The sequence below is a fragment of the Gordionus sp. m RMFG-2023 genome, chromosome 4 (genome assembly GCF_954871325.1).
Source record: "Gordionus sp. m RMFG-2023 chromosome 4, tfGorSpeb1-WG-v2, whole genome shotgun sequence".
Classification (NCBI taxonomy): domain Eukaryota; kingdom Metazoa; phylum Nematomorpha; class Gordioida; order Chordodea; family Parachordodidae; genus Gordionus; species Gordionus sp. m RMFG-2023.
Genome location: NC_088778.1, coordinates 29,012,106 through 29,156,284, shown reverse-complemented (window position 1 = coordinate 29,156,284; position 144,179 = coordinate 29,012,106). Strand labels below are relative to the sequence as shown.

The window sequence follows — 144,179 nt, the reverse complement described above, 5'->3', positions numbered from 1 at the left end:
AAATAAAAATTTTAATTGAAAAAAATTTTTTTTTTAAATTTTATAACTAATAATTTGTTAATTAAGTAATTATAAATATTAAAAAAAAATTAAGTTTAATTAAATCTTTGCTAACTTAAAAAAATATTGCATATTAAAATATAGTCAATTGCTGACCTACAAAGTAATTGCATATTTTTATTAAGGTAAATATATTAGGCATTTATAGATTAATTTTAATTACAAAAATATTATCTTATTTAGAAAAACATTTTTATAAAAAAAATAATTTTATAAAAACTATGATTAAACTCTCAAAAAATTGATGATTTATTAGATGTAAAAAGGAAGATATCTTTCAGAATTTTCTAATTATTTTGTACTATCATTTTTAATTTGTTTATTTCACATAAATATAACATTATTTAATCTGCTAGATGGCGTAAATTATTTTTACTTGATAAATCTAAATATTTTAAAAAATAAATAAATAAAGGTATAAATGTAAAAACATATTTTGTTTATTTAAGAATATAAATTTTGTTAAAACCCCGGACCGTATTTTAATTTTTTAAATACCCGACCCTTAAATCTTTTTAAATAGCAGGACCTGACCTAAAAAATACCCGGCTCATTTAAAATTAAATATTTTTAATACATTATGAGCTATAAAAATTAAAAATAAATAAAATAAATTCTTATTTAGTGATAATTGACATTTATGACTGACTTGGGAGTTCATTTAAATCAGATTTTTCAATTATAATGAAGAATGTGAATTTTTTTTATTTTTCAAAATTAAAGTGGCCGTTTTCTGAAGCACGACAACCTTAATAGGTAAATCGGCAAAGCTTTGATTTCGGCCCATTTCCCCAATAGTTTGGAGCCGTTAGGTTAATGCGGACGGTAAGCGTCCCGACGGCTTGTCTTTGACATCTAGGCATGGCGGTAAAAGACTTGCCTGGTATGTCTCGTGTATTACCTCCTTTCCGGCTAAATAACCCCTTGGAAATCCAGAAATCAATAAGTTTAATAAATATAGATGCCTCCCTTATTCTTTTATATTTATTAATTCTAGATATACTTTAGCAACTCTGCTAATTAAGAGTTTTGGATCTTGATTATAGATATTTCATATCAAGAATAATGACCACAAAAGTCATCTTTTCTCTTATTTTAGTTATACAAAATATCTGTTCTGAATAGAGATTTTCAGATTAATAATTTAAAAAAATTTCGACGCCTTAACCATATTATATATTTTTTAAAAAAACTTAATTTTGTGTCTTTCAATTATATTTAATGACTTCTAGGTCATTAAATATTAAAGTTGCTTCCTTTTTTTAGCGACTGTATTCATTCAGGGCATCAATCTTTTGAAATTATTTTTTTTTAAAAAAAAGATATTCGTATCTTAAGAATTCTGAGATGATTTTATAAGAATTATCAAAAATTTCCAAAGTTATAAAAAGCAAATTATATTATTTAATCATATTTTTCGTGGGTGTGGGTTCCCCTTGTCTAAGCCGCTGAAATGTGGTATAGCAGGGTTAAATTTCCACCATCACCTTTAACAAAGAAATAAAATAAAAAATATTTAAAGATCTAAAAAAATAAATTAATTAATAATATTAATAGCTGAAATGATAAGGAACAAATCTAAACATTAAATCATAGTTCTAGATCTTGAGATTAATTCAAGAGGTAAGGAGGAGGGGGGGGGGGTTTAAATACCTTTCATAAAAAAATAGGTCTCATATGTTAAGATGATAAATAGACTTTTGAATGATATTAAAATTTAATAAAAAAATGTATCCACATAAAAAGTTATAGATTTTTATACTATTAAAAATTTGTTTTTTTAAAAAAATATTAACACCCAGAAAAACATGAAAAATCAATTTTAGATATCATAATTCAAAATTTCTATCCCCAAAGCTAACTTAAATAGCTGTATATATACTTTTAACTTTAAATAAAATAATTTAGCCGTGAAACGTAACAAAAATTGTTATTGCTTGCTTACTACACAACAAAATAGAAATATCTGTATTTTAAATTTTGCAAAAAAAATTTATATTCCCGCAAAAAAAGTAAAGCCGTTGACAGTAATAAAAAATATATTAAATGTCGAACACTTGCTAAAAAAAACAGCAAAGATCGCAAAAGCTATATATTTATAATCGCTAACCAATTATAAAAATGGTTGTAAATTTTATATCATGCTAATCCTATAAAATATATGTCGCGGAATCTATAAATTTTAAAATCATTTACTAAAGGCGATTTTTAGATTTTAAAAATATGATTTTACATGAATTGTATTTCAGCATGTATAGAGTACTCAAACTAATTTCAAACAATTTTGCCATGAACTTTAGAACTTCTCTTAATTTATATTAATTTTTTTATATGGATTTTTCATATAAATTTAAAAAATAAATAAAATGTCTATGGCTGAAATTGGCTGAAATATATAAGGTAAATACTCAACACATGATAGATTACATTTCCAATCGGATTTTAAGATTTTTTACATCGCCTCGCTAAAGGATTTAAAATCGAGAGATTCCGAATCCCCACAGGCTCCATATCCCATCACAGCATATATATACAATAACAATATTAGAATGGTGAAATATAATGTAAGAAAATATAAGGCAATTCGACTAAATATGTATTGTATCTAGTTGATATTTATTAATATAATAATTTTTGGGGAGAATTAGGTACTTTTGAACTTGAACTAATTTTATTATACTTTATTTTCATTGAAAGTGTTATTCTTTTTTTTTTAAATATGAAAAATAATATTTTACTTTGAAATGTACTTCATCATTTTTTATGCTAGGCTCGGCTAAATTTACGACTAATTTGAATAATTTGTTTAACTTAATTTCATTTGCAAAAATTGTATGGAAAAATCGATTCTAAAATAGTATAAATTAGAGATCTGCAAAGTTAGCTCCGGCCCGTATTCGCCCCGAGTCTGGCCCGGCCAGAACGGGCTTCGGGCCGGGCTCGGGCCTAATTCTATTTCAAATAATCGGATTTGGGCCGGGTCGGCAAAATTTTTTGAAATAATTTCGTGCCGGGCCGGGTTTAAAAGATTAGGCCCGATGCAGATCACTAGTTTAAATATCTCCCAATTGTCGGAAATTTATAAGGCATCGATATATAAAAAAATAAATTAATGCTGGAAATACATTTCTAAACTTTCAATATAAAATAAAAAGGCACTCAATATAAATAAACTATTAATTTTGATTTTTAAAAATTAATATTAAATTCAATTTATTACCCTGTATATATTCAGTTAGCGCGAATTCGCGATAAAATACCCATAAATACACAAAAAAATAATATAGAATATTTTGTGTACTTAGCCTTAAATTCATGTTAATTATGAATGCAGGTTAAATAGAATGTCTTAAGTGAAAGTGACAAGATTTTACAGATAATCAAAAATCCTAAGAATAATTATCATAATTGTAATTAATGATAAAATTAAAACTTTTCTGACAGCATATTATTAATTTTTTTTCCTTAGACCCCCCTTAATCAATATATTATCATCATTAAAACTAGTTAATTAGATTATATATAAATATTTAAAATAAATAATCAATTACGTTCAATAGTTTTTTTTTATCCATCCAAATGTAACATGTGTTTGGATAAATGGAGAATAGAGGAACCCCATGAATTTAGTATTAAAGGAATTGTGAATTATTTACAAGAAAGACCAGAGTAAATTTAAAAAAACAGAGGTATGTTTTTTTAGTGTATTTATATCTTGCCCAAAAAAAGATTCCCCAATTTCACCTCTTCTATTTAAACGACTTAAAATAATTTTGTTTCATTTTAAATTATTTGCCTGAACTGAGGAATTTATACCTTTTTATTCCAATATATTGGCATCTTTCTTACTTAATAAATGGCTAAATCTAATAATAAATGCCAATTTTACTTGTTACTTTAATCCACAATTTTTAAAAAAAATGATTAACTTCTCCTCACTAATATCTAAAGTAATATAGGGGCTTTTGAATTTAAATGTAAATTTATTCACCACCATTAACTTTATCCATGTACTGATGTGCCTTTAGAATGCCTGGTTTCAGGAAACTAGCCATTAGAGAAATGGGGGCTTATTTATATTATTCATTTTTAAAAAAATTTATATAATATAATTAAAAATATTAATTATTTATTATAAATAATAGTATATATCTAAATATGTGTAATATTACTTTTCGGCAAATCTCTATCACCCTTTTCTTGACCAGAGTTAAACTTGAATAAATTTTTTAAATAATTCATTATTAATTTTAAAAAAATCATTAACAAAAAAATAACAAAATTAAATAATGATGCTTATTTTAAAAATTTGTAAGCCTATATCGATTGTTACATCATTTTTCATGATTTTATTACGTCGTTTTTTATGCTTTTTGGGTGCGAAGATTTGTATGATTTTGTCATTTTGCGTTATTAAAAATATTAAATATTATAACTGATTTATGGCCCAACAATTTACTTTAGCCATTTAATTAATTTAGTTGATATTATATAAGAAAGTATACAAAAACAAGAAAAGCATGTTGAAAAAAGAGCTCTGATTGGAATATGAGAAATCTTGGCTGAGGGGGTATAAGTCTTTCGATTAGAATTAATCAATTTTCTTAAAAATTTAAAAGAGAAAGATGTTAAGAAGTAATATAGAAAAGTTAATAAAAGATAGTAAAAAACGGGAATGAGAAAAGGTTATATCATCATGAGGGGAACTGATGTTTATTTTAAAATGTAAAGATTCAAAAAAAAAATTTTGTCAAAAAATAAAACAAAAAAATTGGACACTCAGTACTCAATAAAGAAAACAAATTTAAAATTGTCACTCTTTTTCATATTTATATCATATCAAATAATGATTTATCCGATAATATTAGAACCTAAAGGATGTAAGTTTTCATATATATATATATCATATCAATGTTTCAATTTTAACATTAATAGGGATTTGTATCCGATAATAATAAGGACTTAAAGATTATAAGTATATACACCTTTTTCATATATAACATATCAGTGGTTTAATTTTAACATCAATAGGGATTTATATCAGATACGCTGCTACATCCTAACCATTAAATAATTCATCAATCAACTTCAACAATCCTCTCTTCTTCTTTTATTTTTAACTTATAGTATCCATTTTAATTTGTTTATTGATTTCTTTCTATTCATATAGCATACAAATTAGAGGTCTGCAATGGGCGGATATAATAAAAAAACTATATGTTTCTCCAACTATTTTTAATTTTAAATAATTTTTTGAGCGCGTTTATAAAATTTAAATATCTGATTTTACCGGGAATGTTTGCCGTCATGTTTAGTAACTACCCTGTGAATTTCAGACCATTAACTTTTAAACTTAATTTTAAATTAAATTTTCTATATATTTTTAATATAAATTACAGGTTATGAGAAACATTGTCTTACAATTTATAAGATAAGTATTCAAAACATTATATCAATTTTTATGTTTAAAAAAGAACGGGCTCAAAAAATGAATAAGCTACCGTTAAACTATTATAAACCGTTATAAATATTTGAACCATAACCGTAACCGATATAATTATTTTTTTAAGGAGTAAAAAGAACCTTTATAAAAAACGGTTAAACATTTTAGAAATGGAAATAATTTGAATATCCAAATTATATAAACTTGCTCTTATAGTAATGGCGGTTCCCGCAACACGAGTTTCTGTAGAAAGGGCTTTTTCGAGGCTAAAATTTTTCTTATCGTCAAAACGAACAAAAAGGAATCCATTTATATTAGAAAATATATTAGTTATACGTTCAAATAATATATTTAAAAATGAGTTATTTTGAATCTTATATATTTTTTTTATATATAATTCATAGATGCTTATAATAAAAATAAATTAGAAGATGGTGTTGCAATAAAAAAAAATTCTAATTTTATAATTAGCTGAACCGAACCAAACCTTTATAAATTTCTTCTTAAGAATCGAAACCAAAACGTAACCATTATAATATTTTACATACTTAACCGTAACTAAACTGAACCCCTGGTGAAAATAATACCTTATCCATTAGGTTGGTATTCTTATATTTATATATATAAATATTACAAAATCTGAATTTAATTAAATGATTAGTTTTCCCTTTAAAAAAGGGATATTTCAATAAATTAAATAACTCATTTATGATCCTTCGCACGGAAATCTTTGGTAAAAGGCGAAGATTTATTCGTTTTGCGAAGAATCTGAGACTAAATTTTTAATTAAATATGCTTAGTTTGGACAGATGTCTTGCCTGGCATAATAATTGCCTATAACACGTATCAGCATGAATCCTCGATTACGTCCTATGAGCTGTTGTATGGTGGAAAAGTAAAAAAGGCTTATGGGGTATACTATTTTTAAATCATATACTATATATATGTGTCTCTATTTAAGGTGAAGTGGAAGAGGATATAGATCCTGACAATATATCTAAAGCAGATTTGGAATCTTGTTTTAAAGATACAGTTTATTGCTCAGCTTAAACAGCAGAAGGATTATAGAAGTCGTTATGTTGGTAGGGATAACCATTATTTAGTTAATGATCAATCTGAAACAGCCGTCGGGCTGATTGAAAAGGTGGTAAAATGACCAAGACTTGGATGGGTCTAGTTAGGCTTCTTAAAAGTAAAATTTATCATTATTATTAAATTATTTTTAATATTTAGGCAATGTTATGTGACAAAACATTTCTTTGCAAGAAAAGGTGAATAATTGTCTTAATTACTTAGTAATATACATATTTTTTAGATGATAAAAACTCTGAGGAAGTGAATTATATTAAATGTCCATGAAAATCACTTGAAAGCTATTATTTTTTAAACTCACATTAAATTTTTTTAAATATCTTTTCTCAAAATACACAACACGATTACTGGATAAGAGGGTGATTGTGAAGACCAAAAATATAAAATATTTATATTATACGTATTTTTTATATGATACAGATTTTAAGAGGCTTAAGATATTAAATGACGAAACGAAGATGGTAGTGGAACCCTTCGAGGAAATAGTAATATTTTTATAAATTGACATTCATTTGTTTTTTAAATTACTAGTTTTGCCTCCTAATCCTAATGCACCTGTTTTAATTGATAAAATAGGCCAGTAGCCCCCCAACTCTCCCTTTGCGGGCCATTTTCCAAGAAAGTTAATAAAAATCTTTTTCTTCTCACCAAAAGAAATTCGAATTTATCATTCTGAACGCTTTCATTGTGCGACAAAGAAAAGATATCCAAAAAATGATAATGGTGTGATGGGAGATAATTTTTCCACCGAGCAGATTATTGGATGTTGTCTCTTCAGGTGTGTATATATATATATAATAAATTAAATTGTTAATCATTATTATAGATGTATAAGCAAAGAAGTTTGTGAGGACGGATGCTAAATGATTTTCTCAGACAGCAATGAATTCTCTTTATGAGGAGGTAAGATATGCTTGAGGCAGATGGAGGAAAATTTGGGAGAATCAATTGACGTATTTGGAAAGAACCTGGCGTGACCCCAAATTGAAATTTATGAAACAGAGGTGGAGATAGTTGCAATGGAAACTATGCTTCAGACAAATATAATTATCCACACTATTTATAAATGGGGATATTATATGCCAATTAAAAGATTTGAATATATATTTAAGAAATTATAGCAAGCATTTTTATCTCATAATAAATTTTAATTAATCTTATTTTACTCGCAAATTAATCTTATTTATAACAATTATATCGCATCATGATAATTTGTTTTTCTAATCTTTATATATACATATTGTTGAATTTTGACCGACGGGTCTCACTATCAGAGTGGGTAAAACACAGTCCGAGATCGGGGGTCCGGGATGGTCGATAATGGGATCCAGGGGGCCGGGTTTGGGTATTCTCAGTTGTCATACGATATAGCGGACAACGTAGCGTCATAAAGGTAACTCGAATTTATTTTAAAAGTTAATCAAAAGTAAATACAACCGAATTAAGGTAAAACAAATTTATTTTATTAGTTACAAAAAAGAAATTAATAAAATCATTCATAAAAAAAAATCACAATCCCGAATTTCATTTTTCGTGATCTTTATATAGATAAATTAAACAATATAAAAAAAAGAATATTAATAATCCAGGCCCATATCGAAAACTGGCTAGAACCAGTTTTGAGGATGAAATTAAAACAAGCTTGGTATACGTGAACAAAGAAAAATATACATGATAATGAGAAAAACACATCACTTCTAATTTAACAAAGAAAACAAAAATATAAATGTTAATAAAAAACCGTATCACTAGAACAAGGGCTTAATAACTATTATAAACTAGTTAAAACACAACACAAATAAATTTCATATACAAATTAAATAAAGTTATATATAAGATACACATTATTTTTTATAAATATAAAATGAAACATATTGTCCATCCTTTTTAATTCTTTGTAAAATATAATTTATGTGCTTAAAATAAAATGTTTAAAAAAATGTTAATAACTTATATATTATCTCTAAAATGCAAGTAGTTATCTTACCCACATTTTAAAACTATTTTATCTCTCATTTCTATATTAGGCTTTCACATTTTTGAACTTAACCTAAAATAAATATATAAAACTTTAAGAGTTAATATACAAAATTAAGTAGAATAAAAAATAAAGCAAAATTGCCTTAAATATCAATATAACAATAGAAAATATAATATTTAATCTTTACATGACAATAAATGTCAGTATCATTAAAAATATCATATTTAATCTATGCACGTCAGTCAAAATTATCAATATCACTAAATAAATTTCAACATTTCCTCATAAGTCAATATCACTAAATTAGAATTTATTTAAAACAAGAGATGTTGTAAAATCGGCATATTTGAGACGACGTATTCAGTGAAGGCTATGCAAATCATAATTTTTTAATTTAAGAATTACAATAATTTCTTTTTAATCAAAAATAATTATCTTAAATCAACAAAATATTTTTTTTACATTTAATACCTTTATTTATTTATTTTTTAAAATATTTGATTTAATAAATAAAATAAATTTACGCCATCTAGCGCATAAAATAATGTTATATTTATATGAAATATTAAAATTTAAAATGATAGTACAAATTAATTATAAAATTCTGAAAGATATCTTCATTTTACTCCTAAAATCCGTCATTTGATTGGTTAAAAGAAGGATAATTTTTGATAAAAAAATATATATAATAAATGGAATCTACTTTATAGAAAAAACATTTAAAAATTATTTATATTAAATTTGAAAAGTAAAAAAAATATCATATGGCATAGCATAAGCATAAATAATATTAAATAATAATTAAAAAAAATTACATTATGCGATAAAAAAAATAGGAACTTGTTGAAATTTATTTTTTTAAATAATAATAATTTCTTTTTATTTGTAATTGTATGTTTAATTTATTTTTTTCATTTATAAAATAATAATTGAAAATATAAGATAAAAATGTTATAAAAAAATCAAATTATATTAAATAAAAAATAAAAAAAATCTGCGCAGACTTTGCAAAAAAAACAAAAATTGGTAGGGGAGAATGGAGTAATCTGGTGAAATTTTATATGCTGTTATATAAAATTTAACAAATAAATATATTTTTGGTATCGCATAATTACAGAGAAACCATTACAGAGAAAACAATTATAGAGAAACTTTTACAGAGAAAACAATTATATAGAGATTTATTTTACAGAGAATGATTTTATAGAGAATTTTTTGTAAATAATTTTATTTAATGAATGATTATTTTATAAAAAATGTTAATCTATTTTGTATAAATTTGTGTAATATTACTTAGGCAGGGTGCGCCTGCGCATACATAGGGGGGGTTAAAATACACTATTTGTATTAATGTTATATATTATAATTACCTTTTATAAGAGAATAATTGGGTATTTTTTATTGTAATGTAATGAAAGGTTAATAATCAAACAATTGTTAAAATTTTTTATAGATGTTGAGGAATTTATCAACATTTTCAAACAAAGTAGGGCCAATATATGGGAATTAATTGAATATATGTTTAATCATTAATTAGGTTTTATTAAAATCTTATGATACTATTAAAAATATAATATTTCATTATAAAAATTAACCTTCATGCAATTTAATCTTAATAATATTCATTTAATAACTTTAAAAAAAATTAATGCTAATAATAAAGTAAATTACAACCTATATATCCTGATACACCAGAGTTGTTATGATACTTTTCATATTTATCTAGATTGATACATGGTCTAAAAAGCTTTATATACCTAGATTTATAAATACAATTTTTTATTTTAATCATGTAAGATGAGTGTAAAATATTAAAATAAAATTTATTCAGTTTGATATTTTATATACAAAAGAAAATTCGTTTATTAAAACAGTTTTCTATATCAAATTCTAAATTATGCTATTATTTTTTTTTACATAATATTTTATTTCTAAAGATAATACTGGTTGAGAGATAGTAAATCAATTGCAAGGGTTCTTAGAATACAATACCTTTCATTCAGTTATATTATTACATCACTGATTTAAAATCAATGAAAGGCTTCAAATTATGGCTAAACCGTTTAACAACACTAATAAGCCAAGAAGCCAGCTTGGGTCAACCGTTTAACAACACTAATCACAAATAAATTAATTATTGGCTTAAAAGTAGGCTTGAGTCAACTCTTGATGCTGAGTCAAATAAAATTTGACTGAGTTTAGGGTTAAGCCGGCATGGCAGCCAAGAAGCCGGCTTGGCTCAGCCGTTTAACAACACTAGTAAGCCAAGAAGCGGGTTTGGATCAGCCGTTTAACAACACTAATCACAAATAAGTAAATTTCGGCTTGAGCCTACGGCTTGAGCTAACTGCTTCAGCCAACTCCTGAGCCGTGAGCAAATTTTTTGGCTACGACCTCGAGGTCGGAGTCAATAAAACTCAGCTTTTTAACAACACTAAACACACTCTTCATTATAATTGAAAAATCTGATTTAAATAAACTAACAAATCAGTCATAAATGTCAATATCATTAAATAAGAATTAATTTTTATAGCCAATAATGATCAAAGTTGATTGGTAGCTATAGTTAATAGCGGCTACTTTTTTGTAATTATTTAATTTTTTAGCGCGCTACTTTTTTTGAAAATAGCTAAGTACCCGCTACTTCTCTACTTTTAAAAAATATAATGAAGGTAAGTAGTGTAAACATGAAAATTTAAATAAATATCATAATTAATTATAATTTTTATGATTTATTATTTAATTTTGAAATTAAAATATAATTTCAATTTGTAATTTATATTTTCATTTGTATTATAAACCTAAATCATGTGTTAATAATTTAAAATGTTGCCTATGGATATCCAAATCGTTGAAAGTGATTCAGACAATGATATTTATGAAATGGAAGATACCAGGGAAGAAAATGTTCTTAATAGCTATAATACAAATTTCCCATTTACTAGATTTTAATTTTTTTTAAAATAAATATATAACCAAAACTGGTTTCAAATTTATTTGTTTAAAATGTAAAAAAAATATTTCCTCAAATCAATCCAGTAGCTATAACCTAAAGGTAAATTGTCATTTTTGCATTCTAATAATATTTATTTTATAAGACTGTTTATGAGTTTTAAGGAAATGGAGAAACATCTAAATAATTTTGGTATAGGCGACTCTACATCCAAAAATACTAATTCAATTCAAACCAAATTAATTAATAATGCAAATGACAATATTTCTTAGAAATTGGCTGATAAAGTTATTGTTGATATAATATATAAAGTTTAGCCAATGTCCTTAGTTGATAATCCATCACAACAATTTTATGTCGCCAGACACAAATGAATAAAATAGAAGATAACTTTAAAATGATGAAAGATGCTCTAATAGTAGAGTTATCAGAGATATTATATATATGTACCACGGAAGATAGTTGAACTCATAACAGAAGGTAAAAACTTATTTATATTTATAAATTGATCTGATTAAATATTTTTGAGCTTATTTGGGAATCACAGGCCATTGGCCAGACACTAGAACTTTAAAAAGAAGATCTGTGGCATTAGCCCTCAAAATGATAATAGGATGCCAGACATGCGATGTACTTGCAAATAAAATTATTGATAATCTATCTTATATTAAAAATATGTATATAAGATTGAATACACCCTTACCCTCGTCGAGAGATTATTTAATAAGGCAAAACTTATACTTTCTGATCGTTGCTCTAGACTTGGGGATGATAATATTGAAATGATTTTATTAAAATGCAACAAATTACCATAAATATTTATTTTTATTACATAAATTTTTTTATAATCAAAACTAACTACATTTTAATATTTATAAATGTTGATTTTTATATATTTACTAGACAATAACATTCATTATAAACAAAAATTAAGTTTGAAAATTTTTTTTTACAAAAAGTAGCTTAAAAAGTGGCTAAAGATACTTTTAAAAAATAATAGCTAATAGCGGGCTACTTTTTTGACAAATAGCGATAGCGGTAGCGCGCTACTTTTTTTAACAAATAGAGATAGCGCGCTACTTAAAAGTAACCTTTAAAATGACTATTTAATAGTTGATTTTACAATATATGCCCCGGGTATTATAAAAAATTTCAGGACCGGGTATTTAAAAAAAATTAAAATATAGGAAGGCAGGCCCTGGCAGATATCTGATAAAAATGATGAACTTAAAAGATTATTATCAAATAAAATGCGTGAAAGATTACGACACCTGGGATTCCCAGGCGGTCACCCATCCAAGTACTAACCAGGCTCAACGTTGCTTTACTTCGGTGTTCGAAAGGGAACCGATGCTTTCAACGTTATATGGTCGAAATCGAAAAATTTAAGTCAATTTTTATGTGAATCATAATTTTTTGAGTGTAAAATATTTTAGGATTACAATTTATTTTAATAACAAATAATTCCGGTCTAAACAAAAATTATTTTCTTAAATAAACAAAATATTTGTTTACATTAAATATATTTATTTATTTTTTAAAATATTTTGAATTATCAAGTAAAAATAATTTACGCCATCTAGCAGATTAAATAATGTTATATTTATGTGAAATAAACAAATTAAAAATGATAGTACAAAATAATTAGAAAATCTGAAAGATATCTTCCTTTTACTCTTAATAAATCATCTATTTTATGAGAGTTTAATTATAGTTTTTATAAAATTATTTTTTTTATAAAAATGTTTTTCTAAATAAGACTATATTTTTATAATTAAAATTATATAAATACCTGTTGGATTTCACATTTTTGGTATTATTAGCAAGATAAATATATTCAATATATATATATAATAATACCTTTAATGATTCAATTTTTTTACTCCAATTTTATTAATCTAATCTCTTTAATCCAAATTATGTAAAAATAAATAAATATAATGATCAATACAAAATACAAAAAAATTAATATTCAAAAAAAATTTTATATACAAAATTAAAATAAACAATAATATTCTCCGTACATTTAAGTTAGTTAATAACAAAAATTAATATTTAAAAAAAAATTTTATGTGCAAAATTTAAAATAAACAATCATTTCTCCGTACATTCAAGTTCGTTAAGGATAATTTTTATATTCATCTCTCATTTTAATATTCAAATAATAAAATAAAAAAAAACTTTTTTTTTCATAACTTTAACACCTTTTCACTTATACTTGATTCTACCACTCATAAACTGCTACCTTGTCCTCCCATCGGTTCTTCCTCCTGTACTGCCAATATGTTATTGTCTGCGCTAATCGTGGGACACCTCCGTAAAATATGATCTCCCACCAGCACGACATTCTTCTTCGAAATCCCCAATCCCGTTCTCTTCTACGATTGTATGACCAGCCTGCGGGTCTATCTACCATCATATCCCTATACCTGATCTGTGCCTCTTCTCTGGCGGCGTCTACCCATCTTCTGGATTCTGCTGATCCATCAACCATCCTAATTTCTATCTTCATAATAAAGTTGTCCACTCGAACGTACGAAGCCATCTATAACGGACTTAAGCTAAAAATATACTAATTATCATTTATCTCATATACTTCACCTACTTCCTAATTCTAAATACTCATAATTATTCTCGTACTAACCTATACATCTATCATTCTCTCTTAACTTATGTCAGATATAATATCAAATTGTTCATCCCTTCAGCCGACCTATTCCACTAATTGTGTACATCATACGTCAACATTATGATTATCATAACTCTCACAGACTTGTTAAAAAAAACAAATCAATTATGTCAATCAACATTCACAACATCATGAATCATAACTCTCGCAGACTTGTTAAAAAAACAAATCCATTATGTCTATCAGCATTTTCGACATCATGATTCTCATAACTCTCGCAGACTTGTTAAAAAACAAATCAATTATGTCTATCAGCATTTTCAATATCATGATTCTCATAACTCTCGCAGACTTGTTAAAACACAAATCAATTATGTCTATCAGCATTCCCAACATCATGATTCTCATAATTCTCGCAGACTTGTTAAAAAACAAATCAATTATGTCTATCAGCATTCCCAACATCATAATTCTCATAATTCTCGCAGACTTGTTAAAAAACAACTCAATTATGTTTATCAGCATTCTCAACATCAAAGCCAATTAATCGATTCACACCGCCCTTTATTCCTAACCTAGACACCTAGGTCTTAATTGTTTAATATGCCTCGACACTAATCCTACTCTTCCTTCAATTTCTACCTCCACCTTCTTTCTTCCTATATTTTTCTTCACTATCCCTTTCCCCCATTTAACTGGGTCATCAAAAAGTAGTATCTAAACTAGGCTTCCGATCTTAAATCTGTCATTAATTATAACTTCTTTCTGTTCTATTCTTTCTTTCAGAAAATCTAATTCAGTTCTAGTTTTTCTACCTAAAAATATCTCTGCTGGTGAGTATCCTTTGCTTCTCTTGGTATTGTTGTAGGCTAATAGTAATAACCACCATTTTCCTTCTCCATATTTTTCCTTTTTTAACCAACTCTTAACTAGAGCTACCATCGTCTCCGCTTGTCCATTACTTCTCAGGTAATGTGGTGGTGCTAATAAATGCTCAATCTTCCATCTATCACAAAATTTGTCAAAATCTCTGCCTATAAATGCTGGACCACCATCTGATACTAAGGTCTTCATTTCTAGAAATGTTTATGTTTCTCTCCTTATTTTCCTCATTTAATATATTTTTTATCTTATCTAATTCCTTATTTTCTATCTTTATGTACAATGTATTTCTACTTAAAATTAAACCTAATAAAAATGATAAAACTATTACCAAAAATATTATTACCATTATATTTTCTTACAATAAATTCCTTAAAATAATTTGACTTATATACATTACAAAGAATTCAAAATAATTTTAATCACAAATAACTTAATGCTGCGGCCAAAATTATACAACAATGTAATTAATATTATGATTAAAAATCAAAGCATAAAACGGCATTACAAATAAAAGAACAGAAAAAAAATATATATATATATTATTTTTTTTTACCTTAAATACGCTGATATATACAAAAAATTGACTTTAATCACAAATTATATCTTCTAAATTTAATTGTATAGTCTATTTATTAGACTGAATATCTGCGGTCCCTGAGTATGTTTACTCTTTAATGATTCAATTTTATTACTCCAATTTTATTAATCCAATCTTGTTAATCCAAATTATGTAAAAAAAATAAATATAAAGAATAAAAATCGATTCACAAAATACGGGTTTTTATATGTTAATAAAAAAAATTAATATTCAAAAAAAAATTTATATGCAAAATTTAAAATAAACAATCATTTATCCGTACATTCAAGTTCGTTAAGGATAATTTTTATATTCATCTCTCATTTTAATATTCTAATAATAAAATTTAAAAAAAACTTTTTTTTTTCATGACTTTAACAATACCAAATATATTATTTACCTAATAAATTTAGTCTCAGATTCTTCGCAGAACGCATAAATCTTTCTCCTTTTACTAAAGATTTCCGTGCGAAGGATCATAAATGAGTTATTTCATCTAATTGAAAATTTTTTTTTTCCCTTTTTTAAGGGAAATTATTTTGTCAATTAATTTAGATATTTCATTTTTTTATCAAAAATCTTGAAATATACATGCAGGCCCGCTTCGGGTTTTAATTTTTGTTAAAATCTTTAAATAATAAAAAATATAAATAATTATAATTTATTATATTTTAAATTCGCAATTATATAATTAATTTATGTGATATTTTATTACTAAACTAAAAATGGCTTTTAAAAATTTATTTAGTGTATTTAAAGAATTTTAACTAAAAAAATTATAGATGAATTGTCAAAATGGATACCAAAATAATCCTAGACGGTGAACAGATGATAGCTTTATCGAGGCTTTAAAAAAGATTATTAATTATTTTACTATTACAATTCGTTTATCGTGTCTAAATTAAATTTCTCCTATAGAATAAAATATTTTTATTATTATAAATATGTGCCATTTGTAAATTATTGGATCAAGATGATGATTAATGATGAATATTTTATTAATTTGGTTTGGCAAATACACCCATATCTGGGAAATGACTCTTTAATAATAGATATTTAATCTGAAGATGGATAAAATTTAAAAAATTAGCCTGTTAAATTCTTTAAGTAAATTCAATAAAAAAAACACATAAATAATAATAATTTACATTAGGTAAAAACGTGACGAATAAGTTACTTTAAAAAAATTGAATTCTTAAAGGGATCCCTTTTTAAATCCCATGCTGATCCATTGTTCTGATCCCTCTATAAATTTCGACATATATATACGAATAAAATTAAAGTAGAGAAAAAGATGCCAGAGTACAAAAGGAGGGGGGGGGGCACAGAAATTTTTAAGCGGGGATTTAATAAACGCTCGCGGAAAATAAAATATTGGATGTATTATCTTGAAAAGAATATTAATGATTTTTCATTTTTGCATAGGTGATCCTAGCCTAGCCAGCTAGGCGCAAAACGGATCAAATTCTAAGAAAATATCCAGGGCCTTAAATCTTTATAATAAAAAAATAAAATTTACATTGTCAGCTCATTGGCGCCAAAGAACTATCTACTTTTCACGGTGAGGATGCTCAAATTGTCTTTCTTATTATCCGAGTTTTTTTTAAATAAAACTTAATATACCGCAATCAATTCGCTTATTTAGTATCCTTATATAAATTAACCATAAAGTGATTATGCTTAGAGTTGATAAACTATCATATATTGATTTTTTAAAAAAAAACTTTCTGGGATGTGGAAAAGGGAGATTTCTCTTTTGTAGCAAATCTGCCATTTATCCTAAATATCATTTTTAAGCTAAATAAAAATTATGTCTTTACTCTTCCCCTTTTGCCCATATTGAAGCAATATGCCTTTCTTTTCTTTAAAAAGAAATTTTGATATAAGGTAATAATCCTTTTTTGAAAAAATTATAATAAGCAAGCTTTTTAATGCAATTGCCTATTTTGTCAATCATTACAATTAACAAAAATACAATTTAAAGATAATATAATATTATCAACATAAAATTGTAAATTAACATTACTAGTTTAAAATTTTTTGAGAAATAAAAAAATATGATGTATAAAAACTTAACCCAATTTGGGGGATTATTTTTAAAAAACGGCTCAATAAATATTTTAGGCAAAATAATATTATGCAAACATGGAAATTTTGCTAATAGACGGCAGAAGGGTTTGTAGCTCTATTTGAAAAATCTCGAGGCCTATAAAATATTATTTTACCTTTTTTTAAAAATCGAAAAACACTAGTAAAATAAAAATTATAATTATTTTTTAAAAAAAAATGTAATCATAATGGCTTTCTTCCCTATATAAACGTTGGCCTATGTTATAAATAAGTTTTTTTTTAAAAAATTAAGAATAACTTTTTAACCTGTACTCTAGGCATGTGAAGTGATGCCCTCATTTTCATTAAAATCATAAGAAAAAAAATGAGAGAGATCTCAGGGGATCCCAATGAATGATTTTATCTTCGTCAGCAGATTTCCCTGGAAATCTGCAGGTCCAATTTTTTGTATTCATTCTTCTTTATAGTGATATGTACTCTTTTTTCTAAATATATTTTCTCAGTTCTTTTTTATACATATAATTTTTTTAAATTCATTTTTTAATACTATTTTAAAATACATTAAAGGTTTTGATGAAGGAAAAATCCAAAATTATTTTATTTTTTGATTTGATGAAATAATTACCATTTTATTCTCTTATTCGATAAATTTTTTAAAAAAACAGGTAAACTATATTTATATATAAAGTAACATATAAAATAAAAATTTTTTTAAAAAAAGATAGAAAATACAAAATTATGCTTTTATATATATATATATATATATAAAGGAGAGGGGGGCAAATAGTTTATAAAAATTATTATCAAATCTTTTTTTCAGTTTTAATTTTTAATATTCACGCCATCTATCGTATGGAATAATGTTATATTTACAAAATAACTCTTAAAATTTTAAATACTCACCTTTTTATTTCTAACAATCATTTATTTTTTTTAAGGTTTTGTTGAAAATATTTTTAATATTATTTTTTTTTATAAAAAAATGAACTTTTGAAATGAAAACTATTCTATATAATCTAAATATATTATTGTTTCAAATAAATGAAAATTGCAATTTGACATAAAAATAGCTAATGTAAAAACACTGTCAAGTGTTTGATTTTGTTCAGTTACATTGTCAAAATAATTTGTTATTTTAGATGTGCCTGACACATTATTAAAATTATTAGTATTTTCTTCGTATTTAGAATGGTTATCTATGCTTTTATGGGATTTTATTTTATTAGGATTACTGACATAGTACATTATCCTCTTCGGTAGAACTGTTATTATCAACTTTATTAAATTGTAAACTGTCAATATACCTTTGACATTTTTTGATATACTGAGACATGTTTGTTGAATTTATTTGGATAATTACATCAATAGCTTATTATACCAATTATATAGTATTATTAAAATATAAGGATCCCTATATATCAAATCTAAATATATCATTAATTATTAATATTCAACATTTTACCTTTACTTTTTTTTAAATTATAGATTTGAAGAGTTGCACTCAATGGTTGCAACTAAAAAATAAGTTAGACTCACGAGGCAAAGAATTATATAAAAATTTATGATATATTAAATTAAATTATTGTAACGTTTTAAATGAACTCCCGATTTAAATAGATTCTAATTTAGTGATAGCTTTTATGACTGACATGTTAAGATTTAACCTTATTTTTTTTAGTGATATTGAAATATTTGATTGAAGTGGAGTTCGTTTAAATCAGATTTATGAAGAATCTATCAAGATCAATTGTAAATATTGCTGGCCTACAAAGTAATTTTACAAAGAAGTAAATAATATATCCTTCTAATATCTTAATTTAATTAATTTTACATAAAGTATATTAAAATATAGTCAATTGCTGGCCTAGATAAAGTTTATTTAAATCTTTGCTAACTTAAAAAAATATTGCATATTAAAATATAGTCAATTGCTGGCCTACAAACAATGACATAATAATAATATCTAGACTCATGAATCATTCATTTAATGCATTTTTAAAGCGTCGTTAAATGCAAATCAGCTGGACCCGTCATTGGTAACCTATACCATAATTATTTTATTGAAGATATTTAATTTAACATTAATATTTTCTTAAAAAGTATTTTAATAATTTATGAATGATAAATGTCTTTTTTACTTTTATGGAAGTAGACTATGAGCTATTGTTGTGCAATATCATGCAATTCAAAATCTATTAATAATAATAAAAAATCCTTTTATAAGGTAGATTTTAATCATATTATTTAATATGTATAAAGAATATTTTAATAATAAATTTTCCCTCTAAAGTATCCTATCTTATCTAAATGGTTAAAGTCAATGAATAGAAAAAATTTTAAACCCACCAAATATTCTAAAATATGTGGTGAACATTTCACCAGTGATTATATGTCATTGCCTACAAAGTAATTGTATATTATTATTAATGTAAATATATTGGGAATTTATACAAAAATATAGTCTTATTTAGAAAAACATTTTTATAAAAAAAATAATTTTATAAAATCTATAATTAAACTCTCAAAAAATAGATGATTTATTAGATGTAAAAAGGAAGATATCTTTCAAAATTTTCTAATTATTTTGTACTATCATTTTTAATTTGTTTATTTCACATAAATATAACATTATTTAATCTGCTAGATGGCGTAAGTTATTTTTACTTGATAAATCAAAATATTTAAAAAAAAAATAAATATATTTAAAGTAAAAAAAAATTTTGTTTATTAAGAAAATAATTTTTGTTTAGACCGGAATTATTTGTTATTAAAATAAATTGTAATCCCAAAATGTTTTACATTCAAAAAATTATGATTCACATAAAAAATAATTTTAATTTTTCGATTTCGACCATATCACGTTGAAAGCACCGGTTCCCTTTCGAACACCGAAGTAAGGCAACGTTGAGCCTGGTTAGTACTTGGATGGGTGACGGCCAGGGAATCCCAGATGTCGTAATTTTTTTTTCACGCATTTTATTAAATAATAATCTTTTAAGTTCATCATTTTTATCAGATATCTGCTAGGGCCTGTCTGCCCATATTTTCATTTTATTTAAATACCCTGTCCTGAAATTTGTTTTATAATACCCGGGCCATATATTTTAAAATCAATTATTAAGTAGTCATTTTAAACGCTACTTTTAAAAGTAGCGCGCTACCGCTATCGCTAATTGTCAAGAAAAGTAGCTCGCTATTATTATTTAAAAGAAGCTTTAGCTACCTTTTATAAAGAAAATTTACAAACTTATTTTTTGCTTATAATGTTATTGTTTAGTAAATATATAATAATCAACATTTATAAATATTAAAATATAGTTAGTTTTGATTATAAAAAAATTTATGTAACAAAAATATAATTTATGGTAATTTGTTGCATTTTAATAATAAAATCATTTCAATATTATCATCCCCAAATCTAGAGCGACGATCAGAAAGTATAAGTTTTGTATTATTAAATAATCTCTGGACACTAGCACTTGAGGATAAGGGCGTATTCAATCTTATATATATATTTTTAATATAAGATAGATATAATTTTATTTGCAAGTACATCGTATGTCTGGCATCCTATTATCATTTTGAGGGCTAATGCCACAGATCTTCTTTTTAAAGTTCTAGGGTCTGGCCAATGGCCTATGATTTCCAAATAAGATCAAAAATATTTAATCAGATCAATTTATAAATATAAATAAGTTTTTACCTTCTGTTATGTGTTCAACTATCTTCCGTGGTACATATATATGATATCTCTGATAACTCTACTATTAGAGCATTTTTCATCATTTAAAGTTATCTTTGATTTTATTCATTTGTGTCTGGCGACATAAAATTGTTGTACGTGGATTTTTTTTCATCAAGGTAAATGATGGATTATCAACTAAGGACATTGGCTAAACTGTATATATTATATCAACAATAACTTTATCAGCCAATTTCTGAGAAATATTGTCATTTGCATTATTAATTAATTTGGTTTGAATTGAATTAGTATTTTTGGATGTAGAGTCGCCTATACCAAAATTATTTAGATGTTTCTCCATTTCCTTAAAACTCATGAACAGTCTTATAAAATAAATATTATTAGAATGTAAAAATGAAAATTTACCTTTAGATTATAGCTACTGGATTGATTTGAGGAATTGTTTTTTTTACCAAATAAATTTGAAACCAGTTTTGGTTAAATATTTATTTAACAAAATTTTAAAATCTAGGGAATGGGAAATTTGTATTATAGCTATTAAGAACATTTTCTTCCCTGGTATCTTCCATTTCATAAATAACATTGTCTGAATCACTTTCAACGATTTGGATATCCATAGGCAATGGCATTTTAAATTATCACGTGATTTAGGTTTATCATACAAATGAAAATATAAATTAAAAATTGAAATTATATTTTAATTACAAAATTAAATAATAAATCATAAAAATTATAATTAATTATGATATTTATTTAAATTTTCATGTTTACACTACTTACCTTCATTATATTTTTTAAAAGTAGCGAAGTAGCGGCTACTTAGCTATTTTCAAAAAAAGTAGCGTGATAAAAAATTAAATAATTACAAAAAAGATAGCCGCTATTAGCTATAGCTACCAAACAACTTTGATCATTATTAGCTATAAAAATTAAAAATTAATTCTTATTTAATGATATTGACATTTATGACTGATTAGAGAGTTTATTTAAATCAGATTTTTCAATTATAATGAAGAGTGTGTTAAGATGAATTTTTTTATTTTTCAAATTTAATATAAATAATTTTTAAATGTTTTTTCTACAAAGTAGATTCCATTTATTATATATATATTTTTTATCAAAAATTATACTTCTTTCAACCAAACAAATGACGGATTTATTAGGAGTAAAATGAAGATATCTTTCAGAATTTTATAATTGTACTAATTTTAAATTTTATTATTTCATATAAATATAACATTATTTTATGTGCTAGATGGCGTAAATTTATTTTGTTTATTAAATCAAAATATTTAAAAAAATAAATAAATAAAGGTATTAAATGTAAAAAAAATATTTTGTTTATTTAAGATAATAATTTTTGATTAAAAAGAAATTATTGTAATTCTTAAATTAAAAAATTATGATTTGCATGCCTTCACTGAAGACGTTGTCTCAAGCCGATTTTACAACATCTCTTGTTTTAAATAAATTCTATTGCATTGGGGTCACGCCTGGTTCTTTCCAAATACGTCAATTGGTTCTCCCAAATTTTCCTCCATCTGCTCAAGCATATCTTAGCTCCTTATAAAGAGTATGCATTGCTGTCTCAGAAAATCATTTGGCATCCGTCATCACAAACATCTTTGCTTATACAACTATAATAATGATTAACAATTTAATTTAGACAATTTCCATCACTAATAATCCGCTCGGTGGAAAAATTATCTCCCATCACACCATTATCATATTTTGATATCTTTTCTTGATCGCACAATGAAAGCGTTCAGAATGATAAATTTTTTGAATTTCTTTTGGTGAGAAGAAAAAGACTGTCATTATCTTTCTTGGGAAATACTGTCTTTACTGTCAATTCATAATTAAAAAATATGCCTAATAATATAATACAAATTTATATCGTTCACAATAAACTGGCCTATTTTATCAATTAGAGCTGGTGCATTAGGATTAGGAGGCAAAACTAGTAATTTAAAAAACAAATTAATGTCAATTTATAAAAATATCTATTTCTTCGAAGGCTACCACTACCATCTTCGTTTCGTCATTTAATATCTTAACCCTCTTAAAATCTGTATCATCTAAAAAATACGCATAATATTAAATATTTTATATTTTTTGGTCTTCACAATTCTTACCTTATCCAGTAATCGTGTTGTGTAATTTTGAGAAAAAATATTTAAAAAAATTTAATGTGAGTTTAAAAAATAATAGCTTTCAAGTGATTTTCCTGGACATTTAACATAACTCACTTCCTCAGAGTTTTTATCATCTAAAAAATATGTATATTACTAAGTAATTAAGACAATTATACACCTTTTCTTGTAAAGAAATGTTTGTCAAATAATATTGCCTAAATATTAAAACATATTTAATAATAAATGATATATTTTACTTTTAAGAAACCTAACTATTGGATAAAGACCCACCCAAGGCTTGGTCATCAACCTTTTCTATCAGCCCGACGGCTGTTTCAGATTGATCATTAACTAAATAATGGTTATCCCTACCAACATAACGACTTCTATAATCCTTCTGCTGTTTAAGCTGAGAAATAAACTGTATCTTTAAAACAAGATTCCAAATCTGCTTTAGATACATTGTCAGGATCTATATCCTCATCCACTTCACCTTGAGACACATATATATAGTATATATTTTAAAATATTATACCCCATAAGCTTGTTTTACTTTTCCACCATACAACAGCTCAGAGGGCGTAATCGATGATCATGCTGATACGTGTTATGGGCAAATATTATGCCAGGCAAGGCATCTGTGATGTGTTATAGGCAAATATTATGCCAGGCAAGACATCTGTCCAAACTAAGCATATTTAATAAAAAATTTAATCTCAGATTCTTGGTAAAACGAATAAATCTTCACCTTTTACCAAAGATTTCCGTGCGAAGGATCATAAATGAGTTATTTTATTTATTGGAAATTTTTTTTATCCCTTTTTTAAAAGGAAAACTAATCATTTAATTAAATTCAGATTTTGTAATATTTATATATATAAATATAAGAATACCAACCTAAATGTGTTTTTTTCGGATAAGGTATTATTTTCACCAGGGGTTCATCTTAGTTACGGTTAAATATGTATAAAATTATAATGGTTACGTTTTGGTTACGTATTGGTTACGTTTTGGTTACGTTTTGGTTACGGTTCTTAAGAAGAAATTTATAAAGGTTCAGTTCAGCTAATTATAAAGGTTTATAAAGGTTCATTACGATTAGATATTTTTTTTTTATTGAAGCAACACCATCTTCTAATTTATTTTTATTATAAGCATCTATGAATTATATATAAAAAAATATATAAGATTCAAAATAACTCATTTTTAAATATATTATTTGAACGTATAAGTAATATATTTTCTAATATAAGTGGATTTATAAAATTAAGAGTAAAAGTTCATGGTCTGAAATTCACAGGGTAGGTACTAAACATGACGGCAAACATTTCAGGTAAAATCAGATTTAAATTTTAAAAACGCCCTCAAAAAATATTTAAAATTAAAAATAGTAACACATTGCCGGAGAAAACACATTGACGCTATAACTAACATATATTTTTTTTTATTATATCCGCCCATTGCAGACCTCTAATTTGCATGCTATATAAATAGAGAGAAATCAATAAGCAAATTAAAATGGATACTATAAGTTAAAAAATAAAAGAAGAAGAGAGGATTGATGAAGTTGATTGATGGATTATTTAATGGTTAGGATGTAGCAGCGTATCTAATATAAATCCCTATTGATGTTAAAATTAAACCACTGATATGTTATATATGAAAATATACTTACATCCTTTAGATCGGATATAATTCCCTATTGACGTTAAAATTGAAACATTGATATGATATATAAATATATGATAACTTAAATCCTTTAGGTTTCTAATTATTATCGGATACAAATCCCTATTGATGTGATTTGTTTTCGTATACTTTCTTATATAATATCAACTAAATTAATTAAATGGCTGAACTAAATTGTTTATAATATTTAATATTTTTAATTAACGCAAAATGATAAAATCAGGCAAATCTTCGCACACAAAAAGCATAAAAAACGACGTAATAAAATCATGAAAAATGATGTAACAATCGATATTAGCTTACAAAAATAAACATCATTATATAATTTGTTATTTTTTTGTTAATGATTTTTTTAAAATTACTAATGAATTCTTTAAAAAATTTATTCAAGTTTAACTCTGGTCAAGAAAAGGGTGATAGAGATTTACCGAAAAGTAATATTACACATATTTATATATACTATTATTTATAATAAATAATTAACATTTTTAATTATATTATATAATTTTTTTTTAAAAATGCATAATATCAATAAGCTCCCATTTCTAATGGTTGGTTTACTGGGACCAGGCATTATGGCACATCAGTACATGAATAAAGTTAATGGTGGTGAATCAATTTACATTTAAATTCAAAAGCCCCTATATTACTTTAGATATTAGTGAGGAGAAGTTAATCATTTTTTTAAAAAATTGTGGATTAAAGTAACAAGTAAAATTGATTTATTATTAGATTTAGCCATTTATTAAGTAAGAAAGATGACAATATATTGGAATAAAAAGGTATAAATTCCTTAGTTCATGGGTAAATAGTATAAAATGAAACAAAATTATTTAAGTCGTTTAAATAGAAGAGGTGAAATTGGGGAATCTTTTTTTGGGCAAGATATAAATACACTAAAAAAACATACCTCTGTTTTTTTAAATTTACTCTGGTCTTTCTTGTAAATAATTCACAATGCCTTTAATATAAATTCATGGGGATCCTCGATTCTCCATATATCTAAACACATGATACATTTAGATGGATAAAAAAAAACATTGAACGTAATTGATTATTTATAATAAATCGAATGTCAATTTATATATAATATAATTAAATAGTTTTAATGATGATAATATATTGATTAAGGGGGGTCCAAGGAAAAAAGGTTAATAATATTGGGGGCGGTCAGAAAAGTTTTAATTTTATCTTTAATTTCAATTATGATAATTATTCTCAGGATTTTTGATTATCTGTAAAATCTCGTCACTCTCTCTTAAGAAATTTTAATTAATCCTGCATTCATAATTAACATGAATTTAAGGCTAAGTACACAAAATATGCTGTATTTTTTTTGTGTATTTATGATTTCATCGCGAATTTGCGCTAACTGAATATTACAGGTTAATAAATTGAATTTAATATTAATAGTTTATTTATTGAGTGCGTTTTTATTTTATATTTAAAAGAATTTGTTTAGAAATGTATATCCAGCATTAATTTATTTTTTTATATATCGATGCCTTATAAATTTCCGACAATTGGGAGTGAGATATTTAAACTAGTGATCTGCATCGGGCCTAATTTTTCAAACCCGGCCCGGTCCGAATCCGATTATTTTAAATAATAGGCCCGAGCCCGGCCCGAAGCCCGTTCTGGCCGGGCCAGACTCGGTGAGAATACGGGCCGGGCCCAACATTGCAGATCTCTAATTTATTCTATTTTAGAATCGATATTTCTATACAATTTTTGCAAGTGAAATTAAGTTAAACAAATTATTCAAATCAAAAATGCATGAATCGTACTCGTAAAGTTAGCCGAGCCTAACATAAACAATGATGAACATTTCAAGATAAAATATTATTTTTCATATTTATAAAATAAAAGAATAACAGTTTCAATGAAAATAAAGTATAATAAAATTAGTTCAAGTTCAAAAGTACGTAATTCACCCCCAAAATAATTATATTAATAAATATACAACTAGATACAAAACATATTTAGTCGAATTGCCTTATATTTTCTTACATTATATTTCACCATTCTAATATTGTTATTATATATATATGCTGTGGGATATGTAACCCGTGGGGATTCGGAATCTCTCGATTTTAAATCCTTTAGCGAGAGCGATGTAAAAAATCTTAAAATCCGATTTAACCGGAAATGTAATCTATCATGTGTTTAGTATTTACCTTATATATTTCAGCCAATTAGACATTTTAGTGTTTTTTTAAATTTATATGAAAAATCCATACAAAAAAATTAATATAAATAGAAGTTCTAAAGTTCATGGCAAAATTGTTTGAAATTAGTTTGGGTACTCTATACCTGCTGAAATACAATTCATGTAGAATCATATTTTTGAAATCTAAAAATCGCCTTTAGTAAATGATTTTAAAATTGAGAAATTCCGAATCTCCATGCATATCCTAATACGACATATATTTTATAGGATTAGCATGATATAAAATTTACAACCATTTTTATAATTGGTTAGCGATTATAAATATATAGCTTTTGCGATCTTTGCTGTATTTTTAGTAAGTGCGACATTTAATATATTTTTTATTACTGTTTAAACGGTTTTACTTTTTTTGCGGGATTATAAATTTTTTTTGCAAAATTTAAAATAAGATATTTCTATTTTGTTGTGTAGTAACAAGCAGTAACAATTTTTGTTACGTTTCACGGCTAAATTATTTTATTTAAAGTTAAAAGTATATATACAGCTATTTAAGTTAGCTTTGGAGATATAAATTTTGAATTATGATATCTAAAATTGATTTTTCATGTTTTTGGGTGTTAATATTTTTTTAAAAAACAAATTTTTAATGGTATAAAAATCTATAACTTTTTATGTGGATACATTTTTCTGTTAAATTTTAATATCATTCAAAAGTCTTTTTATAAGCTTAACATATGAGACCTTCTTTTTTTTTGGGAAAAATATTTAAATCTCTTCCCCCCCCCTCCTCACCTCCTGTTTTGATTCCAAGATCTAGAACTCTGATTAATTTTAATGTTTAGATTCATTATAAATGGTTAAACTATCGAGAAAAGGATCTTTCATAATAATAAAACAAAATGTATGATTTCGTTTTATTTATGTATAATATAACATGATTTAATTGCATTCTGATTAAATAGATTATATAACATTATACTATATTCTATATTGCATTTTCAAATACTTTTTAAAATCAATATATAGACTAGCTAGGATATTTTTTTTGTTTTAAAATCATATATTTATTTTGGATTTCGATTTCTAAATTTTGTGATTATTAAGTTTATTATCCTTCTATTCCTAGTGGAATATTCGGTTTATGAATTGTGGGAAGTAGCTTCGGGCATTATTTTCTTTTTGAAATTCACAGAAATAAAAACATTTTTTGGTTTAAATTGATAATGTTTAAAAAGATTTTTAAAAATATTCATATAAATATTAACATTGAATACGAAATTAATTTTATTTAATTAATCTCATAAATTATAACAGTTGTTCCTTATCATTTCAGCTATTAATATTATTAATTTATTTTTTTTAGATCTTTAAATATTTTTTATTTTATTTCGATGGTGGAAATTTAACCCTGCTATACTACATTTCAGCGGCTAAAAAGGGAACCCACACCCACGAAAATATGATTAAATAATATAATTTGCTTTTTATTTCTTTGAAAATTTTTGTTAATTCTTATAAAATCATCTCAGAATTCTTAAGAATCTACTAATATCTTCTTTTTTTTAAAAAAATCATTTCAAAAGATTGATGCCCTGAATGAATACAGTCGATAAGCATTTAATATTTAATGACCTCGAAGTCATTAAATATAATTGAAAGACACAAAATTAAGTTTTTTTTAAAAAAAAAAATATGGTTAGGGCGTGGAAATTTTTTTTAATTATTAATCTAAAAATTGCTATTCAGAACACATATTTTGTATAACTAAAAGAAGAGAAAAAGATGACTTTTGTGGTCATTATTCTTGATATGAAATATCTATAATCAAGATCCCAAACCCTTAATTAGCAGAGTTGTTAATAGAATTAGATACTATTTCGAAGTGTATATATCTGTTTTTTGATACTTTAAAGATACATTTTTGATTTCATTTTGATATACTTTTATTTAACGCTTTTTTTAATAAAAATAATTTGAATACAAAATTTATTTTATTTCGTATGGGCATATAATTTTAAAACATATGCTATTCACTAGTGTTGTTAAACGACCTAACTTTAGTCAACTATAAAACAGTATAAACATGTTTTTAACCAATTGCAATCTTTCTTCAAGTTGAGATTCAACTTAGAGTCAATTTTTAGGCTAAAAAGTAAAAAATATTTAAAGATTAAATTTAATTACATTATTAATTTTCCCTTTAAAAAAGGGATAAAAAAAATTTTCAATAGATGAAATAACTCATTTATGATCCTTCGCACGGAAATCTTTAGTAAAAGGCGAAAGATTTATGCGTTCTGCGAAGAATCTGAGACTAAATTTAATACAAAATATGCTTGGTTTTATATGGATTAATTTTAACTTCAAGGGTATAGTCTCTTTGTATGATAAATCTATATTTAGTAGATCATTTTAAAATTATTTTCAACAAAACTCAAAAAATAGATGATTTATTTGAAGATAAATGTGGAAATTATATTTAAAAATTTTTGAATTATTTTGTAATATATTTTTAAAATATGAATATATTTAAAATATAACATTGTTTTATACGAAAGATGGCGTAATATTATTTTATGTTATTTTTAATAATAGAAAGATAAGAAATTATACTACCCCCCCCCCCCCCCCCCCCCCCCCCAGGTTGAGGTAATATAATATTTATTACATGATAATTTTTTTTTATTGTTTACCTAAGTAAATAATATTTTTTCTATCATATTTTACATATGATATAAGAATAAATAAAGTTAATTAAATAAAAAAGAATTAATATAATTTTACAAAAGCATATAAAGAATGGAAAAATAAAAAAATAAACTAAAGTTTATCTCGGCAGGGATTAAATTTATTAAAATTCTCTTTCAAAATTAAATATATATAATTTTTATAATACAGTTGATTTAACAAAAAAACCAATCAATTTGATTCGATATATTAGATATCAAAAAAAAAAAAATTGACGCAGACAAAATTTTGAGTTTAAAAATTTAATTATTTATATTTAAAAAAAAACTTTATATTAGTAAATGATTACCATTTATTACATAAAAAGTTATCAATTTAAATGGGAGAAGCCAGATGAGATTGGATTCTTAGAAAATTATCTCGAGAGACATAATTTACGGAGGTAAAACCTCTGAGATCTGTATCTGATGATAATTTTTTTGTCCCAAACGTATATGATATATGATTATTAGGTAAGCAGTGTTGACGGTGCTTTTTTGGGGAAGGTAACATTTCCAAGATATCATCAATAAGTCTAGAGTTAATTGAATAGTATACCTATTCTTAAATAATTTAAGCATACAATCAGAACGGAATAAAGGATAATTATTTTTCTTCAAAAATTCGTATTGACATTATTAATTTATAGCAACAAGAACTAATTAACCAAATATTTTTTTAAAATAAAATATTCGATCAATTAGCTCAATTATAAGATTAAATAGACGCGGCAGCCAAAATAATGTTTTATACAAATTTATTTCTTTTATAAATGGTGTAAAAATGAATAAAAGTTTGAAAAATCAAAATTTTTAAACCCAATTTGGCATCGCTAACCTCTATTTGAAAAAATTTTAAAATTAGCAAAAAAAATGGTAATTTTCTAAAATGTGTAAAAAAAAGAGAAAATTTTGACTAAATCTTTACGGGGGCTCATAAAAGTTTAAAACCCAATAGCGCGCACAAATTGAGCGTTTGCCTTTTGCCATACCTTTTTAATTTTAAAAAACATAAATTAAGATTGTACTTTTTAAAGGGATCGTTGATTTAAAATTTTAAATAGGTTACAAAATTACGTCTGCGTTTTTATTACATTAATTTCTAAATTACAATTATTTCAAAAGATATTTTTTTTTTTAAAAAAAACATTTTGTATATTTATTAAATTAAATTTACATATTAATTAATAAATTAGGAAGGATTTTTTTTTTTAAATTTTTTAAATATTTTCGTGAACATTTGATTTTAACTTATATGAAATAAATCTTTTATTAGATTTCGTTTTCCCGCCACCACTTTCTTTTAACCTAATAAAATTCGCTTTTATCTATAACCAACGTATAATAAAATGTTGTTTTCTTCTTCCGGTTATACCCGCGATGGGATTTGGGTACGATGACCAAAATGCCCGCTAAGTCAGGTCCCCCAGTCCAAATCTTCTACAATCTCGGACCATCGAACTCCGTAGATCCCTCCGCGATGGTTGAACAGCCAATGATCGTGGCTTCAACTATTTCACCAATAAATAAAATAATTATATGAAATTGGTTATAAAAGAATAGACCAATGTTATAATTTTTCGTAAAATATTTAAACCTGTCATTTATTTATATATTAAAAAATGTTTTAGTATCTTGTAGCCTATTCGGGAGTAATTTTATTAAACAGATCAACTTGAGCTGATTTTTGAGAAATGGCTTTTCAATATTTTAGTCAGAAAAATATTGCCTAAGCTTCGAGATATCATTTAATAAACATATGCGTCATATATAAGTTAAATCTTCAGACTAGTGTAATATATTTCTGGGTGGAATATTTGTTATCCATGTTTAAAAATAGGCTGAAATCGATCCGTTTAACAACAGTAGAGTCGGTGAAAGCGTTGATTACCAAACCAAGAAACCTTGGTTCGAATCCATCAAACCATTTTTCTGAAGCGAACTTGACGGTTCCATACTAGAAGGTATGATATATAGAAGATCGGAAGCGACTAGGTGGTTCTGTTAATATAAATATTAAAAAAATAAGTGAGTCGCTTATTAGATTTTGACAAAATTTAGCCATTTTCAAATTTAACAAAATTTGATCGTTGTTGTATGACTAGCATAAAAAATATCATTGTATGAAAATGTGACAGTGACACGGCTTTTATTATTATAACATGCCAAGGATCATAAATTCATCTATCGAAAATTATTTTCTATGCCTTTATTAAAGGGAAAAAATTATCTAATTAAATTTAGAATATAATAAAATTGGTGTTATGAAAATAAGTTGATTTCTCTACTCAAGCAAATATATCGACAGTTTTAAACATAAATAATATTTCATGTTAGTAATTTTTATTAAATTTGATCCATGAATGTGATTGGTTGATTCTAAAAATTTAATTTATTATTTTAAATGTAATCACTAATTTTTAATACAAATATAATATTGCTTTAATTATAACTTATGTTAATTTTTTTAAATCTTTAAAATATTCAGGGATCAAAATCCGAATATTAAAAATAACGGTTTAGGTCGGTTCTTAATATCCGTTCGGTTTGAAAACCTGGTTTAAACTTTATGCTAAAAAAAAATAAAATTATATCAATATTCTCTAAAAATAATATTGAGCCTCTTTTTCTTTCTTTCTTTCTTTCTTTCTTTCTTTCTTTCTTTCTTTCTTTCTTTCTTTCTTTCTTTCTTTCTTTCTTTCTTTCTTTCTTTCTTTCTTTCTTTCTTTCTTTCTTTCTTTCTTTCTTTCTTTCTTTCTTTCTTTCTTTCTTTCTTTCTTTCTTTCTTTCTTTCTTTCTTTCTTTCTTTCTTTCTTTCTTTCTTTCTTTCTTTCTTTCTTTCTTTCTTTCTTTCGAGGAGGTAGAATAAATTTTATGACTGAAAACACTTCTATATGCTAGCTTGGGTAGCTGGTACCGTTCAAACAACAATATACAAAAAATATTTACCAGTCAACACTAACTAGTAAACATCTGACTAGTAATCTTTTTAAAAAAGTAAAAATATCAAAATGTTTAAAGCGGTTCACGGGCATTTTTGGAGACTCGGTTCAGGCGGGTAACAAATTTTTTAACGGTTTAGATTAGGTAAATAATAACGCGTTATACCGGTTTATCGGATCGGTTTGAATCCCTGATTTAGAAGGTATTTTCATGAAAAAGAATATCGATTAATAAAAGCATTAGTAAATATTTTAAAGATTTAAAATTTAGCTGCCCGAGGTGGTTGGTCAGACACAAACTGACCAAGTCTAAGGAAATATCTGTTTATCTCACCTTGCAAGGTCTTGTTCATAATAAAAAATACAAAATAACTCTCTAGCATTGGGGTCACTTGGGAGGAGACGAAAATTTACCATTTAGTAACAAAATTGCCATTTTTTTCTAAATAACATTTTAAGCAAAATAAAAATTATCTCTCTACTTTCCCCTCTCTCCCCCTAAAAATGTAAATGTCATTTTAATGTAAGTCAAAATTGATGATTTATGAGAAAAGCAAAATGCCAAACCAAAAATTAAAAAAAAATGTAATCAACTGACCAATGGCCTTTAAAAAGCTGCCCTAAATCGTCCAATAAAAGTTATTTACAAAAAAAAGACCCAATAGGTAAATCCTGGATAAACTTTTGTTGTCTATTATTTATAAAATTTAAATAATTCTCTTAAAAAATTATTTTATGTTGTTATTTTTTTGCAATAATTATATCCTCTACACCATTTTTTTTCTTCCTGCTACGCTAATCATTTTTCTTGATATTCTAATGAAGAGAAGATTATGATCGATAAAATAATACAAAACAAAATGGCAGGTTTCTGTTGATACTAATAATTATATATAATCAATATAATTTTAAAAATGTATGTGAATTTTCTAAAAAAACGATTAAGCACTGATGGGAAGATATAGTAGTGTTGTTAAATGACTCGTTTTGAGCCGATTTTTAAAAACGGCTAACTCAGTATTTTAACCAGAAAAATATTGCCAAAGTCTCCAGATAAATAGATGTCCAAACCTTTGTTCCTTCTACAAACAAAATCTTCAGGCTTGCGTAATATTATTCTGGATGAAACATTGAGTTTGCCGTTTTTAAAAATCGGCTCAAAACGAGCCGTTTAATACCCTAAGATATAGTATTAACATAATTTATTTTAAAACATTTCCATATATTTGTAACAACTTTCATATAAAATTGTTTTAAAAAAATATTATTTTTTTTAATATTCACGCCATCTGTCGTATAAAATAATAGGTTGTTTACATTTGACTTTTTACATTACATCTCAATTCAATGATTATATAGATAAGTGTAAAAATAGCTAAATAAAGTTGATTATTATATTTGGTTTGTACAATAAATTTTACTGAAAATTTTTGCAATAAGTAGATTGTTGTAATTCAATTATAAAAATCTGTGTTCGTTGAGCTTAGTTAAAAATAACATAAATTAACAATCAATTATTATTAAAAAGAAACATTAGAAAATCAAATTGATCAAAAATTTATTATAATAAAATTTTTATACTTGACCTTGAGTATTATTTATTTTCAATGAATAAAACACAAGAAATACAATAACAAATGTTAACTAGATTATTTCTAAAATAAATCAATCAAAACTTAACTTTCACTCCTATCAAACGGAAAGCGTTTTCACTTCATTTGAAAAAAACAAAAAAAACACGTGGTATTTATGACAATACCCACAAAAAACCTGTACATTACTGAAAGGGTGATTTGTAAAATTAAGTTATAACTAAATCTAAACTACAATGCCTAGTTCAAAATTATATTTTGATCTCTGAAGATATTTTTAAAAGAAGATATTTATTTTTTGAGAATGCTCAAACAAGTATCTAGATCAAATTTCTAATATTTAATGTATGTGAATTTTTTGTGATTTTTATGCATAAAAAATCTTTTATGATTCTTTATAAAAAATCTACAATTTTGTGTTCTTCAAAGATTTTTGAAAATGATATTTCGTTAATATATGCCTATACTTCTGTTTCTTCTATAAGCAAAATCTTTAGGCTTGCGTCATATTTTTTAGGAAAAAATATTGAGTTAGCCGTTTCTAAAAATCGGCTCAAAACGAGCCGTTAAACAACACTACGATAAACACGCTAAAGAATGCCTATTCTATGAAAACGCCATTTATAGGATATGGATATTCTAAATTTTTGGAGAGAATAAATATCGCACTTACGAGTCTTTTCAGGCTGACTAAAAATATTCTTTATGTTCCGGCAGATAATGAGCATTGAAAAAGGGTATTTTCTACTTCTGGAATGACGTTAAATTCAAGTTGATTATCATTATGTCCGGCAAAGGTTAACTAAATTTATACAGGATAAACTATACAATTACAAATTCGAGTTTGAATTCATAATCCTTTTCTTTCCAATAAAGATCTAATAATAGTGCCAATATATCTGGTATTGTATATATTTTATTTTTAATTTTTCTTAAAAAAAAAATTCAATTACCAATTTACAAATATTTTACAAAAAAATTAAAAATTATGTCGGTGCACCGATATAGCGTCTAGGTTGACGGCTGATATGAAAAGTTTTTATTTGAAAAATTCCGAATATTTTTGAATTCGTTTAAAACCAAAAGAACCGTCTTAAACCCATTTTATTCATGACTCTGTTCACGTTCTTCAGCTTTTTTTAAAAGTCTTTGATGTGATGCAATGAATTTTACAAAATTAACTACATCCATTTTCATGTTTGGCCACCAGAAGCTAAAAATATAATACATCATATAATAAATAGATTTATTATGCAAAAATATTTTACCTACCAGCTAATTTGCTGCGAGTCTTGGTGATACCAAAATGGTCAGCTAAAGATTTTGCCTCATTAGTATCACATCCACTGTGAACTATTTTAATTGAATCCCAAGGTCCAAAATGACTTCACCATTATGGGAATTACCATTGAGAATTTTATATCTTGAGGCCTGTACTCGCAAATTGCGTCTTAAGCCTTTTTTGGAAGACATCGATGATGGGTATATCTGATAAAGGATATAATCCTGTATCATTTTGAATTCTATTAAAATGAGTAGAAATATACTAAGCAAAATTATAAACTTGATTGATCATCTTTCATCATTTGATAGGGGAAAAGAAGGATAATTTTTGTATCAAAATCAACTATTAAAATGTAAATTTAAAAATTAGATTGCAAATCTTATATTGCTGAAACAAAATATATATAATAAATGGAATCTACTTTGTAAAACAAATATTTTTAAATTATTTTTATTAATTTTGAAAAATAAAAAAAATTGATCTTAACACACTCTTCATTATAATTGAATAATCTAATTTAAATTCTCAAATTAGTCATAAATGTCAATATCACTAAATTAGAATTTATTTAAAACAGGGTGTTACAATTATATAATAACTGTAATTAAAAATACTAATTAGTAGAGAGATTGTAGAGGTTATTGCAGTGTAATATCTAAAAATATAAATACAAATTTAAATAATAATTTACCCTTAATATTTTTCTTCTTTATTGGTATATATTTCAAAAAAAAAGGAAAAACGAAATGATGTTTATACAAAATTTTTCGTCTTTATATAATTTCTAAAATTATAAGGATTAATATTCAAAAAAAAAAATTAAAACATGCGAAGTTCGTAGTGTAATAATTTAATCTGATAAAAATTTTAAAAGAATTAATTCAAATACATACTAATATTACATTACTATACCATAATAATCCAAGATTTTGATAAAAATAAATATCCAACATATTTAACTGTACAAATAAAATCTTATTCAAATTTATAACTTATATAAATAATTATTTAAATACAAAAAACAAGTTATTACATTACAGGGTTAATTTAAAACGTTACAAAATAAACATTTGAAAACAGGGGATATTTTAAAATATTTATTTATACAAATCATGATTTTTTAATGTGAGAATTACAATTTATTTAATAACAAATAATTTCTGTTTAAACAAAAATTATTATCTTAAAAAAATTATTTTACATTTAAGACCTTTATTTATTTATTTTTTAAATTAATTTATCAAGTAAAATAAATTTACGCCATCTAGCATAAATAATGTTATATTTATGTGAAATAATCAAATTAAAAATGATAGTACAAAATAGTTAGAAAATTCCGAAAGATATCTTCCTATTACTCCTAATAAATCCATTTATTTTTTGTAAGTTTAATTATAGTTTTTATAATAAGCATGATTAAGGTTGTACCAATATGGGATTGATATTTATTGCTGTAAATAATACGTTTGTCCTATTATCACGTACATAAGAAAATACTTTAATTCCCATTACATTTAACATATCATCAATAATAACGTGTTGAGGTATATCATACGTTTTAAAACAAAACATTATTTTTATGAAAAATATTTTTTTATATTTGTATATATATACTCTTTTATTTTTTTATATATATATATATTTTTTTTTACCTTTTTATAAATTTGTAAATTTGGATAAAATTTTGACTATCGAAAAGAAAAGTCAAAAAATTTTTATTTGTCCTTAAACATCTCCCATATCGAACGACGAATTTGATAAGTATTTCGTTTACTTTTTATTTTTAACATAAGAATTCAAGGTAAGGATATTTTTTTAAATTTTTCTTTTAAAACTTTTATCATTTAAATTTAATTTAAAATGAAAAACGTACCACCGTAACCGGGGCACCATGTAAATAATAAATGTAAGAACTTATTTTAACTATTTTATTATTATTTTTTTTCATCTAAAAACATTATATATATAAAATTTACAAGTTAATTGAATAACTTAAATATAAAAATAAATAATATTCAAATTTATATCAATCAACATATAAAATAAATAATATTCAAATTTAAATCAATCAACAATTGCTGAGGCTAGTGGGAGAGACTGAATATAATGTAATATATAAAATTTATTAAATTCGGTAATCTTACGGATGTTACCCTCAATAAAATAAATGATTTTCTTTAATTTAAATTTTTTTTATTTTATTCGTCTTTTAATATTCCAAAAATTATAATTTCGTAAAAATTCATCAAAAAATAAGTAATTAAAAAATTATATCTTTCTTTTTCAACTATAATCAAAAATATTCATATTCATAGACATTTTTAAATTAATTATATTTATTTGCATACAACAAAATTAATAAAAGTTCATCTATATAAATATGAATACCACAAAATTAATAATGGCTCATCGATATATATATTTGCATACAACAAAGGTAACAATTAGAGAATAATTAGAAATAGTAAGTGTTACAATTCCTTATTTGAATTGTAATCTATTTGTCGAAGGGTTGTGGGAGAGACCTTAATAAACTCAATAGAACCTGATATTAATAAAAGGAGAAGATAAAAAAATAAATAAATTTGTTAATAAATCTTACAACTCCTTTTTTTCACTAAATCAATTTTTAATATCTTGAATTTTGCACAATAACACTAAAGTTTTTAAATTTATAAATCCAGACAACTATAAATTTTATCCCATTTATATGCATTTTTTTTAATATGAGAAAAAAATTACAAGTAATTTAAAGTTCATAAAAAATAATAAAATTACAAGTACATTAAAATTCATAAAAAAAAAAAATTCCAAAACTGAATATTCAAATAACTATAATTAATACTTTACAAACGTCGATAACATATTCACAAACCAACTAATTATATAAAAATATAATTTATATTCAAATGATTTACGCAAATCTAACACCTCCGCCCTTGAGACTAACCTTCTACCGCATCTTTCGTTAGTTCTCCACTCTCCCACACCGGTAACGCTGTATTGTTAATTGAGTTCTCTACTGCTATTAGACAGAACCTCACCTTGTGCATCCCTCCACACGACCAACATTCTATACGGTTTTTCTTAACCCAATATGGTTCAATTCTTGGTTCGAATTGTTGTCTCTTGGGTACTTCCTGCAGTAATTTCCCATATCTTTGTTGCGCTTCCGTTCTCGCCGCCTCAACCCATCTGTTCGATTCTACCGATCCATCCACTTCTCTAATTTCCATTTTTATAATCTTATTTCCTACTCGGAAGTATGAAGCCATCTACAAAAATTACTATAAAAATATATACATATTCCATAATCTTCTAATGGTCTACAATACATTGTATTCTATCCACATGATAATTCTCTTAACTGTTTTAGCCCTTATAAATTATGATTCTCATAATTAGATCTATCATCAATTTTATTTCATCAAGAATTATGATTCTCCTTAAGTCTATGATCAATTTATGCCTTTATAAATTATGATTCTCCTAATTATGTCTATCATAAATTTCATTTCATCAGAAAATTTGATTCTCATAATTAGGTCTATCATCCATTTAACTCTTCATAAATTATGATTCTCATAATTATGTCTATCATAAATTTTATTTCATCAGAAAATTTAATTCTCATAATTATGTCTATCATCAATTTCATTTCAACAGAAAATATGATTCTCATAATTATGGTGTATCATCAATTTCATTTCATCAGAAAATATGATTCTCATAATTATGTATATCATCAATTTATTTCTTCTAATTATATCCAACATTTCTTTATTGCCATAAGCTTCTCAGTCTTACTTGTTTCAGGTGTCTAGTAAAGGTTCCTTCTTGTCCTTCAATTTCTACTTCTACTTTTTTTCTTCCAATATTCATACTTACTATACGCTTCCCCCATTTAACGGGACCACCAAAAAATAGAATCCATACTAAACTTCCAACATTAAATTTCTCCTCATATGTATTATCCTTTTGCTTTATCTTTTCTTTTAAAAAATCTAATTCAGTTCTTGTTTTCCTACCTAAAAACATCTCTGCTAGTGAATTTCCTTTCCCAGTCTTAGTATTGTAATATGCTAATAATAATAACCACCATTTTCCCTCTCCATATTTTTCTTTTTTTAGCCAGCTTTTAACAATAGCTACCATTCTTTCGGCTTGCCAATTACTTCTCGGGTAATGTGATGGCGATACTAAATGTTTAATATTCCACCTATCACAAAATTGATTAAATACTCTACCTTTAAATGCTGGGCCTCCATCCGAAACTAAAGTTTCCATTAATCCATATTTACCTGCAAAATCTTTTATTAGTCAACGATCTTCGTCGTTAAGCCCGAAACCTGTTGACAATCTATCCATTTCGATCCAGCATCTACCATAATAAAATATCTTCTTTTTTCATATTCTAAAAAATCTACATGTATCCTTTTACCTGAAATGTCCGTTTCTGGCCATTTATCTGCTTTATTCTTTGTTGGTACATTAGCCCACATGTTACAAGTCTCACAACTTCTAGCTAATTCTTCAATTTCACTATTCATCTTGGGCCACCAAATATATTCTCTTGCTTTATTCTTCATTCTTTCTATGCCTTGATGTCCTGTATGTATTACGGCTAATGTATCTTTTCTTAACTTACTCGGTGTCTTCTATATTTAATTCATTCCTTTTATTCTTAAAGGCTTTGTCTACACTTTTCCATTCTGCCTCTCCTTTCAAACAAGTTCTAATTCTTATTAATTCTTCATCTTTTTTGGATATCTCCTCTCCTAAAACTATTGATTACTGGATCTTTGTCTGCAATGGCTTTATTAAACAATCTCGATAATATATCCGGTAAACAATTTTGTTTACCCGCTCTGAATTTTATCTCAAAATCGAAATTACCAACTAAAATTAATCATTTTTGCAATCTTCGTGAAATCATAAGTTCCTTATTTTCCTTCTTAAATAAATCTACCAACGGCTTATGATCCATATATAATACAAACCTCCTTCCAATCAGATATTCTTTGCACTTCGTTAGCCTGAATTTCACAGCCAGAGCCTCTCTCTCGATCTTGGAGTAATTTTTCTCTGTGCTACTAAACCTTCTCAAATAAAATCGGTTTCTCCACATTATCGGTCTGTAATAAAACTCCTCTTATACCTTCATTAGATGCATCAACAGCTAATATTATATCTAAATTATCATTAAATAAATTAAAATCGGTTTCTCTATCATATTTATTTTCAATTTTTCGAAAATTTCCTCCTGTGCTTCTCCCCATTCAAACTTTTTATTTTTCTTTAATAAATCATACAACGGTGAGGCAATATCTGCAAAATTTTGAACAAACCGATGATAATAATTCGTAGCTCCTAAAAACGCCTGTACTTCCGCTTTATTATTAGGAGCTCTCATGTTCATAATCTTATCTATATTCTTAGCAATTGGAGTAATTTCATTTCCCCTTATAATATGTCCTACATACTTTATTTCTCTTACTCCAAAAACACTCTTATTCATATTAGCTTTTAAACCATTTTCGAATATAATATCTAATACTTTAACTAATCTAGTAATGTGTTCTTCTTCTGTTCTACCAGCATTTCATAATCATCGTCTAAATAATACATTATTCCAATTTATTCCATTGAAATAACGCCATTCACTGGTGTCTCTGATCAATATTGGGGCCGATACTTTCAAACCAAATGGTAAACGACAAAATAGCAAATAATCTTCTATGCGTTGTAATCGTTAATAACTTAATTGTCTATCTCACTCACCTTTATTATGCAAGTAAGCATTCAAAAATACTCTATCTTTGTAAAAAATTGTATGCTCCTCTTAGTAATTTTATGCCAGCAATTGCAGGTAATAGATTTTCGTTTATTACCCACGGTTGTCCCTAATTCTATCTTTAAAGACTTACCTTCCATATCTATTCAAAATATTCTTTATTTACTTTGTTAAAATTATCCTCAATAACATTCAGTTCTACCATCTTATTAATTCCTTGCTGTATTGTCTTACGACTGTATTTACCTCTATTGTTTTTATATCTCCTGTTTCCAATTATTGTCTTCTAAGTTACTTCTATATCTAATTGAAAATTCTAGTGTTCGATTTTGGGAGGATTCATCGAGGACTATTTTTTATTAGCTTAAAATGATATTTACAAAAGGTGATAAATTTCTGAAGGGGGGGGGGATCTTCTTTTTATCCTCACTTCCTTAGTTACGTCTACGTCTTACTTATATTTTGTTGATCTAACGGACATTTTCAAACAAAGACCACCATATTATAGGATCATCGGAACTAATCTTCTTAATGTGACATTTTCCAAACTAAACGTATTCGGCTCGAATCTTGTAACAGTAGTTATACAAATAAGTTATATCTTATATTAATGTTCAGGCTTAATCTTAGTCCAGTGTCTACATAACCTAAAATTTTTATCGAATGCGTATCCATCTTCAAAATTGTTTGCCTCTTATCTTTCTTACACAAATTACTGTCTTCTGTCGTCCAAATCTATTTATTGATAATCTTTTACCTACTCAACAGATCAATAATATTATTGCAAACAATGTATAAAGGATAATTTAAATTTATAAAAAGTCTAGTAGACATACTAGTTGATATTCCTCTGATTATATAGAATTTAGTTTATAGATAATACTATGTCAAATTACCACTTTTACCATTATTTACAATGAATTAATTATTATGGCATTATGAGCTTGCTGAAATATCTAAACCTTAAATTACATTTAAAAGGATAGTTTATTTGGAAAACAATGTGTATGATTGTTTGCAATATATAGATTTGGTCGATGAATTGTATTATAATAATTCCATAATAAAAGTATTAATTTTTACAGCAATAAATTTTGTCTTATTTCATCTCAAGATTTAATAGATAACCCCCAAAAAAATTTATCCTACCCCCATTAAAGCAGCCTACAAAAAATAGGATGCAAACTGTTCCTACCCCTCCCGCTCATGTAGACGCTGAATAAGACTATAATTTTCTAATTAAAATTATTCTATAATTTCCCAATATATCTGTATCTCATACACAATTTATGATCTTGATTTATCTTCTTTCGTCATATGATTGGGGAAGGAAAAGAAGGATAATTTTTGTATCAAAATTAACTATTGAAATGTATAACAAAAATATATGTATTAGTAAAAAAAAATTTTTAAATTATTTATAATTAATTTATTGTATATTTATAAAATATGATCACCATGCCTGCTGGACTAAGAGGGAAAAGGGAGTATTTCGAAGAAACACTTGTAGTTCCCCTTTAGGATATCGAATTGGATTTTTTGTTTAAGCGATAGGGACTCGTTTTTGACCCCTGTCCTTAATGAAATTCTTCTACCTAATTGATTTGAGAATTTTAAGGATTGAGGACCCGAGTTTCCTAGAACGTTAAAAATTAGGGGAATAAATATAAAAGAATAAGGGAGGGATCTATATTTATGAAACTTATTGATTTCTGGAGTTCCAAGGGGTCTGTATTTAACCGGAAAGGAGGTAATACACTAGACATCCCAGGCAAGTTTTTTGATGCCTAGATGTCAAAGACAAGCCTTCAAGACGCTTACCGTCCGCATTAACCTAACGGCTCCAAACTATTGGGGAAATGGGCCGAAATCAAAGCTTTGCCGATTTACCAATTAAGGTTGTCGTGCTTCAGAAAACGGCCACTTTAATTTTGAAAAATAAAAAAAATTCACATTCTTTATTATAATTGAAAAATCTGATTTAAATGAACTCTCAAGCCAGTCATAAATGTCAATTATCACTGAATAAGAATTTATTTTATTTATTTTTAATTTTTATAGCTAATAATGTATTTAAAATATATGACCCGGGTATTTTTTGGTCAGGTCCTGCTATTTAAAAAAAGATTTCAGGGTCGGGTATTTAAAAAAAATTAAAATACGGTATGGCCCCTGCAGGTATCTGATAAAAATTATCAACTAAAAAATGATTATTAAATATTTGGAAGAAAAAAGATTACGACACCTGGGATTCCCAGGCGGTCACCCATCCAAGTACTAACCAGGCTCAACGTTGCTTAACTTCGGTGTTCGAAAGGGAACCGGTGCTTTCAACGTGATATGGTCGTAATCGAAAGTTATTGTTTTAAAATCTTTATTTAGGTGAATCAAAATTTTTTAATGTAAATTATTTAAGAATTACAATCTATTTTAATAATAAATCATTTCGGTTTAATCAAAATTTATTATCTTAAATAAACAAAATATGTTACATTTATACCTTTATTTATTTATTTTTTAAAATATTTTGATTTAACAAGTAAAAATAATTTACGCTATCTAGCAGATTAAATAATATGATATTTATGTGAAATAAAAAAATATAAAAATGATAGTACAAAATAATTAGAAAATCTTAAAGATATCTTCCTTTTACTCCTAATAAATCATCTTTTTTTTGAGAGTTTAATTATAGTTTTTATAATATTATTTTTTTTATAAAACTTTTTTTCTAAATAAGACTATATTTTTGTAATTAAAATTATTTTATAAATGCCCAATAAAATTAAACTAATATAATTATAGTAATATTAAAAAATAAATCCCTAATTATTATATATAATATAAATAACATACTGTATTTAAAAATTAATATTTTTATAAAGAATCTGTATCTAGATTAGATTCTATTTCTGTAGGACATGCTCAACTCAGGAATGTAATAAATTAAATTTAAACATGTTGACATTAAGATTATTAAATAAAAAAATTTTAAAAGAAATACTTGTAAATGTCTTTTTAAATTGGATGATGATATTTTTGATGATGAGATAATCTTCTTACATAGACGGCATTTGATGCTGATCATATTATAAGAGTTGCTTTCATCCACTTCACATAAAGTAAAATACTTACGTAATTTCAAAAATGGTAAAAGATTCTCATTCTCACTTATATCATCTGCTGTTACATCAATTAAATCTATAATGGACATAGCTCTAAATCTCGTTATATCTAAAATAAATGGTGGATAGGAAGTTGATAATGGAAATTGATGAAAATAGATATTTTTTTAAAAAATAATATTTTAATTTAATTTTCAAAATTTTCATTTAATTTATTGCTTTTTAAGTAAAGAATTAATTTTTAAAAAGATCGGGATCGAATTTTAAACAAAATGATCTCGATCCTCAATTTAAGTCAGAATCATAAATCTCGTAAAATTGACAAATTTGCGATCGAATCCAGGATCGTCGATCTTTTGATTCGATCTTTTAACAACTCTGAATATAAGAGTATTTATAATAAATGGAAGTGTAATAATTAAGCCTTTATAATGTATTTTGACTTTCTTTAATATAATTAAAACATCCAGTTCAATGTTATTTGTATTGAACTTATCAATGTTTCACCAAAAGAAAAATAAATATCTATTTAAATCTAATTTATTAGTATTATAGTTTCAGTTTGAGCTTGATTATATAATCCTCTTCTTGACAACATTTTGCTTTTTTTAATAATATATTTTGAATTGGAAGTATTTTTTGTATCATTTGACTCAATCCATAAGTTCTTAAATGCCAAAAAGCCTCATTATATTCATAGCTGGGTATGGGCTTAATTACATATTTTCTAGCGGGCCTGGGCCGGGCTTGGGTTCTTTGGAAATTTTTGCAATAGGGCTTGGGCCTAAATTTTTAAATTCAAATTTAGCTTATTTTAAGGATATTTAATAGGACAAATATAACAAATACAACTTACATTTAAAATATAGAAATTTGAATAGTTAAGTGTACATAAAATAATTTCATGGGCTTGTGCAGGGCTTGGGATATTTTTAAATCTTATATAGGCTTGGGCCTAAATTTTTAAATTCAAATTTAGCTTATTTTAAGGCCAATAAATTAGCACAAGTATAACGTACATAAAATAATTTTATGGGCTTGGGCAGGGCTTGGGATATTTTTTAAATCTTATAGCGGGCTTGGGCCTAAATTTTTAAATTCAAATTTAGCTTATTTTAAGGATATTTAATAGAACAAATATAACAAATACAACTTACATTTAAAATATAGAAATTTGAATTTTTTCTCATTTTGGCCAATAAATTTGCATAAGTTAAGTGTACATAAAATAATTTTATGGGCTTGGGCCGGGATTGGGATATTTTTTAAATCTTATAGCGGGCTTGGGATTTTTTTTAAATATTAAAAGCGGGCCGGGCCTGGGCTTAAAATTTTTTTTTACGATAAGCCTGGGCCCGGCTTGGTCCTAATAGGCCCATGAAGGTCTCTAATTCATAATAGGAAAATACTTTATCAAAATCTTTAGCCCACAACATCTTGGGCAACTTTTAATAATGTATTGTAAACTTAAATTTTTAAGATAACCTACCCCTTTTAACCACTATAAAACATATTTTAATATGTTTAACAAAATTTGTTGAAGCCTTAATCCATAGTTCTTAAATGCCAAAAAGGCTAATTATATTCATATATAGGAAAATATTTTATCAAAATCTTTACCCATATCATCTTGAGCAACTTTTAATAATGATAGACAAAGACAATATTGTAAACTTAAAATTTAAAATAACCTATATGAACCTTTTTTAACCATGTATAAATTAAATAATATACTTTAATATGTTTAACAAAATTTGTGTTGAACCCTTTATCATTTTTTTGTTAATATAGGTTTTACATTCAGCCTGTACATTGTCTTTTTTAACTTTAAATTTCCATATAAAATTTTAAAAATGAAATTTGATTCAGGAGAAGTTATTTACATCCAACTTTGATACATACTATTTTTTTCTTTTATAAAGAAAAAGCACAGTGAATTTAAAAATGAGATTACCAAACACCTCAACGAATTCTCTACACAAAAAAATATATCGCAGCAAAACCAAAGTGGTTCTGGTAGCAAATCCAGACAATCTAAATTAAATTTTAACAATCTAAACATTCCAGCTGTTTCGCAAAAAACAGCAGATAAAATTATCATGGATTTTATTATTGACACTTTCCAACCACTGTCTATGGTTGATGATCCAATGATTAAAACTTTTTCACCTGCGACAAAAATTATTTGTCGCCAAACACTGGGCAACAGGATATCTGCTTCCTTTACAGATATGATGACAAATCTTATAATAGATTTGTCTGAAGTTTCTTATATATGCACCACTGCTGATTGTTGGAGTGGTCATCGAAGGTATATTATATTTATATAAATTTTATAATGTTTATTTTATTAGGGCTTTTATTGGACTTACTGCACATTGGCTGGATCCGTTAACCCTCAAGAGAAGGTCAGCCGCTTTGGCAATGAGGAGGATAATTGGGAGGCAAACATATGATGTTTTGGCCAACGAAATCATGGGTATCCACAAGTTCTATAAAATTCATAATAAGGTGGTGAGGATGGTGACTGACAATGGAACCAACTTTGTCAAGGCATTTAAGTAATATTTATATTTAGCAAAAAATATTTAAATAAATTTATTTTTCCTAGAGTTTTTGGATAAAATGAAGAAGAGAGTAATGAGGATATGGAATTGATAAATTTGGATGACATATTATCCGTTGATGACCCAATTATTTCTACTATCAGCCTACCAAAACATCAACGTTGTTGTTGCCACAATCTTAACCTTATTGCAACAACAGATGCAGAGATGGCAGATAGTGACCTTAATTACAAACGAATATCTCGATCAACTTTTGCAAAATGTTTTGCTTTAGAGCAAAATATGTCGTCAAAAATGTCGGATATTTTGTTGGAGAAATTAGGGATATATTTAATAGCTCCTAACAAAACTTCTGAAAGGTTTTCAGAAGTGGAACAAGTATTTGATCAAATTGGATTTACAATGTTCAGGCAAGATGAATGTTTTTTTGTTAAAGAATATGCAAAAGTAATACAATAATATTTTCTAAATAAATTTAAATTTTATAGGTTATGGAACCTTTGGCTATCTCTATAAAAATCTTTGAACGGGAGGATGATATGGAGCAGGGATATCTAACTCCCGTTCTATCGATATTAATAGATAAATTAACGAAGTTTAGCTGCCTGCGGTATTGCCAGCCCCTTGTAGATAGTGTTCTAAGAGGTATTGATATAAGGTAATATTTTTTTATGCAATTATTTTATATTATCAGACATCTGCAAAATATATTAAAAAATTGCAAAGATCTGGCAAATTTAGTAAAATATTTTTAACAGGCCAGTTCTACTAAACCTCTGATATCTAGTAAAATATTAATGGGCCTTTGAAGACATTAAAAATTGATTAGATTATTTGAATTTTAAGCTAATATTTTGACTAATATTCTTTGTAAATAAATTACAATGTTAATTTCTTTGTATATTAAGTATTAAGCTTATTTTTAATTTAATCAATATTTATGATCTGACCCAAATATAAATAAATACCATACAGATGATGTGTTAGACTTGACTGTAAAATTTAAAAGGGTTAAGTTATGCAGATACTTGATTTGATTTATATAAAATGAACACTTATTTAATAATAAATTAATTATCATTTCATAATATAGATTTCCTTCACTGTATGAAGACAGTAATATTTTGGCAGCCATGATTCACCCTAAATTTAAACTCAATTGGCCCTATATTAATCTGCCACAAAATATGATGGTAAAAGAACGATTAATTGCTCATTTGGAAAATATCCAGGAACAACCATCTGTGGATACCTCAAATGAATGTATGGATGACATTGATGCCTTTTTTGGGAAAAATACTGTACAAAATGGTTGTTCCGTTAAAAAATTTTTTTATTCAAATGATGATTCCATGAATATTTTTAATACTTATATTAATTTTAAAAAAATATTTATTGAATATAATACACCTTTGCCATCAAGCGCTCCTGTGGAGCGCTTGTTTAGTAAAGCTAAACATGTTCTAAATGATAGACGCGGATGTTTAAATGATGATAATTTAGAAAAAATTTTATTAATAAAAGCTAATTTTAATTATAAATAAATATATTATAATTGTTATACATTTAGCATATTTATTATTCAATTACAATAAATTTCTATCATATTTAATTTATTTTTATATTAGTTAATTTTGCATCGGTTTTATTATATTATTATTCAATAACAATAAATTTATACCATATATTAGTTAATTTTGCATCGGTCAGAAATTTCCTTCAGAAATTTAAATAGAAAAAAAGGTCAATCCTGGATTTCGATCATCTTTTTTTTGAAAAGATCGTGATCGGGATTCGATCGTTTTAAAAAGATTGGTTAACAAGCCTGCCAATATATTTAACTTACTTGTAGGCCGTGCATTTTCTAATAAAGTTAGATTTATTAACATTAAGTGGAATTTTTGTATATTTAATCATTTATTTTGAAAAAATTATCACTAAAAATATTTATAAAATATAATATATATTGTTAGTTAAAGAGGTACTTCATAATACAAGAAATATTTCTTTCTTTTCAAATTAAAATGAAATATTTTCAATTTGACAGCTACATTAAAATCTGACGATTAAATTTGAGAAAATCTAATCCATATTGAATTTGTAATGTGAGATTTTAAAAAAATCCATGATATTTTGAAATATTGAATAGCCGTGAGATAATATTTAAATGGCCCCCAATGTATTTGAAGCGATAAAAAACAAAATCTCATGAAATCACTATCACAAGGTATGAGCCATGAGATTTTGATGACCCACTACACCGGTGCTTTCAACGTGATATGGTCGTAATCGAAAGTTATACTTTTAAATTTTTTATTTAGGTGAATTATAATTTTTTAATGTAAAATATTTAAGAATTACAATCTATTTTAATAACAAATAATTTCGGTTTTAAACAAAAATTATTATCTTAAATAAACAAAATAATTATTTTATATTTTACCTTTATTTATTACTTTTTTATAATATATTTATTTATAAAGTGAAAAAAATTTATGCCATCTAGCAGATTAAATAAATATTTAAGTGAAATAAACAAATTAAAAATAGTATAAAATAATTAGAAAATTCTGAAAGATATCTTCCTTTTTGTTAGATTTTGATGTTGATTATTATAAAAAAAAGGAAGATTAAATATTAAAATATATATAACATCAAACCTTTTTTGTATTTAGAAGTACGGGTAACTTTATTTTGAAATAGAATTAATTGAATAATAATTGGTGAGTAAATATTTAAAATGATTTGGTTTCGTATATATATCTTTTTTCTTTTAATATTCAAATAACATTTTTTAACCAAAAAAAATTTGAATAACCAAAGAAATTAATAATTTTTACATATACTAACAATTCCCAACTAAAATTATTATATAATAATAATAATAACTAATTATAATATTCAAATTATAAAAAAAAAAGGAATTCATTATTTAAAAAAATGAATAAACACCACAATAATACCTAATTATAATATTCAAAAAAGTAATTACATAACAATATAAAAAATTAATAAAAAAAAGGAATTAATTATTTTAAAAAATGAATAAATACAACACTTTTTACATCTAATAAATCATCTATTTTTTGAGAGTTTATTTATAGTTTTTATAAAATTATTTTTATATGTAAATATTTATCTTAAATATGACTATAATTGTATTTAAAATTATTCTATAAGTGTCCAATATATATACTGTCAAAGAAAAGAAAGAAGCTCTGTTATAAAATTTTGAGAATAGAATTTTTTCACACTTTTAAATATTTTATTTCTTTTTATTCTTTCACGTCATAAAATATAAAATGAAATATTCACCGATTTTTAACAAAATATTATATATTTCTTTTTAATATTACATTTTTAACAATTATTTTTTTATATAATACAACATATACCTTACAAATTTAGTCTCAGGTTCTTCGCAGAACGAATAAATCTTTCGCCTTTTACTAAAGATTTCCTTGCTAAGGATAAACGAGTTATTTCATCTATTGAAAATTTTTATCCCTTTTTCAAGGGAAAACATTTTCTCAATCAATTTAGAAATTTTATGATTTTCTTATCAAAAATCTTGAAATATTAAACAGAGACCTGCAGGCCCGGCCCTACGCCCTGCCTGGGTTTTAATTGTTTTTAATTCACCCAGGCCGGGCCTATATTTTAAAATATTTGAAATCGCCATTATTAGTTGTAAAAATCAAAAATAAATAAAATATATTTAAAAAAAATTCGGGCCGGGCTGGGCCGTACAAATGCCATCTCTGCAGATATCTGATTACACATAAAAAAAAGGAAATTTTGCGCATTTGAAATTTTTATTTTTGTAAATATACCTTGTTTATGATATAATTCTTATTTATTGCGAATTCCGTCTAAAACATATTTTGGTAAAATTTTATAAAGTGTAATAAAATTTCGCCTAACTATTTTTTGTAATTTATAATTCGTTTATCGAAAAAAATTTCAATTACACAATTAACAAAATAATAATATATTTTATTTTGAATTAATGGTTCAAGGTAATGATTTATTAAATATTATATTTTCTATTAATAATAATTAAATATTTAATATGAAGAAGATTGACAAAAAAAAATTTAAATGAGCCTGCTAAAATCTTTAATATAAATAATTATAATTTATTATATTTTAAATTCGCAAAAATAAAATATAATTTATGTTATATTTAATTACTAAACTCAAAATGGCTTTTAAAAATTTATTTAATATATTAAAGAATTTTTACTAAAAAAAAAGAACATATTGATGAATTGTCAAAACTGATACCAAAAGAATCCTAAACAGATGGTGGCAGGCGCGTAACCAATGGGGGGGAAAGGGGGAAATCCCCCCCCCCCCCCACTGTTTTTATAAATATCATTTTAAGCTAATAAAAATTTTACCCTCCACCCCCTCCCCCCTCTCCCCTCCCCTACAATCAAAATTTTACAAATATTTGAAAATCCATTTTCCAACATCACTTATTTTTTATAAATAAATTTTATTAAAATTTACTTTCCTTGTGAGTACATTAACATTATTCAAAAATATTAATAAAATGGAAAAATTTTAATTTCAAAGAGATTGAAATCAAATGGTAATTTATTTTATTATTATTTAAATTCAAAATTATTAGTAAGTTAGAATTAATAAGTATTTTTAATATTAATTATTAAGAAATATCTATAATTTTTTAAATATTTTATTTTTACTTCGATTTTGTAGAACAGAAGAAATAGAAATACAAAAGTTAAATAAGGCTGAGCATGAAAAAAAGTAATGTGTCGTCAGAAGCGATATTGAATTCAATTGATTAATCAGACTTTATCATTTCTGCTAGTTACATCAATAAATTATTTTCCTATAGCTCACTACTTTGTAGAAATTTACAGAAACCAAATTTAGATTTGGTTCAGGTTATTGATTTGGCGGAAAATATATATATAAATAGGTAGATACAATAAGAATGAATGTAGATGAAAATTTTCATAATATTTATATAGACGTTGAATCGATAAATTTTATGATATAACACTAATTAAACCTCGTCTAGCACCTGGGCAATTATTGGGATGTAAAATAAATATTGGCTCAACTGAAGAATATTATAAAATATCCACTTTCATCCCATTCTTAGATACTTTTTTATCGCAAATAAAAGTACGGCTTTTAGATAAAAAACAAGTCTTTAGCAATCTTCAAGTTTTAATACCTAAAGATCCATCTTCGTTTTCTAATGCCACTTTTGGCAAAATTAAATAGCAAAATTTTATTCCTATGATATTGATATTGAAATAAATATAATCAGTGAATTCGAATTGTGATAAATATTTAATACGTTTAGCTATTTTACCTGAGCATGCTATTGATGCGTTCAATCAGTGTAAAGAAACCTTGGCTCAAATTCCTAATATTTTGAAGATGTTTTATATCCTACCATGTTTGCCTATTATAACATGTACGAATGAAAGGATTTTCCAACTTAAGAAGGTTGAAAACATATTTATGAAGTACAAATTCCGAATCTCGGCTAAATGGGTTAACTCTGTTAAATATCCACAGAGATTTGGTTTCAAAGACAAACAAAATTCTTGATGAATTGGCAACATTCACACGAAAATTAAAAATCGCATTATAATTATAGTATTTAATAAAAAAATTTGTATAATATTGTATTTGATAAGAAGTTTAAAAAAACTTGTTTATTTAATTATTTTCTAGTCAATATTTTATAGTGTTGTTAAACCCCTTGTTTTGAGCCGATTTTTTAAAACGGCTAACTCATTTATTTATCCAGAAAAATATAATGCAAGCCTGAAAATTTTTCTCATAGATGGAGCAAAGGTCTAGACATATAGTATCGAAATTTCGAGGTTTAGTTAATATTTTTCTGGTGAAAATATTGAGTTAGCCGTTTTTAAAAATCAGCTCAAAACGAGCCGTTTAACAACATTAATATTTTATACACACTACTATTAGTATTTTAAATAAAAAAATTAAATTATACTTATATTGTATGTTTAAGCTGAGGCTAGTTTTTAAAGCATTTTATAAAAAAAATGACATTAAACTTTATTTCAACTTTACATTTAAAAAACTTTATTAAATATAATATACCTAACTAAAAATAATAAAAAATAGGCTTGAAATATCCATTAGCACGAATTAGTAAATAATAGTTACAAATAGAAATATAATTATTATTAAATTATGAATAATTAAATGGAATAGCTAAAACATAAGACCCGGCCGATGGCCGGGAGAAAGCTGGCCGAAGGCCAGATAAAGAAGGTTTGGGGGCGAAGCCCCCAAAAAAATCCCCCCCCCCTCCCCAAGAAAATTTTGGATACGCCACTGGATGGCGGTGAAATAAACAGATGATTAGCTTTATCAAGGCTTTAAGATTATAAATTTATTACAATTCGTTTATCGTGTCAAATTAAATTTCTCCTATATAATAAGTAACATATAATAAAATAGTAATTATAAAATATGTATCAATTGTAAATTATTGGATCAAGATGACGATTAATCAAGAATATTTTATTAATTTGTTGTGGCAAATACACCCATATCTGAGAAATGACTCGTAAATAATCGATATTTAATATGAAGATGGATAAAGTTTAAAAAATTAGTCTGTTGAAATCTTTAAGTAAAACCAATAATAAAAAACATATAAATAATCATCATTTTTTTATATTCTATTTTAGGTAAAAACGTGTCGAATAAGTTACTTTAAAAAAATTGAATTCTTAAAGAGATTCCTTTAAATCCCATGATGATCCCGGATAGTTCTTATCCCTATAAAAATTACTACATACATATACGAATAAAATTAAATTAGAGGAAAAGATGCCAGAGTACAAAGGGAGGGGGGATGCAAAAATTTTTAAACGGGAATATAATAAACGCTCGTTAGTGGAAAACAAAATAATTTTGAATGTTATTATCTTGAAAAATATATTAACGATTTTTCGTTTTTGCCTAGGTAATCCTAGTCAGCCAGGAGCGAACTGATCAAATTCAGAACATATCCAGGGCCTAAATCTTTATAATAAAAAAATAGAATTTACATTGTCAGCTCATTAGCGCCAAGGAACTTCCTCATTTACCTTTCACGGTTAGGATGCCCAAATTGTCTTTCTTATTATCCGAATATTTTTTTAAAATTAAAATTAATATACCGCAATGATTCGCTCATTTAGTATCCTTATATAAATTAACATTAAAGTGATTATGCTTAGAGTTGATAAACTATCATATATTGATCTCTTTTAAAAAAAAACTTTCTAACCTTGGGGGGTACTTGGGATGTGGAAAAGGGAGATTTCCCTTGTGTAGCGAATCTGTCATTTATCCTAAATATCATTCTTAAGCTAAATAAAAATTATCTCTTTACTCTTTCCCCTTTGCCCAAAATGAAGCAATATGTCATTCTTTTCTTTAAAAAGAAATTTTGATACAAGTTAATGCAGAAGCGAAAAGCATTGCCTATGTTTGTGTAGGGATTTTTAACTAGTATAGTGATTAAGCCCTGGTTATAATAAAAATCAGAAGTATTTTTTATTAAATTAAATAACAATAAAATTCCAATTTTAAAGTAAAACAAAAATTTTTCCCTTTTTTGTTCTACAAATATTTATCTTTATATAAGAAAAAATATTCAATTATGCGATATAAAAAAATAAATCTGTTTTCTTGTTAAAGTAACTGGTATATAATATAAATAAAACAAACCATCTCTTGTTAAATAAAAATCAATCCTTGCAATTAACAAAAATACAATTTAAAGATAATATAATTTTATCAACATAAAATTGTAAATTGAAAACATTTTACAGTTTGAAATTTTTTGAGAAATAAAAAAAAGTGATGTAAAAATTTAACCCGTTTGGGTGAATTATTTTTAAAAAACTGCCCAATAAATATTTTAGGCAAAATAATATAATGCAAGCCCGGAGATTTTGCTGATTGACGTCAAAAGGGTTTGTACCTGTATTTGAAAAATCTCGAGGCCTATATAATATTATTTCAGCTAACATATCAAAAATCAACTCAAAAACTAGAAAAAAAAATGCAATCAGAATGACATTCTTTCCCTATAAAAGAGCTGGCATATCTGTTATGAATAAGTTCAACAAAAAATTTAAAAAACTTTATAGCTCAAGCAAAAAAAATTTTTTTATGATTTGATAATAAATATAATTTTTGCAATAAAATATTATATTTATATTATGAAGGACACGGGAATTTCCTTACATCTAGTATTTAATATAATAAATGAGAATTTCATAGATAACTATTAAATAAAATGGGAAAAAAAGGAATACGACACCTGTAATTCCCAGGCGGTCACCCATCCTGATACAAACCAGGCTCAACGCTGCTAAACTTCGGTCTTCAAAAGGGAACTGGTGCTTTCAACTGTATTATAGTCGTATCAATTCGATGTTTTAAAATGTTTATTTACGTAAATCATAATTTTTTAATGTAAAATATTTTAAAATTACAATTTATTATAATAAACAAATAATTTAGGTTTAAACATATATTATTATCTTAAATAAACAAAATATTTTTTACATTTCATACCTTTATATGTTTATTTTTTAAAATATTTAGCTTTACAAGAAAAATAAATTTACGCCATCTAGCATATAAAATAATGTTATAATTATGTGAAATATCAAATTAAAAATGATAGCAAAATAAAAATATGGTCTCCCCTACATTCTAAAAAATAATATCTTTTTTTTCCACAAGTTGGAAAAAGTAAAATAAAAATACCCCCCCCCCCCACTTCCACCACCTTGGTAAGTATAAAAAATAATAATTAAATAAAATAAACAATGAATTTTATAACTAATGAATAAGAATAAATAAATATATAGAATAACTTGAATGTGATGTGATCTATTTATTGAATAATAAAATTTTTATCTGTGTATATATATCAAAAAAAATCAGAGACCTGCAGGCCCGGCCCTAAACCCGGTCCGGCCCGGCCCGGGTAAGGCCGGGCCGTATTTTAAAATTTTTAAATATACCCGGGCCGGGCCTAAAAAATTTTTTTTAAACATATCCGGGCCGGGCCTAAAAAATTATTTTTTAAATATATCCGGGCCGGGCCTTAATATTTTTTATAAAAATTTTTACATTATGAGTTAATAGTTATAAGATTATATTATAGTTATGATTAATATAATATTGGGTGATGGTTAACATTACCTAACAACCCACAGATCGATCTAATTATTAATTTCCTGCAAATTTATTCAAAGTTTTAATATATATTTTTATAATTCATATCTAAATTTTTACAACATATTTTACCAAAACAATCAAATAAAGGAATATCTTAAATAAGCCAGCCCCAATATTCAAGTATTATTAATATATTTTTTTATAATTCATATCTAAATTTTTAGAATATATTTTACCAAAACAATCAAATAAAGGAATATCACTTCTTAAAGTTTGTAATACCTTTCAAAGCGAAAAAGAGAAATAAAATTGATTTTACTTAATATAAAGCATTTTTTAATTGAAAAATTTGTTTTACACAAGTATCATTTTATTTCTCTTTTTCTCTGTCCCAAATTCAAGCAATTACGCATGTAGTCAGGGACAGATCGCAAAATGACGGAAAACTATATAAAAGATTATATTAAATTACAAGAGGCTCAGGAAGTAAATGAAATACCATCGACCAGTCAAATTACGACTGTTGTTAAACAAACTGAATCGTTTTATGACAAATGGGGCTATGGTAATTCTGGTAATATGTCAATACCCGATGATGAATAATATAATTACAGAAATAATAGATAAAACATTTAAGGTGGATAATTTGTTAGAGTGGTGGGCGGCTCATCAAAGCGAATTTCCAATTTTAGCAAAATTGGCAATTCCTGTTTTAAGTGCAAGCTGTGAGCGAAATTTTTCCACTACTGGGAGAATTCTTGAAGAAAGAAGAAGTAATCTTCAACTTGAAAAGGTAGATATGCTTCTCTTTCTTCATGATAATTTATGAATTTTTAATATCTTTCTTGAGTATAGCGTCAATCATGCTGGTTTTTTACTTTGCAAACTGTCAAATATTTATTGCATTTATTATATTTACCTTGAGTCATGAAAGTTTTTAATCCAACATTTTTCATTATTTTTTTTTACAATATTAAATAATACAATTATCTTCTTTTGTTAAAAATTTATATTATAAAATAAATTATATTAATATTGGGCAATTAGATTATATTTTCAAAATACTATTTATTATACATGCATTTTTTTAAATAGCGATTTATTTTTATTTTATAAATTAAATAGTAAATTAAATACAATATATTATATTCTCAAAATATTTTCCATTTTTATAAATTAAATATTAGTTTTATTATTTTTAAATGCAATATAAAATATAGTATATGCTCAAAATATTATTACCATTTTTATGAATATTAGTTTTATTTTTATAAATGCAATATAAAATATAGTATATTATCCGGGCCGGGCCGTGCCGTGCAAATGGTACCTCTGCAGGTCTCTGAAAAAAATCATTCTTTATATATCTCGAAAAACAATTGTTTTCCAATCACGTTATATAATTAACAACCTTTAATATATAATTACAATCTAAATATATTTTCTTTTCGCCTTAAGTGAAACATTTGTCAAAAAGTAATATTAAACATAAATGTAATTGAAAACACTACTATAAATACATAATATAAGTTGTATTATACAACAATAACTAAAAAAAATAAAATTATTCCCCCCACTTACTTATTTAGGTGCCAGCTAGGCGTTAACAAATTATAATAAATGAGAATTTACTATATCAGAGATTTGGTATAAAATTTTTATTATTTTTATTTGAATGAAATTAAAACAAATTAAAATTATAAATGAATATTTTTTAATAAAAAAAATTTTTTAAATTATAAATCCTTTTTTTTTAAATAAAAGTTTTTAACACCCCTCCTTATATGAATAACATCGAAATGGTGAATGACACGTTAGATTCCGACGTGATTATGATATTTATTGCTAAAAACATAATTATACAAGACCATAATATAAGTCCAGTCTTTTACCTCCTCAATAGCCAATATATCATCTACTTCTTCAATTTATAATAGCAATTTCAATATAAAAAATATGTTTAAAAATACACCTAATAAATCAAGGCGCAAATGTGTGTTGTGAAAAAAATCTACAGAATCCATACAGCTACAAGTATAATATATTTGTATCGATTTTTAATATATTTTGGCCAACCTTAAAAATCATTAAAATATTCCATCCTGATAATATTATCCAAACTAAAGAAATAATCCCCAAAAATTTATCGGGTATAAGAATACTACAACCTGAAGAAAATAAACATTTAAATAAACTAATACTCGGATATATTGTTTAAAATAAATTTACCGTTTAACCTATTTGACTCCAGTGAATTCAGGGATATATTCCCGTTTATATTTAAGAGGGAAAATATATGGACAAGACAAACCGCGAAAATATACTTGCAAAAATTTTAGAAACATGAAAAAATGTACAAAGCAAAATCTCTCTCTCCACGGATGTTTGGAGACAGGAATCAACTCCTTATCTCATTGTTCGATTACTGTACATTATATAACAAATAATTGGAAAATAAAAAATTACCTTCTTGATTTAATAGAACTACCTCACCCACACAATGGTTAAGATTTGGCTAATTATTTATTAAAATCTTTTGAAACATTTGAGATTAAAAAAAATGTTATAGCGCTTACATATGATAATGCTAAAAATATGATAAGTGCAGCAGAATGGCCAATCATTATAGGGATATACAATATACCCTTCTATAGTCATAGATGCCTAGCTCATGTTATCAATATAATAGTTAAAGAAGGGCTAAATATGATCAAAAATTAGAAAAAATACATAAATTGGTAAAAATAACTTCACCTGTCGCCAAAGTTCTTGCAAAAATACCACCATCTCTGGCGGTACAAGGTTACCACTCGACGTGGTCACTAAATGGAATTCAAAGTGTCTTATGTTTTTTACAATAAATAAAGTAAATTAACCATAATCTTGAATGTTATTTTTATATTATATTTTATTTTAAAGAATTGACGCCATTAAACGATTATGGGAAGAATGTCTTCCCAAAAATGAATTTTATATTAATGTCATTTTTAAAGGAAATTTAACCTTCCTTAAACCTTTTTTTAAGATGGCGTGTAAAGTTTCATCGTAAAATACATTGGAACGGCTTCGTCGCTTCGATGTGGAATTTTTTAAATGAAACATTTAATACACACGTTAATGAGGATATAAAAAAGCGGCCAACTTAATGCTGATTATTTAGTACTCTTTCCAATTATATATCATGCTTCATAGTTCCAAAAACCAAATTAAAATATATGACAAAAGCGATATTAAATGACAGATATTATGAGAATTAAAACTAATACAATTAGCATATGCCTTGCCATTACACCAAGCAACGACTTATGAATTTAATGATGATGATTGTCAACCCTATTCAGTTATTATGCATAATAAACTACGAAAGTAAAAAAATACTTAGATATATAATTATCCTTGTATTTTTATATTTATTTTCAGAGATGCTATACATAACTCAGATCCCATGAGAGATGAGATCGTGGAATATCTTAAGGACCTGAATATTTTGAATTGGTGGGCAAAGAACGCCTCCATATCGTTAATGGCTAGGGATTATTTAGCACAACAAATTACAAGTGTTGCGTAAAGCGGTTGATTGCATGACAAAAAAAAAGAAATAGGATTGCAACGAAAACCCTGCCTCTGTCCGAGTTATTGGGACGTAGATCTATTGGAATAAATGTAAATACTAATCTATACTTTGTTGTGTTTGTGTTTAAACCTAAAATTATAATTATTTTTTTAATTCTTATATATCTTTATTTTATGTTTCCGGAAGAAAAAGATTTGACAAATGAAAGATGAACAATTTTAATATTATAATATATTTATTTACTATATTTTGTATTATAATTGTAAAATTTCAACTTTCTAACATGATTTATAAAGATTTAGATAAATTGTTATATGTTTACATGTATTTTTGTTTAAACATACTTTTTATTGTAGAAGGTTTAAGGCGATCGTTGTTTAGTTACGATATATTTAATTGTAATAATATATTATATGTTGTAAATTGGATAACGTGATTTGAGACAATTGATTTACGTTGTATATATAAAGTGATAATTATTATAAATTTTTATCAGTTATCTTTTGTAAGTAAAGAATCGTTTTAAAATATTTAAATTAAATTCTTCATATTGATATAAATCCCGACGAATTCCTATTAATTCTAACGTATAAATCAAGCTAACATCCCCGCTTGGCAACATAAATAAAGTCAAAAAAATTACAAAGCGGAGTTCTAAACACGACATAATTTGAGTTATTATTATTTTTTTTAATAAATAGATAAGCCCTGGTTCGAACTAGCTGCTGTACTTTGTTTTAAAGAAATCAATAAATTACTAAATATGTTAAACAAAGTCAGGACACTATTTCAGGAGGAAAATAGTTTGGGATTCATAAATATTATTAAATATCTTAATCCTCAAAATGTCTCTTAATTAATCGATTATGTCTAACACTATTCTTGAAGATTATAATTTTCCATATTTAAATCAAGAAAGAGTTCAGGCAATAATAAATGAAATAATTTCTATACATAACGTTTTTTTCAAACGGTTCTTGGGTAATGTTACGAGGAATCCTTTATTTGTAAACAAAGGATAATAATTTTAGGAATTTCGATTAAGTTCATGTTATCAAAATTTACGTTAAATAGAGTTTAAAACTACTGAACTCGAATTAAACCCTAATTTGGCAATCTATCCATTAATGTTTAAATACAATAATGAATTTTATTTTTAATTCTTTTGTATATATACATTTATATAATTATCCAATTTAACTTCTAATAATATGCAATTTGATTAACATCGATAATATAATATTACATGTCGGAAAGTTATTATAATAATATAATATACAAATAACGTCATTTTAAAATATATAAGGTAACCTTTATATACGATATTCAAATATAACCATATTTATTTCACCCCCGCTCCCAAGTCGATCAATTCAGCAGGTAAGGAGTTTTGAATTATATTATAATTTAATAGAAAAATGTAACGATATAAGAATTCGAAGTTATTGCTTTATATTAATTCTATTTAAAAAAAAATTTTTTAAAAAAAATTTACACCCCGAAAAACATGAAAAATTAATTTTAGTTATCTTAATTCTAAATTTCAATTTCCACAGCTAACATAATTAGTGGTATATATATTTTTGACTTTAAATAAAATAATTTAGCCGCGAAACGTAACAAAACTTTTTACTGCTTGCTTACATAAGAAAATAAAAATATCTGTAGATTTTATTTTAAATTTCGCAAAAAAAAAAAATATATTAAATATCGATATTTTTATTTAAATTTTGTATATTAAAAAAAAATTAACAAGAACTTTTAAATGTCAAAGGCTAAATATTTTTAACCGTTAACCAATTATAAGAATGGTTGTAAATTTTATATCATGCTAATCCTAATATATATATAATAACAATATTAGAATGGTGAAATATAATGTAAGAAAATATAAAGCGATCCGATAAAATATGTATTATCTAGTTTTATCTTGATTAATTTAATTATTTTGGGGAAGAATTGTAATTTTGAACTTGAACTAATTTTTATTACACTTTATTTTCAATAACGTTTATTTAATTTATTTAAATTCGAAAAATAATATTTTACTTGAAATCATCATTGTTTTTGTTAAAGGCTCGGCTAACTTTACTACTACGATTCAGATACTTTTGATTTGAATAATTTGTTTAACTTGATTTCACTTTGCAAAAATTGTATGAAAAAAACGATTCAAATTAAAATAGTTCGAATATTTCACTTGTCGGAAATTCGTAAAGCACCAATATAAAAAAAAACAATTCAAATACATTTCTTAAATATAAAATAGAAACTCACTTTTAAAAATTTATATTAAATTCAATTTATTACCCTGTATATTCTGTTTGCGCGAATTCGCGAAGAAATACCCATAAATACACAAAAAAATACAGCATATTTTGTGTATTTAGCCATAAATTCATGTTGATCATGAATGATTAATTTTGTATTAAAGGCAAAGGAGCTTTAATAAAATTGCGAATTATTTACAAGAAAGACCAGAGTAAATTTTAGAAAAATCAAAATATCCTCTCCAGCTTTTTTTCAAAACCAATTGGGTTATTTTTTTAAAATATTTATATATATACTAATGTATAATATATATATATATAACGAATATATTACCTTCAATTTTTTTTTGTAGTTGAATAACTCTATCCCTTGTCGGCTCTATTAGAATTTATCACGTAAAATTGAATTAGAATACATTTTTAATAGAGGTATCTTTTTTGTATTTATATCTTGCCCAAAATAAAACTACTAAAAATAATTTTGATTCATTTTTTTTTATTCACCCATGAACTGAAGAATTTATATCTTTTTAATTCCAATATATTGTCAACTTTCTTACTTAATATATGGCTAAAACTAATAATAAATGCGAATTTTACTTGTCACTTACTTCTACTCACTAATAACTAAAGTAATATAGGGGCTTTTAAATTTAAAGGTATTGATTCACACCACCATTATCTATATCCATGTACTGATGTATCCTTAGAATCCCTAGTATCAGGAAACGAACCATTAGAAATGGGGGCTTATTTATAATTTTAATTTTAAAAAATTTAAAACGCGATATAATATAATTAAAAATGTTAGTTATATTATAAATAATAGAATTTCTATATATTATATAATATTACTTTTCAGCAAATCTCTATCACCCTTTTCTTGACCAGAGTTAAACTCGAATAAATTGCTTAATTCATTAGTATCAAAATTTTAAAAAAAAATCATTAACAAAAAAATACAAAATTAAATAATGATGCTTATTTTTAAAATTTGTAAGCCTATATCGATTGTTACATCATTTTTCATTGATTTTATTATCGTATGAATTTTTTATTGACTTTATTGTGTTACGAAGATTTGAAATACTTAATTTCTGTCAAAATTATTTGAAAACGTCTCGAACTTTAGTGGCCCGCTTCTCATGAAAATGAATGTTGATAAAAACAGGGAAAATATTTTATAATATTTAAACAAAAAGAATACAAAAAGTGTTGTATAATGTACTATTTATGTATATATATCTACTCATTAAAAATAATAAATATTATAACTGATTTATGGCCCAACAACAATTTAGTTCAGCCATTTAATTAATTTAGTTGATATTATATAAGAAAGTATACAAAAAGAATCTCTGATTGGAAAATGAGAATATCTTGGCTGAGGGGGTATAAGATTTGCGATTAGAATTAATCAATTTTCTCAAAAATTTAGAAGATAAAGATTTTAAGAAGTAAGGTAGAAAAGTTAATAAAAGATAGTAAAAAAACGGGAATGAGAAAAGGTTACATCATCATGCGGGGAACTGATGCATTTTAACGTAAATATTCAAAAAAAAAATTTGTCATAAATTAAATATAAAAAATTGGACACTCTGTATTCAATAAAGAAAAGGAAATTAATTTTGACACTATAATAAATAGAAACATAAAGAATGTAAGTTTTCATATATATATATCATATCAATGTTTCAATTTTAAAGGGATTTGTATCAGATAATAATAAGAACCTAAAGGATGTAAGTATATAAACTCTTTTTCATATATATCATATCAATAGGGATTTGTATCCGATAATATTAGAAACTTAAGGATGTAAGTTTCATATATATAATATCATATCAATATTTCAATTTTAAATTAATAGGGCTTTGTATTCGATAATAATTAGAACCTAGAGGATATAAGTTTTCATATATATATCATATCAATATTTTAATTTTAACATCAATAGGGATTGAATCCGATAATAATTAGAAACATAAAGAATGTAAGTTTTCATATGTATATATATGTTTCAATTTTAAAGGGATTTGTATCAGATAATAATAAGAACCTAAAGGATGTAAGTATATACACTCTTTTTCATATATAACATATCAGTGGTTTAATTTTAACATTAATTAGGATTTATATCAGGTACGCTGCTACATCTTAACCATTAAATAATCCATCATATAATAACTTCATCAATCCTCTCTTCTTCTATTATTTTTAACCTATAGTATCTATTTTAAATTGTTTATTTTTTTCTATAGCATATAAATTTGAGATCTGCAATGGACGGATATAATAAAAAAATATATATGTTAGCCTTAGCGTCAATGTGTTTATTCCAGCAATATGTTACTTTTTTTAAAACTTTAAATCTATTTTTGAGCGCGTTTTTAAAATTTAAATATCTAATTTTATACGAAATGTTTGCCTCCTGTTTAGTACCTACCCTTTGAATTTCAGACCATGAACTTTTAAACTTAATTTTATATTAAATTTTCTATATATTTTAATATAAATTACAAGTTAACAGAAACATTGTCTTACAATTTATAAGATAAGTATTCCAAACATTATATCAATTTTTAAGTTTAAAAAAAACGCGCTCAAAAAATGAATTAAAATTTTGAAAATCAGGGATCCGGAGAGACCCGTAACTAACCGTTAAACCATTATAAACCGTTATAAATATCTGAACCATAACCGTAACCGAACCGATATAATTATTTTTTGAACGAGTAAAAAGAATCTTTATAAAAAACGGTTAAACCGGTTTATATTTTAGAAAGGAAAATAATTTGAATATCCAGAATTATATAAACTTGCTCTTATAATACTGGCGGTTCCTGCAACACACGTTTCTCTAGAAAGGGCTTTTTCGGGGATAAAATATTTGTTATCGCCACAAGAACAAAAAGGAATCCATTTATATTAGAAAATGTATAACTTATACGTTCAAATAATATATTTAAAAATGAGTTATTTTGAATCTTATATATTTTGTTGCTTATAATAAAAATAAATTAGAAGATGGTGTTGCTCCAATAAAAATTTTTTTTATAAACCTTTATAATTAGCTTAACCGAACCTTTATAAATTATTTCTTAAGAACCGTAACCAAAGTGTAACCATTATAATTTTTTACATACTGAGTTATAAATAACGGTTCGGGTCTATAGTGAAAATAATACCTTGTCGGAAAAAAACACATTTAGGCTGATATACTACAAAATCTAAATTTAATTAAATGATTAGTTTTTCTTTTAAAAAAGGGTTAAAAAATTTTTCAATAGATAAAATAACTCATTTATAATCCTTCGCAAGAAAATCTTTAGTAAAAGGCGTAGATTTATTAGTTCTGCGAAGAATCTGAGACTTAATTTTATATTAAATATGCTTAGTTTGGACAGATGTCTTGCCTGACATAATATTTGCCTATAACACGTATCATCATGAATCATCGATTATACCCTATGAGCTGTTGTATAGTGGAAAAGTAAAACAAGCCTATGGGGTATAATATTTTTAAATTATATACTATATATATGTGTCTCTATTTAAGGTGAAGTGGAAGAGGATATAGATCCTGTCAATGTATCTAAAGCAGATTTGGAATCTTGTTTTAAAGATACGTTTCTTGTTCAGCTTAAACAGCAGAAAAATTATATAAGTCGTTATGTTGGTAGGGATAACCATTATTTAGTTAATGATCAATCTGATACAGCTATCGGGCTGCTAGAAAAGGTGGTAAAATGACCAGGCCTTGAGTGGGTTTTTATCCAATAGTTATAATTCTTAAAAGTAAAATTCATCATTATTATTAAATTATTTTTAATATTTAGGTAATATTATGTGATATAAAACATTACCTTGCAAGAAAAGGCGTATAATTGTCTTAATTACTTAGTAATATACATATTTTTTAGATGATAAAAATTCTGAGGAAGTGAGTTATATTAAATGCCCATGAAAATCACTTGGAAGCTAATATTTTTTAAACTCACATTAAATTTTTATATTTATTCTCAAAATTACACAATACGATATATGGATAAGAGGGTGAGAATTGTGAAGACCAAGAATATAAAATATTTAATATTATGCGTATTTTTTAGATGATACAGATCTTAAGAGGGTTAAGATATTTAATGACCAAACGAAGATGGTAGTGGTAGCCTTCGAGGAAATAGTAATATTTTTATAAATTGTCATTCATTTGTTTTTCAAATTACTAGTTTTGCCTCCTAATCCTAATGCACCAGCTGTAATTGATAAAATAGGCCAGTTCATTGAGAATGGTATAAATTTGTAATATATAATTATGCATATTTTTTAGATAATGAATTGACAGTATAGACAGTATTTTCCAAGAAAGATAATAAAAATCTTTTTCTTCTCACCAAAAGAAATTCGAAAATTTATCTCCTGAACGCTTTCCTTGTGCTCAAGAAAAGATATCCAAAATATGATAATGGTGTGATGGGAGTATATTTTTCTACCGAGCGGATTATTGGTGATGGAAATTGTCTCTTTAGTTCTATATATATATATATATACAATAAATTAAATTGTTAATCATTATTATAGATGTATAAGCAAAGTTTTGATGACGGATGCCAAATGATTTTCTGAGACAGCAATGCATTCTTTTCATGAGGAGCAAATATATGCTTGAGCAGATAAGGAGAATTTGGGAGAACCCGTTGGCTTATTTGGGAAGAACTAGGCGTGGCCCAAAATGCAATTTATTAAACAGAGGTGGAGTTAGTTGCAATGGCAACTATGCTTAAGATAAATATAGTTATCCACACTATTTATAAATGGGGATATTATATGCCAATTAAAGAATTAAGTAACATCAATTTGAATATATATTTAAGAAATTATCGAAAGCATTTTGACCTCATAATAAATTTTAATTAATCTTATTTTAATCGCAAATTAATCTTATTTATATCGCATATCTTATTTATATCGCATCTTATTAATTTGTTTTTCTAATCATTATATATACAAATAAATTTCATATACAAATTAAGTATTATATATAAGATGCACATTATTTTTTATAAATATAAAATGGAACATATTGTTCATCCTTTTTCATTTTTTGTAAAATATAATTTATAAAATAAAATGTTTAAAAAATGTTTATGACTTATATATTATTTTTAACCTTAAGTTCAACATGAAATAGCGCAAGTAGTTATCTTACCTACATTTTAAAACTGTTTTATCTCTCATTTCTATATTAAGGTTTCACATCTTTGCAGTGGCGTCGCTAGGTGGGGGGGGGGGGCGCAAGGGCTCAAGCCCCCTGAAAAATTTGAATAGTCCCCTGAAGAAAAATTTTTTTTTTAATGACTTCTTAATACCCCCTTGAACTAAAAATAAATTTTTTTAATTGCTCCCTGAACAATTTATTTATAATTCTATTGAGTAATGTATAGATTTTATTATTTAAAATTTAATAAGACATACATATAAATTATATTTTTACTATGTCAGCTTGCGATCAAATTCTGTGTTAAAAATATATCAATATCACTCACTAAATATTAATTTAGCATTAACAGTTGAATCTTATTTGACTTTTATTATTTAAATTATTATATAACCCTAATTAAATTAATATAATCATTTATTAATTGAAAATTAACAAATTTAATTGTAACATCACTAATCAACTATATTATTGATTTTTAAATTCAATTATCATTTTTTCTAAAATTATTTTCAAGGTTCAAATCCTAATAAGTATAAGAGATTTATTTATAAAAAGTAAGTAGACATATAGTTTATAATCCTTTATAATATATAATTATTTATAAAATATTAGGTAAAATTCCACTTTTGCAGATGTATTTGACAGTTATATAATATATTACATTTTATTTTTAAAACTTGACTAATAAATGCTTAGGGTAATAAATATAAGTAACAATTTGTAATCAACTATTTAACGCCATCCATTTATTTAAAATATTATTATTATTTAACCTCTTATTATTCATCCCACAATGGAGGTAATAAATTAGATATCTTTTCTTCTATTTTTTTTACGTGTTTTTAGAAAAGCTAATTTTTTTTTCTTTGAAAAACAGTTTTTAGTTTTAATACGAATATATTTTTGATATTATTACAAACTACTAAAATTTTAAGATATAATATACCAACTAGAGATGGTGCGACAATATTATTTTAATTTCTGATATCACTCTGGTTCTTATTTTATATTCACAAAATTTTTCATTTCTAATATGGCATCCTTGCCTTGTAAATAACTCAAGGTTTCAATATATTTGCATAATTTCTTCTAAAGATTTATATTGTTTTTGTTTCATCAATTTATCTAACATAATAATTCTGATATGGGTTACCATCATGAGTGTCATGGCTATGACTGTAAATTAACCAGCATCTATTATTTGTGTGGCTATGTAATTTAAGATTATACTACAGCTTCTGAGAGCATATGATTGTATATTTTAGATACGCAATACTGGTCAACTGTGTAGTCGTTTATATATCATTAAAAAATGTAAGATAATCTTTTATAAGTTTAATATCTCACAATAATTTTCTCGATTACTTATCTAGCTTCCATGTCATCTAAGAGAAAACTCTAACCACCATATAGTTTTATAATTTGGATTGGTCGTTTATATTCTCTTCTTCAAGGATTTTTGATTTGGAAGGCTAATAGATTTCTTCTTATTAGTCCATTCTATAAAACTTGTCTACTGTAATAAATAGATTTTGTATTAAAAAATATTATTTTTAGATATGTTTAATTATTTATATGCTAGTTTATTTTCTATGCAAAATATAATAAATGACAAAATATGAAATTCAGCATAATTGTTTAGAGTTAGCAAATTTTAAAAAAGTATTATATATTAATATAAAACCCGACCGAAGGCCAAGTAAATGCGGGGCGACGCAAATTGGAGGGTATAGGGGCAAAGCCCCCCTAAAATTTTTTAGTTGAGCACCCTGAGATTATAAAGGCTAGCGACGCCCCTGCATCTTTAAACTTAACTTAAACTCAATATATAAAACTTTAAGAGTTAATATTAAATACAAAATTAAATAGAATAAAAGAATAGAGCAATGCCTTTGAATATCAATATATCAATAGAAAATATAATATTTAATCTTTACATGTCAGTAATAAATGTCAGTAACATTTAAAATATAATATTTAATCTATGCACGTGAGTCAAAATTATTATCACTAATTTACGCCATCTAGCTTATAAAAGAATGTCATATATATGTGAAATAGTCAAATTAAAAATGATAATACAAAATAGTTATAAAATTCTGAAAGATATCTTTATTTTACTCCTATTAAATCCGTCATTTGATTGGTTAAAAGAAGGATAATTTTTGACAAAAAAAATATATAATAAATGGAATCTACTTTGTAGAAAAAATATTTTAAAATTATTTATACTAATTTTGAAAAATAAAAAAATTGATCTTAACACACTCTTCATTTTAAATGAAAAATCTGATTTAAATGAACTCTCAAATCAGTCATAGGAGAATTTATTTTTAATTTTTATAGCTAATAATGACTATATGCCCCGGGTATAATAAAATAATTTAATGGCCGGGTATTTAAAAAAAACTAAAATAAGAGCAGGCAGGCCCCTGCAGATATCTGATAAAAATCATCAACAAGATTTTATCAAATAAATAGCGTGAAAAAAAGATTACGACACTTGGGATTCCCAGGCGGTCACCCATCCAAGTACTAACCAAGCTCAACGTTGCTTAACTTCGGTGTTCGAAAGGGAACCGGTGCTTTCAACGTGATATGGACGTAATCGAAAATATTGATTTTAAATTCATTATATATGTGAATCATAATTTTTTAAAAAATTACAATTTATTTTAATAAACAAATAATTTCGTAAACAAAAATTATTATCTTAAATAAACAAGATAATTTTTTACATATAATTTCTATATTTATTTATTTTTTTACAGGTATTTTGATTTTATTAAGTAAAATAAATTTACACCATCTAGCACATAAAATTATTCATAATTATGAGAAATATAAAATTAAATATGATAGTACAAAATAGTTAGAAAATTCTGAAGGACATCCTCCTATTAATCCTAAAAATTATTTTTTGAGAGTTATACACTAGTAATAAGATATATCTCCCACCCATTTAAACATAGTTTTTAAAATTTCTAACTCTAAAATAATAAAAATTATTTATTAATATTAAAAATTAACTTTGATATAAACTACTATTTCTGAGTTGTGATTGCTATCATATAAAGTAATCAATAATTTTTATGTAAATTTTTATCTTAGATAAGACTAATATTATAATTAAAATTATTCTATAAGTTCCTGATATATTTACCTTACAGGTTTTTGGTCTCAGATTCTTCACAGAACGCATAAATATTTCCTCTTTTACTAAAGATTTCCGTGTGAAGGATCATAAATGAGTTATTTCATCTATTAGAGATATTTTTCTATTATAATATTGCTCAAAAAATTTCAATAAAATTTAACCAATAGTGTTTTATTAAAAAATATTTGTCTAATGATAATCATCGTAATAATCTTAAGCCAATAGTATTTCCCAACATTTTAGATTGCACAATAATATTTTGAAAAACATGGATTTCCAAACTGCCTTTGCTCATTAGATGGTAAGAAAATAAAAATAAGTAGTCCTGCAAAATTAGATCTTTTAAATCAATTGATTGGTTTAGCTGATAGCAATATTTTATACAACTATAAGGTGAAAGCTAAAGAAATATCTTTTAATTAGCTAATTTTTATACATAAATAAATATTTGCATCTTTCTTATCTTTTCTGAAAATTTGGCCTTTCTACATGCATTTCATAGTGTTGTATATTTTCTCATAAGTTCATAATTGTAGATGCTATTCATAACTTGTTATAAAATTTTTAATTAAATGTATAATCTTTTTGTTTTACTTAAATATAATTTGACTATGGTTGGAGTTAGGAAAAATGTTCGCAAAATTGTTTATTTCAGGCATTAAAACCGAACCTTTACCGAACCGCTAAACCTGTATTAACCAATAATATTTACCCTGAACCGTTATAAATTTTGTCACTCGAACCTAAACCGAGCCCCCCCCCCCTCCCGAAAAATATCCTTGAATCGTTGTGAACTTTTTGATAATTCAACTATTTTTAAAGATAATTAATAACCCGGACATTTTTGCGATAAATATCAGTTAACAATTTTTTTCAGATATTTTTGTATATTGCTATTTGACGGTGCCGGCTACCCAAGTTAGCATATAGAAGTATTCTCAGACATAAAATTTCTTCTTCCTCCTCCATAGATTTAATTTGACAAGAGAGATTCGTGAAAATATTTTGAAGGCATAGATTCTTTTTTTAAAGCATAGGATAATATTTTGAATATGTTTCTTTTATATAATTTTACCAATACCGCTTATATGCAAAAGAGTTCGAACAGGTGATTTTAAAAGTTGAAATCGAACCGATATTATTATTTTTACCTAACTTTGAACAGATATTTTTTTTTCAATCTAAACCTGAAAAGAACCGATATTAATTACGGTTATTAATTCCCCCCCCCCCCCCCCCCAATAAACTCACCCTTATTTTGGTGGCTCGTGCCATTTTTACTGCCCGACTCAGACTTCTTTTTTAAAAAAAATTTTTGACACGACCTGCCCCGAGTATTTTTTTAATAAATTTTTTTGACGACCTGCCCCGGGTATATTTTAAAAAAAATTAAAATAGGGCCGATGGTCACTGATATTTATTTATACTTTCCCAATGGAAACAAATTATTAGGCCGCGATTTAATCGAAAAAAATGTCAGTTTTTAAGCCGGACCAAAGAGTTTAAATTTTTTTGGAAACCATTTTTTTTTCTTTCAATATTCAATTTATATTTTGATTTAGAATATTAATTACAAAAGTATTCTGTTGTTTTTAACGATAAATCTTTATAAAAAATTATTTATTTTAGAAATATTTCCAATAAAACTCTCCGAAAAAAAAGGATGATTGTATAGGAAGAATAGCGTTTTTACAATTTTTTTGATTATTATATTTAAAAATAGAATAGAATAGAATAGAATAGAATAGAATAGAATAGAATAGAATAGAATAGAATAGAATAGAATAGAATAGAATAGAATAGAATAGAATAGAATAGAATAGAATAGAATAGAATAGAATAGAAATGGACAAGATATAGCTAATTATTTATTAAAATCTCTTGAAACATTTGAGATTAAAAAAATGTTATAGCGCTTATATATGATAATGCTAAAAATATGATAAGTGCAGCAGAATGGCCAATCATTATAGGGAAAAATACAATATGCCTTTCTATAGTCATGGATGCCTAGCTCATGTTATCAAAATTATAGTTAAAGAAAAATTAATATGTTTGATCAAAAATTGGAAAAAATACATCAATTGGTGTAAAAACTTCACCTGTCGCCTAAGTTCATTCGAAAAAACCGCCATCTCTGCCGGTACAAGGGTACCACTCGCCGTGGTCACCTGGTGGAATTCAAAGTATCTTATGTATGATTTCTACAATAAATAAAGTAAATTAACCATAATATTTAATGTTATTTATATAATATATTTTATTTTAAAGAATTTAGACGCCATTAAACGATTAGGGTAAGAATGTCTTCCTAAAGATGATTTTTATATTAATGTCAATGAGGCAAAATATTTAAAGGAAATTGAAACCTTCCTTAAACTTTTTTCAAGTTTGCATATGAAGTTTCATCAGAAAATACAACTTAAAGGAAATTGAAACCTTTTTTAAACTTTTTTCAAGTTTGCATATGAAGTTTCATCAGAAAATACAACTTTTGGAACGGCTTCGTCGCTTTGATGTTGAATTTTTTAGATGAAACATTTAATACACACATTAATGAGGATATAAAAAAGCGGCCAAAATGCTGATTATTTAGTACTCTTTCCAATTATATATCATGCTTCATAGTTCCAAAAACCAAATTAAAATATATGCCAAAAGCGATATTAAATGTGAGATATTATGAGAATTAAAACTAATACACTTAGCATATGATCTATTAAATTTTGAGATGAAATAGGACAAAATTTATTGCTGTAAAAATTATACTTTTATTATAGTATTATTATAATACAATTCATTGACCAAATCTATATATTGCAAACAATCAAACCATTGTTTTCCAAATAAACTATCCTTATATATAACGACGTAACCTTTATAATATATACGATATTCAAATATAACACTAACAGATATTTTTCTCTTAATATTGTGCAAAAGTTAAAAATAAAATGTTAAGATCTAAACATGCCCATTAAGAGAAATGCTATGGTCAAAAATTTTATACGAATAATATTTATTTCATCCCCGCCCCCAAGTCGATCAATTCAGCAGGTAAGGAGTTTTGAATTATATTATAATTTAATAGAAGTAACGATATAAAAATTAAAAAAATTTTTAAAAAAAATTTACACCCCGAAAAACATAAAAAATCAATTTTAGTTATCTTAATTCTAAATTTCAATCACAGCTAACATAAATAGTGGTATATATAATTTTAACTTTAAATAAAATAATTTAGCCGTGAAACGTAACAAAACTTTTTACTGCTTGCTTACACAAGAAAATAAAAATATCTGTAGATTTTATTTTAAATTTTGCAAAAAAAAAAGTAAACGCGTTGACAATAATAAAAAATATATTAAATATCGATATTTTTATTTAAATTTTGTATATGAAAAAAAATTGATAAGAACTTTTACATGCCAAAAATTAAATATTTTTAACCGCTAACCAATTATAAGAATGGTTGTAAATTTTATATCATGCTAATCCTAATATATATATAATAACAATATTAGAATGATGAAATATAATGTAAGAAATATAAAGCAATCCGATAAAATATGTATTGTATCTAGCTTTATCTTGATAAATTTAATTATTTCTGGGAAGAATTACGTAATTTTGAACTTGAACTAATTTTTTTCCCACTTTATTTTCGTAAAAGTTTATTTTTTTTAAAAAATTCGAAAAATTTAATTTTTTTTGAAATCATCATTGTTTTTGTTCAAGGCTCGGCCAAATTTACTACTACGATTCAGATAATTTTGATTTGAATAATTTGTTTACTTGATTTCAATTTGCAAAAATTGTATGAAAAAATCGTTTTAAATTTAAATAGTTCGAATATTTCACTTGTCGGAAATTCGTAAATCACCAATATAAAAAAAAATAATTCTAAAAATACATTTCCTAACAATTTTTTTAAATATAAAATAGAAACTCACTCAATAAATTAACTATTAATTTTAATTTTTAAAAATTTATATTAAATTCAATTTATTACCCTGTATATTCAGTTTGCGCGAATTCGCGAAGAAATACCCATAAATACACAAAAAAATGCAGCATATTTTGTGTATTTAGCCATAAATTCATGTTGATCATGAATGATTAATTTTGTATTAAAGGCAAAGGAGCTTTAATTAAATTGCGAATTATTTACAAGAAAGACCAGAGTAAATTTTAGAAAAATCAAAATATCCTCTCCAGCTTTTTTTCAAAACCAATTGGGTTATTTTTTTTAATATTTATATATACTTATGTATAATATATATATATAACGAATATATTACCTTCAATTTTTTTATGTAGTTGAATATCTATCCCTTGTCGGCTCTATAGAATTTATCACGTAAAATTGAATTAAGAATACATTTTTAAAAGAGGTATTTTTGTATTTATATCTTGCCCAAGAAAAGATTACTAAAAATAATTTTGATTCATTTTTTTTATTCACCCATATGAATTTATACCTTTTTAATTCCAATATATTGTCAACTTTCTTACTTAATATATGGCCAAAACTAATAATAAATGCGAATTTTACTTGTCACTTTAAGCTTCTACTCACTAATATCTAAAGTAATATAGGGGCTTTTGAATTTAAATGTAAATTGATTCATCACCATTAGCAACTTTATCCATCTACTGTTTATCCGTAGAATGCCTGGTCTCAGTAAACTAACCATTAGAAATCGGGGCTTATTTATATTATTCATATAAAAAAAAATTAAAATGCGATATAATATAATTAAAAATGTTAATTATTCATTATAAATAATAGTATATCTAAATATGTCTAATATTACTTTTCGGCAAATCTCTATCATCCTATTCTTGACCAGAGCTAAACTTGAATAAATTGCTTAAATAATTCATTAGTATCAAAATTTAAAAAAAAAATCATTAACAAAAAAAAACAAAATTAAATAATGATGCATATTTTTAAAATTTGTAAGCCTATATCGATTGTTACATCATTTTTCATGATTACTACGTGTTTTTTATGCTTTTTGTTTGCGAAAATTTGCCTGATTTTGTCATTTTGCGTTGTTTAAGTGGCCCGCTTCTCTATGATGTTTGACAAATTATTTTAAACGAAAAGAATACAAAAAGTGTTGTATAATGTACTATTTATGTGTATATATCTACTCATTATAAATAATAAATATAGTTAAGCCATTTAATTAATTTAGTTGATATTATAATAGAAAGTATACAAAAAGAAGCTCTGATTGGAAAATGAGAATATCTTGGCCGAGGGGGTATAAGTCTTGCGATTTGATTAATCACTTTTCTGAAATATTTAGAAGAGAAAGATTGTAAGAAATGGGGTAGAAAAGTTAATAAAAGGTAGTTATAAAAACGGGAATGAGAAAAGATTACATGCGGGGAACTAATATTCCAAAAAAAAAAATCTTGTCAAAAAATGGAACAAAAAAATTGGACACTCAGTATTCTATAGAAAAAAAATATTGAAATTGAAAACTAATAAGAACCTAAAGGATGTAAGTACACTCTTTTTCATATTGATATATCATATCAATGTTTTAATTTTAATATCAACAGGGATTTATATGAGATATGCTGCTACATCCTAACCATTAAATAATCATATAATCAACTTCAATCCTCTCCTTCTTTAATTAAAGTTTTAATATCCATTTTAATTTGTTTATTGATTTTTTTCTATTCATATAGCACACAAATGAGAGGTCTGCAATAGGCGGATATAATAAAAAATTATATATGTTAGCGTCAATGTATTTTTTTTCAGCTAAACTTTAAATCATTTTTTGAAACGCGTTTTTTAAAACTTAAAAATCTGATTTTACCAGATGTGCATGCCATCATGTTTAGAATACCTATCCTCTGAATTTAAGACCATTAATTTTTAAACTTAATGTTAAAATTAAAATTTCTATATATTTTTAATATAAAATTATAAATTACATTTACAGGTTAACAGAAAAATTGTCTTACAATTTATAAGATTATTTATATAAATTTTTAAAGTTTAAAAATAACGCGCTCAAAAAAATGAAGAAAAGTTGTGAAAATAATACCTTGTCGGAAAAACATATTTACGGTGATATACTTATGTATATAATATATAAATATTACAAAATCTAAATTTAATACATGATTAGGTTTCCCTTTAAAAAAGGGATAAAAAAAATTTTCAATAGATGAAATAACTCATTTATGATCCTTCGCACGGAAATCTTTAGTAAAAGGCGAAAGATTTATGCGTTCTGCGAAGAATCTGAGACTAAATTTTTAAGGAAAATATATTGGGCATTTATAGAGTGATTTTAATTACAAAATTATAGTCTTATTTAAGATAAACATTTATATAAAGTGATTATTTTATAAAAAAGTATAATTAATCTCTTAAAAAATAGATGGATTTATTAGGAGTAAGAAGAAGATATCTTTTAAAATTTTCTAACTATTTTGTAATATATTTTATAATTTACGAATATATTTAAAATGTAACATTATTTTATACGAAAGATGGCGCATTTAAATATTATTATTTTTTTTATTAATAAAAACAAGAAATTACACTACCCCCCAGGTTTAGGTAATATTTATTAAATGTTGAATTTTTTTTTATTTATTGTTTATCTAAGTAAATAATATTTATTCTTAAATATTTTATATATGATATAAGAATAAATAAAGTTAATTAAATAAACAAGAATTAATATAGTATTACAAAAGCAATATAAATTTTGCCCTTCTACTGACTTGATTAATAAAAAACCTACCATTTTGTTTCGCATCGTACTTATAATATTAGATATTTAGGTTTCAAAATAAATTTGTTTATATTTAAAACTTTATATTAGTAAATGATTATCTACTCCACACGACGCAAAATTATTAAAATCCAGAACCTATTTCCGGAAATTTGTTAGGAAAATTTTCTTTCCAATTCTCTAAGTGGCAAATAAAGTTGGAATAACTAAAGTTTGCATATTTCATCAAAAAAAATGGCCAATTCTTTAAGCGAAATTTATGACATCTGTCATATTTGGTATTTTTAAGGTAAAATTTATTTAAAAAATATTTCCTTTTTTTTTAAAAATAAATCTCAAAAAATTAAAAAAATTTTATTTTAAAACTTGTCAAAAATAGACGATTAGTTTAAAAAATATATATATTTAGCAGCTAATCTTGTTTTGGATTTAATAAAAATCTTATTTCAAATTGACTAAAGTAAAATTACATTGTACACAATTTATTCAAAATCAATAAGTAAAAAAGTTATAATATACATTCCATCCAATGCAAAAGTTTACTCATATAATTCTGTTTTACATTGGTAGGGAACTTATAAAATAGTTCATATTGTATGTAATGGATAAAATTCCATAAAAAAAACAATCATAACATTAAAAAGGACTGGTGAAATAATAATTAATAATGTTTACATTTACAAGAACAATCAGTTATGATCATATAAATAACTTTTTTTAAAAAAGGATATGTTTATTCTCGGGAAGCAACATCAAGGTTTTAGGAATTTATCTTTTTCGTCCTCTAACTCCATATTTAAATAGGCCAGGTACGATGGATCTACGGCAGTTAATGACCCTCCCGTTTGGGTTGATGTTGATGTGTAGGACTTGGGATGGTTTTTTAATATATTGTAGTCTAATAAGCCTGAATTAGCGGTAGATATATTTTTCTTATGCAACACAGAAGGTATTATGTAAGGACCTGACGCCTTTGAACTTGTAGGGGATCTAGTTTTAGTCGAGTGTGGATGGGATGGTTTACCCTCATTGGAGGAACGAGAAGATACGGAGGAAGATATGTTAGATCTAGATTTGGAAGAAGGATTGTACAATGATTTTGAGGTTTTGCGGGAAGGAACTTTATTACTAGAGGAAAAAGAAGAGGAAGACGTGTCAGATTTAGAAGATGGAACAGAATCTGAGGGCGTGGGCACTGATCTGTTAGAAGATTTGTTACTACTGAGAACCGAATTTTCATCTGATTTTGTTCCTTTTAAAGCTTCATCGCTTTTTACTGGTTGCGTTTTGCTTTTGTCTGCCGCCTCATTGCTTCCCTCCTCAATCTTGACACTATCTTTAATCACATCGACTGCTATGCCAGCTTCTGGACTCGAAGGTCGCGACTTATCGTCGGTCTCTAATTCGGCTACTTTATCTTCTGGCGTTCCTTCCGGTTTTTCTTCTTCCGTAAGTTTAATCATGAGGATGCTTTTCAATTTTCCGCTCTGAGCCTTTTCCAACAAACTTTCTTTCGACCTTTTCTTGTAGGTGCTTTGAATGAGTAGTGAATCAAGATTCAAAGATTCGACTCCGGTAGGGGTATGTTGAACCTCTCCCAGAACCCAATTGTTTATCAGCAATTTACTCAGCTCTTTGAATATAATGAACAAGAAGCGTAGAGCTTGCGGATCGTCTAACAATCCCTTGCGCCAAACTCTGGCTTCAGTTAGCATGTTCAACTTGGGAAATTTTAAAGGTTCCTGAGTTTTCTTAGTCTAATTTTTTTTTTATAAAAAAAAACATGTTTTTACAATTTTTAAATTTTCCTCATCTTATGATCCTAATTTGTCCTATGTGTAAACAGCTGCACGTTTACATTAAAGAATTAATATCACTAAGGCTGTGCCCTAAACTTGGTCTGAAAATTCGTAAAAATAAAAAATTACTTGAGGCACTTGAATTTTAATCGTTTCTTATATTAAAATTTTGAAAAATTTTAAAGAATTATTTAGGACATGTTTTTATTTATATATTAAAAATAGCTTATTTCTTTTTTTCCCGTTAATGTTTTCTAATATAAAACTTTTCATCAGCTTTATTTAAATTATATTTTTAATTATAATTATATTTTTAATTAATTAATTACCTTAGTTATTTTTATTTGTTGGTTTCGTCTATAATCAAAAAAAATAATATATATATATAATTTCTTAGAGAATATGAAAAAATGAAAGGTAACCGACAGCAGTGTGTTTTGATTGGTCATACTAGTTTTGTTTAAACGTGCTCGATTAGAGTCGATTTTTTTATAAAGGTTCTATCTCAATATTTCAGCCAGAAAAATATTGCCCCAGCCTCGAGATTTCGCTTACCGATGTCCAAACCTACGTACCATCTGTGAGCGAAATTTTTAGGCGTGCGTAATATTGGGTAAAGTAATGAGTTGTTCGGTTTTAAAAAAAATTAGCGCGAATCGAGCACGATTAACAGCACTTAGTTTATATAACAAAGTTCTCTATGTAAAAATAAATTTTATGAATTGCGTATACAGATACACTAGATTTATAATACTTACCAAACATAGGTAAACGTCTAGCAATATAAAAACGGTGGGTCGATCATTGACCCTGTTTCCGTGAACGACTACGTTGCCCTTCAAAGAGATGAATATTCCCGTTTCAATGTACGCCAAGTAAAAGTCTAGTATATTCGCGGATAACTTGATGGGATCTGTCGATTTTTCGAATTCGGTGTAAGTTACGGGCCACGCCTTCAATATCATGTGAATAATCGGCTGAGACGACTTATTCTGCCAGTTTTATGATATTTTTTATTTATTTATTAATAAAAAACACCATATATTTACAATATAACTTTATATGTTAGCGACATAGTGTTATCTATCTAAATCTTAATCCATTATGAGTATAATCAAAATAAAAGTTCTAAGTTAGCTTAAAAGTTAAAAAATATTTTTTAGAGCATATGAAAACATTTTTTAAAAATATTTATTATGTTTAACTATTAATAGCATTACGGTTTAAATTATTATTTATGGAGACAATCAATACTTTGATATCCACTATTTCCAAATTTCTAATTTCGTAGGCCTCGGAAAAATATTTGAGTCCCTTGTTGACAATTTTGAACAGTTTGTTGTTAAATTCCTTAAAGAAGCTCGCTTTCTCCAGGTTTTTGGCATCCTTGCTATGTTTAAAATCTTCGGTAGATAAGAAGGGATCATCGGTCGGCCAGTACTGGAAGCAAAAATCCTGCTCGGCCATTAATACAATATTGTAAATATAATACTATCTCATCTGTTTTGTAAATATATTCTAACCTTTACTTCTTCCTTAGGGTGGCTGAGCATCACTATCATGGAGCATTCTTGTTCCCAACACATCATTAAAAATTCTTCCCAAGTACCCTCTAATGGGGACTAATATATAGTGTATAGAGTAAGCGTTTGTATAGGTTATAGAAAAATGTGAATAATCAATCTCAAGAAAATAATTTCAACAGGGGAACATTCTTTTTTTAAAAAAAGTTCTTATATTTTAGATAGAAAGTCTTACCATAAAAAGAATAAAGGATCGTTTTAAATTATATTTTAACATTTTTTTTATTGGTGATAAGAGAAAGAAAGAAAGAAAGAAAGAAAGAAAGAAAGAAAGAAAGAAAGAAAGAAAGAAAGAAAGAAAGAAAGAAAGAAAGAAAGAAAGAAAGAAAGAAAGAAAGAAAGAAAGAAAGAAAGAAAGAAAGAAAGAAAGAAAGAAAGAAAGAAAGAAAGAAAGAAAGAAAGAAAGAAAGAAAGAAAGAAAGAAGAGAAAGAGAGAGAAGAATACAGTATACTGAAAAAATGATTCATCCAAAAAAATGCAATTTACAAAAAAAGTTGATATAGAACACTAACTCAGCTGGTAATTTGTTGTAACAGGATATGAATTTTACTGGGATTCGAATCTTTTAATTAATCATTTATTGAGTGAGTTTTATATGTAAAATCTGATTCGAAAATGTATTTCTGAAACTCCGGTGGATTTCAGACAATTTCGGCACTAATTATTATTTTTTTTAAAATTTATACGATAAAATAGATATAATATGATGAGGATGTGACATCCAATTATATGATTGTATTAATTGGAGGCATAAATTTAACTGTTTATATGGTCGAGGGGGACACCAACGCCATACCTCAATCAATCTAACAATAAGTCAGTCAAAATCTAAAAGCTGCTCACAAATTTATCATTAGAGGGATAATCTGAGACCAGACGGATTGTCTACAATCCATTGGTAGTCAAGCAAATCTCTTATTTGGGACTTCATTTGTGTCTCCTCGTTCCCATCAGACAAAAATTCGAATCCTTTAATAGCAGAAAAAGGAAAATAAAAAATATATTTAAAATTATCAAACTACATATTCAACTAATCCCGTAACATACAAATTTTTAAAACTAATGAACCAAGAGAATTTCTCATTTCTAAGGCAAAAAATGCATATTGATAAGTTCAAATATGACAGGCTTCTCTTTGGGACCCCATAAAAAATAGTTGACCATGATAATTTATCCTCTTTTAATAAGATTTTTATATTAATATGTTAGATTTTTAGCAATTTTTATAATATTACGTTTAGGTAGATATTTTACTATATTTTGTTAAATTAATATTAAGTAGCTTAAAAGTCGACTGCAAAATTGCCTGAAAGTTTGGATAATCTATATACATGCTAGGATTCATTTCCGATCACATCAGATTTTTAAAATTTCTCTCTGTATTAATTCCATATTCCGTTACTACAGTATATAATATATTTAGCTAAAACTAAATAACTTAATTTTTATGGGAAAAGTTATTTTCAAAACCAATTTTACAAAATATTTATCGAATAAAAATATAAGAAACACACACCTTTTTAAACTATCTAAATATTAAGTAGAGTGTTTTTTTAACGGATTCAAAATGATTAGAACTGTAAAACCGGTATTAACCGATATTATTTATAGAACGTAAACTGAATCTGATCGATTAAAATATTTTATCACCCAAACCTGAATTGAATCTCTATAAAGGTCTGTAAACCAATTTCAACCTTTTGATATCCAATAATATTAAAGATTGATAATAGTATCAGCAGCCATTTTTTAAAAAAAATATTTATGTATTTTACCATTTGGACGGTTGTGCTAACTATCCAAGTTATACTAAGGAATCATTTTTAAATCTATTCTTTCTCCTAATTAGCTATAATTTGAGAGGTAAATAGTTGAAATGAACGTCAGCTATTCTTTTATCTATGAGTTTTTAAGTTATGAAACTATCTTTCTCTAACCATCTCTACTTTCCAATATGTTTTTTGAAGCGAAAAGGTTTTAAACCGGGTTTTAAAGGTTCGAATCAAACCCGAACCGATATTCGTTATAATTCGGATCTTGGTTTTTTATATATAGATATATGTAAAAAAAATATGCAAGGAGGAAACATGTAAATAGAAAACCTGAGCCAAAATGTACATTCTCTTCAACGGTTTAATAAATATGTTGCTAGCATTAATGTAATCGTTCGGCAGTTTGTATTTCAAAAATATTCTCTCTTCGTCATCTTTTTGGTAAAATCGAACAAAATATTTTTTCTAAATTATTATTATTATTATTTTCTATTTTCTTCTTACTTTATTTGGATTGTCATATATATTTAAATGCATTATTGCTTCTATTTTTTCTGAGGGAATGTAAATAACCATTATAAATGTCGTAACGGACAAGATGATTAGAAATATCATTCATTTATAAAATGATATATAATTATATATATAATCTAACTTGGCACAGTTTCATAATCTCGATTTTTCGGTTTGTTTTCCGGGGACGAACCGCTGGAGGTAATAGGTTTTTTTGTGGACTTAGCTGTCTCTTCGTCTAATTTCTGCAAATAATTATAGTTATAATCAATCGTTAATCTCAAAAACAAAAATTAAAAGCTTTAGAGCTATATAAAAAAATAGGCAGAACAGAAGTACAATTGTCATTAATTGAATTTGAAGTCGTCTTAGATTATTTTTTCTTGCTATTCAGTTGTAAATAATACGTAGACTAGCAATCTTTTATAAAGCATCATTTAAAACATGTAATGGTATCGTTTTAAACTCGTTAAGAGGAGGGAAATATCTAGGTTTATTAAACTCATTAATTTTTTTGAAGGGGTCCTAAAAGTAATTTCATGATTGACTTCTTCAAAACAAAAGTTTAGAAAAAAAATGATATTAGGTTAAGTCAGTCCTGTTCCTATGTTCGATTCATTAATTTGGGTTCGAAGTTAATGGATCTTAAATTTAAAAAAAAAATATTTACATAAGAAAAATTTATTAATTTTTTTTGTATTGGGTCCAATATATATATTTTTTTATCCAAAATGTGTGTAAAGTATATAATAAAAATTAAGGATAGAGAAATTATACATGCCCTTAAGGGTTAAGAATATAAAAGGTGTAGGAATATTTGATTAATCTTTAAAAACGTTCAGACTTAATATTTTTTGCACATATTCCTAACCCAGCTATCGCAGGTAGCTCGACCTCTGTGAATGCAAGGTAACACGTTAAAATAAAACTATTCTAACTTGATTAACGTCTTCCATTTTATTTTAAGAGACAAACTTACCCTGTCTAGTCTAGACTGGCCCTGTTGTAAAAATGTATCATTTCAAACGTATATACTTAGCATAGTTTTTAATTGGTTTACTTTAAGAGATAAAAAATGCTAATATAATAGAATATTACTTTTAGGATGTTAGGCCATTCTTTTTTGGCGTCGTTCACTTTGATCATATCCTCCAAGGCTTTAATCTTTTTTAGGAAATGGGCGTTGACGTTATCCTTGGCTGGAGAATCTTCAACTTTAACCGATTTGCTGGCGGGACTTGAATCTTTAGAAAATTCGGTCTTGATCTTTTCCTTATGCGTATCGGGTTTATGTTCCTTTTTGACAGGGGCTACCGCTTTTTCGATTGGACTTTTAGGAGCAACCTTTTTTTTAAAAAAAAAGTAATATTCTGTATAAATCGCTCTACTTTTAGCTCAATTTTAGCGGATCTAAAAAACGGTAAAATCTAATTTTTACGAAAACTATCACCCAAGCCTTAGGAAATGTTAACTTTTGAAGAAAAAAAAACAACATATAATAATGTATCTACTGTTAAATTTCCCTCATGAAAATTAAAGGTATATCTAATCTATTTATTTTACGAATGATATTTTTCGCTGTATTTTTTATTTTAAATAAGATAAAAGTGACCCTAAGAATTAGATTATTCCATCTCCCCTTTTGAGTTAATTTACAGGAGAGCAATTTTTTAAAAAAAAATTAAGTTTCTATTACATTCAGTATGATGGTATAATAACCTTATATATTAGCTATAATTTAACTTATTTTAGTAATATTTCGAAGTTTATTTTTATATAGAATAGTATATAATTCAGAAACCTGCCAATCCGGCCCTAAGCCCGGCCCGGGTACACGGGCCGGGTCGTTTTTCAATTTTTATATACCCGGGTCGACCCTAATAAATTTTTAAAAAAATATCCTGATATCCGGATGGGACCGCGCAAATGGTACCTGATATAATTATAAAAAATTGGTTTATGTAAGAAAGTCATTTTTGACAAAAATAATCTAATTCTCAGGCTACCAAATATAAAAGTATTATGTCTTCTTAAGAGGTGATAAATGGGATACGGGGTTGTAAACATTTTAATAATATATAAATCACTAATATAAAAGAAAGAAAAAAAAACGTCATGTTTGATTTCGTTGTAAGCTTGTAAAATGACCAAAAAGGCGAATTTGAGTTGATCAGCTGTTTGTATCATTCCCTTCCGGTACTTTCTCATCTCCAAGACTAGGTTCGGTATATTGATAGCATCAAGGCTCGAATTCATTTCTAGCTTAATCGTATTTTTTTTAATTATATTTAACAAGATATTTTCAAAATATGCGACATAAGAAAACTTTATAACCTGTTACCTAGAGAACATCAAAATAGCTAAGCGCTTGGGCCCACTCAAACTTATTTATATTTGAATTAATTTCTAAGCCAGACAACTCCAGCTATATATTTTTCTCTAACCTTTCCACCAGATCGGTCATGCCCAGTTCGCATCTACTCACGTTTAGTAAAATGGAATATAGTAGGCATGACGCATGAGAGGTTCTAGTGTTGTTAAACAACTCGTTTTAACCCGATTTTTAAATATGACCAACTCAATATTTTATCCAGAAAAATATTACGTATAAGCCTAAAAATTTTGCTCACATATAGCAGCGTTTAGACATATGTTAGGCGAAATCTCGAATCTTAGGGCAATCTTTTTTTCTGGCTAAAATACTGAGTTCGCCGTTTTTAAAAGTGGGCTCAAATAGAGTTATTTAATAACACCAGAAAAATGAGGTATATGTATCTATTAACATTTTGCCCTAAAACTTTAGAAATATAGCTCTATAATAATAAACGAGGAAGATCAAAATATATAAAAAGGATTATACTATTCTCAAACAAGCGTCTATGAGAACGAGCGTGCCAGACCTCCCGACACCCGCGCTGCAGTGAACTACCCATGGCTTCGATTCCTCCTTGGTACCACCCTGCTTCTCGGAAAGTTCCTTCTCGATCGCCCTTATGGTTTTCATGTATCTCATAAAACTAGTTACATCCGGAACCCCGAAATCGGGCCACGCCAAGTAATGGCAATGAAAGACTGTCAATTTATCTTTCTCCCACGCCAGTTCCAGTTCCCTTATCAAATAATCGTTGTTTTTAGAGTCCGGACTTTTCTTTAGATAGGAAAAAAAAAATTTGATGGAAAAAGCTTACCTCTTTTCATTTATTTTTTTTTAAAAAAATAAGATCTTCAAAGATGTTTGATTTTTGGGATTGGAACCCCGGTTTTAACCGATGTTAATTTAAATTCATATATCGAATATAGGATTTTGGGGAGTGGAAAAGCCGTGAAGTACTATACTTATAATTGTTAGAATTTGTTTTACCGGACTGGCTCTAGCCTTTTCCTGGGACGGAGAAACGACAAATTGCCGCCTAAAATTGATCTTCACTCCGACTTCGGTGTAGTTCATGGAATCGTGATCTCTCGTGCCCGTTCCAAATATCAGGGGCATCTCCGAATCCACTAACTCGGGGGTCGTTAAAGGTGGCGTTACTGATGGGAAATATTGAGCGCATTTATTCTTTAAACCAAAAAATTAATGTGTCGTTATCAATTAGCGGACTGGACAAAAAAAGGAAAATAGAATATCCCTATCTTAAAATATTTTTTTTATTGGTATTATTAGGGGCAAATATGAGCCATTTCCGATTTTCTTATTTAAACTTGGTCAAATTATTATGCCAAATCCAATTATCGAATAATTGTTCCCTTTCGACAAATATTTCTTACCTAATCCTTCCTCATTTACTATGTTACAATTGATATTTAACGAAAATATAAATAATAGATGCAAACCTTTCCATCTTCTACCACGTTGCAAAGCATGGTTATAATTTCCACCTTATTTTCGCGTATCATGGCCCAGAAATCTGGGCAGGTTATAGGCAAGGGGCCTTGAAAAATATAAATATACACGTGTAAAAAAAAATACGTTTCTTTCAGGTCATTTATTAGAATAACAGCAGCCTATCTCAATATTACCCTTAACAATAAAATTGAGCTAAAAAAAAGGTGGATCCTAGCAATATGTAAAGTCGTGCTATTAAACCTATACCGAATATTTTGGCCAAAAGAATATTTTTCAGACCCAATCATTATTTTGCTCATAAGTGGCAGAAAGGTTTAGATATCTATTAACAAAATCTCAAGGGTTGCCTGATAGAATTTTCAGCTAATTTAATCAGTTTAAATCGAGCTGTTTTAACAATACCACCTTTTTAAAGTATATAAATGCTTATATTTTCATAAGAATTCTATAGTATCACCCTCGACCTGCGAAGTATACAAAATACGATATAAATATAATAATTTTGCATCAATTTTTGTATTCTCCGCCGCGATTGCGCTAACTATGAATGCAGGATCAGATTAAGATTCTCTCAAATGATATTTTTTTTATAAAAAAAAATTAATTAATTTATTTTTTGTAAGAAACAAAATTCTTAAAATATAGGTCGGACAAGGGTTGGCATGATTAAATTAGACTGATTTAAATCGATTTACTTTTTTGTTTGTATTTAAATAATTATTAATTTTTTTCAATGAAAGACATCTCTGATTTTACCATTTTTCATATAAGTTTTGATTAATTGCTAAATTTTATTATTAGAAAGGATTTTAAAAGGTGTGCTGATTCTGAAATCAGAAATCAATGATAAAACCCTTTTAAATTTGATATCGATGCTCAAACTTACTAAAACGGTATCAGTTTCATTTTATTAAGAAAATAAATGTTTGAAACAAAGATATAAAGATTCAAGTTTCAGTTCTAAAATAATTTTCTCCGACGGTTCCATGTTTTCTTTCCGGTTCCAAACTAAACTTAATTTAAACCCTCTAAAATAAATTACACAACAAACAATAAAACCATTGTCTAACATTTTCTCAAAATTCAAATATCTTCAAAGATTTTTGCTCTTTTGAAGATCATAAAAATTTTGAGCATGCTCAAAGAAGATTAAAATAATTTTTGTGAAAAAAAAACCTTCTATCATTTTGTGCAAATCTTTTGGGATTTTTTATAATATAATAAAAAATTTTGTGATGAAGAAATCTTTCTTTGATGATTTGATTTATTTTTTTATTTCAATGCAAAATACTAATCGTTTTACCCAGGTCTCCCCTATAATAAGAAAAACATTTGGGAATATAATTTAAATAAATAAAGGGAGAGACAAAGGGTAAAGATTTCATCACAAATGATTTTATTGTATTATAAAAATCCCAAAATATTTTCTCAAAATCATCGAAAATTTTTTACAAAAAACATTTTTTTAATTTGCTCAAAATTTTTTTTACGAAAAAATCTTCAATTTTTTTTTGTTCCTCAAAGATTTTTTTGCTCAAAATTTTGAACGAAAAAGAATTTTCAAGTGAACATTAGAAGAATTTTGTTAAACCCTAGTTAAAACCGGGTTTGGAACCGGTTCTTGGAAATTTAAAAATGGCTACCGGTTCTGGTTTTGGTTTCAAACTTTGAGTACAAAAAGAACTCACCTTGGGTTACGATGTATTTTTGGGTTTTTGAAGATGGATCAGCGGCCGTCTTGCTCTGCGGAAGGGTACATAAAACGAGGTTAGCGTTTATGTAGTCGTTAGACTTTGTCGACAATTTTACCCTGCTATGATCATATGGGACGTATTTCGGGTACCTTTGTTTAAAAAAACATCATGAATTTTAGAAATACAGTATAACGTTATATTCCACTAAATTATTGTGTTATTCAAACTAATGAAGCGTGCTATACCATATCCTAACTTAGATAGAAATGAACAAAAAGGAGTTTCGACCACGTATCTGAGTTTTTATATATGATGTAACTACAAAATATTTAAAATATCATATTATAAAAAGTTATTTAAAAAAATTACATTATTAATTATTGAACATGCTTGGCTTTGAAAGTATGCTATAAAAAAGACACAAATTATTTTAGGTGAAAGGGCATTAGCTCCAAATTATACAAACTTGGGTAGGACCCATTTCCGATAAAAAGTCACCACTAAATTTTTTGATAAAATTCCCACAAAAACTATTTAATTTTTTTAACAGAACACTCATTTTTTAGACTAGCTAAGTTTGTAGGTTAGTATAATATACATGAATGAATACAACTATAATGTGTTCGTAATTATAGCAAGTTTGATCATAAAATTTATGACTATTGGTTTGTTAATTAAAAAGTGTATATATTTATGATATGAAAATGCAATGTTGCTATACGTTCTTGTTATTTATATATTAGAGTTGACAAATTACAACTAAAAAAATGATAGATAATTTTAGTAAAGCATTTTTTATAAATATTTCGGAGAGGGCGAAGAATAGATGGGGGAGTGGGAGGTAATGAACCTTTACATTTTTATAGTACAATTATGCAAGTCCCGGGTTCCTTCATCAATAAAATATTGGTCTAGCTTATATTATAAGGCCTCATTTATTGTAAGATTCTGGCAAGACACGATTTAACAGCTGATCGATTTTATAAATTTGTCAATAAAGATTTAAAAAATTGATCAGTTGTTAAATCGTGTCGGATCGGATCCCGCTATGAATGCGACCTAAATAAAAGATAGTAGGCATTCTCGGACAGAATGTTTTTTTTATGAAAGCCAGAAAAAAAAATTGATTTTTTCTTAGCGACCAAATTAAGCGTTTTCGAATAAAAAAAAGCAAACCACTTTGCATATATTAATATTTATAAATTGTTATCAATTCTCAACTATACCATTTGAAATGCATTTTTTTGCGTTTTGCATAACGAAACGCAAAAGCTCACTTAGGTCGCACTATTATAAAATCTTATTTTTTTAATAAAAAAAAGACCTATTTAAGTCCTTATTTTCAGGTTCTCTGGCGCAGTCTTTAGACATATCTCCAAACATTTCGTCACTTTTTTCATCCAGAGCCTTTGTAAAGAAAAATATATATATATAATTTTTTTTTAAAATTTGAATTCAAAACTATAAAAAGATATTTTATTTTATTTAACTACTTCCGGGTAAATTTTCTTTATATTCGCAAATCCTTACAAACCAAACCATTAAAATAAAATTTCTAATTAAATCTATCCAAGGGTATTTATTATATTTAAAAATAAAATACTATAATCGAACACAAATACTTTTCTTTTATAAATTAAAAAATCTTTCTTTTCTTTCTTTTCTTTTCTTTCTTTTCATTCTTTTCATTTTTTTCTTTTCTTTTCTTTCTTTCTTTCTTTCTTTCTTTCTTTCTTTCTTTCTTTCTTTCTTTCTTTCTTTCTTTCTTTCTTTCTTTCTTTCTTTCTTTCTTTCTTTCTTTCTTTCTTTCTTTCTTTCTTTCTTTCTTTCTTTCTTTCTTTCTTTCTTTCTTTCTTTCTTTCTTTCTTTCTTTCTTTCTTTCTTTCTTTCTTTCTTTCTTTCTTTCTTTCTTTCTTTCTTTCTTTCTATAAAAATCAATATGATATATGTATTTAAAGTATAAATAACTTATCAAAACCTTTTATTTTTTCTAAGTGAATTATATATATATGTTTTACCAAAGAAAATTTCATCGATTATTTTTAAAAAAAAGTTGATTTAAAATGATAAAATCATAATTCAATTTCTTATTCGTTGACATGCGAAATCACTAAGCTTATTTTATATAAAAATATCTTCATAATTTTTAAATTTAATTTTCACTTCGAATATCTTTTCAAAAAATTGAATATGGTTTTCATGAGGAACCCTTAATTCACAGCTAGCGCAAATTCGCGACAAGGTACATAAATATATCATATTTTGTACACTTCGCCATGAATTTACAGTATTGTGAATGCAGGGTTAGACCTCCACCGCGAAAATAAATAAGAAATTTTTATAAGTAGTGTTAATTTATGGGACGAGATGAATTAGGCTTCATTTACAGTAAACGCGTCAGTTTAAGCGTTGCGCTATTTTAACGCTTTCCAAATCACAGCCGATTCTTCATAGCGTTAATAATTTTCGAAATATAGGCCGCAAAATGTTTTTAAAATTTTATCATAGCATTATCATAATAACGCTTTTATTGGCTTGAATTTGTAAATAACGCACCGCTTGAACATAACGTGTTTACTATAGCCTGTTTATCATCTCATCCCTCAAGCTTTATCGCGTCTCTTACAAAATATATAATATTAAATTATACAGATATACTATCGTTTAGCGATGATGGGCGACAGGTCTTAAACTTAAAATTTAATTTCTATCCGTCGATTTATATAAATATACATAATTTTACCTCATAAAGTATTTTTATAATTTAGAAAGTATCGCGATACGTTTTACGTTTAATTGTTATTATATATCTTATTTAAAAAACGTTACTTTTGTAAAAAAATATAATATATCTAACTTCGAACATCTGATCCCAAGAATTTTCTTTCTCACATCTAGTAAATAGTTGTTCAACCAAGGATGTTGGTACTTGTGAACTTGCACGACTAAAATTTCCTGGAGAGGGGACGTTAGCTAGAATTAGATTTTTATTAGTAGAACTATTTTCTTTATTGGCTTTCATATTTCATACATTTAAAAAATAATAATTTTATTATATATAATGTTTTTAACTTAAAAAAGAAATATTTTTTAAAAAGAAAGAAAGAGAGAAATTAAATTACAATCACATTTAAATTGATACATTTTAATGAGCAATTATGAATTATTTTTTTAAAATATCAATGATTTTAGAGAAAATAGTTCTAGAAAGATAACTAAATATTTATTGAATTTTTTGGTTAAAGATTGTTTTTAATAAGATCCTTTTTGTGTGTATGTAAAGTAAATCCAAATAAATTAGGGATTTATTATAAAATTAAAAAATATTACGCTGTTTTTTATTTTACAATTTCAAATAAATCACATAGGTAATATAATATAATTTTTAAACAAAAAATATAAAGATTCAGATTCTATAAATTTTAACACCTAAATGGGGTTAAAAAAGCTCTTTTAACAATTCTTAAATTTTAAGGAAGTTTTTATAAAAATTTATAGAATTATATTTTTTAATTATTGATAGAACTCTCAAAATAATAAAATGATATATGTACACAACCCGGCCCGTTAATATATTTTGCAAAAATTGCCCTGCTTAGCCCTTTGTTTAAAACTTTATCTAGCCCATCTAAGCCTGATAATTTTTTAAAAAATAATTTCACGACTCGACCAATCAAAATTTCTCAAAAGGTCAAGGGCCCTGACAGTTTATATTGTATTTTCCTGCCATCTTATTTTTAATGCATGCCTATTAATTTAAATGTCAATTAAAGCCTTTTTACCTCTTTTTATATGCTATCAATTCCTATAATAGCCGTTTTATAAATTAATTGTTTTTTGATATCTGTCATTATTAGTATTTGTATAATTAGATTATATATTAATAATTAACTTTTTAAATTTTTTTCGTGAATTTCCTATTTTATTTATAGATTTAGGTATTTAAGGTAGACAGCTCCTGATATGAAGAAATAAGCATATTATAGTTTATTTTCAATTAGTATTAATCAAGATCAAAATATTTCGCAAAAATATATATACAAATTTTAATGCTCGATTAGAAAAATATTAGATTTGAGAGGTCATGCTTGATATTTTTTGTATACATTGTCCGGGCTCGCTAACTAAATTTTTATATATAAAATGCGGGTTCGACCTGGTGCGTAATTTTGTCCGGTCCGGACCATTATAATTTTTTAGAAAATTTGTTTTGCTTTGCAGACTCCGAATGTATATAAAAAATTGAGAAAAATATAAGCCTTAACATACTAACTATCATATGTTCAATACTGCAATAAGTTATAAATGCTAGATTAGCACCATATTTTAACGGTTAGATAACAGCAATTTTTTTATTAATGATTTATATTATGACTAAATTAAAATATTTTACAGTGGTAAGTATAATGCAGGCATAACCTTTTTTGACTTTTGACTGCTTAGTGCATTGATAATTTTTTCATTCTCCCTTTAAAAAATATTAGATTAAAAAATTTCGATAAAAAAGATGCCAAATACAGTTACATAGATCCTATATTCTCATTCATACTCATCGCCTGCTCTATTCTCTCCATCTTATAGGTAGCAAAGCTCAATGCTTTTTAAATAATTGAGGGGGGGGGGATCAGCCTAACCTTTTCTTACTGCAAAGATTTGCTATATTCGCCATAACTATCTAAGTTTTATCTCTTCCATCGAATAATCATCAATGCCTCAATATGCTTTCATTCTTTCCTTCTCCCTTCTAGTTTTTATTATAATTTTCTTTTAGACATTCTCTTTTTAAGTCTCGTTTCCTTTCTCCGAAATTCTATTTTTATATTTATTCCCATATCTTAGAAAATAAATTGTACACCAATATTTATTGATAATATATTATATCAGCTACTATTCAAATAAAGAAATCACTTACCAGTTAAAATATAAGATCAACTATTTAAATCTTTAATGAATTGTGATAACATTGTTTTCTTACAAATATGAGCAATTATAAATTACATCACTATAAATATAGATAGCGCTATCAAAATTTGCAGTAAAATTTTAAATTAAAATCAGGGATACTACTCTCACCAGAAGCCATTGTGATCGGAGTTGTTAGAAAAATTCTTAGAACGATAGATTTTGAAGGGATTTGAGGCAGTCTATTAGCATGATAAAGCATTAAAATGATAAAGTCATGTTTATGGGTATATAAACAACACCTTAATTAAGGTTTTAAGTTAGGTCACTTGCAACTAATAAGTGAGTTCACTTCAGATTTGCTTAAATACTTTGACCTTGACTAAAATTATGCAGAGCCTAGGCAGCCCTACCTCATCTTTTCCCTACCATGAGACCGGTCATACTATAAAGCAACACTATTGATTGTTAAAGAGAAATTTATAAATTTTATTTCAAAACACATATATCTAATTATAGACAGATATAATGCTAAAAATATTTTTTTTATAAATTAGCTCCTTTAATAATCTAAGAATTTTAACTGAAATATTTATAATTTAATTTCTTTTCTTTTGATAAATATTTTTATAGGGATAATTGCTATTAAATAATGGCTATTAGTCATACTTTCTATGATTACATACAGCTATACAAATAGCCAATTATAGCAAAAAGTCCGCTAAATTAGGCTAAGTCGGGTAAACTTACTCTTTACGCCGCCTCTTCTCATATCTCCATCCCCTATGCTAAAAATTAATAGTATGCAATGACTCTAATTATCTTTAACTCATTAATGCATCCAAAAATATTTCATAATCTGACAAGCAAAAAGGCATATAAAATTTTTTAACGAATTGGTTCGAAATTTTGTATAAGATGAATGATGAAAAGATTTGAAAAAAATTAACCAACTTATCATAATTTTTTCACTTTGAGTATAAAATTTTTCAATCATTTATTTTTCCGCTATATAAAGGAATTTATATATTTTATAGGTATTATTCTAATAAATGAATCCCTTTTATGGCTAAATAATTTTCAAAATACCCACGCTGTAACTTTTCTAAAATAATTCGCTATTCATATTGTCTGTGAATACATAATAATTAGAATTAATTTAATATTTGTTTTTTCATATTATTTAGCGAATTTTTGGTTAGGGTCCACTAGATCGTATGAACATTTGTGAAAAAACGTCAAATGACCTAAAATGGCCACAAATATATTTGAAGCGATTATAAAATTGTATAATAATGTATAAATTGAATTAAATTTTTGTTAGAATAGATAATATTATTGTTGTATTTTGATTTGATCAAACTATATTGAACCATTTGATTATTAGAATTTGTATAATAGCTTTGTTTAAAAATGATATAAATAGCAGATAATTTACAATATTTTAGCAAACTCTTTATTATAAATATATCTTTGATATAACATTATTAAAATTTATATGAAATATCTCATAATAAAAATTTTAATTAATATATAAAAATGCAATCTCTTTTTTTTTGCATGATATAATGTATAAATTGAATTAAAATTTTGTTAGAATAGATAATATTATTGTTGTATTTTGATTTAATCAAACTATATTGAACCATTTGATTATTAGAATTTGAATAATAGCTTTGTTTATATGCACTCTTTGTTTTGCCTAGTTTTCTAAAAAAATTAATTATTAAATGCAAATTAAATAATATATACTTTACAATTTTCTTATTGATAATTGTTGCGATTTAGCTTTAATCTCTTGGATTTTCATAATTATTTTGGGAACAAACTACTTTGGGAACGAACTATTGCAAATTGGCTTTTTTTTGGGAACGAACTATTGCAATACGACAAAAAACCTATTTCCTAAATTTTCATACGAATTAGAGGGACGATACCTCATTTAGTGAATGTATATATTACTAATTTCCATCCGGTTAGTATTTAGTTTTTCCAAAATTATTAAAAACTTTAAAAGCTTGCACACATTTAAATTTTTTAAAGACACATTTTTTAAATTGATATGACTTCGACCACTACTAAAGACCTACCCCGTGGTGGAAAGCAGACATTCAAACCTAAATTTAAGGTAAATTTAGCTAATAATATCTAATTAAATATGATTATTCAGAGTGATAAAAATCATAAACAGATTAAAAAGAATCGGATTAAAAGACATGTAGAAAATATCGAAATAAATACTAGGATGTTTGGCCATTTTGATAAAATTAACTTCAATGTAAATTAATCAATGTTTAGTTTTTATCCATTATTTATCTAGACCCTTACACCTGAAATGAAATTTTTGGGGATTATTAAAGCTATTCATGATTATGAAATGAAAATATCACTGCCAGGCCGTTTAATTGGTACTTTACCTTTAACTAACATATCTGATGATTACAATGAATTTCTAAAATCATACACTAATAATTCAGATGTTGATGAAGTAAATTATTTGTGTTATTATAACTATTTTCTTTTTAGGAACTCATCAATTTGAGACAATTTTTTAATATAGGACAATGGATAAGAGTTCAAGTAACAGAAGTCAAAACAGTTGAAAAGAAAAAAATTATTGTATTATCGTGTAATCCTAAATTAGTAAATTCCTCTCTATCTTTAAAAGATTTACAGAATAATATGGTAAGTTTGCCTATATTTGTAATGTAATTTAATTTACTGTCTCTAATTATATCTATTTTGAAGACTTTAATTAGAGAGACATAATATTGACTGATGTTTTAAGAATTGATTGATTCTTTGTAAATATAATTCCTATTAGAATTAAAAACTCAGATTGATCAGGGATCTCACAAAAATGTCATATTTTACAAATCATTGAATACATTAACAGAATTTTCTTGGTATAAAATATGGCCTTTTAGAACTTTTTTTAATATGAAAATCTAAAAGTATATTTTTATTATCTTAAATGCAGAGATATAGTGTTACAATTTTTTTTAAAATAGCCAACATAACTCATTCCAAAAAATAATAAATTAGTATTAAATGTTATTCAAACACTACTCATTACATTTGAAAAAGTAACATGTTATTCGTTACTTATTAAATATAAATATTTTTTTTTAAACGTAATTATTTTTATTATATTAATTTTAAATATTTAAAATGTTAAAAAATATTATAGGAAGAAAAAATAAATTAAAGATAAACATATATATATATTAAAAATTATATAAACTAAAATATTTAAAAACAGGGGAGAGGGATATTAAAAAGATATATTGTCAGACTGAGCCTAGAGTGGAGATAATTTGCCCATTTCTGGGTATCAGCCATTGGTTTTTATTTTGTTAAGAAATTTTAAAAACTAGTTTTATCGTTTGCTTCGACACTCTGGCTAATATCAATGATGATCAATATCATGAGTGATACCATAAGCAATGGTAGAATAGGGAATGAGTACCAATATGCAATAAAACATTTACTAAATTGAAAATATATTAGAACATAAATAAAAAGCTCTTATTTTTAGAACCTTTCCTAATCATATTAATAGTAATTTCAAATTTACTGAGATATAAAAAAACAATATATATTCAAGAATATTTATGATTTACATGTTTGGAATTAGGAGAAAATTAATTTTTTTTCTATTTAATATATCTTTTTAGATGATCAGCTGTGTAATTAAAAGTGTCGAAGATCATGGATACATTCTCGAAACGGGTCTTCCTTTAAACGCGTTTTTACCTGAAAATCAAGCCCAAGTCTTTATTAAATACTGGAAAAGGAGTTTTTTTTTATATATTATTTTTTCCTTAATTTTTCTTTTTATCATTAAAAAGGAATAATTAGTATTATATATAATTTATGAAATGATGATTGATCGTTTTTAGATATTGCGTAACGTTTAATTTATACTAGAGGCGTGCCTATATTAAGTATCGGATCAGATCCTGGCACTAATATTTTCCGATTTAAAAAAATTCGGATTTTCAAAAATGCCGACTCTATTCGATATTATCTTTGTTTTTTGGTTTTCTTTCTTTCTTTCTTTCTTTCTTCTTTTTTTCTTTCTTTATTTCGTTATTTCTTTCTTTCTTTCTTTCTATTTATTTTATTTTATTTTATAATATTTTAATAAATCGAAATTATTTTAATAGTAGATAAAAAGATGAATAATTTGATATATATAGTGTAATATTTTGCAATAAGAAAAGGATTTAAAGATATTTAAACGTGTCTCGGATGAGATAAACTATTGGGTAATCCAAAAAACAAAAAAAAATACACTTAATTATTCTTGATAATTAGTGTCGTTAAACGGCTCGATTTTTGCCAATTTTAAATTTAGATTTTTAGCCAAAATAATATTTACGCTAGCCTCAAGATTTCGTTAATAGATGCCCAAATCTTTCTGCCATATATGAGCAAAGTCTTCGGGCTTACATAATATTTGTTGGCGAAAATATTGGGTTGGCCCTTTAAACAACGCTACTTGATAATGCACCAAATTTGGCCTTGGGTATGTGAAACTGAAAATTTCTATTGCTTCTTTTATTTTTTGCCCATAGTTTTATAGGTAGTGATAATTTTTTTTTTGCATAGAAAATTATTTTTTCTTAAATTACATTACATGGGCTCGAAGATAAATTTTAAATAGAAATCAATCGAGATATCGGTTATTGGATCGGTTTTGAATTAATATATCGGAAAATATGGGATTAGTACAACTCCTCAGATTAATATTAGCCCATGTTCTGCAAAAACTAATGAACCTTTATAGATTTATAAAAAATAATTTCATTCTAAATATCGGGTAGTATTGGTGCTGGTTAAAATAGTGGTATTTAGCGCATCTCTGATATGGGGCCATCTTAATATTATTATTGAATAATGACAAGTTCCTACATAAATTATAATCAACTTGATATTACACTATAAAACTATTCTTCATTATTAAAAAGGTTTAAGACTTTCAATCGGGCAATATCTGCATTGCAAGGTGGAGTTACCACCTAATCTCGGGTCAAGTAAGAACAACCTGCCTAAGTATATTCCTGTTTCAATCTACACTGGAGTATTTGGAAAGGATAAAATTGACATATCATCATTGGTTTATATTTTCTTTATACCCTTATCTCCCTATTTTTTTTTGTATTCTTCTATTTGACGTGAATTATTTTACATTCAAAATAAGCTATATAGATATACATTACTTTGGTAGATATAGATATAAAAAAATAGGGATTAATAATCTTAAACATTTTTTTTTTAATTTACAATTTTAGATTACTTCCAGAAAGAAAGAAAGTTTTTTTTAAAAAACTAATCGAATGTCATATTTTTTGTAGTTAGCATAGTTGGATAATTTACTATACTTTTTAGCAGTTTAAGCTAATTTTTAGCCACGGTTAAACAGCTCCAGCATGCGCCTGTAGATTGAGCCGACATTTGGTCATTCATTACCCAACTATAAGTAGTTAGTGGGTATATTATTATTTTTTTCAATATAAGTTTGGTTATCCTCTATTCTTATATTACTGTTGCGACTTATTTTTTATATTAAATTATTCTAGGATAAATATTGTTGGAACTTATTTTTATTCAAATTATTCCAGGATAAATTGTTGCCACTTTATTTTATTCAAATTATTTCACAAAAGAAAATATATTATGATAAAATTATAACAACGAAAAATATTTTTATTTATAATTAAAAAAAAATAATATTAATGATTATTTTTTACAAAAAAAATAATAATATTTAAAAAAATATATTTTAAAAATTAATTATCATTATTTGCAACATCTCACCCCTTTATTTGGGATGAGATATAGGTTTGATTCCTAATTTTTCTTCTTCAGGGTTGGCTAATAGCATATCTTCAATCTTTTGTATTTCTCGGCTTCAGCTTCCGATGTTGAATAGTGATCCTTAGCCCCAGATCCCGTTTCACACATAAATCAAAGAAAATTCAAATTTAAAAATTTTAAGTATTTTTGGGATCATGCATAAATCAAAGAAAATTCAAATAGAAAAATAGGAAATATTTTTGGGATCAAGGATAAGTTTGGTTTAAAATAAAAAATATAGCAAAAATAAAAACAAGAAATAGAGTATTTATTAATTGGGGTATAGAAGTAAATTTATTTAATGCGATTTTATGAAAAGGAATTGAAAAGATATTAGAAATAAAAAAAAATTTATTTTAAGGAAGGTTAACAAAATCATATATTATTAATTTTAAGAAAAGTTTTGGGTTTTTTATTCCTAAATTAATTTAAAGAAAGTTTTGGTTTTTTATAAAAAGAAAATTTTGAATTTAAAATAAAATTTCTAAAAATAATGAACAATATGATGACTTTTTACATTAAAACGCCGCAATCCATAATACAAGTGAACCAGGCTAATCTAGGGAGTCCATTGGCCGATGCCTGGTTAGATAGGTGGTTGATACAACAACAAGGTATGATGACACATAAGCCTCAATTTTCAATGAATGGACGAGGGGCTCCGTACGCCTTACCTTCAACAAACAATTATAATACAATGGTGATGGGAGAAGAAGAAGATTTTACTCAATATGCGATGATGAGAGAACGATCACAAACTCCTATAAACAATATACAATGTTTTATTTGTGGGATATTAGGACATAAGATTATAAACTGTCGAGCTAACTTTGGACCATTACCAAGAAAAATGTTATGGAAGGTTCAAAGTTTCGAAGCCAAATGAATCGTCTCAAATTCCGACACCACTAATTTTATGAGGCAAGTATCCGAAGAGTCCCGAACAATTTTTTCAACGGGATCTGAAGGATCACTATTCAACATCGAAAGCTGAAGCCTCCTTGAGAGAAATACAAAAGATTGAAGATATGCTATTAGCCAACCCTGAAGAAGAAAAATTAGGAATCAAACCTATATCTCATCCCAAATAAAGGGGTGAGATGTTGTAAATAATTATAATTTTTAAAATATTTTTTTTGTAGAAAAATCATTATTAATATTTTTGTTTGGAATTTTTAAATAAAAAAAAGTTTTTCGTTTTTGTAATTTTATCATAATGTATTTTCTTTGGTGAAATTTGAATAAAAATAAATGGCAACAATCCATCCTGGAATAATTTTAAATAAAAATAAGTCGTAACAATTTACAATTTATCCTAAAATAATTTAATTTAAATAATAAGTCACAACAGCTACTATGCTTCTTTTCTTATTAAATGTAGGCGTAAAATTTTACTTATCATTTCTAAGCTTTTAAATTTGTATAGAACATTTCATTAGAAGACATGGCAATAGCTACGATTTTTATAATTCCTTTCTAACGTTGTCAAACGGATTTTTTTTTTATAAATTAATTAATCTCTTTAAAAAAAAAGTTTTTAGACACTTTAAATACACGCGTATTTGAGAAATGGTGCCCAACTTCGGTGGATGCCATCTTACCCGGCTCAGTCATGGTGGTCACTATAGTGCGCAAACTTAATAATGGAGGCTACGAGGTTGCTACCCAACACTCCACTCGAGGATATCTCACTCCACCCCTCCCATCTTTAGAGGATTCAGATGATGATCAGGATGATAAAAGGTAAAATTTAGTATAAAAAAAAACTAATATAAGGGGACCCTTCATATCAAGATGGTTTATTTTAGTAAATATGATTAGCTAGTGTGGTTTAACCAAAATGGCAAGCATATTTTGGGGCTCTTAATTGTATTAGGGTTACCAAAGAATGAATTTAATAATTTTTTTTAGAAACTAGATATATATTCTAGTTTCGAATCTTGAAAAATTAATCATTTTAAAGGGATGATTAACGAACTCTTCAAATATCAAAATTATTCAACTGTTGATCCTTGAATATAAAATCTTTTTTGAGCATGCTCGATTCTTGATAAAAAACAAATCTTTATGAAAATTTTCTTTCTGCAAAATTGATTCTCTCATTGATGTAATTCTTTTATCAAAAATAATTTTTGATAAAAAAAATAGCTTTTTTTAAAAAAATAAAATATTTTATTTTTAAACAAATGTTCCATCATTATTTAAGTTATTATAGAAGATAGATGGGTGTGCGATAATGGGTTAGGAGTTATCAAATTAAAAAGGTTAGAGCCATTTGATCAATTTCATCCTAAGATGTATTCAATAAAGTACCAACATAGTAAGCCCGCTGGCTGGACAGGCCATAGCATTATCAATAAAATATAGCACTGGTACCTGGCCCTAAAATTATAATATTTTTTTTGCCTGATCGAATATTACAATTATTTAGCCTGGCCCAAAAAAGGTTTTTCGGGCTGGGCTAAATGAAACAAATTGTATCAAAAATAATTATGCGGGCTATAGTTTTTGAAAATGTTTTGAAAAACGATAATTAAACAAAATTTGTCATGTTTTCTTTCGCAATAAATTATTCGGAGCTGGGCTGGTTAAAATCTTTTTTATGGATCAGATTGTAAAATCCGTATAAAAATTTTCGCAGGTTGGTTCAGCTCTTGCCTTAGCTACCTCAAATCACGATTGAAGGTTAAAGGCTAGAGAAGTTTTTTTGGGAAAAAATTGGATAGGAAATTACAATTTTAAATAATATAAAAACTTCATTTAAATTAGCATTATGGTATGCTTGGAATATATTGACTATACAGGTGTTTTAATATACACCTTACCATCTCTAGTTAGACTGTGAATTATTGACCGAGAAAAATGGTAGAAAACCCACTCGCATATTATCATTAATTATATCGACCAAAAGTTGATAAATAATTTTGTCGCAAACAATCCCCCCCCCCCCTCATCCCCACAAAATCACAAAATATTTGCTCGCAAAAAATAATTGTTAAAAAAAACTTTATTTTTTGATCTTTACAATTATTCATTTTTTTGGCAAAAAAGAATCTTCACACGATCATTGAAGAGGTTATTAGAGATAAAAATTCATTAGAAAATTATTATAATCTTTATCATTTATAATTATCAAATTACCTAATTCCAAAAAAAAATAATAGGAAAAAAACAGATGACCATACAGAATGTAGTAGTGGAAAAGACGGCAAAGATAATTTAGAAAAAAGGATAGATGTTTTGAATTCTATTTTAAAAAAGGAGAAAGGCTGGGCTATTGGTAAACGCGTTTTTCCGGTGATAGTAACTTACGTCAATTCGTTTACAAAGGCCTTCGCGGTGACGGCCCGACCTGGCATGATAAGAAATATAATGGCTCCCGCTAGAGGGGGCCTTTTCGCTCCCAATTTTTGCTTCAGAAATGTTAATAATCTTCTCGAGGATTCGGAACTTAATAATATTAAAGACACTCTCGTATATGCCAACCGCGGAAAAATTATAAATAATGTGCGTGTAATAAGTGTGATTAATGGCGGAAAATTTACGACAAAATTATTTGTAGCCTTTGAGCTAAAAATTATTACATCAAGAGGACGCGGTAATAAAGCTAACGACCTGACAAACATTATAAAGTTAGTTGGTATAGGAAATTGGAAGACAACTGCAGGCGTTAATATAGTTGGTAAAGATGATTCGAAAAAGTTAAAAAAAGACTTAAAAACGAACCTGAAAGATGGTAAGCATAATAAGAGGGAGGCTTCGGTAGCCCAAACTGAATCGAATAAAAAGAGCAAAGTAATCGACAAAAATTTCGTCCCAGCTTTAGGCTCCACTCTGGCCGGCTGTCTACTAGATTTTGATCCCGTCCTTGGCATCGCCATCTTGGATTTTGATCCGAAGTATTCACTTTGCTCCAAATCTATGTCACCCTTCGGCGAACATTCATCCTTCCCCAGCGAATTTCCCCTCAAAAAAAGCGCGGCTTTGAAAAGTTGGGTCGTTTCGCAGGACGCCTGGCGAAATTATGAATCGGTCGCTATTGGTGCTATCGTTCATGGATGTGTGGTGCTTAAATACAGCGACGAAGAAGGAGTGTTGGTCAAGATTAACGAGCGGATAAGAGGCTTCATTCCGTTACTTCATTTATCCGATTCACTTTCAAGCTTTAAAAACAAGGGAAAAGGTAAAGAGCAAGTTAGCGCTGTCATCAAAAAATATAGGCGCAAATTTTACACCCCCGGGAAGTTGCTGACTTGTCGAGTAATGACAAAATATATTGCATCTTTTTAAATCAAACTTTTTCTTTAATAAAAATCTTTGATTATATATTTTACTATAAATAATGCTCAAATACTTTTTAAAAATGATAATTATTGGCTGGATAAGCATAATATATTAATTATTATATAGTTTATTCCTACTCACTCTTGTTTCAGGTGATTGACGTGCTCCCCGACCTCACTAAGCTCATTGTGACCCACAAAAAGTCTCTCATTAACTCAATTCTGACTCCTTTGAAAAGCTATTCCCAGGTCAGGTTTGGCACTCTAGCCAAGGGCTCAATAGTCAATATTATGGATTACGGCTTGCTCGTTGCTTTCTACGGTTCAGTCAAGGGGATCATCAGGTTCGCTTCACAACCGGTCGAAATTACGGAATCACGTGAACCCATCGATCAAAAGGAGCTATACCGACTTGGGCAAACTGTAACGTGTCGCGTGTTGGAAGTCAGGGTGGAGGAAAGGAAAATGAGCCTGGCCATACATGTACATGATTGTTTATTATAATCGAAGCTCAAGAATGCGCAGAGATTTTCTCTTATCTTCACAATTTTTTTTCCCCATCCTTATGTGATCTCTAGTTTTTAATCTTCAATAATTAGTCAATCTCAACGTTTCTAAATTCTTTTAAGATTATGTGATAATTTGTTTTATGTATCAAACAATATAATATATATTTGATAATATTTAGTATAACCTACAATTCTTTATTGTATATCAATCTTCATGTATATCATAATAATAATCAATTTATTTATTATCAAAAACAATATCTTCCAAATCCAAAAATAAAAAAAATTTTAAAAAAAAATTAAAATTAAAATTAAAATAATTAATGAATTTGTATATCATTTCTCTTTTTTCTTTCTATTTATCACCTCATATATCTTCATATATAACAATTTGAGTTTAAAATAGGGGAATAAATTCTAATTATTTAACATGATTATATCAGCTAGTTAAAATATAATAGTAATTAGCTTCATTTTTAAATTTATTGATAGAAACGTAAATTGACAGATGATCTATCAATCAGAGACGAAACTGTTATTGAAAAGGAAATCGAAACGACTACAACAAAAATTATAGTGGATAAATATCAAGGCCTGAAAGTTGGAAGGGTTTAAAAAAACTATATTAATGAATGAATGAAATTTTATTTAAAATTTTTTTATTTAATTATTACATTTAATAAATCAGTTAATCACCTCAAAAACATTTTTTTAAATAAAAGATTTATTCTGGTGTCATAACGTGTAAGATGACCTCTGGATTTCGCGTTAGCGTACAATTACCTGGTCATAAAAAGATTTCCACATTTTTACCCAAATCTCACCTTTCCGATTTCCCCGCCAACTTCCAACTTATCTGGGACCACTGGAATGAAGGAATGGAAATAGAAAATTTGCTTTGCTTATCCTTATCCCCTAAAATAGTATTTACATTTGATACATTAAAAAAAAGGTTTCAAATGTACACGCGATCACTTTTACTCAGTAACAGTGAGTTCTAGCGTTTGAGAAATCACGCGTTTGGTACTCATATATTATACAGGGCAGTTAGTCCTGAGAATTAGGTTATTCTCTAATCCCCTTTTTGCCAAAAATGATTTATATCAATTTTTTTTATAATTATGTTATTCTTATTTACATAAAAAATCAGATATTTATTAAAGAAAGTTAAATTACGGCCAATATAAAGTGAAGTAACTTGGCCTGGACCCAGCCACAATCCTCAAGACATATCTAGATTGTAGTTTTTTTGCTATTTTAAAAATATTTTCGTCTTCAATAGCTTACAAAAATAAAATTGAACTAAAGAAAAGAAAAAAATAAAATAAAAATATACACAAAAATTTATTTAAAAAAATTATATGAATTGAATAGTGAGGCAAACTTAAATATTAATAAAATAACTGGTCAGGGATCGTGGCCTGCATTGGAAAAAAATTAAAAGACCAGCCCGGACCATGATCTTTGAAAAAGACCTGCCCGTCAATCGATCAGCTCTAAGACCGATAGGTCGGACTGTTGACCTTCACTATCCGACAAAAATATTTAATTTTTTTTGTTGAACCCGAAATAAATATGATCCGTAGCAGGACTCTGATTCAAACCATAAATACATAAACATACATCATCAAGATTTTGACAAATAAGTCCTTTTACAAACGGATCAAAGACCCTCTTCCCGGTGGATCTCGCGCCATACTTCCTCTCATTCCAAACGATAATTCTGACCGCAACGCCGATGTCAACACGGAATACGACACTGCCGATGGTCTGTTGCCAGGTATCTATTGCGTCGGAAAGATAAAAACTCACAGAGAATGTGGTTTAATAGTGAATTTCCCGGATGGTACACGTGGATTGGTACATCGATCTCACTTCCCAGGGCGAGGTCACGAGTTTAATCCGAAAGATCGAGAAACTAATGATGACGCACCAAGTTTTAAAAATGATGCATTTGTATATCAAAAAAAATTAATATTTTAATTATTAAAAATATTGATTTTTTTTATTTTCTCTTTTACAAACATCCAGCAGACGATAAAATTGATAAACGAAATAAAATGGAAGTTAAAAGAGAGGAGAAGCAAGATGGCCACTTAGAAATTGCACTCGATGGGAAACAAAGTGAGGAAAGTATGTTAAACACGACTCCCGGAGCTACTATAATGGCCAAAGTTTTGGAGGTCAAGTGTCCCTCCGTTAATGAACAGACGATAAAAGGTTTTTTTTTATTTCCAATTTAGATCCACAAGGAATATTTTTTAAAAAATATTTTGATTTGACGATTCTCATGAAGAACGATCATCTATATTTCCTCAAAGTTTTTTTATTAAATGATTAATATAAGGCTGTGACCTAAGTATCAAAAATATAATTAATAAACTTTCGTAACTAACGAAAAAAAGAGAAATATGCAGGCCTCTTATAAAAATCAGAGACCTGCAGGCCTAGACCTAAGCTCGGTCCATCGTATGTTTTTTTTTAAATACCCTGGCCGGACCTAATTAATTTTTTAAATAACAAATATTTTAAATCGCCATTATTACCTATAAAAGTTAAAAATAAATATAATATATTTTTAAAAAATTTGTGCCAGGCCTGAAAATATAAAACCCGGGTCTGGCCCGAAAAAATTTTGAAAAAATAGAAATCCGGGCGAGAAAATTATATCTTTTTAAAAATCCGGGCCGGACCATCCAAATACCTCTGCAGGTCTCTGGAAAAATAAAATATTGGCTCATTTTTTCTAAATTACAAAAGTTTATTAATTTTTAATGATTAGAGAAATTATAAAAATTTAATAAATTTTAGCTTTTTTATAAAAGTTGTGAAATTTTTGTTAAACAAAAGGTAAGCAATATTAATTTATATTTTCTAAATTATAATAAACAAAAGGGGAAGTATAAAAATAATTTAATAGGAATAATTTACAAAACTTTAAAAAAAATATATTAATGGAAGACTTTGGCCATATTTCATAATTTTCTAAAGTTACGAAACTTTTTAGGTTTTTTGGAATTTAGGTCATGCCAAAATATATAATACATTTTTTAATTAATTAATGAATATAAAATTCGAAATTTACAGACGTGATAACCCGATCGGTAAGTTGGTGGCCCATATAGGGGTTTTTAAATTCCGACTTTATTTTTTCCCATATGTGTTCTAAGAAATCATTTAGAATCTCTAATAAATTTTAAAATTGGATTTAATATTGATACAGTGTAACAAAGATACTTTTTTAGTATCTTTTTCAGTACTTTCTTTCAGGGTTGTTATGAACCTAAGTTATGGTTAAGAAATTTAAAATTATTTGGTTGGATATTTTGAGAGCACAGACCTAATAGGGACCGATTTATGGGCAACGCATCTAACCCGGAGTAATATGCATCAGGGGCAGGTACAGGCCTCTTTCAGATAATCGGTTTCGACTTATCAAAATTTTCGCTAATTAAAGTTTATAATTCCTTAACCATAATTCGGGTTCACAACATTGTTTTTTTAATTATCATTATTATGGATGAAATCTATATTTTTAAGAAAGCATTTGCGGAAACATTTAATTCATACATTCGTTTATTAAAATTAGTTTAACATAAACTTTTAATTTTTTTTAAAACATATATCACTAAGCAAACGATACCAGAACTTTGCTTTCATTGACCCTCGCTGACAGGGATATTAATAGTGACAGGCGAAAAGTTAGCTTTGGAGATAAGGGCGCCACCATGTTGGATTATTATTGGTCGGAAAGAATGGCCATTTTTTCTAGATTTAGTGTGCAACATTCTTACAGTAATTTTTTTTTTCATATTTATGATAGAAATAATTAACATTATTCATATGCAGTAGCAATGTGACGCGATGTAAGGAGGAATTTTATTAGCTCTTATATTGCGTCGCATTGTGCTTATTATAAATTCAAATTTCAGCCTTACCACTCATTCACTGTTAATGCGGATTCGCAGCAAGGAATGCAAAAATACATCATATTTTGTAAATTTCTCCTCAAATTCCCTTTAACTCTGAATGAGGGGTAAGGGGAACAAAAATTATTTTCTATGGACTATTATAACTTATGAGAACTTGTATCATTTTAATGGTTTCTTGTTCTCCATATTTTCTTTCTCAGATTTATTCTTACCCGGACAACTGCTGAAAGCCCAATACATAATAGCGCCACAAGAGGACGGTAATGCATATTTTGTAATTTTAAATCCGATTAAGTCCGACATAAAGTTACTATGCTTAGCCCGCATCCCTAAAACCGAAGGAGCCTCCCCTACGATATACGATTTTAAAATGGGCGCAATTGCAGATGAGAATTACGAAGCGCCGCCATTAAAGGTAGACAAAAAATATGATGTAATGATTTTGCACCCCGTGAATATCAAAGAAAGTGATATCGATCATAATGGTTCACCAACTCTCACCTATTCAGCCATGATAGTCATGAATCACAACATATCTCGAAATAAAGATTCCAGCAATTTTGAGTCATTCTCGAGTTTAGCAAATTCTAACGAAAAGGATTCGGTTATTGAGGCAACCATTTTAGGGCTTGAAAACTGTGAAAACAACGTTTCCACGAATAACTCCCCCAGGAAAAATTTACCGAACGAGGAAAATGATAAAAGAAAAGCGAAAGCGTCTTCTTATTTTGCCAATGTCCTGCTGGAGTTAAACAAGAAGTCTGACGCGAAAGACGGTAAAACTATAAACGGAATCAAGAATTATTTCCCGGCATTTTTACCCCTCTACTGGGATTTTTGTGACGTGTTGCCTAAGGTTGACTCACAAGACCTAATCGTCGGAAAGGTTCAAATTAGATCCTATATTAAATAATTTGCCAAAAGAGGGCTAAACATTTCTGCCATGTATAGGCAAAAAATCTCGAATTGTTTGGATAAAATCTTTTAAATAGTTTGTTTTTAAAATTTGTTTAAATTTAGGTGTTTTAGCAACGCTCATGTAAGGTTTAATTATATTTACCCATTAGCTAAATTTAGTTGATAAAGTGTAATATTTTTTATTTAAAAAAAAACTATAATTAACCCTGCATTCACAGCTAGCGCAAATTCGTGGCAAAGTATACAAAATATGATATAACTTCGCCTCGAATTCTCGCTAACTCTGAATGCAAAGTTATGAAATGATTCACTCGGTTTTAAATTTAATACCTATGTTACTGGGTAATCCAGCTCGGTAAATAGCCTCATAGTTGGAAATTTTTTTTTAGAGATATTAGAGATGGCCCCCACTTTCATTTCTTTTACGTTGCGTTTAAAATGCTGAGAACATTCCTTTTTGTCTTTCGTCATTTAGAACAGCTGAAATATGTTTCTATCATTTGGTATAAAAGGGTTATTTTAAAATGTTATATGATTATATTGGATATTTTTGGGCAAAAATACAAGTTACAAATAAAAAAAATTGAAATTTAATTTATGTTAAACATTCATATTTTTTTCGAGACATTTTTAAGTAAATGGTTTGTTAACTTTATCATTAGGGGGGGGGGGAATTTAAAATAACAATGTTATTGATAGAAAGAATCCATAGAAGCATGTTTAAAAGAATGCTAATATAGTAAAACCTGTCTAATTTGTGCACTTGTCTAATCTATTAAGTCTTTTTCTGATATATTGTAATTAATAGGAGTTCAATTGGAACTCAAGATTTTGGTATAATTACGGAGATGCCTGAATTATCAAGAGATCAAATTAGACAAGTTTTACTATCTAAATACTTTTTTAGTATGTGGCAATTTAGGTATATAGCTATAATATAATATTTAATGAAAATTTTTGGGGGATAAAAAGAAATTTAAAGTTCAGATCTCTTGCATCGAATCTAAATTCAAATACGTCACGGTAAGATCTTTAAAACATTCGTATATTCCGCAATCATCCTCCTTGCATACAGAGACCTCGACAAACGATCTGCCTCTCACAGGAATCGTATTTCCTAGCGGAAAGTTTAGGATAGCCAAACGAGCTGTCACCCATCTAGAACTCGAGCCTATGAAGGCTCGGATTTACGTCGATCAAATCTATGAACGATTTTTTGGGCAAACACATACTAACGTATGATTAATGATATGTTAATTAATATAATTAGAAAATTGAATAAACTCTTGATTTGAAAACTCTCTTATCTTTGGGATAACGGGGCGAAATATCGTTCAAACATAAAAATAATTTATTTATAAGAATTAAGTAGACTTTAGGAATAGTAATTATTTAAATATTTTTAGGATTTAAAATATTTGGTAAGGGGGAAGAATTAAGATTTTACAAGTACTTTAAAATAAATAGTAGGATCTTCTAAACATCATGCATTTCTTTATTCGACTTTTATGTTACAGGCATAAGAATCTTAGGACTGTATCATAAAAGTCCAGTATAGCTAATTGTAATTATACAAAAAGCCCTGAACATATGGCTATATAAAATGCTTATTTTTTAAAAATAATACTTTCAGAACAAGCGCAAAATATTGAATCATTTTCCCAGAGGCTCCCTGATAGAGGATTCTTTATACGTCATGTGCCACGAAAAAGTGATCCTCAGAAAACGATTAGCACTTACTCATCCAGGAATAGCCACGACAGTTCCGATTCTGGGTTTTGCCGGCCTTCCTTCCGAAGTTGATTCCCGGCTTTTGAATAGGAAGCCCTATGATTTCAAGTTTAAAAAAAATATTATAATATTTGGTATTATTTATTTATGATTAAATCGTGAATTATTATTATAAGGTTCTATCTTCTCTTCCGTTTAATTTCAAAGAAAGAATAATTTTTAGAAATAATATATGCAAGATATTTTTTTAAAATTCTTTTCACGCGCAAACCAATAATGATAACAGAATTGACGAACAGTTGACATGTTTTGTGGAATGCGTGCAACCTGAAAAGCGAAAGATTACATTTTTCGTCAACCACCTGACTAAGGCTGTTTGCATGGATGTCGATCTGTCCATCAATAAAAAGGTGTGTAACATTTATTATCGGATTATTTATTTTATTTCATTGTTTTCTTTCCTCATACGAAATGTTCTCAAAAGATTATATCCAATGTTTCCCTAAAATTTAAACGCGGTCGAGTCTGCAAGGGTGCCCGCGTCATTAATATCGTATCGACCGGTGAAGGCGGAACCGAACGCGTCTTACATCTGTCGCTCATTCACGATTCTTTTGACCAAACTATACTGCCACCTAACTCATTGGTGTGTGGTCTTTATCTGAGACGTCTGCCCGACCAAAGTTTTAAAATATTCTTTTATATATTTTTCTTCCAGAATGCGCTTTATTCAATTTTATAAACGATAATGTTCGCAAGAAATGACTGTCTAAGAAAATCTGAATACGTTAGTGCTTACCAATAGTAAATGAATTGGACGAATGTAAAGCACGAGATATTATGAATTTTAAGAAATGAGGCGATACAAAAAAAATATTTATTTGGCTTTTACATTTTTTTTTTGAAGTGGGTTTCCTATTCAAGCTACCCAGGAATCGATTTGGTATAGCTTCCATCTTTAATTTAAGAGATTTGTTGGCGGATGCTCTTAAATTTTGTCCCGACAAACGGTCCCTTCATAAATGCAGAATCCTCAATCCAATTTCCCCAATCTTGGACACCCCTTCTAAAAATCGTCTGCTTAAGGTTGGTTTTCTTTTATCTAATCAAATTTTTTTTAGTCTCGAAGAAATTAATTCAAATTATTATAACTATTATGAAATCAAAATAGAATTAAAAATTTTGTTTTTATTTTAAACCTCATTTATAGTAAACGCGTTATGTTCAAGCGATGCGTTATTCACAAAATCAAGCTAATATAAATATGGAGCGAAACGATGAAAATTTTATTATAAAATTTGAAAACATATGTTGCGACGTATATTTCAAAATTTATTAACGCTACAAAGAATCATCTGCGATTTCTATAGCGTTAAATGACACAACGCATGAACATATAGCGTTTACTATAAATGAGGCCTTATTATTATTGTTTAATTACGGCGGAATCGCTTTAGGTGCTCAAATCAGAAGACGATGAAATTTTGAATCGCGTTTATTTAATCAGTCTAAAAAGATCGAAAAGAGCCGAAGTAATTTTTCATTTCTTTTATCCCCTATTATTACAATTATATAGTATTTTTTATCTACATATTTTATCAAAAATTAATTTTGATGTTTTCGCCATAATCATCAATTATTAACTTAACTATTGATATTAGATTCAATATTTGATCATATTTAGTTTTAAATTAAAAACTAGTTATTTAACATCAGTAAAAAGCAAAAAAAGATGTTTTTTAGACCTTTAACCCCGAATATCTCCGCTAATATAATTGCTAATGCGCTAAAATTTTGTTTACAATCTAATGGGAACAGATATAACTAGCCTACGATTTTTCATCGAAATCGAAAGGGGTCGGCCGAAAAGTGATTGATTTGACATGGAATGACCCTATAATATTTATTGACTATTATTATTTTTGGCGGAGAGGGGTGGGGGTGAATATTAAATAAACCATCAGCATAGTTAGGGAGCGGCTAAAAATAGGCTAATTATGCTTAATCTAGAGGCGCGTGCGGTAGAAAATCTTCTAAGCAGAGGTCCTAGTTAATTCATTTCTGCCTTATTTAAAATTGTGGATGTATTTTTTTAAGTCAACCCCAAGGTTAAAACGATAGATTTTTTTTTTTTAAAACAACAAGTTTTAGCCGTTTCTTACCCTATCAAAATGACTTAATATAGAGCCTATTACTTGTCATATTATCTTAAAATTTGTGTAAAATTGATTTGGCGATGATTAATTATTTGATGTTTTTGACAGTTTTTTATTTAAATTTTGATGCTGTAAAGCATATTTTGCAAACTATGTTATTTTATATTATTATGGCGATGGATAATTATTTTTACAAAGTATTTTTTTTCTTAAAGCTATTTTAAAAATTTGTATCGGGATCCTTTATTATTTCAAACATTGGATTAACTCGAGCCTATGAAGGCTCAGATTTACGTCTATCAAATTTATGAAAGATTTTTAAACGCATATCAAAGTACCATTAATGATATGCTAATTAATATAATTAGAAAATTGAACCAAACTCTTGATTCGAAAACTTTCTTATCACTTTTGAATTTGTCAAAACAAAAAAACGCGGTTTAATAATAAGTTATCATTGCTGATATGCTCTCCATAGACAGATCTATTCAACGCCCATATTATTCATCCCGGAGGAATTCCACCATTTCCCTATCTGTCATCTCCACGCCAGCTAATCCACTGTCTAGTTGATCTCCGTTGAAGAGAGCCGTTTCCACAATGTTTTCTGCAACTGTTGCCACAATGAGCATATCGTAAATGACAACTTTATTATATTGCGTTTTGTTGAGAAATTTAAATTTTTTTTTTAAATATATATATTATTAACGCTTTTAATATTATTGTTGTTTATTTTGATAAATAAACATCGTATTTTATTATAATTTTTTTCCGATTATATTTGAAATTCATTTTTATCAACATTCTTTATTATTATTCAAGAAAGGAAAAATTGAAAATAAAGATATAAAAAATTTTAGTGTTGTTAATGAGCCGATTTTTAAAAAGGGCTATCTCAATTTTTTAACCTGAAATATATTACATAAGCCTCGATACTTCACTAACATGTGTCCAACCTTTGGTTTCTGAATAAAATATCGAGTTAGCCGTTTTTTGCTCACATCGAGCCGTTTAAACAACACTAATCTAAAGCATTCAAAGGGTTTTAAAAAAAGGAGGATTAATAGCGCTACTAATCTAGTCCATTTATAATGTTTTTTATTATATTTAGTACCGGCTGATACTATGCTTGTCGGTGGTATATCTTTTTGGATGTCGATATCGTCTAAAAAGGTGGTCTATGTCCATCTCTAACGTAGATGTATATATCAAATCCAAAATCAGCTGGTGATTTTGATTTTCTCGTGTTGAATTATTAATATGAAAACTTTACACAAAAAATTCAGACATACATTTATGGTGTAAAAATTTTTAGGAAAACGAAAATGGCATGTGAGCTAATTCATATTTAACGGACGATTTAAAATACATTTTTAAGTAAGTATTGTATATCTGGTTGTTTTTTTGGGCCCTATAAAGAGAGAAGCTATATAAGTAATTTGAAAACTTTTTTAAACCTATTTTTTTTTCTTATTATTAATGAAATCAAGAATTTTTTGCCTGATTCGGGCGATATATTATCGCAGTTCCAACCAGGCCACGTAGTCACCGGCCTACTGACAAATATGGCTCCCAATCACGTGATTTTATCACGTTTTCCGCGAATCATCTGCGTTGCCGAATCTCAAATCTTTGGGAATAGGGCGGAGGATTACTTTTTACCAACGGCGCTAAAAGAAACAGGTGATAAGGAAGAAGCTGAAAATATTATTAAAGGAAATAAGCTGGAAAAAGATGTCTCGAAAATCATAACATGCCTGATTACCGAGTTAGTTAAAATATTAACAAAAAATTTATACTTATTTTTATCCATTTGTCGGAAATTGATTAATGATAAAAAAAAATGACTGAACTAAAAATAAGGGAATATGTAATACAAAAGCAATACCTATAAAACAATAATAAAATATTTAAACTGTGTTTATAGTTTAGCAAAAGAGAAATGGAGTTAATATTGGAAAGAATCTGTATTCACGATATGCTGCTTACAATGATGTATATATTTATCCTACTAGATTGCGCCATTTTTTTTAGTTTGCACTTCGGCTAATTGTCTTTATTTATCATTATGTATATAATGTCATTTAATCGACGACATACAAAACCATAAAATGGCCCAACAGCTGACGTCTGGGGCTTTTTTAAAGGAATCTAATAAATAAATCGCCAATTTGGCAAAATTTTAAGCAAAAAATCTTTGAAAATCACAAAATTAGATTTTTTTTTAAAAAAAAATTGTAATTTATTATGGAAGATTTTATGCCAAAAAAAACACATAATACTAATGCCTCATTTATAGTAAACGCGTTATGTTCAAGCGTTGCGTTATCTAACGAAATCGAAATCACGGCTTTGATAATTTTTGAAATGTTCGTGGCAACATATGTTTTTTATATTTATCATAGCGTTTTCTTAGTTTCGGTCCATATTTATAAATTAATACAGATTCACTGACTTGATTTCGCAAATCACGCACCGCTCGGAAAAAAGGCATTTACTATAAATGAGGCCTTACGTTTTTTACAAAAAGGATATTGATTTATAGGTAAAATTTGATCACGAATTTGTTTGAGCTTGAATTCATAGTGGCGCGATCGCGATTTAAAAGCTGATTGATTTTTAAAATCTGTTTATGAGATCAATTATTCTTTATTAAAATCATTATTTCTTAGATTACTATTAAAATTTGAATTAAAGATAAAATTAATATTAATAAATAAAAATTGATCTCATAAACAGATTTTAAAAATCAATCAGCTGTTAAATCGCGATCGCAATCGCGCCGCTATGAATTCAAGGTGAGCATTCTCAGAAATAATCTTCATTTAAAAAAATTCTTTGAATTGAAGAGCACTTAAAACTGCTTTCAAAATATGAATTTTTTTTTTGAAATTAATGCAACTAATAAGCAGACGATAAAAATTTTTATATGCAAATGTTCGTAATATACAAATTTTTCGAAATGATATCTTGCAACGTTCGATTTTTGACTCGATATCTTTTAAACTTATTTTCTCGAAGGGTTATAAAGCTTGGGGCTAGTATTTAGTCTATGCCATTATATTAATATAATTTTTTGAAAAATAATTATGGTGACAAATAAATCACGCGATCTAAATATATAAAATCGGACGACTATTTATCAATTACGATAAATATTAAACAAATTGTGAAAATTAGATAAGAATAAATCCCTACTAGTATATTGCTATATCACAACTCACACAATTTGCCCGCACAACTCTACAACTAAAATTAATATATTTTGATTTGAAATTAGGAAAATATAAAATTTTAAGAAGAATGTAAAAGCATGAAGTTTGGAGTAACCTTTGTAAAGAAGAAAAATGTATATATAAATTTTAAAGGTTTGTTCTCAATCATTTTCATAATATATTATAAAATAAAAAATATTAAATTATATCATTTCTTTAAAATATAATAAATATTTAAATATAAATAAATTACTTTACTAAAAATAAATAAATAATAATTAATGCTTGTAATTTCTATTCACGACTTACTCAAGTTGGAAGTCTAAATTAAAAAAAATAATTGTATAGTAAATTAATAATAAAAACTAATTTGAAATCACGACTTGAGTTCACGACTCGAGTTCATAACTCAAGTCAGTTTGGTTCGATTTTTTCGACCCAAAACTTAGACTCAGTTTTCGACTAAGTCGACTCCTCAGTCGTTTAACAACACTAGTTCTCATAAACATTAAAAGATATATAAATCATAATGTATATCCCCTTGTTTTACGTTGTCATACACATACTCCCACATACATTTATACATAATCAAAATTATATAATAATAATAAAAAATTAAAAAGTGAAATTATATATAAACAAAATATCAATTATCAACATAAAAAATATAACTTTCTTTTAAAATTTACATCTTCGAAATATCCTCATTTACTAGTCTACATTAGTGATCTGCATTGGACCTAATTTTGCAGGCCCGGCCCAAATTTTTTTTTAAAAATATATAAAACTAGAGAATTTTCTTCTTTACTCAATGATGGGTTAATAATAAATTTTCTATCTTAGGATCATCCAATAGTTAAGGTTTTTTACATGAAAACAATGTTATCCACCAGAGCTCCTGTTAGTCAGCGTTGCTGTTTACTCCCCACCGCATAAAGGTAGGAGATGGATTTTAGGAGAGCAAAGAAATGATAAAAAGAATTAATAAAAGAAGGAAGAAATAGAAAAAAAAGACAAAGATATATAAAGACTTGACGATTATCGGTTCCAACCCATATGCATTTGTCGCCATATAAAAAATATAATATAATAAAATTTATAATATCTAAAATTTTACCTAAAAATGAGATTTAAATTTTTTTTCAAAATTGAGAGGGAAACATTTTTTGGGTATATCACCGTATGTTGCCTTTTATTTGATAATTTTTTCCTTTGCTCGTAGCTTGATGTAAATAACCTGAAATAAAGCGTTTAAATATAAATTATAAAATTGAATCTACTTTTGTCAAATAAATGTTTTCTTATACCATATTAACTTTGTTTTGTATATAATTAGTAAAAAAAAAATCTATAATATTAATTTCATATTAATATTTTAAAATTCGCCGATTTATCGCTCTCGTTGGCAGGGTCTTCTTCTGATTCATTTATCATTTTCTTTAATATTTTTTTTAATCAATTTTCCTGTTGCGAGATTCTTCAATCTATTTCTGTTTCATAAAGAATATTAACCCCCCCCCCCCCCAGATCGACCAATTTCTTTATGACGCTCCGTGTCTAAAAGTATTATAATAAATTATTATAAAAATTTACATAATACATCATTCGTTGAAATCATATTTATATTAATATTTAAGAAATTTTTCCTTTTTTGTGCCGGTAAACTATATATATATATCGTTGAACGTTATTAATTATTTTTTATCTGCAAAATCTTAGATTTTAATATGTATAATGAGAATTAAGGAAAAGATAGTATAAGTGTTGTAACGGCTCATTTTGAGCCGATTTTTTAAAACGGCTAACTCGGTATTTTATTAGGAAAAATATTCCTTAAGATTTTGCTCATATGTGGCATAAAGGTTCGAACATCTATTAACGAAATCTCGAGGCTTAGACAATATTTTTCTGGCTAAAATATTGAGTTAACCGTTTTTAAAAATCGGCTTAAATCGAGCCGTTTAACAACACTAAATAGTAGGGGTGTACCGATACCACTTTTTGGAAGCCGGTCCGATCCGATATTCCAGATATTAAATTGATATCGGCTGATAACCGATCCGATATCATATCTCATTTTGTATTCTGTAAAGATACCAGTGATTTTAATTTTTAATATACTTTTTATTAGTATAACATCTATAATTTTACTATACCATAACATGTGTCATTTAAATATATTATAATGATCAGTTAGAGTTTATATTCAATTCAATTGCAATTCTAAAAGTATATTAAATATTTTTATTGATATAAATTACTTATTTATATAATAAATAATAACATTAATCTATTTATATAATTAGTAATAAACAAATATATTATGAAATTTGAAATTAATATTTAAAATTAAAATATCGAAGATTTCTTTTTAGAAATACCAAAATTTCCAATTTATCAGAGATAAATCTGCGGCGATGGGGATTGTCAATATCACTAGCATCACTTAAAAACACATTCTGAAGATTATTGAACACTTTTTTAAACAGAATGCGAAAAAAAATAACTACGGCAGAATGTTTATTAACTAATTATTTTTATTAAAAAAATTAAACATAAAAATGGATTTCGATTTTATTTATAAAAATAAATGGTTTTTTAGATATAACTTTTTCTAAAAATTTTTATAATATTTTATTTTTGTTAAAAACGCCATTTATCGGATCGAATCGTAAAATTTTATAATATTTGCCGATAACTGATATTTTAAAATGGGTGGAATATCGGCCCGATCCGATCCGATATAAAATATCGGTACATCCCTACTAAATAGTATACATTAGTCAGGTAAACAAATTTGTAATATGCTATTTAACGAATTACATAAAAATCATACAGGTAATTGTAAAATTATTGCAGGGTAAAATAGTATGAATCTAGGAAAATAATTCCCCGAAAAAAAATCCCCATTTTTTAAGAATAGTTAATAAAATAGTAGAAAAAAAATTCCCTATAAATATATCCACGAAATAAAAATCCTCAAATATATTTAAAAATTTTTTAGAAAATGAATTCCCGTGAATGATTTTTTTAAGAATTATTATTGTGGATTTTTTTTCCTGGGAATTATTTTCCGCGTGTGAATTTATATTTTCGCATAACACTTAAAAAAAAATAAATGACCATCCAAATCTATAATAAATATTTAACAAAACAGATGTTAAAATAAATACATTATAATTTAAAAAAAAATTTGATTATTTTGATTTACGTTTTTTTTCTTTATTCCGATTTTCTATATATTCCTTTAAAAATATAAATTTTCCTCAATTCATTGGTTATCCTCGATTACCAATCTCCAGATATTGATGCACCTTATTTTTTAATTAATTTGAATATTCAAAATGAATAGTAAATTTCATTAAGGATTGATGTTACATTATGAACGATTTCGTTTCTTGTATTTGGTCGGGGATTGATTGACCTATATTTGTTTATTAATACCCCCCAAAGAAATTTTCTATTGGATTTAGTTGGGGCGAATAGGGTGGGCAAATATTCTATTCGATCTTTAAAACTATCTATGAGGTGGCAACAATAACTGCACCACTTGGTATGATATTAATAAGTTCTATCATATATTCTCGAAATAGTAGATTATTATAAGCTCCCTCAATGATGCGATAAAGCAGGGTTGTGCATTTGACCGGTCAAATACAATTCGGTCAATTGACCGATATTTGACCGGTCAAATATGGTCAAATTCAAATAAATGTTTTTTACACCAATATTAACTTTATTTTGCATTTATATAATATTATAGTAAATCTATGTATAATAATAAATATCATAATATTTTTTAATTCATTCTATAGTCAATGTTTCACCCTCCGTGGCAGAGTCTTGTTCCGATTCATATTCAATATCATTATTTTCTTTAATATTTTTAATCAATCTTAAATTATGATACACTCTTACTAATTTTCCTGCTGTAGAAGCCTTTAATCTATTTCTGTTTTTCGTGTGAATATTGCCCCAAACCGACCAATTTCTTTCAGAAGAAGTCGAACTAGGAAATGTTAGTAAAATATTAGCGACTTCTCTTAATGGGCAAGGTGGGCAAAATGCATTCCACCAACTTGAGGCCGAAATTTGATTGTTTCTTATGGAAGTTACAACTTTCCACATATTATGGCTATTAAATATACCGCTTTTGCTTCTGAAATTTACTATATTACTCAAAATATTTTGATTATCACCACCTTGTAAAATACCCAATTCTTGTATTATATTACATGCTTCATCAAATTCAGTATTAGTAAGATGCTCCCCTTGATATTGGGGGTCCAATAAATAAGCAGCATTGTGAGCACATGTATTTATATCAGTTTTTCTCTTTTCAAACATAACCTTAATTTTTTTTCTTGAGATGGAGAAAATATAGAATCATGGCATGATTGTATTATGTGTTTTTCCAAATTAAGCATCTCGTTTTTTACTTGGGCCAAAGTAAATTTATCCCCTTGCACTTTCAACAATGAGGTAGCTAAAGGTTGGAGTATAGCTAAAAATTTTAAATTTTTCGTCCAAAATTCTTCGTTTAATATATTATTGGTAATTTCTATGGGACAATTATCACAAACAGCTTCTTCAACAACTGATGCTTTTAGAGCTTTCTTGCATATTTGAATTTGCTCCATACATTTTATTGACGATGCCCATCTTGTTTGGCTAATTGTACTTAATGTAGATGGTATGCCATGAAGATTCTTATTACGGGAAAATACTGCAGCTGGTATGTGTTTATTCTTGAAAAATTTAACAATTTTTTTAATTATTGAAATATGGTCACTGAAGGCGTCCAATCGTTCAAAATCGTGAAAGAATAACTGCAATGTATGCGCTGCACAACCATAACATTGTATATGATTATAAATAGATTCAGATTTTAGAATTCTCCAGGCTGCTTTCATGTTAGCGGCATTATCAGTAACTAAAGAATATACTTTTACCGGATTCAATTCATGAATTACATTTTTAAATTCCTGGGCAATATAATCTGCCGTATGGCGATTTTCCTCAGTATTTAGAAATTTGTAGAACACTGGAACAGGCGTCATCACCATAAAATTAATAATACTCTCGTTTCTAATGTTGCTCCAGCCATCTGATACAATTGATAAGTAAGGAGCTTTATCTATTATATCTGCAACTCTCACCTCCATATCACCTGACGCTTTGTCTAGAAGATATCCAGCCAGCTGCCTTCTCCTGGGTAATGTGTAAATAGGACGTATTTTTTTAAAAAATTCTTGGATGTAGGGATTTTCAGTGATGTGGAAAGGTAAATTGCTCGCATATACAGCCTTTGCAAACAATTGATCCAGCTCATTTTTTTCTTTGGGATTAATTCTATCTATGAAACCGGTTATACAAGATTGAGATTTATATTTAATCGCCTTGCTTGTAGATTGATTAGAAATAAGGGAATCAAATTCTCCTGAGTCACAAGACAAAATATTGTTCATTTGATAATCATTCTCACTAATTTCACCCAATTCTTCATTAGAGTTAGACTTAGAAGTATTACAAATTACATTTGTGATATTTTTTGTAGAGGTTGATATTTTGGAATTTGAATAAAATTTTTCCTTAATTATAACAGGGCACATAGTACAGCTGCTTAATAAATGTTTGACCATTCTATCAACGTGGGTGATATAGGACATCTTGCAAAACTTGCACACCGCTTTAACTGATTTACCATCGCGTACTTCTTGAAAATGTTTCCAAACATGATGCTTTGGTTTGACCATAATCCCTAATATATTAAAATTTAACAAAAAATGATTTTGATTATTGTAAAGTTAATCAATCTTAACTATTTTATAATTATCGACCAATTATTCCAATAATTTCTTATTATTATAAATATAATATAATAAACTTTTTACCAGAATTGAATAATATTCCGTAAATCTGACCAGAACAATTAAAATGAAAATTAATTTTAAAAACCAAATATAGCAAGTGTAAGTAAAACAAATGAGAATTAATATAATTTATACTCGGCTAAATATTAAATAAAATTTAAATTTATTAAAAAATAAGAATGAAAAAATTATATTATGATTATAATAAATCGGGTATTTTTATTTTTTTTAAGAAAAATGAATTGAAAAAAATAAAGAAGGCGAGAAACGGCAATGATTAGGCAAAAAAATAACTAAAAATATTACTATATTTAGAAAAATTACATATTTATATTTTAATAAAAAAATAATAAGATTGATAAACATGCTTTTAATGCATACTAGTTAATTATATCAAAATATTTATTCGCCATTAATATTTTAGAGTATTTGACCGTATTTGACCAGTCAAATACTCCTCCGGTCAATTGTATGGTTGTGCAGCGCATACATTGCAGTTATTCTTTCACGATTTTGAACGATTGGACGCCTTCAGTGACCATATTTCAATAATTAAAAAATTGTTAAATTTTTCAAGAATAAACACATACCAGCTGCAGTATTTTCCCGTAATAAGAATCTTCATGGCATACCATCTACATTAAGTACAATTAGCCAAACAAGATGGGCATCGTCAATAAAATGTATGGAGCAAATTCAAATATGCAAGAAAGCTCTAAAAGCATCAGTTGTTGAAGAAGCTGTTTGTGATAATTGTCCCATAGAAATTACCAATAATATATTAAACGAAGAATTTTGGACGAAAAATTTAAAATTTTTAGCTATACTCCAACCTTTAGCTACCTCATTGTTGAAAGTGCAAGGGGATAAATGTACTTTGGCCCAAGTAAAAAACGAGATGCTTAATTTGGAAAAACACATAATACAATCATGCCATGATTCTATATTTTCTCCATCTCAAGAAAAAAAAATTAAGGTTATGTTTGAAAAGAGAAAAACTGATATAAATACATGTGCTCACAATGCTGCTTATTTATTGGACCCCCAATATCAAGGGGAGCATCTTACTAATACTGAATTTGATGAAGCATGTAATATAATACAAGAATTGGGTATTTTACAAGGTGGTGATAATCAAAATATTTTGAGTAATATAGTAAATTTCAGAAGCAAAAGCGGTATATTTAATAGCCATAATATGTGGAAAGTTGTAACTTCCATAAGAAACAATCAAATTTCGGCCTCAAGTTGGTGGAATGCATTTTGCCCACCTTGCCCATTAAGAGAAGTCGCTAATATTTTACTAACATTTCCTAGTTCGACTTCTTCTTCTGAAAGAAATTGGTTGGTTTGGGGCAATATTCACACGAAAAACAGAAATAGATTAAAGGCTTCTACAGCAGGAAAATTAGTAAGAGTGTATCATAATTTAAGATTGATTAAAAATATTAAAGAAAATAATGATATTGAATATGAATCGGAACAAGACTCTGCCACGGAGGGTGAAACATTGACTATAGAATGAATTAAAAAATATTATGATATTTATTATTATACATAGATTTATTATAATATTATATAAATGCAAAATAAAGTTAATATTGGTGTAAAAAACATCATTAAAAGTTCCATAATTTTTCTTTCTATATTGAAGGTGTCTTTTTTTTTCTACCTCTCTTTCCAATTACATAATCTTTCAAAGCCTCTCTTATGATTTCGGGAAATTGCTTCGCGTCTTAATTTATTTATAGACGATAAAAACATATATCTATATTACTTTTCGATATCTTTCATTTCCATTCGCTCTCTTCTCGGGTTTCCTTATTCCAGTTTTTATATTTCCTTCTTAGAATTGCCGAGATTAAATTTGTTGGATCGATAATAGAATCATCACTTAAAGAGGGAGAATTGATAATATAGAAATTATTTGTAGATGATATTTGCGTATTGAATTTGATAAAAAAGAGAATCAGGAATTGATGAAAAGATTATATAATTGGAAAGAGAGGTAAAAAATAAAGACACCCTCACTACAGAAAGAAAAATTATGGATTTTTTAATGGCTATAACAATGCATTCACAATTAAATATATTATAGAAAATTTACCTCTGAGATTTCCTATAAGCGAAGGAGCTTTAAGAAAATATTTTTTAAAAAAAAAAAAGATAGTCCAAAAAATGTACAGGAAAGTAACCTGGTCGGAGAAACACACCGGGCGTTATCAATATACGTTAGTATGGAAATATTGAATTTAGCCAAAGAAAAAATATTTATCTTAGACGAGACAGGCCTCGATTTACATGTTGTACCTATTTACACCGGGGCACCATATAAAATTACGCAAATCTTGAAAGTCTTACCATCTAAGAATAAAAATATAAGTGTATTATGTACTATTGGAGTCGAAGGTGTGATACATCTCACCATTGAAGGACCTTATAATAGTCTATTATTTCAAGATTATATGACAGAGCTTATTAATATCATATCAAGTGATGCGGTTATTGTTATGGACTACATTAAAGGCCATTTCATTGATAGGTTTAAAGAGCGAATAGAATATTTACCACGCTATTTGTCGCAGCTTAAACCAATAGAAAATTTCTTTGGAGTATTAAAAAACAAATATCGATTAATCAATCCCCACGAAATCATTCTTAATGTAGCATCAATTCCTAATGAATTTACAATTCCTTATGAGTTTTCAAATTATTATAAAAAGGTGAATATAATTTATATTGAAATATACAAGGGTATATATATAGAAAATCTGAATTTTTTAAAATTATGATGTATTTTTTATATCTGTTTTGTTATATATTATATATTTGATCGTCATTTATTTTTTAAATATTATGTAAAAATTTATTACAAATATACTATTTTACCATGTATACTAAATTAGGGATCTGCCGGGCCTGGCCTACTTTTTTAAAAAAATCGGGTTCGGGCCGGGTCGAGCCTTGGAGTTTTTTAAAAATACATCAATTTTTATGTTGAATTTTTTATGTAAAATAAAAATATTTGATTTTATTTATGGAAACTAGACGCCATATAGCACTTATCTTGAATTTTGAGTTATTATAAAGATTAATTTTTTTATTTAAATAAATTCGAGCCGTGCCGAGCTGGTAAATTTTTTAAAAAAAAATTTAGGGTTAATGCCGGGCCGGCTTTTAAAAATTAGGGCCCGATGCAGATCACTAATACATCAAAATTAAATTAAACAACTGATATTTTATGTCAAAATAATTTGATGAACACTTATTTATTAAAAATGGAACATTTAGGTATTTTTATGATAGATATAAACATCTTTTTTAATCTTACAATCATTATATTTTGAATAAATTTTATTATTTTGCTATGGAATTCATTATAATTATTGAGAATGGCATTTATAATTAATCTATGTAAATGCAATAAAAAAAAAATTGCTATAAAGATTATTTCACAGTAAAACCCGGGCCAGGCTAAAAAAAAATTTGCCTGCCCGGCCCTAAAAAACATCGGGTCGGTCTAATTTCTTTTTTTTAAAAAAATCAAGGCCGAGTCTTGCAAAGGGTACTTCTGCAGGTCTCTGAGTAAAATAGACGTAAATTATTTTTAAAAATAAATTGTTTTGTTTTAGCTTAGGATTAATTTAAAACGTAATTTGTTTCGATCAATTTTTTTTATTTTGTCTTAAATAATAAAATGGATCAAAGTTTACTTATATAAGTAATAATTTTTAATTTAATATAAAATATTGTGAAATAAAAAAAATAATAATAATACGCCAACTTGCGGATCTAATATTATAGAATTTTTATTTTTTAAATTTTAATTATTTTAAATATTACTGGTTTGTCCACAACGAATTTTTTATTCAAATAAATTTTTTAAAAAAAACCTTAATTATTTTAATTATTCAAGGATGTACCGATATTTTTTATCGGATCGGATCGCCAATGTTTTACCCATTTTAAAATATCGGTAATCGGTCAATATTATAAAATTTTCGATACGATTCGATCTATAATGCTGTTTTTAACAAAAATAAAATGTAATAAAATTTTTAAAAAAGGTTATATCTAAAAAAAACCAATTATTTTTATGAATAAAATCGAAATCCGTTTTTACGGTTTGACTAAACTATAAATGTCTAGGTAAACTGCAAATGTTTAGGTAAAATTTTTGATATATTTATTCTTCATTTTCTTGTGATATAAAATAACTTATAAAAATTAAATTATTAGATAGATTATAATACTTTGCATGTATTATTTTAGGACAAATTCCTAATACTGAATATATCTAAAAATTGAGTTTTTTTTAAGTTATTTATATCATAAGAAAATGAATTCGACTTCAATTAGAGTAAATATCAAGGATTTTTACCTCAGCATTTATAGTTTACCTTGGCATTTGCAGTTTAGTTTAAACACCTTTTTAAGTAATAATAATATGATTTTAAAATATATTAAAACAAAAAAATATTTTCAATTTTTTTTACCATAAAATATCATACGCCAACTTGCGGATTTAGTACTATTGATATTTAAAATGTAATTATAATTATTTTTAATATATTTATATTAAAGGATTTAAACTATTTATTACGAGATAAAAGGAAATATAACTATTAATGTATATTCTTATTATATTATTTGAATATATCTATTAATTTTTAATTTTTATAAGTTATTTATATCATAAAAAAATGAACTTCAATTAATAGAATATATATCAAAAATTGACATATTAAAATATTTTGTCACCTGAGTTAGAAGTTATTCTATCTCCATTTTTGTCACAAATAATTTTTTTGATATATTGATTATTTAAGGATATATTAATCTATTTATATAAAAATATCTTAGAATTTTAACCTTATAAAATAAAATTTTTTTGAATGAACCTAAACCCTAACCTTTTTTTTAGAAGGAGGGTTCACAGCCCTGGTATTTTTTAACAATAGCATAATCACTTATAATCTAACTGATTGCATTTACAATAAAATAATATATTCTAAATTTATGCAATTTATATGATGTGTAATAATAATTATTAATGTTAATATATCATTTATAATTTAAGCAAATAGTAATTTGTATTTAAAAGGTAAATCGATCTTATTTCATTAATAAATTTCTTATATAGAATCAACTGAAAAAGAAAGAAAGATTTCCATTCCTACCCCATTCATTTGATCAACTTTTAATTATAAATAAAATAACTCATTTAAAATATGTTCCTTCAAGCCTTTGAGTTTTTTTATATATAGAAGGAATATATAAAACTACCTATATATATTTGCTTTAATATAGAATACCACATATATTTCTTGTCACAACGACAAGATTGTCATTGTGCATCAAAACTCTTTTCAATCTTCTTATAACTAATCATAACTATTCAAATATAATCTTTTTATCACGCGTTATAACAATAAATCCTCGAGAATTCTTTATGCAAATTACATATAAAGTACAACAAAATCCAAAAAAAATCTTTATGCAAATTAAATATAAAGTACAACAAAATCCAAAAGAAATCTTTATGCAAATTAAATCTAACATTTACAACACCTCCCTACTTAAATTAGACCCAACATTCTGCGAATGATCAATCTTCTTTCGATCTCGACTTATTCTTCTTAATTTTTGCTGTCTTCTAAGTTCTAACGAAGGCTTTGTCGCTTGTCACCCTGTGAAACGATCAGCTTTTTATCGCTGTAAGCCACTGACGAACTTGATACACGCCTGTTTTCCACTATCCACGATTGATAACGATTATCGATGACATCCAGTTTCTTTTCCTCTCTTGTTTTTTGCTAGTCTGTCTTAATCTTTTTTACAATTTATCGTAGCTTGTTTCCTATCAAGACTAAAGTTTCGGTAATAATTGGCTATTATTGGTCAGCGATTAACGATTGCAGCATAACGTCTTGACCCTACTTCCTATCAATTTGCTTGTTTTCCCCTTTCTCTTGTTATTGATTGGTTGTTGCCTCTTATTCTTGTAATCGTATCTATCTTTCAGACTTCCGGGTCTTCTACGACAGTTTGCTCTTGCTGAGATATCGGGTAATCACATCTATTTCTACCTAAAATAATCTATTTAAATAACTTCTGAAATATTTTATCACTTTCTTATATTTATTCTCAAATATAAACTACCTAATACAAATATAATAATAAAATATATAATTATACCAACCTTATCCTAATGTCTACATTTATCTCCTCTAAACTAATTCTGCCTTTAATAAATGGCGTAAATTATACTAAATCTTATTTATAATACGTAGCAAAATATAATAAATTATATAAATATATCAAATTCTATCACCCCTCTCCCCTTAATAAAGCCTAGACCCATATTTTCATTGATAAATTTACTTGTACTCATCCTTTAGCTATTGATCCTCATCTTCTTTTTAGCCATGTCTATACTAAATTTATATCTAAAAATCCTATTCCAAAATATATATCAAAACCTATCTTTTAACAAAATTATCATTGTGTATTTATTTCCTCATGTACTCTTTGACACTCAAGTCTTTAAAAAAAAACTGCTGAAATATATAAATCTCTTTTCATACATACGTTGTTGAGAAATCAATGACATCTAATCATAAAAGTTTTCATACTTACGTTTATGAACAACCTCTTAACTCTAATCACTATGGTTTTCACCCCACGTCTTTGAAGAACTTATGAAATCTAATCATTATAATTTTTCGCACAACCGTTGTTGAAAACTGATATGTATATTTCTAAAGCATGTTTTTCCTTTTGTATTATTAGAATAATATTGTATGATTCTTCTTAAATCTTATTCATGATTCAAAATAAAAATCCGATCTCAAATTGAGCTCGATTGCGGCATAAATTTTCTAATGACGAAAAGCCGATTCTCTCTATGAAGATTTTTTGGTTAATCTACAACCTAATATACTAATTCACATTAATCCTTGAGGCTGTTTTATCTCTCGCAGCCCTTAAAATAAAAGTTAAACGTAAATCTTCAATAAGAATTTAATCAACTATTTCCTAACAATAAAGTTATATTCTAATCTTATTCACCGAATTTTTTAATTATTATATCTCAGCAACCTATTAGTTAAATATTAACTTTCGCAATTTATGTTTCTATTTCTTTGTCAAAGTTATTTCTAGTGATCACTTGATAATAATTCTAAAATCTAAAATATCATAGTCTTTATTAGTTTCAAAATTCCAACTTCTAAATATAAAATTCCTAACTATCACCTTTAAATAACTAAACACAATTATATCTTATCTACTATGAATGTTACCTTTGTCTTTAATTTTAGATTTTATATTCCTACATAAACATAATCTTAACAACATAATTTTTCCTTTTCATCTTTATTTACATATTTTTCTTACGTTCTTCTGGAATTTTTTTTTTGTATTAGAATACAGTTTGACACATCTCCTTGTTGTCCCACCGGTCACAATGCGTGATTTGCATTAGACTGAAGGTTGTAAAGGGCCGGTCTCCTCCGCTCTCCAACACCATTGTCACAACGACAAGATTGTCATTGTGCATCAAAACTCTTTTCAATCTTCTTATAACTAATCATAACTATTCAAATATAATCTTTTTATCACGCGTTATAACAATAAATCCTCGATAATTCTTTATGCAAATTACATATAAAGTACAACAAAATCCAAAAGAAATCTTTATGCAAATTAAATATAAAGTACAACAAAATCCAAAAGAAATCTTTATGCAAATTAAATCTAACATTTACAACATTTCTAATACCGGGGGAAATTATCTTTTATTAGTTAAATTAAATTTAAGCTTTATTAAATGTCGAATCTTGTGTAATTTTAATTAAAATGAACATTAATATTGTCAAAATTTGAAAAATAAACCTGGCAGAATGCCAGCCAAAACTGCAACCCCTTTACCGGGTGGTCTGAGGGGGGACGAAGCCCCTAGATTTTTAGAGGTATTAAGTCCTTAAGGAATATTTATATCTACGGCCTAATTTTTACCACCCGATTTATGTTTGGTCAAATCATATTTTAACTTTACCCTATATGAGAAAATTTTATGATTGGAACAGATCCATAACTCTTTGAGCATCAATACTTATGAAAAATTTGCTAAAAAAGTCATTGTTCTTTAGGACACTCAATGACATCTATCAATAACTAATTTCATTATTAATTATATTTTACTAACCGAATTAGTTTACTGGTCAAATTACAAATAAAATTTTTTTACTGATCACATTGAAAATTTTGTAAAAAATATTGGAGATTTTAATTATTCAAATGTTATTTATTTTTAGAGGCCCCGACAGCGATATATCGAATGCGGACAAAGTTATATACGTTCGTGGACATTTTTTAAAAGATTCTGACGGCGTTAATGCAACCCTTAATAATACAATGGTCAACGTTGATGAAATCGACAAAATCATTCCTAAAAATGCCGAAATGTCAAAAATATCGAAAAATGTTGTTGCGAACAAGAAGGTCAAATTGAACCACGAATGTGAATCCGCGAATGATGATCGCGTTAGATCAGAAATCGCTAAATACGAACAAAAAACCGAAATTATTCGCGAATCAACATCGAATGGCGACTTCGACGTTAAAACATCGCATAATGAGGACAATGTTACTACAGTTGAAGTCGAAACAAAAGTTGATAGGAATAAAACATCCTTGAGGACATCTTGCGAAGATTCGCTTTTTGATCCACGCCCGGTCCGAGATATTACCAGTAAAAAATTAAGGGAAAGGAAAGCGATTATTAAATTAAAAAACAGCGATTTCAAACAAAATATAGTTAAAAAGGACAAATCGAACGATGTATATGATTGGTGGGCCGATACTGCTGCCACTCCATTAAACGGAGTCATGTTAGATGACGAAGATGTCAGCCCCTTCGATCTTGTAGATGGCGATTCGCTCGAAAATATAGAGGAGTCTAAAGGGAGTAAAGCGGTTTCGGATCACGTTAGCAAGTATTTATTTCTTTAAAATTAAATGATTATCCCTTTTTTTTAAGTGTTGTGGTTAAAAAGCCCGATTTGGGTGTCATTTTTTTTAAAAAAAACGGTCCGAATAAGATTTATGGCCAAAATAATATTATATAAGCCTCGAGATATGGCAAATAGTGATCTGCATCGGGCCTAATTTTTCAAGCCCAGCCCGGCCCGAAATTTTTTTTAAAAAAAATTTTGCCGGCCCAATAAATAAAATCAAATATTTTTATTTAATATAAAAAATTCAATATAAAATTGATAAATTTAGATATATTTTAAAAAAAATTCCAAGGTCCGACTCGACCCGGCCCGAATTTTTTTTCGAAATATTAGACCCGGCCCGAACCCGATTATTTTAACCGTACCCGGGTACGGGTCGGGCCTAACTTTGCAGAAGATCTCTAATGGCAAATATAAAATGTCTATCTATGAGCAAAATCTTCGGGTTTACATATTTTGGTTATAATCTTAATAGGCCGTTTTTTAAAATCGGCCCAAATCGGGGTTTTTAACAACACGAATATAAAATCAAAACATGTCCAAAACAAAATTCTAGAAAACATTAAAATTTTAAACATACAATTTCGTTAAAATTTTTTAAATTTCATATTTTTTATAAAAATATTTGGACACGAGCCATAAAGTTAAAAAAAAATAAATTTTGAATTCTAAAATATTTGTTAAAGAAAATTTTTTTTCAAAAATTGATAATTTAGAAGGAAAAAAAAATATCAAATCCAAAAATAGTTACATATTTGAATCATCTTAAAATCAAAACTGTACTTTTTAATTTTGTCGGACCTGTTTATATAATAATATATATGTTAGCGTTAGTGTTGTTAAACGACTCTCACTACTTCATCCAGAAAAATATTACGTATGTCTGAAGATTTTGCTCATAGAAAGAACAAAGGTCTAGACATATATTATCAAAATCTTGAGGCTTAAGCAATATTCTTCTGGCTAAAAGATTGAGTTAGCCGTTTTTAAAAATCGGCTCAAAACGAGCCGTTTAACAACACTAGTTTAGCGTCAATGTGTTATTTCTGGCAATGTATTAATTTTACAATTTTAAATCATTTTTTTTGAAGCGCGTTTTTTTTAAATTTATAAAAATCTGATATTACTTGAAATATATTCCATCATGTTTAGAATACCTATCTTATGAATTGCAGACAATCGTTAACCTTTGAGTCATTTGTAATTTACAGAGTTGTTAAAAGATACCTTTTAAATGGATCTAGATACAGATACAACGTCTAAAATAATATCTAGATACAGATTATTTAATCAAAAATCTATCTAGATACAGATACAGATACCACATTTTTATACTTTGGTAAATATAAAAAAATATATGGGAAAATTTAATCTAAATTTTATTAAGTTTAAAAAGTTCATGGAAAAATATCTGAAATCCGTAGGGTAGGTATTCCAAACATGGCGGCATACATTTCCGGTAAAATCAAAATCTTAAATTTAAAAAAAACACGCTCAAAAAAATGATTTAAAATTGAAAAAAATAACTCATTGACGCTAACATGTATATATATATATGTGTCATAAGGAGGTTTAAGATTGGAGCTTTAGTAATTTTTTTTTAATACTTAGATATATCGTGCGTATTTTAATTTTGAAAAACCTTATTTGGCCGGAACTCCATACGTGCCGGAATTGATCCCGGCAAAAATATGACATTTTTAAAATTAATTTATTGGAGTTTTGAAAAATTTGCTAAAACACACCGGGTCAAATGAAGCCATAATCCTTAATTAAATTTTTTTTTTAAAAAAAATTAAAATTATTAACTATCTTTCTTTATTTGTATCTTAAAATATTTTATAGACGGTCCCGAAAACGAATGGACGAACAACTCGAGGTAGATGCATTCATAAAACTTTTGCAAAGTGGCGACTCGCAACACGATCCCGAAAAAAATGTCGAAAGCGTAGAAAATTTCGAAAGATCTCTCCTCGCCCACCCTAACGATTCCCTTGTGTGGACTCGTTATATAGCATTTTTCGTGAAACTGAATCAGATATCGGACGCTAGGAGTCTCTCTAAAAGGGCCCTCGAAACTATATCATTCAGGTTTCATTTTAGAAAAAAAATTATTAAATTTCCTGCACGCAATGAGAAATGCACCGATAATCTCCAGCTGCCAGATATCGAACCTATACCTGGCACGAATCACACTAACAATAATCTAGATTGACAGTTCATTCATTAAATTACATTATAAAAAATGTATACACACATTGAAGACCGCATTTGAAAATGCCTTTTAATGACAGAACCAATGGCATTGACTAAGGTGACTTCAATGCATGTACACCTTTAATAAGTGAAACCGTCACTCTGTAACTTGTGTATGAATGCAGGGTAACCCATATCTTTCTACTTTAAATACATTTATTCAATTATAAAAATTTCTTAGAGTTGTGATATATTATCAATAGACATATCGTCGAATTTGATATATAGTAATAGTCCCTACTCACCATTTTGTGAATTATTCTAGAAATTTTTACTCGAAATTTGTTGTACCTATTTAAAATCAGAGAAGAACAGGAGAGACTCAATATATGGACGGCCATGTTGAATCTCGAGCTAATGGCCGCTGGACCGGAAGCGGACGCTTTTCAAAGTATTTTGCAAGAAGCTCTCAAGTTTAACGAACCCAAAAAAATATACATGCTTCTCGTCAGGATTTACGTTCAAAATAATTTAATCCAGGTTTTTTTTAATCAATATTAATTATACAAAGATTAGTTAAAATAAATATCTATGGTTTTGGGGAGTAATAAAGAATGAATCAACATCTGTTACATAAATCCGAGGTGTACCGATGCTAATAATGATATCGCCCGATACTACCATTTTTATTTTTAGCACATCCCATTACTACCTCCTGAGCCTCGTTTATAATAATTAAAATGGGGCTCAAACGATGCGTAAATCCTGTAAAAAATTTTAAGAAAAAGGATTCCGCTTTTAGATTTTGTTTCAAGTTCTGTTCCCTTTTCCAAACTCTATGTTATAATACTCATTTTAATTAATTATCAGAAGGCAGACGAAACGTACAGACGAATATTACTTCTAACAGTAGATTCCAATGCCAAGCATAAGAAGGCCTCTGCTAAGAGCCTTGCTAAGGATCTCGAAATCTGGACTTCTTACACTGAATTTTGCGTGAAAGTTCTCAAAAAAGTTCAATTGGCCCGACAAATGCTAGAAAGATCTTTCCAAATTTTGGATAAAAGAGATCGTGAGTTATATATATACACATTATTTATTTGCGTTTACTATTTGTGTTTTAAGGCTACTCATGACTTAAATTTTTGATTTTTGCCTCTTGCTAGAGATCTACAAATATAAGCACGTGACCAGGATCGGACAATTTATTCATGGGATTTCACAAAAACACTGATTAATATTATATAAAATATAGCAATTAGAAACAATAGTTGTATTTAAAAGTGTTTAGTTGTATAGTGTTTTTAATTTAATTTTGTCAGATATGAATTTTTTTAAAATAACAGAAGTTGATAGGAGTAAGTTCTCCGTTGGTAAAAGTTGTAATTGGCTGGAATATAAAGTTTCTGAAGTTTCTGTATGCAGATAAATGAACCTGTTGCTTATTTCGCCATTCAATTTTATTGATTTTGAAAGAGAGAATATTATTATTAATTATATTTGTAATTAATCTTGAAGATATATCAAGTTAACCAAGTTTTGAAAATGAAAAAGAATACATATTTTAATAAAAGAGATAAAATGTTACAAATAAATTTGGGCTAAAGGTTATTTATAAAACATTATATTTTACTAAAACTATTATTGACGTGATATTTAGTTCATATTGTAGTATTTTCGACAGATATTTTTGTATTATTGTCGTTTACATATATTAGTAGTAATTTAGCCAGAAATTTAACTTTTTATTGTATTTTATATGTAAATTTTCACAAAATAATGCCAAAACAATAAAATAAACATTTTACAAAAATAATAAAAATAAACAATTTTTACATTTTTTAAAAAAATAAAATTACAAATATTTTCTATCATTTGCTCAAAGATAAAAAAATCTTTAAGGAATTCGATCTCTCAAGATTTTTTATTAAAAAAGGATTCTCAAACAAGATTTTTGATCAAATCTATCCTTAAAATTCCTAATATTTTCTAAATAAATATAATAGGATTTTTAAAGCATAGAAAATCAAAAATGAAGCTTTCAATTTTACGATCTACAGAAAAAGGTTTTCTTGTCAAACTCTTTTAAATTTTTGAAAAAGTTTTCGTAAAATTTTAACTAAACGGACTGGAAGGATAGGACAAACATTTAAATAAGGGAACCATTAACTTGAATATACCGTTTTTTATTATATGAGAGAGGGATATAAGGATTGATCTTTGAGAGTGTTATGTATTTTGATAAATTAATAAAGTTTTTGTTTATTATTGTTTTTAAAAGAGATGTGTAAAAAGCAGAGTTGTAAAACGCTACTTTTAAAAGTAGCGCGCTACCGCTAGCGCTATTTGGCAAAAATAGATCGTTATTAGCTATTATTTTTTAAAAGTAGCTTTAGCTACTTTTTAAGCTACTTTTATAAAAAAAAATTACAAACAAATTTTTTATTTTTTGCTTATAATGTTATTGTATTGTAAATATATAAAAATTAACATTTATAAAAATTAAAATATAGTTAGTTTTGACTATAAAAAAATTTATGTAATAAAAATAAATATTTATGGTAATTTGTTGCATTTTAATAATAAAATCATTTCAATATTATCATCCCCAAGTCTAGAGCGACCATCAGAAAGTATAAGTTTTGTCTTATTAAATAATCTCTCGACACTAGCACTTGAGGGTAAGGGCGTATTTAATCTTATATACATATTTTTAATATAAGATAGATTGTCTATAATTTTATTTGCAAGTAGTACATCGTATGTCTGGCATCCTATTATCATTTTGAGGACTAATGCCACGGGTATAGCCAGTGGCCTGTGATTCCCAAATACTCAAAAATATTTAATCAGATCAATTTATAAATATAAATAAGTTTTTACCTTCTGTTATGTGTTCAACTATCTTCCGTTTTACATATATATGATATCTCTGATCATCATTTTAAAATTATCTGCTATTTTATTCATTAGTGTCTGGCGGCATAAAATTGTTGTACCAGGGGATAGATTTTTAATCATCATGGTAAATGATGGATTATCAACTAAGGACATTGGCTGAACTGTATAAATTATAAAATCAACAATAACTTTATCAGCCAATTTCTGAGAAATATTGTCTTTTGCATTATTAATTAATTTGGTTTGAATTGAATTAGTCTTTTTGGATGTAGAATCGCCTATACCAAAATTATTTAGATGTTTCTCCATTTCCTTAAAACTCATGAACAGTCTTATAAAATAAATATTATTAGAATGTAAAAATGACAATTTGCCTTTAGGTGTTTCTTAAGGTTATAGCTACTGGATTGATTTGAGGAAATATTTTTTTTTACATTTTAAACAAATAAATTTGAAACCAGTTTTGGTTATATATTTATTTTAAAAAATTTTCAAATCTAGGGAATGGGAAATTTGTATTATAGCTATTAAGAACATTTTCTTCCCTGGTATCTTCCATTTCATTAATATCATTGTCTGAATCACTTTCAACGATTTGGATATCCATATGCGATGACATTTTAAATTATTAACACGTGATTTAAGTTTATAATACAAATGAAAATATAAATTACAAATTGAAATTATATTTTAATTTCAAAATTAAATAATAAATCATAAAAATTATAATTAATTATGATATTATATTTAATTTTCTTTTTATACTTACCTTCATTATATTTTTTAGAAGTAGCTTAGCTACTTTCAAAAAAAGTAGCGCGCTAAAAAATTAAATAATTACAAAAAAAGTAGCCGCTATTAGCTATAGCTACCAATAGCGCGCTACTTTAACAACTCTTAAAAAGAAGGGAAAAAGTTAGGGGGGGGGGGGATATTGTTATTTTTATTATTTTTTCTATACCAAAGATTTGATATAATTTTAAATTTAATAAAAAAATAAACCTGTTTTAAAGTATTAGATATTTGAATTTTGCCAGTGGAACCATATATTCCACGTTTTATAAATTGAACTAATAGCCCTTACATCCTAAAATCTTAGGAATTAATATAACACTAGTAAAAAAATATTTTTGAATACTTTTGTTTTTTTTACAAAATGATATTTTACATAATTTTAATTAAATAAATAGTTTGAATTACAGTGTTGTGATGATTTATTGAAACATGAAGAAGTTCAGAGAGATGCGTCTATTCTAACAAATAAAAAAGTCTCTCTGAAGTTAAAGGGAAAAGTTTACGTAAGCTGTGTGAGGAGTTGTTTAGTTTATGGCGGAGAAACATGAGCAATAAAAACGACTCACGAAGCAAAAAAGAACAGAGATGAGAATGATTAGATGGATGTGTGGGGTTTTCTGAGAGAGAGAAAAACTAGCAAGGAATTGCGAGCAATATTGGGTATAGAAATGATTGGAGTGGTAATGCGACGAAATAGACTAAGATGGTTTGGGACGTATGACAAAAGATGACTGGGTAAAGAGATGCACCTTGATGGAAGTAGGAGGATCAAGACCTAGAGGAAGACCCAAGATGACGTGGGCAAATATGATAGTGGCGGATATTAGAAGCATGAATCTTACAAATATTGATGCTCAGGACCGTCAAAAATGGAAAAGAAAAATCAGAAAGAAAACTGGCCTACCTGGGTAACCTGGAAATCGCCATAAAACGGAGAAGTTGACGATTAAATTAAAACCAATTCATATAAAAATATTTTGTTTGCAAAAAATAATTAAAATAACACAAGGAGGAATAAAAGAATTTTCTCGTTTTGAGCCGATTTTTTAAAACGGCTAACTCAATATTTTAGTCAAAAAAATATTGCTTAAGCCTCGAGATTTCGATAATATATGTCTGGACCTTTGTTCCTCCTGTGAGCAAAATCTTCAGGCTTACGTAATATTTTTCTGGGTGAAATATTGAGTTAGCCGTTTTTAAAAATCGGCTCAAAAGAACCGTTTAACAACACTAAATTTAATCGTCAATATATTTCAAATCATCACAACACTGTAATTAATACTAATTTTTTTTATAAGTATAAATTTTAAGTTCTGTATTTAATATAAACAATTTAAATTATAATTAGATGTGGTAGGGATTCATTTTCTTTATTTTTTTCAAAACTTCGTTTTTCTAAGTATTTTTAAAAATAACTGTTTAACAAAATTCATTAGATGTTGAGATGATAGTGAAATTCGCTCTACTCGAATTTGATTATGGACACCCTGAACGGAGTAAAACCATTTTCAAAAAAGTCCTCCAAAATTATCCCAAAAGAACTGACATTTGGTTCAGGTATTTGGATGCTTTTCTCAAGCGTTCTCGGCATCAAGAAGCTAGGTTGGTATTACAAGCATATATATTTTTTAATTACAATTAACGATTCATTGAATCCTTAAAATTAAAATTGCCTAAATTATAATATATTATTTACAAAAAAATAAAATTAGACAAGTTTTGGAGGAAATGTCTACCATAAAATTCGATAAGAAGTCTAGACGTCTAGTGTACAAAAGGATGGTAGATTTTGAAGTCAAACATGGGAAATTTGAGAATTTGCAAGTCATCAAGTCCAAATTCGCCGACATAATTCCAGAGTCAGCTGACGAATAGAAGCTTTAAAACTGTTTCCTGTATTTTTACATGAAGATATGTATATTTGTAAATATAACTCGTGTAACGATAATAAAACTTGAGTATTCCTGAATTTATTATATTTTACTCTAAAGAGTTAGTAGTAAAAAAAATTATTTGCTTTTAAAATATAAATTAATAGTATTAATTAGTGAGAACTTTTACTTCAATATTTATGATTATTTAAGCCTAGATTCGTTGTGAGATCTTATAAGATTTAACTGCTAGTCGATTTTTAACATCCGCTTTATGAGATCAATTTTTCTTTAATTCCATTCATGATAATAATATAAGAATTTTTTTTCAAACTCTGAAAATGGACAAGTAAAAAATATTTATTTGTAATATTAAAAAATCCATTTTAATTGATTGATTTCAGGGTTGGGAAATTTTTCAGAAAATTGGATGCTTTTTAAAATTTTATACTTAAAATGCTAGGCTGAAATTTCGATAAGATACTTGTATCTTATTTTTTTTTAAGTATCTAAAATTTTAAACTTTAAATAGTAGAAGAAAAAAAATATCTGCAGAGCTTTTAATAACTGTTTTAAATTATCAGTTTCATATTTGAAGCCTTCATCAATTTTTCTTAGATCTTCGAGAAATTTTCATAATCCCATACAAGATAATATTTGTAATAAATTGACAGAATATAAACCTATAAAATTACATTTATCTTCCATCATTTTTTACAAATTCTTTTTGTTCAATTATAGATAATGGATCTATTCTTTTAACAACACCCGAAGTTAATGGATTATAAATTTATCCTGAGATACAGTTTTTTGAGTTAATGTTTTTTTTGCAGTTTTCGTAAATTTCTTTTTTTTGTCCTGTTTGTGTAATACTTGGTTTTGTTAAACGGTTCGATTTTAGCCGATTTTTAAAAACCTCTAACTCAATATTTTAGTCAGAAAAATATGGTCTAAGCCTCGTGATTTCGTTAATAGATGTTCAAACCTTTGTGCCACCTATGAGCAAAATCTTAAGGCTTTCAATAATATTTTTTTCCTAATAAAATGTTGAGTTAGCCATTTTTAAAAATCGGTTCAAAATGAGCCATTTAACTAGTAATACTTTAATGATAATTCATGTAATTTTTATATCATTCTAAGATTATGTCTCTATCAATGAAACATAAAAAATGTTTTAGATTAGAAATTTTATATTACTATTATTTCTTTTATTTTTTAATACATCTTTTTTTCTTATTCTTTTAAATTCTATGATTTTTTGTATGTAAGATCCGCCATTCAATTATCAATAATTAATAATAAAAATTAAAAAACTTTTAAATTTAGCAAATGAAATGATGCCATATTATAATGAATATTCTTTCATTTCTTATAAAATAATCTAGCTGTTGCACTTTATTTTTAACATTATTAACATATCTATTAAATAATTCAAATATATCACTTACTATTTAATGACATTATCAGTCACCAATAAATAATTTTCTATTTCTGTGTATTCTTATAAGATTGAATTGAACAATTGATATTAAAAATAGGTCCCCTTGTCCGTTAAAAAAAATTAAAAACGAAATAATTGAGTCGAGCATGATTGGAATTCCAATCTTGGGCATGCTGGGGAAGGTTATTTTAAAAACTCCTTATGATATATATTAAAATATTATTCATTACATATCATATTACATATATATTAAAACGCAAGCAAAAATTCAGGCAATATTTTATTTTATATATTATATTATATCAATATTAAAATATTATTTAAAAATTGATAGAATTCTTATTAAATCATAGTAAATTTGTTTAGCTTTTAGTTTTTTTTATTTTTTTAAAAATAATTATAAAGAAAGAAAGAAAGTATTTTGAAAAATGGATTATAAAATGTTTTAATGGTAAAAAGGAAAAGAGAAGAGAAGAAAAGAAAAGATGGAGAAAAGAAAAGAAGGAGAAGATAAGAAATAGAATAGAAGAGCACTATTTCTAACTCCTTAAAAGGTTACTTGTCTTAGTTTTTAAGCTAATAATAAGTCTTTTTTTTACAAACATTGAAGAAATAACTACGTTAAAATACTTATAGTGTGATAATTTAATTCTGCATTGAACTCAGCATCTTCAGATAGTAACTTTGAAAGGCAAGCTAAATAAATATATAAACTTCTTTCCATAGTGTTTTTTTAATTGGACTACCCTTCTAAGTTTTTTGCCCAATTGTACCCTTTCACTTGTATTATAATTTACATTCTTTTGATTTTGGGAAATATTGTATAGCAGCTGGTAATTAATTAGAATATATCTGGAATCCTTAAATTTATGTTGAATAAAATATCATTTAAATAAGATTATAATAATGTTAAATATAATATATTTAACGGCTTCTAGGACCGAAGATACAATTAATGGGTTCCTAGACCATGAGAAGTAGATTTTTTTGCTATGCATTATAGTTACAGCACTAGAATGTCTATAGATCTTCAAAGATGTTTAATAAATGGCATTATCTCTTTCTCATATAATGTCTATATAATTTTGGACATTTTGTAAACATAGCAATTGTTGATTAATAATTTTCCTAGAAAATCCTTTTTTTAAAATTCCTTTTCTTGTTTTTTCTTTCCTTTTTTTCGTGTTTCTTTTATTGTTTTTTCTTTTCTTGTTTTTATTTCTTTTATTGTTTTTTCTTTTCTTGTTTTTATTTCTTTTCTTGTTATTCTTTTTCTTTTCTTGTTTTTTTTCTTTTTTCCCACTGTTATTTCTTTTCTTGTTTTTCCCTTTTTTCTTTTTAATTTTTTTCTTTCCTATTCACTTTTTTCGTTTTTTCCATATTTTTATTCTTCCTTCTTTTAATGGGCTCTAACTCTAAGTTTAGAATTTAATAGTAGGGCTATGCCGATATTAAATATAGTATAGGGACCTATATTTATAATTTTTTAAAAATATCAGAATTGGTCAGATATTTTTCAAGAAACCGATCCGATATTTATTATAGTTTTTGGTTAATTTAAGATTGAATATATCAAGCGGAACTTTAAAGTTTTTAAAAAATATAGGGGATAAGACAAAAGCCCTTACATCAAAACCAAAAGAATTCTATTTTTTAAAACAAAACCTTCAAATCACTATTTTAAAATATAATTATTCATGTTTTTTGGGAACTTGTAGTCCCACCTCCGTTTTTATATAATATTGTTTTATTTTATTTTATATTTGATATGTTAATTTTAATATTAATTTTATTTCTATATATATTTTTAATTTAAAAATTATGGTTATTAGAAAAGAAAATTAATTTTAAAAAAAATATAATTATATAATATAATCTATTTTATAATATGTTAAAATTAATAAAAGGAACTAAAATTCAATTTATTTGTAAAGTTAAAAAAAATCTAATTATTTTAAAAGATAATGTAGTTAAATATTTGGTATTATTTTTTATTATATATTATCTGCAATAAAAAAAAGGTTTAAACATATCTCACGAGTCACAATCAGCTAGATTCTATTTAGATCTTTTTGAAAGCGGCTAACTCAAGATTTTGACCAAAATAAATTTACCCACATTTGCATATTTATTTCACAGATAATTGTTTCGATGTGTATTGGTGAAACTTCTAAGCCTTAGTAATATTTTGACTCATAATTTAGCAATTTTTAAAAATGGGCTAAATTAAACCGTTTAGCAACACTTCATTCCGCTATAAACATTGCTATATCAAATAAGATGATTAACAGAGGAAAAAAACAAAATATACTTAATCCTTAATGAAAATTAGTTAGTATTTTATTAGAAAACAATAATTTTTTTTATGACACTGGTTTAATGATAGATGGTAGTTGTTATAAAATCAATATAAATATTGGATTGGTGCCAGTTATCTGGTCGGTTTTATGGTAATACCGGGAAATATCGGATGGAATTGAATAGATAAAAATTTGGGGATCGGAACAGCCTTATTTTAAATTATGTTAAATACCGTATCAATGAATGATAGTAAATTGATAACTAGATTGCCAGAGGTTTCTACATCACCCAAGCCAATGATCATTTTAATTTTTCAAGTGATGATAGAGTCGTCATAACTACCTACTTATTTTAATTTTAACGACAATCTTGCATCAAGCCTCCACTCCCACTGTTGGAATCTAAATTCATTTTTGCATGAATTTAGATTCTAATGAAATTAGTATTTCTGATAGAATAAGTAGCAATCAGCCAATTAAAACATAAAATTTTAGTGATTGAAAGAATGAATGAACAATGTCCTTGTCCTAGAGTTAAATTAAGGGTTGACCATATGTACATTGACATGATGTTTGATACGAGTTCTAGAATTTCTATAATGTCTGGAGAAATCTTTACAAATAATGGCTGCAGGGCATTATATGTGGGTTAAATATGTACATTGACATGATGTTTGATACGAGTTCTAGAATTTCTATAATGTCTGGAGAAATCTTTACAAATAATGGCTGCAGGGCATTATATGTGGGTTAAACAATTTAATGGCTCCAAAATTAAAGTTTTGGGCAAAACCAAATGGGATGCTGTTTTCAGCGATACTGCTATACGTTTGGATTTATGGGTGGTGGGAAAAAATGTAGAAACCATTATAGGGTGGTATTGGATTACTAAGATCTGACCTCGTTATAATTATTGGGATTTTTCGCTGATAATGCCGAAAGGAAAATAATTGCGGATAGAGAAATATTTAATTTATTGAAAGAAGGACAGAGTCCTGTCATTAATAATCATATTTTAGAGTATCTTGAAAAAGTGATGATAGAGCAGAGTAGCTCAAAAATAAATACGGCATCTGATAAAGGTCAAATGATATTTTGAAATTAATATAAATAAAGTTACTAACCGATTTTGGTTAAAATATATGGTATAATTTTTGAAGAAAAATTAGAACGACTTAATTATTATCAAGTAGATGTTAAGCTTTTTTCACCAATTTTTTTGGCATGTTACAGAGCTTTTGAATAGAAAAAGGAAATAGAAGACGAATTGAACAACTGGGTGAATAATAGAATTATTATTTTGATTGAATATAGTGAATGGGCCACACCATTGATTCCCGTAAAAAAAAATTTAATGGAAAGTTGAGACTGTGTACCGATTTCAGGTTAACCATAAATTTAGGAATGGTGGAAGTAAAATATCCATTGCCTATAATTGAGGA

At 26.5% G+C, this 144,179-nt stretch overlaps 4 protein-coding genes, 1 long non-coding RNA gene, 9 other non-coding genes and 4 pseudogenes across 14 annotated transcripts; 9 read left to right on the top strand and 9 right to left on the bottom strand.

The window, feature by feature from the left end:
* Window positions 1-6,165: 6,165 nt before the first annotated feature.
* On the bottom strand, window positions 6,166-6,279 carry LOC135929231 (U5 spliceosomal RNA; annotated as a pseudogene).
* A 6,509-nt stretch (window positions 6,280-12,788) lies between these two features.
* Window positions 12,789-12,907, bottom strand: LOC135929205 (5S ribosomal RNA). Its single transcript, XR_010572519.1, has one exon. It is a non-coding gene; the product is annotated as a 5S ribosomal RNA (ribosomal RNA).
* Window positions 12,908-16,031: 3,124 nt separating this feature from the next.
* Window positions 16,032-16,153, top strand: LOC135929228 (U5 spliceosomal RNA). Its single transcript, XR_010572535.1, has one exon. It is a non-coding gene; the product is annotated as a U5 spliceosomal RNA (small nuclear RNA).
* A 4,380-nt stretch (window positions 16,154-20,533) lies between these two features.
* LOC135929208 (5S ribosomal RNA) lies at window positions 20,534-20,652 on the top strand (annotated as a pseudogene).
* A 3,588-nt stretch (window positions 20,653-24,240) lies between these two features.
* Window positions 24,241-24,362, top strand: LOC135929233 (U5 spliceosomal RNA). Its single transcript, XR_010572538.1, has one exon. It is a non-coding gene; the product is annotated as a U5 spliceosomal RNA (small nuclear RNA).
* Window positions 24,363-29,580: 5,218 nt separating this feature from the next.
* Window positions 29,581-29,703, bottom strand: LOC135929224 (U5 spliceosomal RNA). The gene has a single exon (XR_010572531.1). It is a non-coding gene; the product is annotated as a U5 spliceosomal RNA (small nuclear RNA).
* Window positions 29,704-43,959: 14,256 nt separating this feature from the next.
* Window positions 43,960-44,078, bottom strand: LOC135929230 (5S ribosomal RNA). Its single transcript, XR_010572536.1, has one exon. It is a non-coding gene; the product is annotated as a 5S ribosomal RNA (ribosomal RNA).
* A 6,746-nt stretch (window positions 44,079-50,824) lies between these two features.
* Window positions 50,825-50,939, top strand: LOC135929234 (U5 spliceosomal RNA). The gene has a single exon (XR_010572539.1). It is a non-coding gene; the product is annotated as a U5 spliceosomal RNA (small nuclear RNA).
* Window positions 50,940-55,744: 4,805 nt separating this feature from the next.
* LOC135929213 (5S ribosomal RNA) lies at window positions 55,745-55,864 on the bottom strand (annotated as a pseudogene).
* A 9,855-nt stretch (window positions 55,865-65,719) lies between these two features.
* On the bottom strand, window positions 65,720-65,843 carry LOC135929239 (U5 spliceosomal RNA). The gene has a single exon (XR_010572543.1). It is a non-coding gene; the product is annotated as a U5 spliceosomal RNA (small nuclear RNA).
* Window positions 65,844-70,184: 4,341 nt separating this feature from the next.
* Window positions 70,185-70,303, bottom strand: LOC135929203 (5S ribosomal RNA). The gene has a single exon (XR_010572517.1). It is a non-coding gene; the product is annotated as a 5S ribosomal RNA (ribosomal RNA).
* Window positions 70,304-70,870: 567 nt separating this feature from the next.
* LOC135929236 (U5 spliceosomal RNA) lies at window positions 70,871-70,983 on the top strand (annotated as a pseudogene).
* A 6,026-nt stretch (window positions 70,984-77,009) lies between these two features.
* Window positions 77,010-77,132, bottom strand: LOC135929223 (U5 spliceosomal RNA). Its single transcript, XR_010572530.1, has one exon. It is a non-coding gene; the product is annotated as a U5 spliceosomal RNA (small nuclear RNA).
* An 18,625-nt stretch (window positions 77,133-95,757) lies between these two features.
* On the top strand, window positions 95,758-96,130 carry LOC135927757 (uncharacterized). Its single transcript, XR_010572174.1, has 3 exons — window positions 95,758-95,862; window positions 95,905-96,012; window positions 96,055-96,130. It is a non-coding gene; the product is annotated as an uncharacterized LOC135927757 (long non-coding RNA).
* Window positions 96,131-96,309: 179 nt separating this feature from the next.
* On the top strand, window positions 96,310-119,182 carry LOC135928797 (uncharacterized). The gene is made up of 20 exons (XM_065465261.1): window positions 96,310-96,419; window positions 97,412-97,532; window positions 98,708-98,856; window positions 101,131-101,339; window positions 102,761-103,856; window positions 104,033-104,362; window positions 104,881-104,997; window positions 105,111-105,311; window positions 106,021-106,324; window positions 106,420-106,608; window positions 108,022-108,183; window positions 108,521-109,206; window positions 110,211-110,474; window positions 110,872-111,077; window positions 111,256-111,379; window positions 111,454-111,652; window positions 111,877-112,055; window positions 112,427-112,501; window positions 114,616-114,893; window positions 119,179-119,182. Exons 1-20 carry the CDS (start codon window positions 96,417-96,419, stop codon window positions 119,180-119,182), a joined length of 4,896 nt encoding a protein of 1,631 aa, XP_065321333.1. The 5' UTR covers window positions 96,310-96,416.
* Window positions 119,183-120,659: 1,477 nt separating this feature from the next.
* LOC135928796 (uncharacterized) lies at window positions 120,660-122,284 on the bottom strand. Its single transcript, XM_065465260.1, has 2 exons — window positions 122,235-122,284; window positions 120,660-122,101 (listed from the first exon to the last, which is right to left on the bottom strand). The coding sequence occupies exon 2, from the start codon at window positions 122,094-122,096 to the stop codon at window positions 120,660-120,662; it is 1,437 nt and encodes a 478-aa protein (XP_065321332.1). The 5' UTR covers window positions 122,097-122,101; window positions 122,235-122,284.
* Window positions 122,285-122,898: 614 nt separating this feature from the next.
* On the top strand, window positions 122,899-123,738 carry LOC135928795 (uncharacterized). The gene has a single exon (XM_065465259.1). The coding sequence runs from the start codon at window positions 122,899-122,901 to the stop codon at window positions 123,736-123,738; it is 840 nt and encodes a 279-aa protein (XP_065321331.1).
* A 712-nt stretch (window positions 123,739-124,450) lies between these two features.
* On the top strand, window positions 124,451-139,078 carry LOC135928794 (uncharacterized). The gene is made up of 7 exons (XM_065465258.1): window positions 124,451-124,755; window positions 130,532-131,212; window positions 133,079-133,324; window positions 133,795-133,969; window positions 134,300-134,501; window positions 138,562-138,727; window positions 138,838-139,078. Exons 1-7 carry the CDS (start codon window positions 124,451-124,453, stop codon window positions 138,998-139,000), a joined length of 1,938 nt encoding a protein of 645 aa, XP_065321330.1. The 3' UTR covers window positions 139,001-139,078.
* Window positions 139,079-144,179: the final 5,101 nt, after the last annotated feature.

Bases quoted from the DNA above. Each gene is read 5' to 3' on its own strand.
- LOC135928796 (XM_065465260.1), bottom strand. From the start codon at position 122,096: ATGGTCAAACCAAAGCATCATGTTTGGAAACATTTTCAAGAAGTACGC.
- LOC135928794 (XM_065465258.1), top strand. From the start codon at position 124,451: ATGGAAATATTGAATTTAGCCAAAGAAAAAATATTTATCTTAGACGAG. The intron at 133,325-133,794 runs GTTTCATTTTAG...ATTTAAAATCAG, and splicing joins CTCGAAACTATATCATTCAG to AGAAGAACAGGAGAGACTCA. The intron at 133,970-134,299 runs GTTTTTTTTAAT...ATTAATTATCAG, and splicing joins TTCAAAATAATTTAATCCAG to AAGGCAGACGAAACGTACAG.
- LOC135928797 (XM_065465261.1), top strand. The intron at 98,857-101,130 runs GTTTATATTTTC...TTAAAAAAAAAG, and splicing joins AAATTGACATATCATCATTG to TTTTTAGACACTTTAAATAC. The intron at 110,475-110,871 runs GTATGATTAATG...TAATACTTTCAG, and splicing joins TTGGGCAAACACATACTAAC to AACAAGCGCAAAATATTGAA.
- LOC135928795 (XM_065465259.1), top strand. From the start codon at position 122,899: ATGGAGCAAATTCAAATATGCAAGAAAGCTCTAAAAGCATCAGTTGTT.